Here is a 140,105-nt window from a genome sequence, read left to right as displayed (position 1 = left end):
AAAACCTAGGCCGTCTAGCCACTGACTGTACAACACAGCTTCCCTAGCTGTCACTTCTGAGCCCACTGCTCAACATCACCAGATCCACTGGTCTCACCAAGACTCCTTGGCTGCAGCTCCCACAGGCCTAGCGCTTCCTGTGTTCTCCCACCCTGGGAGTCTTCACCTGGGAAGCTCTAAAGTCTCTAATAGATCCACCAGGTGGGTTTTAGAGCCTCATCAGCTCTTAGATTGGAGTGGAGTATATGGTTCAGGGGCTCCACCTGAACCCCTATTCCCACTCCAGAGGCCCAGTATTGCCTCTCAAAGACAGACCATGCCATAATATATTTATATATATATTATATATATATGCAGTGAATGGCCTAAACGTAGTCAGAGATGAACGAACCTCTTCCGAACCCGATCGTTCGGCATTTGATTAGTTGTCCATGTTTTCCACATAGCCTTAGGGCTTTATGCAACTTCAGCAGCCACCGCTAATCAAATGCCGAATGATCGGGTTCAGATGGACTCGAGCGTGCTCCAGGTTCGCTCATCTCTAGTAGTCAGCAATTATTGGGCCGGCAGCCATAGTGAACAGTGGAACAATACAGTCATTACCAGACACCGCTGCAGATACCAGTGAAAAGGTGAATCACATTTCTACATCTCTGAGCCTTAAATGCTAATATCCATTTTTATATTTAGACTTTGTTCTAGTTCTTGGAACCCGTTCAATCACTCTGTCACCATATAATTAATGACAGAAATCTTCCCTTTCACAGGGACTTATTACGGCTCCATCTTACCTCCTGATATCCGTAGCAACTAGACCGGGCCTCAGACTCACTGAGTGATATCACTCCGTATCCAGCCATGTAGCAGTGTTAGTCTAATGCCACCCCCTTTACTATACATTATAGAAAAACTGCCAGTCACTGTGATCATATAAAAGCAATGAAGACAAAGGGTACAATATTCCTTATAATAGATGCCTCTGCAGCTGTAGAACCTCTTTTTCAAATAATAATAAAAAAAAAACACTGGAAAATAAGGCTCCTAAGGCCTGGTCACCCACATGCAGACTCCTGAAGCATTGGGCGCGAGTCTCAGTCAATCGTAATCAAACTAATATATAAGACTTTATAAGAAATGATAAATTCCTCATTAATTCTAGAACTAATGTAACTTGGCGGAGCTCTCCTAGTGATTCTATGGCGGCTCGGTTATCTATGGCTTGCTGAATCACTGTCATTTCAGAGCCGCGTCTGGCGCAGCAGGGAGTGAAGAAATCAATAAGCCAGAAGAGGCAGCGGTGTCACAAGACGCTATAAAATACAATGACAAGGCTTAAAGACCGGATAATAATTGAGCTGCTGTAAAGTTTAAAAAGTTTGATGGGCTCATAATCTCCATTGATTTGAGTGGGGGGATGAGTGAGTGTGTGTATCTGGCACTTTTTCACCTGTATTAATAGATCAGTAGGATCTAGTAGGATCTAGTAGGATCAGTAGATGCAATGACCAATATCTACTTATCTCTTGCCTCCAAACCTCCCTCTCCTTATCGAGACAACACACAATTTAAATGCTTCCCTGTTTGTAGACTTTTACCCTTCCTCTCCTTTTTTTTTAGCTGTTTAAAGGGGTACTCTAGATTTTTTTTTTTAAAACCAACAAGTTTGAAACAGTTATACAGATTTGTAAATTGCTTCTATTTAACCCCTAGGCGACCCTGGACGTACCCGTACGTCCAGGGCCGCCTCCATGTGTTCAGAGCAGGGCCGCGCTCTGAACCGCTGCGGTCCCGTGTGCCGCTCGTACCCCGGGACCACGGCTATTAGCGGGCACGGTCTGATCGCCGTGCCTGCTAACACAGTAATCGGATGCAGCTGTCAAAGTTGTACTTGATGCAGCCGTTTCCTGGTGTCTAATGGGGAGGAGCAATCCACACATCTTACCCCGTCCGGGGTCAGAGCCGTAATGGCGCTGATCCCAGCTCGGCACTCGAGCAATCGATGTGCCTATCTCATCGATCTATGCTGCATATCTATGCAGCATAGATCTGTTTGAGAGATCAGTGTACTTATACTAGAAGTCCCCCAGGGGGGCTTCTAGTAGAAGTGTAAGAGTACAAATAAAAGTGTTATTCATAAAAAGCCCCCTCCCCTAATAAAAGTTTGAATCATCCCCCTTTTCCCATGTTATAAATAAAAACAAACATGTTTGCTATCGCCGCGTGCGCAATCGCCCGAACTATTAATCACATTCCTGATCTCGCACGGTAAATGGCGTAAGCGCAAAAAAATCCCAAAGTGCAAAATTGTGCATTTTTGGTTGCATCAAATCCAGAAAAATTGTAATAAAAAGCGATGAAAAAGTCACATATGCGCAATCAAAGTACCAATAGAAAGAAAACTTCATGGCGCAAAAAATGACACCTGACATAAGCCTGGGAATGGAACGATTTTTAGGAACATATATTTGTTAACAATGGTTTGAATTTTTTACAGGCCATCAGATACAAGAAAAGTTATACATGTTATATATCGTTGTAATCGTAACGACTCAAGGAACATATATGACAAGTCAGTTTTACCCCAGGGCGAACGGCGTAAAAATAAAAAAAAAACAAATAAAATAAATGCGTTTTTTTTTTTCAATTTCACCACACTTTGAATTTTTTTCTGGTTATGCAGTGTACTTTATGAAAAAATTCAGCCTGTCATTGCAAAGTACAACTAGTGGCGCAAAAAATAAGGGCTCATGTGGGTTTCTAGGTGAAAAACTGCAAGTGCTATGGCCTTTTAAGCACAAGGAGGAAAAAACGAAACTGGCCCGGTCCTCTAAGGGTTAAAAAAAGAAAATCTCTAGTCTTCCAGTACTTATCAGCTGCTGTATGCCATGCAGGAAGTGGTGTATTCTTTCCAGTCTGACACAAAGCTCTCTGCTGCCATCTGTCCATGTCAGGAACTGTCCAAAGTAGAAGTTTTCTATGGGAATTTGCTGCTGCTTTCACAGTTCCTGACATGGACAGAGGTGGCAGCAGAGAGCAGTGTGTCAGACTGGAAAGAATTCCTGCAGGACATACAGCAGCTTATAAGTACTGAAAGATTTGAGTTTTTTTTTAAATAGACGTTATTTACAAACCTGTATAACTTTCTGACACCAGTTAATTTGAAAACTTTTTTTTTTATTTATTTTTTTATCAGGAGTACCCCTTTAAGCGCTATGATTTCAGGCAGGGTGCAACACTGGTTTGGCTACTTCTTGCGAAAAACCTAAAAGTTTCTCTGGAGTCTTCCTATGCATTCTTTTGCCTGACACCATCCTCTATGCATCCAATGCTCTAGTCTAGAATGTCAGAAAATTGGATACCAGTATTGGATCTCGTGTACCTGAAAATAGACAGGCATCTTACTGAGTGTTGATATCAGCGAGACGCGTATCTGTCCATAGAACGGGTCTTTAAAATTCTGCTACTACACTATTCACCAAATCATGCCATGGCTGTAGAGGGTGGATAGTCCATCTTTTCATCCCCCCCTTCTGCTATCCCTTTCACCTTTGTATGATGCCTACTGGGTTCTTTGCCCCTCTTGAGATCCCTATAAAATGGTGGCAGCATTGGACTTTAGCAGAGAAACGGACAAATACCATAACTGGCCCTAATTTACCTAGGAGTATGTTCACACAGCTATGGACTGTGTCAATTTCCACATAACAAACAGAAAAAAAAAAAACTTCAATAGAAGCTGTGCAAAAACGTGTGATGTCACTTTTGTGCATAATTGAAGCTCCTATTGAAATCTATGGAGGCCGTTCCCTTATCTCACTAACCATGGCTCAGAGAGCAACAAAAGGTATTTTCCACAGGCACATCTTATGTCTTTGTGAACATTATCTAGACACATGTATGAACGTTAGCCCATCACTGTTCAAATACAGCTTACCGTCCCTGCAATGTCCCTATGGAAACCCTGCACTAATTCTCCCTAGAAGAAACCACAAGAGGACTCAGTGAAACCCTGTAAACCTCTGCTAGATAGGCCCCTGGATCTGCATCAGGCTACCATTGCTAAGTATCCCAAGGTTAGTCGAGTGAATATTGTAGGCCTTAATAACCACTAGAGATGAGAAAATCTCAAGCATGGTCGGGTTTGTCCAAACCTGAACGCTCTGTATTTGATTACCAATGGCTGAACAAGTTGAACGCAGCGCTGAAGCCGCCTGGAAACAATGGATACAGCCAGTCAGTCATAGGACTGCATCTACAGGGCAACTGGTACAGCCACCGCCAATCAAATGCCGAGCGTTCAAGTTTGGACAAACCCGAGCGTGGTTGACCTTCAATCATCTCTAATAACCACCTCAATGCATGAGGTCTCCCCCTTGTCGTATCAACACATAAGCACCATTTACAATGATTAATACTTCCCAGTAATCTAACCATCAGCCCATTGAAAGTCCGTTCTCAGCCTTTATAACTCTGCTTTGCCCCCGATTCATTTAGCGTAGGTGGCAGCCATCACAATGTTCATCGCGACGCAAGGTTACATAATATTTTACCTGAATTAAACTTTGCCTACGAAGTCACCCGCTAAATCAGCGTAAATGTCAGAAAGTGAGAGAAGCGTTGGACATAAAGTTTGTGAGCGCAGCGGTTGCCGTGGTAACCTGGCCGTGCCTTACAATAAAATATACACTAAGTCCTGGCAATGAAACGGAATAAGTCATTTTCTAATCTCTTTCGCCACATTGACTAGTTCATAAAGAACCCGAAAGGTGTAATTGAACAGATCTCTGGGAAGAGACATGAACTCAGTATGCAATGTAATTGGTTATAAATCATGTCGTTCTGATGGAAGCATATTTCTTCTACATTCAGGGACAGGTTAATATATTTAGCAAAAATTTCCTCTCGGAACTTATGTAGTATTAGGAATTGATTAAAATGTAAAGAATAACTTAAAGCCTCTCTCTCCGCTATGGTAACTAAAAGCACTGACTTAAATCATACCGGCCGTCGCGGGAGTCTCCCGAAACCCTGCACATTCCAGCTGTGGTGAACCACCTCTCCGTTAAACGTTGTTCGCACAGTGGAAACTACAGCTGAGACATTGTCTAACACATCTTTAAAAGTCTACATCAAGTATAAAAATAAAAAAAAAGTAGTCTGTTATAGTTTTAGATTTCTGCCACTGATACCACAATAGAATTGTTATGCTCAAAATTTAATTATGAGAAAATGTATGCAGTGGGCTCCCCCTAGTGGCCACTGCAGGCAGCCAAAAGATTGTCATTGAACTTTCTGATGGTTATATTCAACAGAATCTATCACTATAAAAATGCAATCCAGTCTGCAGAACTCATGTTAAACAGCAGATTGTTATAGTTTTGTGGGGAAATGTGACAGATTTTTGGGTATGAATGTGCATATATAAACAGCTGTAAGTCGGAACTCCCACTTGACTCCCAAGCACATAGATTTCCATGAATTAATTACTAACTTGGAAAATTTCAAAGTGCAATGTTCCCTTTAAGTTGCTGGTACGTTTATTTTGGTGGTGCTATGATCACAGTATTGTTTATGAGGGGCAATTAGTTGGTACTGTAAATGTCTGTGTTACAGAACTGTCAGGTAAACAGGAATATGGTAGGCACTGACAGGTAGGCCCTAGGTTGGAATCCCCCCCCCCTTTCCCTGCCTACTTACTAGTAACTGCCCTAGGCGGCAGTGGGTAACTGGGCGACAGTCCCTGGCCTGTATAGATTAAACACAGAATGAAACAAGACAATACAGACATAATAAGAGAGTGTGGACAGTCCAGGTAACAGGCAGGCAGCCAAATCACATCACAAATAAAAGGCATATTTAAAAGTCAGGCAAATAGTCAGGGCAGGCGGCAAACACTGATAGTCAGATACACAGGCAGAGGGTCAAGAATAAAGTATAGCTGGGAGGAAAGGGTGTAGAAGTCAGCACTCCAGGAAGTAGAAACTTAAAATTTAACTTTTATTCGTGCATTTAAAATTCTGTGGTGGGCATAGCAGGACCTACGCGTTTCGCGCTACTGCGCTTAATCATGGTTAAGCGCAGTAGCGCGAAACGCGTAGGTCCTGCTATGCCCACCACAGACTTTTAAATGCACGAATAAAAGTTAAATTTTAAGTTTCTACGTCCTGGAGTGCCGACTTCTACACCCTTTCCTCCCAGCTATACTTTGCATGTGGCGTCTGGCCAACGCCTTGAAGATCGAGCACCCTTTCTAATCCTGCCTGCTGCCACTACATTCATCCACTGGTGAGCTGTATCTCCTTCTTTTAATTGCAGCGAATCTTAGGAAAGTCACCGGCACTACTCCGGACAAGATCTGGACCTTAGATCGTTGATCTAGGACTTGTGGCAAATCCTCGCGTCGGGGTGCATTTCAAAAATCAGATATAGCGATAGCAGGTATAATAGAAAAAAGCTGAAAGCACTCACCGCTCTGATGCAAGGTGTCTTTATTTCATAGTGGATTAAAACATGGACATTAGTCCTGCAGGACGGCAGATGCTGACTCCTACGCAAACAACTCTCTCATGACGGCCATTTCGCGCGCATGCGCGCTTCGTCAGATGAACGCCCTGCCTGCAGGTCTCGGGACAAATACCCGGGATGACGTATGCAGGTGGGCGTATCACAAAGAAGGGTAATTCAACCTTTATACATAAAAACATTTAAAATCATTGTAAGCTATATTCTATGTCTGTGACTATAGGTTGTAAAAAAATATATAAATCTATATAAACATTCCCAGCTCTATCCTCTCATTGAGACCGCTGTTCCCTTGCGCTCCTGTTGCCAAGATTAAGCGTGCTTCAATTTTTAATAATTCAGTATTACTATCTCGTCCTGCCTTATTGTGGACTCTTCTGAGCCCTATAAATTTGAGGCAGGTAGTGTCGGCATTGTGTTGTTGGTTGACGTGTTCAATAATTCTCATTGTGCTTTTTTTGTTTTTTATTGCATAGATGTGTTCGTAAAATCTGCGGTGTAATGGTCGTAGGGTCTTCCCTATATAGAAGAGCCCGCAAATACATGTAATGGCGTACACTACGCCTTTTGTTCTGCAACAAATGAACTCGTTGATGTCGCATTGTATGCCTCCTAAAGTGATTGTTTTTGCAGTAAGTGCCTGGTCGCACCACGAACAACTACCGCATCTGAACATGCCTCTGGGTGCCGTTGAATTTAGCCAGGTATGTTCTTGTGTAGTTTTATTGTTTTTAAATTTACTATTTTCTCTGAAGCTCATTCTGGAAAATAATGCCTTTATTTTTGATGACACGTGGTACCAGCAACAAAATGGTACCGCGATGGGCACACCAGTGGCATGTACCCTAGCCAATCTTTTTTTAGGGGAGTTTGAAAGGACAAAAATTTTCAGTACAGATAATCCGTTCACTCTAGCGATAAGCGCTTATTATCGTTATGTGGACGACATATTTATAATATGGAACGATACCCCCAAGGCTTTTGATGACTTTGTAAAATATATTAACCAGAATGAGTTCAGTATGACATTCACTAGTAAAATCAGTCCAACAGAAATGGAATTTTTAGACACTACTGTTAAAAGTAATTAACAACAGTCTGACAGTTAACAGCTATCGTAAACCAACAGCATGTAATTCTCTATTGCACCACACTAGTTACCATCCTCCCCACGTAAAAACAGCAGTACCCTATGGGCAATATTTACGGCTAAGACGCATAAATAGCTCAGATGCCATGTACAAAGAGAAAGCAAGAGAACTTACCTGTCGTCTGTTGCAGCGGGGCTACCCGGAAGGCGATTTGCGTGCATCAGAGGAGAGGGCTTTCGCAGTGGATAGAAAATCCCTATTATATAGAAAAAAAGAAATGAAAAGATGTGGTTTCAGCGTACAAAGATCAAACTTCACTTTCACTTTTAAATATAGCCCTATGGCAAACACTATTAAAGAAATAATTAACAAAAATTGGTATCTGATTCAAAATGATCCAATATTATCAGAACATTTTTCAGAAAAACCTGTTGTTGCATACAAAAGATGCAAAAATTTAAAAGACATTCTAGTCCATAGTAAATTTAAAAACAATAAAACTACACAAGAACATACCTGGCTAAATTCAACGGCACCCAGAGGCATGTTCAGATGCGGTAGTTGTTCGTGGTGCGACCAGGCACTTACTGCAAAAACAATCACTTTAGGAGGCATACAATGCGACATCAACGAGTTCATTTGTTGCAGAACAAAAGGCGTAGTGTACGCCATTACATGTATTTGCGGGCTCTTCTATATAGGGAAGACCCTACGACCATTACACCGCAGATTTTACGAACACATCTATGCAATAAAAAACAAAAAAAGCACAATGAGAATTATTGAACACGTCAACCAACAACACAATGCCGACACTACCTGCCTCAAATTTATAGGGCTCAGAAGAGTCCACAATAAGGCAGGACGAGATAGTAATACTGAATTATTAAAAATTGAAGCACGCTTAATCTTGGCAACAGGAGCGCAAGGGAACAGCGGTCTCAATGAGAGGATAGAGCTGGGAATGTTTATATAGATTTATATATTTTTTTACAACCTATAGTCACAGACATAGAATATAGCTTACAATGATTTTAAATGTTTTTATGTATAAAGGTTGAATTACCCTTCTTTGTGATACGCCCACCTGCATACGTCATCCCGGGTATTTGTCCCGAGACCTGCAGGCAGGGCGTTCATCTGACGAAGCGCGCATGCGCGCGAAATGGCCGTCATGAGAGAGTTGTTTGCGTAGGAGTCAGCATCTGCCGTCCTGCAGGACTAATGTCCATGTTTTAATCCACTATGAAATAAAGACACCTTGCATCAGAGCGGTGAGTGCTTTCAGCTTTTTTCTATTATACCTGCTCCTTCTTTTAATTGTTTTTTCACGTCTGCTAATTTCGGTCAAGAATAAAGGCAAAAGGAATAGAGCACAACAGGAGCAGAGCTGAATAGCCAGTATCTGAAGCTGAACAACTTATAGTGGACCAGGAGTCGAGTCCAGAAGCCTATTCGACCGGCGTCCTGATTCCCCAACAAAGCACACCTGAATATAAGGAGACTGGCTGGCAGAAGATCTGCCAGTCACAGAGCTAACCAAAACCAATCCATGTTAACCGTGAACTAACCAGAAGAAATATGCAACAACATATGGGTGTGGTGAGGAATTCATTAACTAAGACAGCAGGAGTAGGACAGTGTTCACACAACACAAAAGCAAGTGACAAAAACCTGACTACTAGCGCAGTCTCAGCTGCACACCACGAGCAGAGGGACGTGTGTGTGTGTGTGTCAGGACGACCTGTCCATGCATCCTTAATGCTGTCTGAGAGACCCTGTTTAAAGAGGGCTTTTAGTGCCGGCTCACACCACCCCAATAATCTTCTGCCACTCGCTTTCAAGGCCTATGGCTTCCAAGGCCTGAAAAAAATTATCCAGGCTTACCCATGCCTCCACTGTGGGAGGAAGTTTAAGGGCCCAAGCCTGGGGATCACCCTGCAAAAGGGACACAACAATATCCACCATCTCCTTTTGGGTAGCAAAATGGTTCACCTTGAAGTAAAGATGACAGGACTCCATGAATGTCTCAAACTTGTCCCTGTTGCCTGAGAAATTGTCTGGGAGGAGCATGGTGGGTTTAGAGGAAACAACAACTGGGGGTGCAGCCATAGCTGGTGAACGTGCCTTAGCCTGATTAGCTGTGAGGACACAACCCTGCCAAACCCTTCATTTGGGTGACCAGGTCCATGTCCATAAGTAAATTGACCTGGTCTAACACCCCCTCCACCTTGGTCGCAAGGTCCTGATTAGAATCCATGCTAGTAATGGTGAAGGGGAAAAAATATTGTCTGGGTATTCTGTTACGGAACTTTTGGGTATACAGTAATATGGCAAACACGGACAGGTGGACCCTAGGCTGGAACCCACCCCCCTGTCCTTTCCTACCTACCACTAACTGCCCTAGGTGGCAGCGGGTAACTGGGCAACAGTCCCTGGCCTGGATAGGTCAAACACAGAACAAGATAATACAAACACAATAAGGCAGAGTGGACAGTCCGAGTCACAACAGGCGGGCAGCAAAGGTACCAAATCACAAATAAGAGGCATAGTCAAAAGTCAAGCAAATAGGTCAGGTGCACAACAGTAGCAGGAACACAACAGAAGCAGAGCTCAATGGCCAGCGTTTGCCTGGAGTGAAGCTGAACAACTTATAGTGCACCAGGAGCCCATTGGACCAGCCTCCTGATTCCCCAACAGAGCACACCTGAGATTGGCTGGCAAGAGATTTGTCAAAGCTAGCTAACCACCATTCCAGGGTTAATGGCCCCGGACACTGAGGAAAAGAGGCATTACAGAGGGGAGGGGAGATTGTCATACTGGTGGTCCGCGGCATCCCCAGGGCTTCTTGCCCGGCTAGCGCTTGGGAATTACACTTGGCCACTGGTTGGGAATTCTTTCAGCAGACAGCTGAATTGGCCCGGCTATATAATAGTGTGGTGTCCTACCACAGGTGTTGCTATTGGTTAAACCCTTCGCAAAAGCCTTTTAAGTGTAAGTGGTTATGTAGCAGTACCAGAGTTTTACCACTAGATGTCATTGTTATAAGTATGTATATCCAGATATTGCATAGCTCTAGGAACTAAAGGGTTATTGTTTTGTTTATGTATCACATGGATCTGTACACCAATAAGAGTTCTTTCTTCTCCTAACCTATCATCTCTCTTTACTTCTTTTCTTACACATGCACTCCTCACCCACTCGCAGCACAGTTTACATATGCTGTAAGAAGGAAGTCACATGGGTAGAGGAAGTGTAGAAGTCTTTTGCCTTGGATTCTGTAGAGGAAGGACTCAAGCTAGGAAGCTCCCTACAGCAGTCCTGCCAGGTCCCCAGTCCAAGTTGTGGTCTAGACGTAGAGAAGAGCACATGTATCTAGACACAGTTTGTCTTCAAGCAACCTTACTACACACTATGCAGTGTTAAGACACTACTAGAGAGGACAAATCAGGGATCATCCTAACCCACGCCGTGGACAAAGAGGAACACAGTGCAGGACAGTATCCACAAGAAGTAAGGAACTGATCCGGATAGAGCAAAGTTGCTAGAAGCCCATGCACTCTCTCTTGCAGAGCGGGTGTAATCAGAGAACTCTGACCACTTTACTCATCCCAGGTAACAAGGTTTGGGGCTTGTGTCACCCTCTAGGACGGGTCACCCGACATTGGTGGGCAATAGGTGGTGCAAAGACCAAAAGAGTCAAAACACGGGCACAAGTATTCTCTCTATTTTCAAGTATTCTACCTCTGAAGTTCCGGCAGAGCACAGTACTACTTGAGTTGGGACTCTCTTGACATCCTCCTCTCTACTCTTCTGATCCTATTCTACCCCTCAGCACACAAACCAGCCAGCACGGCTGTATTACTCTTTCAACTCTCCGTACAGATTTGGTTTATCAAGTGTAAAGTAACTTATCAAGACAAAAGTATACTGTATTTTCCTGTATCAAGTATCTTCACAAGAAACAAGATTATATTTATTTTAACAGGACTTTGTGGTTCTTCACTAAGCATCAACACAGTAATCACTTCCTTGGGTTCTCCCCCCTTTCTGTGGGTGGCAGGGCCAATAGTCCGGGTGGGTCACTACTCCACTTCGGACCACCGTGATAATTGGCCAAGGGCCCCCACACAGCCCGGCAGGTTACTTTCCACAGGGAAAAAAGGTATTGCCAGCCCGCTAAAAAATAAAAGCAGGTGTGCCCACATATCTGTGTGCCCAACCGGCACTGTCGTCACGGCAAAGAACCAAAGGGAAGGGCTGTACCAACCAACAGAGTGTCCGCCACAAAAATGTCTATGGCACGGGCGGAGTTCACACGACGGAATCTCTCGGATTTCATAGTGTGAACCCACCCTTAGGCTTCAAGAATCTGTCAGATAACTCTGTGTTAACGCACCATCTGTGACCATACTCTTGCCTTTATCAGAATGTCAGTGAATGTATGCCTTTTCTTCACCATCCACCCCAGACTATCTGTATAACAGGATCCTTGCACTCCCAGCCTAGTTGTGAATCAGTGTTTGTGGTACTAAATGTTGTGAGTAAACCACTGGATACTAGGTATTTCACTGTGGTCCCAAAATGCCATTCACTTCCATAGATCACCAGGTATGTTCCATTCACTATCAATAATCACCAAAGCAGTGGACCTGCTGGGGACAAGCCACTAAACTCCATTTGCTCAGGATATTTTCCTATAATATTTCTGTCTATTGTATTTACTGGTTTGGAATGTGAATGTGACCTGTACAATTTTCCCAATGGAAGCCTTCACTATATAAACATAGGGGCAGGTTGGGAGAGCGCCATTCCACACCCCTGACTGCATGTTTATGAGGCTGCATGTAAACAGCAGATGCTTGATGGCTTGCAGGGTGTCTATGCCAGACAATCCCTTTAAAAAGGCGACACTGAATTCCAGGATACTGTACTGCTTCACATCTGTTGTGATAACATGGAGGCTGTACAGAAAAAAAAAATCATTTTATATCATCTCACTGCGAGGAGAGAACTCTGCACTCTGCATTCTCCACCTGTATTGAATGGTGGGTGCACAGCTGAATTCTAATATAGATTTTCACTTACTCAGACGCTGTGCTCTTACTCTGGTGAAATACATCACTGCATATCTCATTTACCTATTTTCCCATTTTTTTAAAAAAACTTCTTTGGCTATAGGCTACAAGAGAGACATCGTGTGGACGAAGACAGGAACAGTCGCCCTAGGGAAAAACATTGATTCTGCAAACAGGGTCGAATACTAACATATTTATATACTTGTTTACTTAGATATATAGCTCCAACATAGTCAGCACAAGATGTTCCTGCTCTCTAATTCTATTCCATCCTTAAAGGGACATTATCAGAACATTTTACTTAAATGAATACTATCCAAGATATATAATGATAAAGCGTTATCACTAGTTGTACTTCCTTACAGGATGTTTATTCCTTTCATTTTCAATGTGGATTGGTCTTCAGGATCCCCTACATATATATATATATATATATATATATATATATATATATATATATATATATATATATACTACAGCACAGTCACTGCAGAGGGTTATCTCTCACCCATCTGTAGATTAGAAGTCTCTCCTGGGAACACAGCTCCAGTATCAGCAGCAGCAGAGCAGTGTCCACACCATGACCATGATGCTTCCCAGTCCGACTCCCCATCAAACTAGCTAGGGTTTTAATCCCCCTGCACCTGTAGGGAGAGAAGAGCCTCTAGGTTAACCTCTCAGTAGCCAGGGAGGAACATACCTGCCTTGCCAGATTAACCCATTCAACCTGCTACAATATATAGGGTGGGTTCATACTGAGGAATTCTCGCGGATAATATCTGCGAAATTCCGCAGTGTGTCCGCGCACACGGCCGTGCGCCTTTCGGCGGATAGTGGAATACACTGGCCCATAAAATGGTGTCTATCTATGGAGCCGGCGGAAAGGCGTGCAGCCGTGCGCGCGGACATACTGCGGAATTCCGTGGGCATTGTCCGCGAGAATTCCGTAGTATGAACCCACCCATAGAGAAAGAGAGGAAGAGAGAGAAAGAGGATTAGGTGTGTTTTGCAGCATGCTGCCTTGTGCTGGACAATGCCACAGCTAGAGGAGCAGACTGGGAGTAAGTGCAGCAGGTGCTGCAATGTCACCAATTATGCAAAAGTCTGCAGAAAAGAGAATGGGGAACTAGCAGGAGTGCTACAGGAGTGAAGTAAGAGAAACAGATTGCTGAACTCAGGGAGACCAGCCAAACAACAACACTGCCGGCTGCTAGTGAAAGCGCTCAATGCAGTGAAGTCCTAGGTGCATTGCCCCTGGGAAACATGAATATGCAAAAGAAGAGCCTGTGGAGCCTCATCGAAGAGTCTCAAAACACAGGACTAGCCAGATATCCCTCCAGGAAGGACCCAGCCAAGGGGCAGCTCCTGTTAAAAAAACCACCATATTAAGTGGCCCTATAAGTCAATGTAATGAGAAGGGATAAACCAAGGCCAGGTTACCATCCACATACAGCTGTTTTGGGGTGTTGCCCCTCATAAGTGTGGAGCAGGATTCTGGCTAGGTGGGAGCAATGCCTAGTAGAGCCATAAGAGAAACAGATTGCTGAACTCAGGGAGACCAGCCAAATGACAACACTTCCGGCTGCTAGTGAATATGCAAAAGAAGAGCCCGTGGAGCCTCATCAAAGAGTCTCGAAACACAGGACTAGCCAGATATCCCTCTTTGGCTGGGTCCTTCCCGGAGGGATATCTGGCCAGTCCTGTGTTTCGAGACTCTTTGATGAGGCTCCACGGGCTCTTCTTTTGCATATTCATGTTTCCCAGGGGGCAATGCACCTGGGACTTCACTGCATTGAGCGCTTTCATTAGCAGCCGGCAGTGTTGTCATTTGGCTGTTCTCCCTGAGTTCAGCAATCTGTTTCTCTTATTGCTCTACTAGGCATTGCTCCCACCTAGCCAGAATCCTGCTCCACACTGATGAGGGGCAACACCCCGAAACAGCTGTATGTGGATGGTTACCTAGCCTTGGTTTATCCCTTGTCATTACATTGACTTATAGGGCCACTTAATATGGTGGTTTTGGTGGTTTCCTAACAGGAGCTGCCCCCTGGCTGGGTCCTTCCTGGAGGGATATCTGGCTAGTCCTGTGTTTTGAGACTCTTAAATGAGGCTCCACGGGCTCTTCTTTTGCATATACAGGAGTGAAGTAGGCAGGGTGGGGACTGTGATCAACAGCTGAGGGAAAGAAATGCATTTTTATGGTGCGTTCACACCTACAGGATCTGCAGCTGATTTTCTGCAGCAGATTTCATTTAAATAACTGAACACAGCATCAAATCTGCTGCAGATCCTGTAGGTGTGAACGCACCCTTAGGGTACAAACACACACACCGTATACGCAACAGATAGGCAGCAAATACGCAGCAGATTTGCAGCAGATTTGATGCTGTGTTCAGTTATTTAGATCTAATCTGCTGTGATTTGTTGTGTATTTGCTGCGTATCGCAGCAGTAAATACGCTGCGTATACGGTGTGTGTGTTTATACCCTTGGAGTTCTAGTACTGAACAAATGCTCAACCAGGAAGTATACAACTAAGTATGCATTTTCCGTGGTTCCAGCAAGGGCGTCGCTAGCACCATTAAAGGAGTTATCCAGCACTACAAAAGCATGGCCACTTTATTTCAGAGACAACACAACACTTGTCGCAGGTGCGGTTTGCAATTAAGCTCCATTCACTTCAATGGAACTGAGCAGCAAAACCCCGCCCAAGCTGGAGACAAGAGGGGTGCTGTCTCTGGAAGAAAGTGGCCAGGTTTTTGTAGCGCTGCATAATCCCTTTAAATAAATGCTTTATATGTCGCTACCTTGTGCCTATGTGCTTGACATACTATTCAGCTCTGCAGGTATCTGAGTACTGGGAGCCACAGTTAGGATCCAGCAAAGGCAACCTCTATTTGTAAAGCCCAGTTCTGCCATCTAAGACATCAATTTATGTTATAAGGGAATGTTCACACTGAGCAATAGGCGAGGAATTCCTCGCCTATTGCTCAATTTGAACATACCCTTACATTGAGCTCCAATTAGGGATGCACCGAAATATCGATACTAATATTGATACTCCAGGCAAAAAAAACAAAACGGTTTGGTACCAGGATTTCCTAGTAATGGGTTATAGTGCAGCTTAACATAAAGTATAGTGCAGAAAACACAGCGGGTGGCTAGCTGAGTGCTGGCCATGTTCTCTGTGTGCCGCCCCCAAGCGTTGCCTTCTCCTCCACCTCCAAACAGCTGGCACTTAGCAATTTGTTGTACATGCATTTAATCCCTCCCCAAGCTGGTCCATATGCAGCAGGGGTCTGCTACTATATGAAACAGAGGTCCCCACTGCTAATGGCTAAGGTCCCACGGACAGCAGTCATTCAACCACTGCAGGGAACGCCCTTTTGCCACCCCCACCCCTGGTGCAGTGGCCCCTTACACCCACCAGTCCCTAAGTGGAGCTCAATGTGCACAAGGAGGCACCATATCAGGAGTCTGGGCAGGGGCATTATGGGGAAGATTTATCAAACATGCTGCAAAGTGAAACTGGCTCAGTTGCCCCTAGCAACCAATCATAATCCACCTTTCATTTTTCAAAGAGTCTGAGGAATGAAAGGTGGAATCTGATTGGTTGCTAGGGGCAACTGAGCCAGTTTCACTTTACAGCATGTTTGATAAATCTCCCCCATTGTGTTTAGTGGCACAAACCCTCTAAGTAAACTATGCGAGAGCCAGCAGGTAACTCCCAATCCACACTGCAGATATTTGCTTATACTCCTTTGCCGCTCTTCCTAACAATAGATGTGAATCAGGCTGCATTGTGCTCATCCCAAAGCCTCGATAACATCATGTAATTATGAGGGGCCGCCGGGAGCGACTCTACCTGCTGCATGTTCCTAATTATACAGTGATTTAATAGAGCGCCGGACCGTCGATCAGACATTTATCTATAATTACGGGCGCAGAGCCATCGTAAACATGACTAATGGCTGATCACTTTCATACAGCCAAAGAATATGACTGTAGCAATTCTAATAATTATCTGAACATTTCACCTGGGGGAACGCGGCGGTAACGTATGGGACAAATTTCCGCCAGCACAGTGAATAATGAAGGAATGAAGAATTATGGAGTGGTAAGTAACTGAAGGCAAGTCAGTGGCGTATAATAATATTTCCAGAGTGATACTTTGTTACCACGTCAGATGATTAACTGCATCACCTACTTCAGAAGTGTCAGGAGCAGTTACTTTCTTTATACTCATAGCAAAGGATGACCACCGTTTCTGGTACAGGCAGAGTGTGTCACATGATACAAAGGGGAGTGGCCTGCAGTCTAAATGCAACAGAAAGGAAACTGCAAGAGAGGATATTTACATATAGCTGTGATGATATACATCAGGGATGGGAACCTTCTGCCCTCTGGTTGTTGCAAAACTACAGTTTTAGTTTTGCAACAGCTGGAGGGCCAAAGGTTCCCCATCCCAGATGTACATGGTGACACTGGGAACAATACAGCCACATCTTTACTTTGGGATCCCAATAGTTGCAATGTAGAGAAAAAGGCCTTCAATTTTTTTTTTTTTTCTTGGACACAGAAATCTAGTGATTTGGTCCCAGATCACAGTTCGAGAAGCAGGGCCGTCTTCAGCATCAGGTAAACCCAAGGTGCCAACTCAACTGGCAGGTGCCCACTTAGTTCTTTAAAGTAATACTGCCACCCTCTTTCTGTATGAGGACTTCTCTTCACAGCTGTAAAGTTTTCATACCTTACTTTATAATAGATTTTTTGGTGCTTGGTCCAGTAAAATATGCTTTTTATAGTTAATGGACTGTGCCGCCTGGGTGGGTCTTCACGGCAGCAGCACCACTTAGCTCCACCCACATCGGTCCCACCCTCAGTGACATCATCTGTGTCTAGGCACCACCTCCTCAGCGGCAATTGGAATGGGCCAGCCTAGAGGTCTAAGCCCAAACCCCTCTAGGTCAGCCCATTCCTATCGCCCCTCCAGATGGCACAGTCCACCAACTATAAAAAAAAAAAACATTTTTCACTGGACCAAGCTCCTAGAAATCTTTTATAAAGTTAAGTATGAAAACTGCAGAATTTAGGCTTTACAGCTGTGTAGAGAAGTCCTCATACAAAAAGGGGGATGACTGTATCACTTTAACTGTAAGGTCTCATTCACACGTTCAGCAATTTTTCACAAACATACATTGTGTCCGCAATCCATTTTTTTTTTTTTTTTGCAAATCTGCAACTTAAGGCAATACGTTTTTTTGTGGATGTTACGGATGCAACGTCTGTAAAAAAAAAAAAAAAAAAAATGCAGATGCCGTTGACTTCCATTGGCTAATCAATTTCAGCAGTTGAATTTTTTTTTCTACAAAAATGTGAAGCAAAATAAATAGCTGTTACTAAGCAACTATTCTAACACAGGGATGTCCTCTAGCAAAGATCTTTTCCAGGTGGATTGCACACAGACTAGCTACTACCAGGCAATATAGCATCTTGATTCCAGACAATCACAGGGTCATGGGCTCACTAAAACATTGGTTAGCAGTTACATCTCGGCAATCAGTTTGGTTGGACTTGGTCGTTTATAAAATCTTTGATATAGAATGCTTATAATGCAGGCGGCACAAGATTGATTTCCTGGCTTCTACAAGATAGCAGTCAGCTGAGTTTATTCAGCCGATGGTTTTCCATTCAAAACTCCTCTATTAGAAGCATACACCCCAGCTGTTGTGAGATTGGGCTGGGAGGAGATGGAGTGGGCTGGTTCCCCCTTCTTGACACTTGACTGAGAAATATAAAAGGGAATTTATACATATTTTTCAATCAGCACCTGCTCCACTTTTATACCCTAACAGCTATTTAAGCAAGGCAAAATCTAACCTGCTGATACCTTCCTATAGACAACAAGGTGCTGAGGATGAAGGCAAGTTTCTCACCTTCTTCCGTTGCTCAGTTGAAAGGGGTTATCCAGCAGTACAAAAACATGGCCACTTTTGCACCACTCTTGTCTCCAGATTGGTTGAGGTTTGATCCGTTCCATTGAAGTAAATGGAGCTTAATTGAAAACCACACCTGAACTGAAGAGAAGAGTGGGGCAAAAGTGGCCATGTTTTTGTAGAGCTGGAAACCCCTTTAAAAGTTAAATCGCTATGCTAATAAGGTGGTTTGGTTAATGGGGGGCAGGACTACCACCCCCAGGGCACCAATCCAGCCCGCCGCTCCACTAATATTCATCAGATGCTGGATCAGTGCACTGGGGGTGGTAAACCCACCCCTAGTGCACAGAGCTACCTTATTAGCATAGCTATTTAACTTCAAAATTTACAGACAATGCACCAAGGATGAAGGTAATACACTTAGGGTGCCTTTACACAGAGATTTATCTGACAGATTTTTGAATCTAAAGCCAGGATAGGATTTGGAGAGGAGAAATCTCAGCCTTTCCTTAATGAACCGTCCCGTTTATCGTCTGTTCCTGGCTTTGGCTTTAAAAATCTGTCAGACAAATCTCTGTGTAAAGGCACCCTTACCTTCATCCCTAGTGCCCCGTGTTTTATAGGGACATATCAGCAGGTTAGATCAGTCTAATCTGCTGACATTCATTTTAAGGGTGGGTTCACATGTACAGGATCTGCAGCAGATTTGATGGCGCAGATTTGCTTTGAATCTGCAAGTTCAAATCAGTGTCACCAAATCTGCTGCAGATCCTTTATGTGTGAATGCACCCTAAAGCTAAAACTTTTGATGCATTTTTTTTTTTTATGAAACATTGCAACAGGGACAAAAGTATAAAAGGCCATGCCTCCTCCCCACCTTGTCAAGCCCCCCCCCTTTCCAAGCTCCCCCAGTCCACTCATGGGGAAAGCCACACCTGTGGCATATCTGTTCTAGACGTCATAACATTTTACTACCTATATATTAAAATATTCCTAAACCTAAGTCGAGACTGTTGTCTGAGATAAGGATGCCGATGCTGGGAAGTGATCTGTTAATAATTGCAGCGGTAGAGAAGACAATAGCAGCTTAGACTTTCTCTTCTCGATGGAAGGTCACAGAGCACACCCAAACACCCTTCCTTGGCTGGGTCCTTCGTGGAGGAATATCTGGCTAGTCCTGTGTTTTGAGGCTCCATGGGTTCTTCTTTTGCATATTCATTTTTTCCAGGGAGCAATGCACCTAGGATTTTAATGCATTGAGCGCTTAACCAGCAGTGTTATCATTTGGCTGGTCTCCCTGAGATCAGTTAGGGCCCTTTTACACAGAAAGATTATCTGACAGATTATCTGCCAAAGATTTGAAGCCAAAACCAGGAACAGACTATAAACGGAGATCAGGTCATACAGGAAAGCCTGAAATTTCTCCTCTTTTCAAATCCAGTCCTGGCCTTGGCTTCAAATCTTTGGCAGATAATCTGTCAGATAATCTCTGTGTAAAAGGGCCCTATCCTGTTTCTCTTATGCTATTCATGTCAATGGGGCATATTGTGTTCATAGTTGCCTCCTGTGCATAGGGCAATTTAGTATCTGGTCCTAAAAAATAAAATCTAGGTGATACACTTCACTATAAAAGAATAAACCATCACCTCCTCTACACGACATACAGGGTAGGCTGTATTTTTTTTTTCCCTTATAAGGCCAGTGGATAAATTTTTTTTTTATGCATAAAAGCTCTAAACACATTAAGAAAACTATATTGTATAGTGTTATTAAAGCAGAAACAAAATGCGATTGGAGATCCCCAACATAATGAAGATCAGCAGATTAATTTATATAAAAATAGCAAAAAAAAATAAAAATAAAATAAAACACATGGAACATTTTGGGTTACTTCTAAGTGACATGATGGATGAATAATACGTCCTCCATGAGGGGCAGGATTGGTCTTACTAAAAAGTGTAAATTATCAGTTCATATTCAAAATATATAAAATATATCATGCTCCCTTCCGTAAGGGCTCTTGCAAAGAAACTTGTAATACGAAAAATAACAAGTTCCAAATTTATTAAAGTCCTCTGTAGAAAATCATGCCAAACACTGTACAGTCTGAAAATAAAAGCGCCTGGGGCTCTATGAGACGAGGAACTTGCATGGTGGTAGAAGGCCGTGTGTGCAGTCTGGATTTCCCAAGTGCCTAGTTGTCTTTATCTGACTGCAATGACGCTGTAGCCAGGGCTACGGCTGTGACTGGCTGTCCTAGACCATGTAACTGCAGCTTGGCCATCTTCTTCTGCTCACATTCAGACACCAGGCGGCTCAGCTCGGCTGCGCTGTATCCTATTAAAGTCTTCAGGTCGCAAACAAACTTGTAGACGAACCTTTTGCCTTGTACTTTACAGATCATATCCCCGTCATAGTAATATCTAGTGGTAAAAGAAAAAAAATGACAGCTTGTTAATATAAAGCAGGTTAGGTCTTACAGGGGTTGGAAATGGGGTCAAACTATCACCTATCCTGGAGGGAAACCAACCCTAATAGTCTGAATACAGCAGCGGAGCCTGTGCACTGCCACCCCAGTTAAGGGGGTTTTCTTACCTAATAAACTTTTATTATCTGTCAGATAATGCAAAACTAAACAATTTTGCAAGTGCTTTTCATTAGCAAAGTTGCTTATTTTTGCCCTATCCTCTTACCTTATAGTTGAAAGCTAGTTCCTAGGTTTTTGACCACCGCTAGGTGGTTGGAATCCTTGTGACCTGGTAAGCATACTTTTATCCCTTCTATGTCTCCCTCTTAGATCACAGGCTGCTCTAGGACTTATGGATTGTCCCTGGAGCCATGTCTGATTTTGTGACAGGAGTGGCGGTCTTTTTACAAGAAGGTAACTGTACCTATTCTAATCTTGAATAACCCTTTAAGTGTAGGTTTTTGTGTGCTAAAAACTACTTTAACCCCTTAACTATGCATGACTGATATACCCATCATGCGGCCGTTAAGGGTAAGCATAGGGCTCCCAGCGCAAGCCCTCTCTGCAGCCCACATTTTTGTTTACATCAAATCCAGAAACCTCACACAGCCCCATAGACCAAACAATAAAGGCGTTATAAGGCTGGGAATAAATCAATTTTACATTTTTTTTTTTTATTTTTTTTTAAGGTTTTAAATTTTTTAAAAGCCATCAAATAATATAAAAGTCATGCAAGTTACATATCGTTGTAATTGACTGACTTAAGGAACATGGATAACATGTCAGTTTTACCATAGGACAAACGGCGTAAATATGAAACCTCTCAATATAAAAAGGAATTGCTGTTTTTTCAAATTTCACTGCACATATTTTTTCTGCTTTGCAGCATATTTTATAGAAAAATTAAGCCTGTATTTGCAAAGTATAATTGGTGTTGCAAAAAATAATGGCTCATGCGAGTCTGTAGGGGAAAATATGCAAGTGCAGTGGCCTTTTAGACACAAGGAGGAAAAAACGAAAGCACAAAAATGAAAACTGGCTCCGTTCTTAGGCTGCATTCACACTACGTATATTTCATTCAGTATTGTGGTCCTCATATTGCAACCAAAACCAGGAGTGGATTAAAAACACAGAAAGGATCTGTTCACACAATGTTGAAACTGAGTGGATGGCCGCCATATAACAGTAAATAACGGCCATTATTTCAATATAACAGCTGTTGTTCTAAAATAACAGGAAATATTTGCCATTAAATGGCGGCCATCCACTCAGTTTCAACATTGTGTGAACAGATCCTTTGTGTTTTTAATCCACTCCTGGTTTTGGTTGCAATACTGACTGAAATATACTGACTGAAAAATACGTAGTGTGAATGCAGCCTGAAAGGGTTAATAATCATATTTTGTCTTTTTGCAGACATTTAAAAAAAAATTTTATTTTTTAATCACTAGAGCATTATTATAAATATATTTTTATATACTTAGCTAGGCTGTATTGCCAGTGTCTTGGCACACAAAGCGAATAAACCTGAAAAATCCTCCGATTTGCAGACTCTCTTCCATCCATGTAAAGATTCAGATATACAACATTTATTCTTCTATATTTAAGTTAAAAAAAAGCAACGTTTGATTCACTTACCGAAGTGCACGACTGAGTTTCTCGTAGTTCATGGTGGGTTTATTTTTACGTTGTCCCCATTTCTGAGCAACAAGTTCTGGTTGGTTTAATTTGAATTCTCCTTCATCTCCCACCCAAGAAATACAGTCTCTGGCGTCTTTATCTGTGAGCAGCTCTAAGAGGAACTGCCAGAGCTGGATCTGGCCATTGTTACCTGCAGGAAAAAGCAGTGAAAACTTCAATGAACTATATTACACAACACTGCAAGATTCAGCGCACCAAAGATGGATAGAGAATGGTCTATTATTTCTACACAAGAGTACACATGACCGTACTAACAGATCATTCCTATTCAGAACTGCATTTAAACAAAAAGATCTGTCAGCTAAATATGAGGTATAGGGCTGCAAGCATTTTCAGGTAGCTATAAGTGTTTATTTTTTTGCATCAACACCTTTTGATGTACCCAGTAGTAGGTCCAAAATTTATGAAACTATCAATTACGTCCAAGTTTAAGTGTAAAAAAAGGGGGTGCCAGGCTGCTGAGGTACATTAACTGTACCATTAGGTTTATTGCAATTGCAACATATGCGACTCTATGCCTCAGGTTCCTTTAAAAACTAGCCATACACAAGAATAGTTAACCAAACCTGCCCATTGTCTGACAACCAAATATAGGGAGCCTACTGATCTAGAACCAACACATCAGGTAATATGGTTATGAACTTGTGAGATATCAACACACCTGACCCTTTGTCAAAAAAGAAATAAACCAATGACTGAGGTGTATTTCAGCAGCCTCATCCTTAATGCTTATGGTAAAGTTGGAATCACAATTCTCTTGGGGCAGATACACCTGTGCAATACGCCCTGACTGCAGGTGTAATGATATCAAGTAGCTGCTGTTAGTTCAGGTCATCAGAAACACAGGGATGTAGTCCTGCAGGAATATCGATGCTAAATTGCAGCTATATAATGCTCATAATAAACTGGACCTGTGTGTATTGACTTTTGCAGGCTGGTACCTTGGCCTTGCCTGCTTGTTCAGTGACAGTGCCAAACCCTTTTTGCTGATCTGCACTCGAGTGTACACTATAACAAACTTAACATTCAGAAATCTAATAAAAACAAACTGCAGTTTAGTTTATGATCACCAAAGTGTCAGGGACAGAAAAGGGATGAACAATTCCTGTTTGTAGTCAGAAGAATTAGGAATGTAGTTCTGGATAGTTACCTGTCCTGTTTCCGGGAGAACTTCTGTCTTCTCCAGATATACGAGGCGCCCGCTGTACTTTTGCTACTTTGGTTTGTGTGTTTATAACTTTTATAGTTGTGGTGGGAGTTGCGTTTGCCAAAGACCCTGGAATTATCTGGACAGCTGCAAGGAAACAGGAACATTTTCTTTTGTAATGCAAACTCATACAAAACCTTGGTAAAATGTTAGCTGGATTTGTTTGCTGATTTGACTCTTAGTATTGCCAAGTCGTCAGTTACATAGGGTACATGCTGCAGATATACAAACTGCACACCTTAAAAAAAACAGATTTTTGAATCAAAATTTCTACTAAAATTAGGCCATGTGTAAAGGTGGCCTCAGACCTTGTACCTGCTATTGAGCCTCGCACTGATCATTAGAATGAGCAGGAAGAACAGGGCAGTAAAGCGTGTTACTCGTTGGCTTGCAGCAATCTCTGTCTTGTTTCTCTAGACTTATATCTGGGTCATCCAGAGATTTCTGCGGGCCAGGGAGTAAAGCCTGCTACCTCCAGCTTCTCCCTGCTCATTCTAACTTTTGATGCCACTTTAATAATTTACTATGACACACTTATATATATATATATATATACACACACACACACACAAACTTACGTTGATCAATTGTCACTGTTGCAATTTCTCCTCCGTGTTCTTGACTTGCCAGTACATCTGGAGAGAAGAATCACATGATAATAATGCATCTCTGCAGGAACAACTTTAGAAAGGATTCTAATCTGGTAAAGTTGTAAATTATTGCATATCCATTGCAAGATGAAAATGCAATTATAATTTAAAGGGACACTCATGTGAAGCATCTACGCTTGAGCATGGTTCAGGGAAATTAACGTTAAGAGGGGGGGGGGGGAGTGACAATATCACTTTAAGCATATAAAAGATTATAAAATTATAAAATCCTTTTACAACAAGCAGGAAAATATTTTTATACAATGGGGCAAATATGTGTGATCAAGACCATAGAATCATAGTAAAACCAATAAATAACATGGAGAAAGAATAATTTCTGCTGCACGTATTGGGAACCTTTTCTTACATTTCCTGAGCAGCTCTAGATGGCTCCATAATATCTCCCCTCTGGGGACTCTCTGAAAGAAATCTTCTTGACCGATCTGGCAGAGCTCTCTCCCGGGAATACTGAGCGCGTTCACATTAATATCGGTCATACCAAACTCCTTCATCACCCATAACACCCAATGAAGCACTTGATCTGTGGACCACTGGAGAGGATCTAGAAATAGACATACAATATATTAGATGAAATCTGTACAGTGTTATAAACCACAAACAATCTAGGGTACGTTCTTGACTGCACGTTATTCCAAGAGTGGAAAAATACACTAATATCTGGCAAAAATTCTTCAGCACCAAAAAACAGAATGGTATGCCAAATCTATGACATAACGTCACACAGACAGCTTCCGCCTGTCTAGTGTTATACTTACTAGATTAAGGATGCCATTTCTCAAATCTGCCCCAAGGTGTGTAGTAACCATGTGACTGTACTTACCATATGGTATGCCCAAGCGTTCCTGCTCCTTCCTGTAACCTTCTAATGCTGCAGCCCACCGGGTCACTTGTTCTGATGTTTCATCAGAGATGGTGACATGTTTTGTGTCGTCCAGGGTTATCACCTGGGCCTCTTCCACCAGCTGGGCTTCCACTGCTCCATGGTGAGCGTCTGGGTCAATCACCACTTCCACAGTCTCTACAGGTTTTACTATCTCAAGTATGTTCAGCTTTGGCTCAAGACCTATGTATACATTTAAAAAAAAAAAAAAAAAAAAAACATTGAGTTCATACTAACTTTTTTCACTAACTGAAAAATATAGAACAAACTCATTTGTTCTAATTAGACATTTTATAGAGATAAAAAGCCAAATAAAAGTAATCAGACTCTAGTTAACCAGTATCCATAAGCAAGGATAAACGATCCAACTTTATCAGTAAAACTTCTGTTTTATTAGGTTTCAGTAAAAACAGGACAATTCACACCATTGTGCAACACACTACTCAGTCTCTGATGACGCGTTTCAGACACACCCGCCCTTGCTCACATACAGATGTCTTTGAGCAAGGGCGCATGCGTCCGAAACGCATCAGAGACTGAGTAGTGTGTTGCATAATGGTGTAAATTGGCCTGTTTTTACTGAAAACTGATAAAGCAGAAGTTTTACTGATAAAGCTGGATCGTTTATCCTTTCTAATGGATGTTGGAGCACATTGCTGAAGGTGGATCCGTGCGAATCAGTGAAGCAGTGAGTGAGCTGACACTTTTGAATTTTATTATTTGTATGATGGTCAAACAGTGCATGGTACTAACCTTGCTGAGAAATAACCTGCACACTCAGTTGTACTGATCCATCAGTTTTAACTCCTTGGTCAAATAAACTTCTTTCGGGATCAAGCTGTTGGAGAAACAGATATAAACTATTTAGAATTTTTGACTATTATGAATTTTACATGTTTCATTAGTAGGAACAGCATGACAGAATAATAGAATAATAACTAACCAAATGGATATAAAAACTGGCAATTCTTGGTGCTGGCTACACCATAGAACTGTCATTCACAGAAAATGGGGACAACAACAGCAGTTCCCACCACGTCTACAGGCCCACAACCTAACAAAATTCATATATTGCTGTAGTACATGGTAGATTTTAAAGTCAGTAAATGCAAAAAGAAAAATTGAATATGAGTAAATATAATCTGAATATAAAAAATGAATATAAGCCCAAGCTCTGTATACTGTATAGTAACCATGCTGGGTTACGGCAGCTAAGGTGCCATTAAAGGGAATGGAAGATGACCTGCAGTAACAGAGCATAGGCACTAGACAATGAGCTTCCTGCGTATGTAGTGTGTACATCCTGGAGCAGTGGTTTTGCTGATCGGCAGGGGTACTGGCACTCCACCCATAAATCCAGAGGATAAGCTTTCAGCCACTAAACCCTGTAAAGTCTGTAAATCCAATGTTCAGGAACTGCAGAAAATCTACTGTAGTCAGCAATGTAAAGCTTTTACTATCTTTACTGCAAAATTACCTCCATTATGACGTCTACTTACCTGGATGTCTTGTAAACAAATTTCATGGGCATCGAGTGAGCACTGAAGTCTGGGCTCTAGTAGCTTCTTAAGATTTCCAATTGGCTCATTTATGTCAATGGACTGGCTGACAAACTCCGCTGTGGTGTAGGTCTGTTCTATGATGCTAAAATGTGAACATATGGAAGAGATGCATGAAAGACAGTCACACAGAAGAAGATGCAGATGGGGGTCAGACACAGGCACAAATAGGAAAATAAGACGCTGCATATTTCTTAGGATTTCATAAACTGAATAATAATATTATTATTATTGGATTCCAGTGGGCCACACTGCGGCAGCAGCAGCACTTCTCCTGCTAGTCCTCCATCAAATCTGAATCTTTTGCTTCATTACATGCTATAAGGGCCAGTTCACACTGAGCAAGATTGTTGCATTTCCGCCGCGCTCAGTGTGCTGCTGTAAGTGAATGGACAGGGCGCACGCTCGTCCACTCCCTCTACTCTCCTCTCAAATAACTAACATGTTAGTTCTTTGAAGGGAGAGCGGCAGCAGCAGACGAGCGTGCGCCCTGTCCATTTACTTACAGCAGCACAATGAGCACGGCGGGACTCCGCGGCGGAAATGCGACGATCTTGCTCAGTGTGAACTGGCCAAAAGAGTTGGATTTTCAGCAGTGGAGTGCGCTGCTGCATTTAGTCTTTGGCCGTATCTAGGGGATCACAGCGGGTCTCAGCAGTGCGCTGCGATCAATAACTTTTCACATCTGATGACCTGTACAGTTATTTCAAGTGCCAGTAATGCTTCAATGTTAGGAAAGTGGTGATGTGCGAGCTATTCAGATAGATCAACATGATTCCAGGATTAAATAGAGCAATGCTGGGATGGCGACACCTTACGTACCTTTCCTCTGTACATTCTGCCTTTTCTGTTCCATCAATTTCTATCTCTATTAGCTCCTCAGCCTCCCTCTTTGTCATGGCTAATTATTTTTAGTTGCAAACCTATGAGAGGTCAGAGAAAGAGAGAGATACAGATTACTCCCAATAATGTAGACGCGAGCTGCATGGCTATGCTTACACGACTCAACCGCTCATCTTCCCTAAAGTTGCGTATGTAGCTGTATTTTTGCAGAGTGGAAAGCCTCTATAAAGGGACCTGTGGACACTTTGAACAAGCACCTTTGTATAAGCAACTACCCCAAATAACACTGAAATCAAGGGGTAATATGTGAAATGTCTGGCATTCAACTGGACATTCTTAACCCCCATATCTACTTAGAGAACACCGAAAGGAAAGGAGAAAATTCTGGTTAAAGTACAATAAAATAATAAAGGGCATGGCTTAGCCTTGGTGCACGATACTAGACGAAACCAGAACAGGAAGAGGAGTAATCAGGAAACCGATAAAAACAGAGGAAAGACTGATGAGGAAACCAGGGTGGGAGCATGTGGCGGTCTGCTGACAATGACTGTGTATACACCGCACACAAAGACACTGTTGTGCAGCAAAAATCATCTGTGCCTTACAGCTCTATGGCTTCTAATTTCCTCCACTGAAGTCAGAAGATGACTAGTGATGGCTGAACTTGCCAAACATTTGGGTTTGTCACGTTCGTTCATCGCTTAAGATGATCTAACCACAGCTGAGGGTTTGCTACAGCTGTATCCACTCCAAGCGTTTGGGATATATTCAGAGACCTGGACACTATGGGGGAGACTTATCAAAGGGTGTAAAATTTAGACTGGTGCAAACTGCCCACACCATCCAATCACAGCTCAGCTTTCCTTTCAGCACTGCCTAAAGCTGAGCGGTGATTGGTTGCTGTGGGTAGTTTGCACCAGTCTAAATTTTACACCTTTTGCTAAATCTCCCCCTATATATTCATGTGTTGGAAAGTCTGTGCAGAAATTATATGTAATCCACAATATGCTCTTTATGTAGCTGATACCCTGCAGAATTACTGGAGATGTTCCCCATTCCCTTTATAAAGGTGAATGAAAATCTCAGATAAATGTGAAGATAAAGCAGCACCCACCACCTACAATAATTGCAGAATTTTATAATTTGTTTCTTTTTTTGTTTTCCTCCACTTCTCTAGTGTATACTCTTTGTCAATATTTACCATGCATAAGGGTGCACAGAAGTATCTGCCCAGGAAAAAGCTGCAGCTCTACAGGTGACACTTACTCTCTACGCTGCAAGATGATGGAAAAACAATTCTTCACCCGTGTCGTCCATTGGTTTAAACATATATGAAAACGCATTTCGGCTTTGATCTGAACAGCACCACAGACCAGATACTGCACGGGAGTAATGGTCACACAGCGACTATCGATAATCACATTTGAGCGATAATCGGCTCGTGTAAACACAGCGTACCATCAAGCGTCGAGCGATAAATCGTTCATCCTGATCTTTCAACATGTTCTAAAATTGTCGTAGGTCATTCGGGTAAAATTAGCAGATCGCTTTGTGAAAAAAGTCTTTCAATGATTCACCCTAAGGGTGGGTTCACACTATGGAATTCTAAATTCCGTCAGCTGTCCGCCCGCCTGGGCACGCGCTTTTCCGCCGGCTCCATAGACACCATTCTATGGGCCGGCATATTCCGCAATCCGCTAAAAGAGGTGACATGACACTTCTTTCAGCGTATAGCGGAATACACCGGCCCATAGAATGGTGTCTATGGGGCCGGCGAAAAGGCGTCCAGATGTGCAGGCGGACAACAGACGGAATTCCCCGGACATTGTCCGTGAAAATTCCGTAGTGTGAACCCGCCCTAAGTGTGAGATGGGCTTAAGTGATCTTAAAACAATCGTAATAACATTTTTTTTTTCAAACGATTTATCGCTCCATCTAAACACTGAAACACATAGTTACTTTGAAATCGTTAATCGTTCGATTGTGTAAAGAGACCATTAGGATGCGTTCACACCTACAGGATCCGCAGCAGATTTGATGGTGCAGATTTGATGCTGTGTTCAGTTAATAAATGAAATCTGCTGCGGATCCGCAGCAGAAAATAAGCTGCGGGTTCGGTAAGTATGAACGTACCCTTAGGGTGCAGCTTACACCTGAAAAGCTTTGTGATGAGTTTTAGCTAATAAATAACATTGGTCAACAAATTATTGTCCAGCGTCTTGGAGGGGTTACAGGCGCCCAGCGTCTTGGAGGGGTTACAGGCGCCCAGCGTCTTGGAGGGGTTACAGGCGCCCAGCGTCTTGGAGGGGTTACAGGCGCCCAGCGTCTTGGAGGGGTTACAGGCGCCCAGCGTCTTGGAGGGGTTACAGGCGCCCAGCGTCTTGGAAATCGGTTAATAAGTTCTCAAATCGTTAGTCGTTCACTAAAACTTCACAGATCGCTTCACCGATTCACCCTATGCGCGGAAGAGGCTAAAACAATTGCAACAACAATTTTTCCGTCTAAATGCTGATCAGTATAAAAAACGCATTGTTACTTCTAAATCGTTTATCGTTTGATTGGGTGAATTATCGCTCCGTGTAAACGCAGCATTAGCAAGAGCTAGTACAATTAACGACTATCGGCTAGAATGGCCGCTGATCAGCCAAGTACGGCGATAATTGTTTGGTGTAATAGTACCCTTAGACTACCACCAAGTCAATATTGTTTTTTACATAATAGGTACACTTTGGGATTCATCAGGTTTTTCACCTGTGCATATTCTGCATGCAGTGTTTTTCGTCCTGTAATCTCACTAGCTTTATGTGATGGAAGCAACCTACACCGTGTGAACACTGCCTAACTAAGCACATTTATGTCAATGAGTAACTACCTTATAGCAGTCTTGTAATTTGTCACATAAAAAAATTTTCAGGTTTAAAATTTCCAGTACTTACCAGCTGCTGTATGTCCTGCAGGAAGTGATGTATTCTTTCCAGTCTGACACAGTGCTCTGTGCTGCCACATCTGTCCATGTCAGAAACTGCTCAGAGCAGGAGAGGTTTTCTATGGGGATTTGCTGCTGCTCTGGACAGTTCCTGACATGGACAGAGGTGGCAGCAGAGAGCACTGTGTCAGACTGGAAACAACACAATAAACAGCAACTGAGGTCCTGAAAGGGGTTGTCCAGCGGAAAATCTTTTTCTTTCAAATCAACTGGTGTCAGTTATATAGATTCGTAATTTACTTCTATAAAATGAAAGAAAAAAAACTCAAGTCTTCCCATACTTATCAGCTGCTGTATGTCCTGCAGGAAATGTTTTCTTTTCAGTCTGACACAGTGCTCTCTGCTGACATCTCTGGCCCAGACTCTGTTTTCTATGAATCCCCATAGAAAACCTCTCCTGCTCTGGACAGTTCCTGTCTCGGCCAGAGATGTCAGCAGAGAGCACTGTGTCAGACTGAAAATTAAACATTTCCAGCATGACATACAGCAGCTGATAAGTATGGGAAGACTTGAGATTTTTTAATAGAAGTAAATTACAAATCTCTATAACTTTCTGATATCAGTTGACTTAAAAGAAAAAAAAAATCACTGGACAGCCCCTTTAAGGTCTTGTCATCCATCCCTGACATGTGACGCAATGTATATTAGAACTGTGGCTCTCCGCTAAGACTACGACTCCCAACATGGCTGTCAGGGCATGCTGGGAGTTGTAGTTCTGCAGCCACTATAGGGCCACAGGTTGGCCACTAAACACCTCACACAAGACCGATAAAAACTACAATTCCCATAAGCCCCCAGTGACACACAGGCCCATCTGTGCGCGTCACCAGTGTTACTCATACACAGAGGGAGCGCTGAGCCTTGTAGTCCCACACGTGACAGCAGCACACCGCACACACCGGCTAGAGGTAGGTGACGGAGCGCACAGGCAGTGACAGGGTTAATCCCAGGCCGCGCCGCGCCCCCCGCCACACACCTGCCCGGCCTCCGTACTTACCGCCTTATGCTCTCTCTTTTCTCCCGTTCGCTCTTTTTTTCCCGGCTTTCCGACCTCCAGGCACGGAAATGAACCGTGGCGTCAACACGCAGCGCGGCCAACGGAAACAAAACACAGCCCGGGCGGAAAAGGCGAGGGACTGGCTCCACAGCACCGGAAGCCGAGTGACGCACTTCCGCTCGACCTCAAAACGCAAGGAGGGACGGGCAGGAGCGGGAAAGCCACGCGGGGCGGAGACTGGGCGTGTCTATGAGTGTGTGGGCGGGCCTATGAGTGTGTGGGCGGGCCTATGAGTGTGTGGGCGGGGTAGTCAGGGAATGTTAAAAACAGTGGGCGGATCGGGGCGTGTCTGCGCGGTGTACACAGCCTGGAGCAGGTCACATGACAGTGCGGCTCACCTGTCCGGTTACCTTCCTTCTCCTGCTGCTCCGGAGTCACCAGACTGACTGACTGACCATCTCCGTGACTAATAGCTGGGTTTTCTTCTAAGTAAAAGTACATTGTTTTGAATATATTTTTCCTGCATGTCCTTCCCCTATAAAGCGACTCTGTACCCACAATCTGACCCCCCCCCCCCAAACCCCTTGTACCTTCGGATAGCGGCTTTTACTCCCAAGATCTGTCCTGGGGTCTGTTCGGCAGGTGATGCAGTTATTGTCCTAAAACAATATTTTTAAACTGGCAGCCCAGTGTCAAATGGGAGTATCTGTGCCCTAACCTTGCACCACTCCTCTGTCCCTCCTCACCATTAGGAATGCCACAGGAACATTTTCTCCATGCTGAACATTGCACAGGTGTCTTAACGATCCAGCCCATGTGCCGTGCTGACACAGTTGGGGAATAGGAGGCAATCTGCCTGGAGCATTCCTAATGATGAGGAGGGCGGGGAAGAGGGACGGAGGGGTTGTGCCAGCCCAATGCATACACAATGTAAGCCACGCCCGTTAGGCATAAGGCTGCAATTTTAAAATACCTTTTTTAGGACAATAACTGCATCACCTGTCAAACGGACCCCAGGACAGATCATGGATTAGAAACAGCTATCTGACGGTACAAGCGGTTCGGGGGGTCAGATTGTGGGTACAGAGTCGTTTTAATGCTGGCAGTCCACAGGAGTGTGCCACCCTGCTGTTATACACTTTATGGTGGTATTTGTTCCCAATGTGGAAAGATTTTATGGTGTACTGCCTAGTGACATTTGGTGCTGCAACAGGGTATTATGTGAATGCTGGTATGTGCCCCAAATGGGGGTTATATGGAGGTTGGAGCCCTGACATCATTATGGATGGGGGGGGGGGGGGCTGAGGTCCGGGCATCATTATGGATGGGCCGGTGAAGTCCGGGCATCATTATGAATGGGGCGGTGAGGTCCCGGCCTCATTATGGATGGGGTGGTGAGGGCCCGGCCTCATTATGGATGGGGCAGTGAGGTCCGGGCATCATTATCGATGGGGCAGTGAGGTCCCGGCCTCATTATAAATGGGGCAGTGTGGTCCGGGCATCATTATGGATGGGGCGGTGAGGTCCGGGCATCATTATCGATGGGTGGTGAGGTCTCCACATCATTATGGATGGGGCGGTGAGGTCCCGGCTTCATTATGGATGGGGTGGTGAGGTCCTGACATCATTATGGATGAGGCGGTGAGGTCCAGGCATCATTATGGATGGGGCATTAAGGTCCAAGCATCATTATGGATGGGGTGGTGAGGTCCTGACATCATTATGGATGGGGCGGTGAGGTCCAGGCATCATTATGGATGGGGCGGTGAGGTCTCCACATCATTATGGATGGAGCGGTGAGGTCCAGGCATCATTATGGATGGGGCATTAAGGTCCAGGCATCATTATGGATGGGACGGTGAGGTCCAGGCTTCATTATGGATGGGGCGGTGAGGTCCCGGCTTCATTATGGATGGGTTGGTGAGGTCCTAGCATTATTATAGATTGGCAGGGGAGTAGTGTTGAGTGGCTTTGCCAAACTGTGTGAGAAGTTAGATGCTGCCCTAGGACTGCCAGGAAAACAAGGTTATGGTTGTTTCTAGGACTCACTAAGGCTGCATCCAACTTCTCCAGCCACTGGGGGTCAAATGGCGAGTGTTTGCGTTCAGAGAACATGGCAGAACCTGAACAGTTCTGCAAATCTGCTCAACTCCCAGGACTGCATCCAGCTTTTCCGAAGTACATGACAGCAGATTTAAATAGCAGCAGCCCAATAAGCCGAGGTAACAAATTGCTTTATTTCTTTACAACTGTAAATTTACTCATCTCTCCTCCTGAGGCCGCAGCATCATTATCGATTGTTTTTTTTTGGGCCTCAGCTGGCCAAACAGTTTTTTGGCCACCTAAAGACCCTATTCCACAGAACGATAATCGTCCCGTGGTGTTGACAACAATGATCAGCCGACATCATTCATGTCGGCTGATTGTTGCGTCGTTTGTCTTTCAAACATGTTGAAAGACAAACAACTGATACAGCAACAATCTGCTGCCGTCGCTCCGTGGAATAGGACGCTGCTGTATCCTATGGGCTGCCCGGACGATCAACGATCCCCTGGGCAGCCCCCCAGACTCACCCACTCGCTGCTGCCGCCGCGTGGAGTAATGGGAGCATCAAGCGGGGAACAAGGAGCAAACGAGCGCTCGTTGCTCCTGTCAGTTAGCCCATGGAATAGGGCCGTAACATCCGAAAAAGTGTGGAAATCAAAAATTCTATCTTTTAAAACTATGCAGCATGTCACAAAACGAGCCTACACACAGCTCCATAGATGAGACAATGTTACAGGGATCACTGTACCCTTAATATAACATTACCTTTATTTTATGGGACAGTAGCGTTCCTCAGCTACTAAATACAATAAGTGATAAAAATAAATAAAAAAAATTAAAATGACCCAGAAAATAGTTTTATCTCACTGTAATACTTGCTGTGCAGTTATGTGTCAGGCAGCTATGTGATGATTACAGGTGAGGTGCTACCAGGACTTGCCACAAGAGGGCGTATAAGTGCTACCTGGATTCTGCACCCAACTATTTATTAGGTGGAGTTTCTGGCAGCCGGCTCTCAATGGATTGGACTACAGTAAGTGCTGATTGTTCAACCACCCGTTTAATATACGTTGTACAGTAGGTTACACAGTGATCACAGAATGACTGCTCATGACTTATGTAAAATGTACCGCAGGCCTTGTGGAAGCACAACACACAGTATAGGGGGTTATACACATGACACCTTCTATACAGATGGATAAGTTACCAGTAAGCTTCTTGGGTCCTGAAGTCTTTCTACAATAATTGATATTTATTGTCTGAACCAACTCATTGAGGAATCCCCTCTACAGTGTACCTATAATAATAATTTATATAATTCCAACAGATCCCTATCATTTTAGAAAACATCTGACGTCATAGTGATCAACTAAGACCCCCAAGCACTAGAATAGAGGGGCACTCTTCCTTTTCCATTCAGGAAGCTAAAGTGAGAGGTTTGTGCAGGGATCCATGTAATTTCCAGTAATTCCGCATACTGCTTGCTTTAACCAATAAGGTGCACAGTGCAGGCAGTCGATTACTTCTGATCCTTAATTCTGCGATTGGTGGGGGGGCTCAGGACCCAGACCCCCACAGATACTAAAAGTGAGATGTCAGCAGTTTGTCACGGCTTGTCTACAAATGAATAGAAGCTTTATACAGCGCCACTCTTTCACATGTTCGTTGTCTGGTATTGCAATAGGGATGAACTGCAATACTAGACAAGGGTGCAGCTGCTTCTGAGAAATGATAGAATTTCTTTTCTTTTTTCTAGAAATCATACAGACTGTATTCTCATGACGGAGTAGACCACCAAGTATCCACTCCAGAGTGGTACACCCCTACAGTGCTGAAAAGGTATGACATTGTAAAATGGTGTTTTTACAGAGAAATAAAAACCTTTTGTTGTTATCAAAAGTAGAGCGGTAGCATGCCAACACCCAGAACTAGAGAAAAGCGAACCTCGAGCGCGCTTGTGTTTGTCCGAATCAGAGCATGTGACATTTGATTACCAGTTTTTGGAGAAGTTGGATGCAGCCCTAGGGAGTTCTGAAAAACATGTGTACAGCCATAGGCAGTATCCATGTTTTCCAGAACTCCCTAGGGCTGCATCCAACTTCTCCAGCCACTACTAATCAAATGCTGCACACTCTGGGTTCGGAGAAACACAGGTTTGCTCTTCTCTAGATATCTATAGTTTTTGTTGTTGTTTCCTGGAAAACCTCTTCAAAAGAGATTCTCCAAAATAATATAGTTGCTTTCTTCCCAACACTGCACTTTGGAAGTCCTTTTAATTGATCTGAGCTGTAATACCAAACACAAATTGAAGACACGATTGGGGTGTTTCTAGCTATCCTAGCCCTTAAAGCAACTCTGCACCCACTATGTGACTCCCCCAAACCACTTGTACCCTCGGATAGCTGCTTTTACTCCAAGATCGGTCCTGGGGTCTGTTCAGCAGGTGATGCAGTTACTGTCCTAAAAAACAACTTTTAAACTTGCAGGTCAAATTGGCGTGGCCTAGAGTACCCATGCAACACCCCTGCGTCCCTCCTCATCATTAGGAATGCCCCTGGAACATTTTCTCCTATTCATCACCTGTGTGAACACTGCACATGAGCTGTATCGTTAAGGCACCTGCGCAGTGTTCTGACAAGTGATGAATAGGAAAAATGGTCAAGAGGGCGGGGAGGAGGGGCAGCACGATCCTAGGGCACAGACACTCTAGGCCACGCCAATTTGACACAGGGCTGCACGTTTAAAAGTTGTTTTTTAGGACAATAACTGCATCACCTGCCGAACAGATCCCAGGATAAATATGACAATCACAAAAGTCTGATGCTCACCAAGGCCATGTTGACATGACAAAGTATTCCACTTTGGAATATGAATTTAAAAAAAACCCTGTGTGATGCCCATTGCGGTCAATGGGAATGCACTTCATAGTTCACACTGGGTTTAACATACATGGACATGGATTAGTCCCTTAGTGTGGCGCCAACCTGCATCCAAAAGCAGGTCACATCTGACCTCTGTGTTCTCGCATGTGTATGATATCAAAGGATTGGTTTGCATTTCTCTTTTCAGGGTCTTTATACTGATGGGCTATCAGATCAGTAGAAATCTAACACCAGTGGGCACAAGTGCTGCAGCCTCTTCATTTCCTACCAGACACCTCCATCCAAGCACTACAGAGAGTACATAATATTGCATGAAGTGAATGAGATGAGCTGCAATACCGGGTATAGCTAGTAGGAAATAAAGAAGCTGCAGCACCCATGGCCCCCTAGCTAGCTGATCAGCGGGGCTCTCAGTAATACATTTCAGTAGGGAAGCCGGGTGACTAAGGAATCACACTACCTCTGTGTACACACACATTATGCTGGGTTTTTGCTGGATCAAAACAGATCAGTTATTTGACAAACACAAAAATGTGTTTGGTCGTGTTTTTTATGTTAAAATTACAGTGAAACAGAAGGAAAAACACAGTGTGAACCTCGCCTAATCCCATATGTACTCTGTCCAGCGTATGTCAGAAGAATGTGCGTTGTGCATTGGCCCTCTTATTTTAGCCCTTTGAGGACCAGGCCCAAAATGACCCAGTGGACCGCGCAAATTTTGATTTTTGTGTTTTCGTTTTTTCCTCCTCCCCTTCTAAGAGCTCTAGCACTTTCATTTTCCTATCTACATGGCCATGTAATGGCTTGTTTTTTACAGGAATAGTTGTACTTTGTAATGGCGTCTTTCATTCTACCATAACATGTATGATAGAACCTCCAAAATTATTATTTATGAAGATCTAAATTGGTGAAATTGTAAAATAGAATGCAATATGGTAATGCATCCAGCTGCTTCCTGGTCTGAGACAGGAATTAAAACGGGAAATCTCAGAGCCGCTCAGCCATTCAGCAGTAGAGACGAGACACCGCTACAGCTGGTGATTGGCTGAGCAGGCCTGCCAACGTCACGTCTCAAAGCAGGAAGCAGCTGGATGTGAGCCACAGCATATCCTACTGTGCAAAATAAAAAGCAGAAGACACAGTCTACTTTTTCCTACAATAAAAGTCAATGGTTGACGTACACATCTCTCGTCTATAAAATGTCTGTGAGTTATCATCTCCAATGTATGTGAAGAGTCTGAATCCTCAGCTCCCCTATCAGTGTATAAGGAGTCACCCAGCTTGCCCTATAGAGATACAACCAAGAAACCTCTGACCAGACTTGTTACCAACCTGACGGTATAGGACGACACAACATTGATGGGTGATTTAAGGGGAAACAGCCTACAGGTATTTCTATTTCTTTTCGTATTCTGTTTTTTATCTAATAAGTCCGACCATAACTTCACTTATGTCCCACAGTTTCCTGGCCACAAGATCATCTGTCGCTTTTGGTAAAAGGTCTTCCTCTTTGCAGTCCCCAAAATATTTCCCAGATACCCCTTCTACTTCAGGAGAGGAGGCCAGGAAGACGGACGTCTGAGCTCCTTCGGCAGGAGACTTGAAGAAAGCCCAGGAGACCACATTGAAGAGAGGTTTGACCAATACGGGAATATTAATATGCCTCCCTAAGTTGGTTCGGACTATTCCGGGGTGCAGACAGTTGACGGTGACCCCGGTGCCTTCTAAACGCCTTGCCAGTTCTCTGGTGAATAAGATGTTGGCCAGTTTGCTGCGACTATAGCCGGCGCTTCGGCTGTAGCTCTTCTCGCTGTTCAGGTCGTCGAAGTTGATCTCTCCGTATTTGTACAGTTTGGAGGAGACGACCACGATGCGGCTGGGGGCCGAGCTCTTCAGGAGACTGAGCAGCAGGTGGGTGAGGAGAAAGTGGCCCAGGTGGTTCACCCCAAACTGCATCTCAAAGCCGTCTTCAGTCTTGGTATAGGGGCACTGGAAGACCCCCGCGTTGTTTATAAGCACATCGAGTTTAGGTTCTTCCTGGAAAAGAAAATGGTAAGAAAAATTTTAATTCTTTAAATAGAAATTTCCTTCAAGATCAGCATTGTAGCAATACACAGTTTGGTTGCATTATTTTAATACTCTTCATGTTGCTCAAGGCTGTTCAGAAATATAGTAGTGCATGGGTCTACAACAGGTGTCAAAGTCACAACTGATTTGACTGATCAAGACCAGAGTGGGGCGTACAAGTATGCCAGTTTTATATTAGGCCCCACCCCCTTTTCCCCAGCAGGATTCACTAAGGGGCCTAAATCATGAGAAATGAAGAGCGGGAGGAGGCCACGCCTCCTCTCTGCCTTGTCATGCCCCCCCCCCCAGCCCACCCGTTGGGCAAGCGGGGCATACGGCAGAGAGAAGGGGCGAATCTGAACCCTCTCCCTGGTGCACGCCTCAGGCGGACTGTTCATAAATGTCCCCCCAAATATCTGACTGTAGAGTCTGATTTTTATTTATGTTTTTTAATAGAGGGCTCCATAGATTTCAGCTGTACACTTCTACAGACTCCATATAAAGTTTGGTGGGTGTGTAACGACCCTGACTGATCAAAACTTTTTATGTGTCATGTCAACAAAAAGTTTTTTGTTGTTTTTTTTTGCTGTTACAGATCTGGTTCTTGGGTTGTAAAACAGCTGTTTTTGACCGGCTTTATAGATGGAATAAAAACATTCAGATTACAGTGTAAGAACACAGCTTCCCTATACAGCCCCACTCACTAGTTTCCCCTTACTTTTACAGATCAGCTTGTTATTCAGAGTCAGATGGACGTGTTGCAATAGCAGAAACGCTTTAGTCAGCTCCACATCAGACAATAGTGTTACATGGAAAGTGCTATACCAGCAGGGTAGCCATCACATGACCCCAGCCGCTACCAACACTGTACAATGTAAGACATCCACAGACTGAGGGGGGGGGGGGTGCAGCATACACCCCCCATATAGCCTGCAGAGTACAGCAATACACCCCCCCCATATAGCCTGCAGAGTACAGCATACACCCCCCCCCCCATAGCCTGCAGAGTACAGCATACACTGAACCGTTGATTTTTTTTTTTTTTAATCAACTAGTGTGAGAAAAGTTACACAGATTTGTAATTAATGCCTACTTAAAACTCTCAAGTCTTCCTGTACTTATGAGCTGCTGTATGTCTTGCAGGAAGTGGTGTATTCTTTCCAGTCTGACACAGTGCTTTCTGCTGCCCCCTCTGGCCGTGTCAGGAACTGTCCAGAGCAGCAGCAAATCCCCATAGAAAGCCTCTCCTGCTCAATTCCCGACATGGACAGAGGTGGCAGCTAAGGAGACATCATTGTAGTCTTCCTACAACCACTTCCTAGTAATCCAAATACATGGAACATTGTCCTGTTGAAAGAAAGCTTTGTGCTGAAGATATGAGGGTCCCTATAGTGGACTGTGGTATAATGACTCCACGCTATCCACATGAGGACACCACCACTGGCCCCAATGGAGCTCCCGCAGGATACCTCCTCAGGCTGTCTGTCTGTATGGTTCTCTATGGTCCCAGGAATTAGGACTGGTCATACAGCCCGGGGGCCACTCTCCTCCTTGGTCCATGCGGGGTTGTTTGCAATGACGGAGGGCCATCACCAGTCTCCAGCAGACACAAGGTACACCCTATGGTTACCAGGGACACTGCTGGGTCACATGATGCCGCCCATTGGTCACCTGTCTACAACTCCAGACACTACAGTCCCCAGCAAATGTATATAGAAGAGGTCAGCTGTCCCTATCAGTGCACTATACATACACCTATATACCGTATACATCAGTGTTCTCCAGCTATTGCTAAGCTACAACTCCCATCATGCACAACGGCTGGAGAGCAACTAGTATACATAATACATTGCAGGTTACAGGGCCCTGTGCACACTGCGCGGTAACGCACCCTCACCACCTCCTGGCAGAAGCGTCTCACAGACTTCAGGGAGCTGAGGTCCAGCTGCTTCACCAGCACCTCCCCGCTGTCCCCGGTCTCCTCCCGCAGCTCCCTCGCCGCCTCCTCCGCCCGCTCCAGGTCCCGGCACGCCAGGATGACCCGGGCCTCCATTCTGAGCAGCTCCGCCGCGGTGGCCCGGCCTATGCCGCAGTTAGCTCCAGTGATGATCACCGTCTTCCCCCGCATGAGAGCGGAGGCCGCGGCCCGGACGCTGCCGGTGCTCATAAGTCGGCGAGCCACCAAGATGAGTCCGCCGCCCAGCGCTACGGCTGCCGCCACCATCAGCGCCGAGGAGCCGCCCGCCATGCTGGATGTGGGCAGGTCTCTGGCTGGAATATATGGAGACAAATGTCACCTGTATAGAGGAGAGAGGCGACGTCACCAATAACAGCCAATCAGAGCGCGGCTCTCATCACTAGCGCCGGCTACAAAAGGAATGAACGCATCTGATTGGTTGCTATGGGGTAACTGCTGCAGTTTACATAGCAAGAACGCATCTGATTGGTTTATCCTAGGTTGCTAAGGGCAGCTGCTGCAGGTTACATAAGAATGAATCTGATTGGGTGCTGCAGTTATATATAGAAAGAACACATCTGATTGGCTGCCCTGCTGCTGTTTATGTAGCAAGAATGGCTCACATGTGGACAGATGTGTAACATCCTAACAATAAACCCCTCCACAATGTCCACAATACTTACCACAAAGGAGAGATATGTACTTGTATCTCTTATAAAAAAAATAATAATAATAATAACAATGACAAAATGCTGTACTGTGCTATCCCTCTGTTATTCCTCCTGGAAATGTATTTAGTGTAGCCGCCCTTGTATGTAACAGCTATACTTGTGTCTGTACCTGTAGTGTATTACAGCAGTGCTTCCCAATCTTTTCCACCTCGGGGCACACCTTGGAAAAAAAAATTTCCTCGGGGCACCCCTACTAAATAATGTTCTACAAAATAAGAAAACCGTCATACAGTGACTCACAGGTGACGTCTTCTTTGATCTGAGGAGTCACTTTTCCTTATCCTCTCCTTCCGCCATGATGATTTCTTCCAGCTACTTTTCATCTCTTCAGAACCTGCAAGACAAACAATTTAGGCTCCGCACATTTCTAGCAACTTCCTTTCCTTTCTCCCTCCTGTAGGCTCCCATAGTAACTGCGCTGTTTGGTGTTATGTGCAGTAAAGCGAGTAGGAATGTGGGATGCCCCCTGTATGTAGGAACCCCTGCTGTGCCCCCTGTATGTAGGATGCCCTGCTGTGCCCCCTGTATGTAGGATCCCCTGCTGTGATGAACTAATAATGCCCCCAGAGGTGCCCCCATGAACTAATAATGCCCCCAGAGGTGCCCCCATGAACTAATAATGCCCCCAGAGGTGCCCCCATATACTAATAATGCCCCCAGAGGTGCCCCCATATACTAATAATGCCCCCAGAGGTGCCCCCATATACTAATAATGCCCCCAGAGGTGCCCCCATATACTAATAATGCCCCCAGAGGTGCCCCCATGAGCTAATAATGCCCCCAGAGGTGCCCCCTATGAACTAATAATGCCCCCAGAGGTGCCCCCTATGAACTAATAATGCCCCCTGAGGTGCCCCCATGAACTAATAATGCCCCCAGAGGTGCCCCCATATACTAATAATGCCCCCAGAGGTGCCCCCATATACTAATAATGCCCCCAGAGGTGCCCCCATATACTAATAATTCCCCCAGAGGTTCTCCTATGAACTAATAATGCCCCCAGACGTGCCCCCATATACTAATAATGCCCCCAGAGGTGCCCCCATATACTAATAATGCCCCCAGAGGTACCCCCATATACTAATGCCCCCAGAGGTGCCCCCATATACTAATAATTCCCCCAGAGGTGCCCCCATATCTAATAATGCCCCCAGAGGTTCCCCCATATACTAATAATGCCCCCAGAAGCTAATAATGCCCCCAGAGGTTCCCCCATATACTAATAATGCCCCCAGAAGCTAATAATGCCCCCAGAAGTGCCCCCATATACTAATAATGCCCCCAGAGGTGCCCCCCATATACTAATAATGCCCCCAGAGGTGCCCCCCATATACTAATAATGCCTCCAGAGGTGCCCCCCATGAACTAATAATGCCCCCAGAGGTGCCCCCATATACTAATAATGCCCCCAGAGGTGCCCCCATATACTAATAATGCCCCCATATACTAATAATGCCCCCAGAGGTGCCCCCATGAACTAATAATGCCCCCATATACTAATAATGCCCCCAGAGGTGCCCCCATATACTAATAATGCCCCCTGCTCTGCCCCTTAAAAAAAAAAAAAAACATCATACTCACCTAATCCGCGCTGTGGCTGCAGAAGGCAGCTCTACTCCTCCTCTTCGCGCTCCATCTTGCGAGCCGTGGGGACGGGACTTCCGGCAGGCGTGATGACGTCACATCATCACACCTGCCGGAGAGGTCACGTCCCGGCCTCCCATAGGTTGCTGGCATGAAGTGCCGGCGGCCTATGGGAGTGAATATAGGAGCAGGATGCTGACACTTCCTGCTCCTATATTTTGCTCACTTTAATGTTCCGCCCGCTCATAGTGCGGGCAGAACATGAAAGTGATCCGTGCATCCCGAGAAGCTGCGCGGCCGCAGCTTCTCGGGATGCTTAAAGAGACAGCACACATTTCCCACCGGGATCCCGCGGCACCCCTGGAGGGGTTCTCCCGACACACCAGTGTGCCGCGGCACCCCAGTTGGGAAACGCTGTATTACAGGGCAGTATTACTGTGGCAGAGCTGCATAACATCTATGAGAGTCTTCGTTGTAGCCAGTGCTGTTCCATGTCAAGGTCCGAGTGGTTAGAGGCAGGAGATCTATGGTCAGCAAGAACCAATAGTAAGACATGGAGCTGATGACACCTCCCTGATGTGGCATAGTATTCATCTGCATCTGTATTATGAAGACTCAGACATACACTGGTGCCTTGGATTACGAGTATAATTCGTTTCGGGACCGCGCTTGTAATCCAAATCCACTCTTAAACCAATGCAAATTTTCCCATAAGAAATCATAGAAATACAGACAATTGGTTCCAAACCCACCCAAAATGATTTATTATTCTGAATAACATGTAAAACAGATGAAACAAACATTCAGAAACAGCAGAATCTGTGATATTATAAGTTACTGTACAGTAATGGAGAGGATGGGAAATACAAGGGCGGACAGAGACTGCAGGAAGTATGAAGGAATGAGCAGGGCAGATGTGGGCACAGTATAGCAGCACTCTCTGTCTGGGGAGAGAGGGGTTACAGCTATGGAGAGATTACCTCCACAGTGCTGTCCCCTGATGTGAGCCCCAGCCTGAAGTGGATCTGCTATGATTTGGAAGGTGAGGGAGACTTCCTGGGTCAGAGTACAGTGCTGTAGACCACGCTATGCAGACCATGCCCCTCCTCCACTCGCGCCCCCACCCAGTACAGGGAGCTCTTACACCAAAGCAATGCTCTTAAACAAAGTCACAATTTTGAAAAACTGTGAGCTCTTAAACCAAAACACTCTTAAACCAAGGTACCACTGTATTTGTTGTGAGACACATGTAGGAAGATGTGTAGCCCCTTATATGTGATCTAATATGCTGTGCACAGGTTGCATCTATAGGATGTCTGCCCCTGGATCAACATTGTGGTAAAATGCATAAAATTATATTAGCCATTGCCTTAAGGCTATGGAATAGAATCAGATTAACATACCATAGGCTTATATCATATTGAAACAACAAGGTAATGATATGCCAGTCCCTTTGCACTGTGTGACAGACCTTGTAGAGGTACACGGCAAGGTCCTAAAGACTGTCCATTGGGTAAGAAGGCCTCCTGACTGCCCTGGCAAATGAAGTTGGAGGAGAGAAGGATCGGGCATAGTCCTTTAGTTCTCGGGGAGATTAGAGGAGTCTGGCAGCGGCTCAGCTATAACCTCTCTCCATTGAGACCACCTGAACACTTGGCCAAACTGAACACTGGTGGGTATGGAGGGCTTAGGACAGAGAGCTGTGGTTCTGCTGATGGGTATTTCACATGTATGGGTACATTATGGCTGGGTTAAAACAAGTGTTCTTTCTTTCAGCATAGGAGCGGAGCAACAGACACAGCAGCGAGCCCAAATCTCCTTCTTGGTGCCCAGGCTGCACTATTCTCTCTGGGATTTTTATTGGGGTTTGCAATGACCGCACCTTACAGAACCTGCAATGCAGATGTGCACAAGGCCTAATCTGTGCTGGAATAGTAGAACCTGTTTGTCATGTTAGGCACATTTTCGGGTTGCATCTACAGTGTATGTTTACAACCTGCATACGGATGGATGTGGGGGCCATGGACCAGTATGCCAGGGGGGGTTGGTGAGTCGCAGGGGGCAGGCGCCTTACTTTTGAGGGGGATGCCTTACTTTAGGTCAGTTGGGCTGTCTTATTTCAGGAGGATATATTATTTGTGGGGAAACACAGTATGTCTGGTTCATTTTATAAAGATATATATATATATATATATATATATATATATATATATATATATAAAAAAAAGTAGAGGGTGGTGCAGCACTCAATGATCTAAAAAATGTTCTGGTGCCTACCACTGTGCACCCTTGTGACCATAGGTGCTAAGTATATACAATATAGAAATCACTGTGGCACTCAAAAATATAGTGAAATAAAGAAGTGGTTTATTCGCCCAAAAACCGCAACGTTTCAAACTCACAATGAGTCCTTTTTCAAGCAGTGTTAAAGCACATATGGCAAAGGAAGTGTTTAAATACACAGCAAATCCTAATTAGCAACAAGTGTGTCCAATCATTAATCAATGTCACAAAAAAGTCAAAACAAACATATACACGTGTAGTAACAAATCTATACATATCGTGGCAAATATACAAGTGTTTACAAACATATCGTGATAATCACACCACGTGTACACCCATACACAGTGTTTCAAAAGTGTCATAAAGTTCATACAGTCAAAGGTAAAAAAGTTCATGTAAGAAGTTCATGCTAAATAGCACATTAAGAATCTTGGGGATCATCACTCACTCCGATCTTGATGTGGCCACGGACCCCGGGATGTTAGACAGCGGCGATGTAACAGACCTATTGCGCATGTGCAGGATGTCAGCCAATGAACGAGCTTGCAGGGCGGCAGCCCACGTCATAGTTGAACTGGCTGAATTAACCTTATAATTGCTGTTAGGCGGAAAAACACTGTACGTTACAGCATCAGAAAAACATTATCAATGGAGAACTTCTTCACGTCCGGTATATTACACCTGATAGCGGCCTTATCTGGACATTATCACCCGTACTGCCCCCATATTTGGCATAAATGAAACCGGAACGACTGATGCGGGCTGCTGTAACCCAGCAACACACGCAACCAATCGGTGTTCAAGGATCCCGGACTCACATAGATGTGTATCCTATACGGATCCTGTACGGATCCTATGCACTAAATCCAATGGCTCCAACACCCAGGGTTTCCAGGTTAGTGTCCCAGCCAGACTAATAAACGTGTGGACTCCAAAAACGTAGATCTTAGCTGTCCAGTGTAAAAACGCAAAGAAAACGCAAATGAAAAACGCAAGGTCTGAATGAGTGGTAAAGACAAAAATTGCCATCGTTGGGGGTCCGATCCAAGATCATCCTGTGGTGATGTTCCCTTCGATCCCAAAGTAATATTGCTTGAATATCTGAAAATACAGAAACCAAAATTAATAAATGCAAAAAAGTATTTATAATATATTTAAATGCCATATCTGCTTGGACCAACCAGGGGAGATCAGAAAAGCAATATTAGCCGTCATCCTTCAAGGGACTCTTATCCACAAATTCTAGGTGTGATCTTAAAGTCAACGTTCAGGCCATATGGTTTGAGGGAATTTAATTCAAATATCCAATAAAGTTCCCTCCTTTTTTGTTTGGCCAATCTATCACCCCCCCTCGTAGGAGCTAAGATGTGTTCAATAAACATGATACGAAGATCGTGTTCCGCATGGTTTTTGTCACAAAAATGTTTGGGTACAGGTAAATCAAGTTTCCTTTTCCTGATCGTGTACCTGTGTTGAATCAGTCGTGTTTTGACGTCCAGGGAGGTTTCCCCTACATATAGTAGGGGGCAAGGGCAGATGATGACATAGATCACCCAATCTGTCTCACACGTAATATGTTGTTTGATTGGGTATTCCTTTTGTGTAATTGGATGAATAAATCTGTCACCCCTAATTACATATCTGCAATTAATGCATCTCCTGCAAGCATAACTCCCTGGTTTCAGTGGTCCTGCCGCCCTGCAAGCTCGTTCATTGGCTGACATCCTGCACATGCGCAATAGGTCTGTTACATCGCCGCTGTCTAACATCCCGGGGTCCGTGGCCACATCAAGATCGGAGTGAGTGATGATCCCCAAGATTCTTAATGTGCTATTTAGCATGAACTTCTTACATGAACTTTTTTACCTTTGACTGTATGAACTTTATGACACTTTTGAAACACTGTGTATGGGTGTACACGTGGTGTGATTATCACGATATGTTTGTAAACACTTGTATATTTGCCACGATATGTATAGATTTGTTACTACACGTGTATATGTTTGTTTTGACTTTTTTGTGACATTGATTAATGATTGGACACACTTGTTGCTAATTATGATTTGCTGTGTATTTAAACACTTCCTTTGCCATATGTGCTTTCACACTGCTTGAAAAAGGACTCATTGTGAGTTTGAAACGTTGCGGTTTTTGGGCGAATAAACCACTTCTTTATTTCACTATATTTTTGAGTGCCACAGTGATTTCTATATTGTATATATATATATATATATATATATATATATATATATTGGATATTTATAGCCATATTAATCATTATAAAACATACAAACAATGGAAAATAATGGTGGATCCGGCACGTTGTCATTTAAACAGTTGCTGCACAATTTTGTCTGGTATTTTGGACTAATCCTGCAATAAAGGCCTCCAACCAATCCTCTGATGCAGACGTGATACCGCCAGGTTTACTGTTCCATCTTAAAGGGTTTTTACAGGACTAGAAAAAGCACAGCTTTTTTTTTTTTTTTTTCCAGACACAGCACCACCCGGTCCTCAGGTTGTGTGTGGTATTACAATTCAGCTCCATTCACATCAATGAAACCGAGCTGCAAAACGATCATGGAAGAAAGCGGACATGTTTGTTTTTAAGCCTGGATAAACCCTTTAAGAGCAAACGCTTTTTTTTCTTTTTTTGGTACATTTTTGAGGGAATCTCTAATGCAGGTGTCAATGTCAATGGAGTCTTGATGTCACCCAGCTTATCCAGGAACTGATAACTGACTATTCTAACAATATGAGAAGGAGAGAAGTACAATATACAGTATAAGTAAGACTTCAGCCTCTCCTTACTCCTGTGCATACCAAATGCAGTGACAGGTCTGCACAGTCTCCATCTAGGAGCGCAGAATTCTGGGATTTGTAGTTCCTATTGGAGAAGTCACGCGACCGTACTCGGCACATGCGCAGTACACTTTCACTCTTCGCTCGACCTAAAGTACGTCACATTAGGGGCGGAGCTTTGACTCAGCGTGTTCTACGTCTGACGTCATCAGCGTGCTGCTCACGGTGATAGGAAGCAAGGTGACCGCTCCGCTGTGCCCGGGAGAGGTGAGCCGGTGAGAGGACGGGGGTCCCGGCTTGTGCCCTACACCTGTCTGTTATCCCCCCGCATAGCGGCCTGTACCTCCTGCCAGCACTGACAGCCTATACCTGATACGTGCAGACATGCATGTCTGTGGAGCTTTTCTGCATTGCTGGTGCTGTCATGTGTATCAGCCATGGTGTAGGACACTGCTGGGGCTGCAGGGGGCGCTGTTCATACTATGATAGTGTTATAATAGCCAAGTGCCCCCTCACCCCACAGAGGACGGTGCTGCTGTCACATTGTCCTGTGTGGAGGGCAAAGAGGGAATCCTGCATGGCACTTTTTCCAGGAACAGCGCCACTCTATCTGCTGGCCATGTCTGGTATTGCAGTTCAGTCTTATACAAGTGTGACCCCAGACACAGGTCATGAATCAGGTATACGTAATGACTATGGGGGAGAAAGTCGCATTTTGCAAATCCTACATGTTCCCTTTAAGGCGTTTGTACATGTAAGCCTGTGATGTAGCCTGAAGTGGAGTAATCTCCCTATACGCACATATGCAGATGATGATCTCACAGCAGCCTTGGGTAGCAGAGATCGGAGCCCCCCTTCAATGTCCTGTGAGAACGGCGGCTCTGTAACAATGAGAGGGATCCAGGAAACCCAGTGACTGGATCCCTCCTTTACCATAATAATCTGGGTACGTCTGCTTCTGTTCTTCTACCTCCCCCTTATCCCATCACAGCTCATCTGGTCTTTGGCAGGATCCCATATACATTAGATATAAATCTGGTCATGTGACTCTTACTGCAGTGTATATAGCAGATCATTGTATTCACATTGCTTCATGGTGATGCGGATTGCTCTGGCGTGCATGAGAACAGATGCAGTGAATTGTTATAGTATTCATTCCCTATCTTCCTTCTAGGTAACGTGACATCATGGTTCTCCAGCAGCTTTTCCGCTTCTCCTCTATTCTCCGCTCCTCAGTCTCCGTCCACTTGAGGAGGAATATTGGACTGACAGCCATTGCCTTCAACAAGACTAAGGAGCTTGATCCCATCCAGAAGCTTTTCGTTGATAAAATCCGAGACTACAGGACAAAGAGCCAGTAAGTGACTGTAGGTCTTGGAGCACAATCCTCCATGATAGACAATGTAACATCAGGAAGAGCTTTATTAGAGAAAAAAACACTGGTCCTTACCTTAAAAAACAGCACCACCCCTGTCATCAGGTTGTGTGTCGTATTACAATTCAGCTCCATTGACTTCGAGCTTCAAACAGCTGAAAAACCCCCCACACCCAAACTGAGGACGGGAATGAAACATAGGAGACCGTCAGCAGAAAAAGCCCCCCTGGTTTGTCTAGTCTGCCCTTTTAGTATTTCCTTTTTTATTATCTTAGGATAGATATATGGTTATCCCAGGCAGGTTTACATTCTGTTACTGTAGATTTACCAACCACCTCTGCTGGAAGTTTGTTCCAAGCATATACTACTCTTTCAGTAAAATAATATTTTCTCACTTTGCTTCTGACCTTTTCCCCAACTAACCTCTCACTGTGTCCTTGAGGTTTTTTTTTTACTACAAACACTTCCCTCCTGAACCTTATTTAGTCCTTTAACATACTTAAAGTGACTGTATCACCAGGCCCAGGCTGACGCACTGGAGGCGGGCTGACCCACCCTTAGTGGGAAGAAACCCCAGCCCCTCCATGACATGACTCCATTAGAATCGATGGAACCCTATCATAGAGGAGATAGGGCTTTCTCCCACTAAGGATGGGTCTGCCCGCCTCCAGTGCTTCAGCCTGGGCCTGGTGATACAGTCACTTTAAAGGTTTCCATCATGTCCCCCCTTTCCCTTCTTTCCTCCAGACTATACGGATTCAAATCCTTAAAGGGTAACTATAATTTAAATAGCCAAAAAATGAAATTCCTCAAAAAAAAAATAAAACCCTTGTGTTTCCCTTAAAAAAAAAAAAAAAAAAAAAAAAGAGCCATAAACTGTGTTGATAATGTGTGCGCTCGCTGAGATATCCCCAGTTGTATGGCTCAGAAGAATAAATGAATTTTTCTCTTGGCTGAGAGAAAGTGGGCGTGGCCTATCCCCCATCTCCCTGGCTGCGTCCCTCCATTCACTGACCAGCACCTTAGCAGATGTATCACACATAGTGGGATTAGATACAGCCCCAGCATACAGTATCACAATGTAAGATTAGATACAGAGCCCCAGCAGATGGTATCACACACAGTGGGATCAGATACAGCCCCAGCATACAGTATCACAATGTAAGATTAGATACAAAGCACCAGCTGATGGTATCACACACAGTGGGATTAGATACAGCCCCAGCATACAGTATCACAATGTAAGATTAGATACAAAGCACCAGCTGATGGTATCACACACAGTGGGATTAGATACAGTCATCTGCTCTCATTACACTGTAGGATAATGTCAGCCATGGAGGTGGCGGCACCTGCTGCAGATATCTGATAGTGAATGTTATATGTACTATGGAAGGACTACAGCTGTGTTGTGCTGGGACTTGTATTCCTCCCCTTAGTGACTCACCCACTCTCCCTCATGTAGTACATTGGAGTCATGGTGGCATGTCCCCACTGGTTGAAGCACTGGGTACTTGTCCCTCCATCCATCTCCAAACACAACACCCTCAGCTCTGCTTAGTCACCTCTGTGAGGGGAGGGGGGAGAACGTGCTGCTAGGAGGTGAGGGAGAGGGGTTTGTTTCTGTCTGTCAGGGCTGTTATCTGATGCTCCTGTCAGAGTCTGTACACTAAGTATGAATTCCCAGGGAGGGGCGTGTCCAGCATGCAGAAATAACACAGAGGCAGACACAGTTCTGAGGGGACATTAAGCTTCATGTATTTAAAAAACTATTCATTTCAGCTTATTAATGTATAGTGCAAAAATTCTTATGACGACCTAAGCTAACTAATACTGAATAGTCAAAACATTTTATAGTTAACGCTTTAAGTCTTTCCTGATATGGTGCTGTTTCTGGAAGAAAGCGGCCATGTTTATCTAAACCTGGTTAACACCAATGAAGTGGTCCTCACAATTAGATATTTGTCATCCAATTTGATAGGTGCAGGTCCTATCTATGTGAAGATGGTTGTGGGGGTAGGAGCGCACCATATTGCTTTCAGAACCCCAGCTATCTTACACTGTTTCTTTATCATGCATAGGAGCAAAAGGGAGTTACAGAATCTCTAGCACTGTGAGCTATGATTTCTGTAATTTAGGAATTAAGGAAACCCTTTTAGTTAATGGTTCTATTTCTGTATTCCCATTCTTGTCTGTGGGAATTATAGAAACTGCATCTGCATAGAGCAGCTCGCCCGGCTGTGTTGTTTCTAGCCGCCCCTGTCCGCTGCTTCCAGAATAGACGGGGTCAGTGGGGCCTCACTGTACATTCAGGTACCTTCGCTTTAAGTATTGCTCATGTATAGAACGGCGCAGACGCAAGGAAGCCGCTTTCGCTGTCCTTTTTTTGAAGGACATGTATTCATGGGCCTTGGAGGACCGCAGTGCCATTGTATACATGGGCAATACTTAAAGCGAATGTACATGATGGTACATTAGCTCTAATATTGCATTGCCCCATAGATTCTGACATATTTTTTATTTCTTTGTGCAGCTCAGGTTCTGGTTCCAGGCAGAATGAGAAATCTGTGCCAATTTATTATAACGTCCGTTTATTAAAAAGTTTTTTGTAAGCAAGATGGCTGCAAAAAAATGTCGTTTTCTTTGAGATTAAAAAGATGGAAGGTGTGTGTACATGACCTCAGAGTGAAGAAATCCACAGGGCCTTATTCTGATCATCTGCAGATGTTTTGCTTTCACTAGTGCAATGTTTAATTTTTTTATTTCTTGCAATTTGAACATTGACAAAGTTTGTGTAATCTATAATTTATAGAAAGGCCGGAGGTGCTGTCGATGCCGGTGCTGAATACCAGAAAGAGCTAAATGATGACATCAGCAAATTGCAGAGGTTGTATGGAGGCGGCAATTTGGAAAAATTCCCAGACTTCAAATTTGAAGGTTTGTGTGTGATTAATATTGCTACGTATGAGAGAGAGATATACAGTGTCTATCAACTGTATCTCTATAACACCATCTATCTCGAACACCATACATGAGTGTATAATTCTATTCAAGACAAGCATGAGTCCAACAGCATCCAAGTAATAGAATAATCCAAGTGGTTTTATCTGCAAAGTGCTAATACAACATTTCAACCACGTTGGTCATTTTTTTCAAGTATGTCCAGCACGGTCAAAACGTTGTATTAGCGCTGGGCAAATAAAATCACTTGGATTATTCTATTACTTTGGATGCTCTTGGACTTTTGCTTGATTCTTAGAGCCACTTGGGATTGTGGCCACTGATGTGCATCCTTACCTGCTATCATAGTTATTGGATCTATTTGTGCTGCTGGACCCCATTGTTTCCTGTATAATTCTATTGTCTGCTGGGGATAGCATTTTTAGAATATGCTTTGTCTAGAATATTTTGTCTTGGACGAACAGAAGATGCGTCAGACTTATCACATTGGTGCACACAGGAACAACAATTGTGTGAAGAAGCTTTTTGTGTTCCTGGATAGGAACCTCTATTACATGTGCCTCTTGGAGCATCCAGCTGTGACTGCAGTTAACCTTAATGTGTTCTGCACGTCACATCCGAGTATATTCTTGAACAGAAAATTCTGAATTGAGTTTTTCTGCAAGCCCCACGCAGATGCTATCACCATGTGTTGTTATGACACCTCCCAACCTAAGTTTTGAAAAGACACCAAATTTTAGTGGCTGCAGCTCTTTGGGCCCCTTGTTCCACAGTACTATGAGCAACTTCTATATGCTCCTGATTCATTGGTGAGACCTTTTTAAAGGGGTTGTGCAGGGAGCAGAAAGTGGCTCAAACCTTCTCCTCCTGAGCGCTAACAACCTGTCTTTCCAACGTCTCTGAAGTATACCTCCCAAGAAAGAAAGGGGCAAATGTAAGGCATGTTTTCTCTTGAACACAGTAATCAGGACTTACACCTGCCCCCTCCTCTCTCTGAAGGTATACTCCTGAATATAGAAATATCGGAGGTTAGTGTGATTATTGGCTCTTTAATGTAATCCTTTTCTGAGTTACATGGACCTGGGTTATGTGCAGTTTCTGATATTGTGATCATTGATTTTTCTTCATATTTCAGAACCAAATCTGGAGGAGGTACAGAAGTGATCTGACACTCGGATCTGTCTCGTCTGTGTTTCTAGTAACTTAATAAACCATTTTGGTGATGACTTTCAGCGTTGTCTGTCTGCTTCTTTCGGTCACCAGCGTCACATGTTTGGATCACTAGTGTTGAGCAGACCTGCTGAACTGTTAAAGTTCGGCAACATTCTCCTAACCTCAACACTCGGCATTTGCCTCCTGGCAACTGTAGAAGTTGAATGCAGTTTTAAGGCTGCCAGGAAAACATACATACAACCTATGGCTGAATATATAGAATTGCTGTATAACAACTCCAAATTCCAAGATTTTTCCATTGAAATAGCTGTGTAAGAGCTACATAACTCTTTCCAGTTTCCAGGGTACATTAGCTCTTTGTATTACTTTTTATTCGGGAGGTGCTTCAGCAAAAAACAAAAATCCCTTTTTATGGTGTGTACCTTACAACATATGGACATGTTCACATGGCGTATAGGACCGACCGTTCCGTGACTCAACAACGGCCATACTTTTACGCTGTGTGAACATAGCCTATAGGTGTTAAAGTGTAACTGTCATTTAAAATAGTTTTGCAGAAATCAATAGTACCAGTGATTTTAAGAAACTCTGTAATAGGGTTTTATGTGGCAAAAAAAAAAAAAGTCTCTCTCTGCACTCAAAAAGCTGTTTTGTAAAGTCGTCTACATTACAGAGGAAAGTGAAGACTGGTTCTGCTGTGTGCATTATAACCTATGAAGGGGGGAGGGGAATGAGTGAGCAAGAAGAGGAGACAAGTAGCTGTGTGGTTTGAAGACTGGGCACATAAAACACTGGATTCATTGGTCAGAAAGGTCAGTGCTTATCTAGGAGTTTGGTGAGATAAGATTGCAGGATGATTTGCTGTGCAGAGCTGCCTTTTCTCCTCCCCGCTTACTCAACCCCCTCGACTCCTCCTTCCACCATAGACCAGAACAGAATTCCTGCTTCTTCTGAAGTGAGTACAGAAGGAAACTCTTTTGCTTAATAAAACTTATTACAGAGTTTCTTAAAATCGCTTGTGCTATCGTTTTGTATATTTCTTCATGAATACGATATCAATCGCACCAGCATCATAAATGTATCGGTTGGGATTAGATGGGATTAAGAAAGCACATTCTGTGAGGCCAAGAAAGAAAGAAATAACAGCACACTTAGGGGGAGATTTATCAAAGGGTGTAAAATTTAGACTGGTGCAAACTGCCCACAGCAACCAATCACAGCTCAGCTTTCCTTTCAGCACTGCCCAAAGCTGAGCTGTGATTGGTTGCTGTGGGTAGTGCTGGTCTGGCCTTGAAATGAGTTGGATGATAGTGTGTGTGTGTGTGTGTGTGTATAATATATATACACACACACACACACTCTCTCTCTTTAATAAATCTTGGTATGGTCCTTGCAGTTTGTGGATGATCTGCGCCCGAAAAACCTCTGATTGCTCTTTGTGGATTGGAGGATTTTATTGTTAACTTACTCTGGTGTGGGTTCACAGGGAGGCTGCACTTCTAGTCCTTCCATGCTGTTGGAGAGTTGTGCCTCTTGTTTGTACAACACTGCCAGGTGAGGGAGTGTGCATATACAACCACTGAGTTCTATCACAATCTGGCGAGTGCTGCAAGTCACTCTCTTCACCAGTAGGTGGCAGCAAACTGTCTACTATGCTGGGTTTGCACTATAGTTTTCTATTTAAATGAAACTTGGCTGGTATTGTCCTTTTTTACTTTTTGCTAGGAATCCGTTCTGCATTACGACCTTGTTTTCTACAGCAGCTTCTAAACTACACATCAGAAGTGCCTAAATTGGGAGATTAGATTGATCTAGACATGTCAGACCAGAGTAAGGTGAAGAACTTTACTCTTACGATAAACTTATATTTCATTGTTGATTAGAGTTTAGTGAACCTCGTCCGAACGCTCTGCATTTGGTTACTGGTGGCTGAAGCAGTTAGATGCACCCTGAGGGAGTCCTGAAAAAATCTATATGGTCATTGGGCACTCTATCGGTGACCAGGGCTTTCTTCACTAGAAACAAACCGATCTGCAGTATTAGGTGCAGCTGCATGTACCTCTGTATAGCAGAAGTCAATGAGAAGGATGTGTTGCTTGCCATAGTTCCCCTGGCCTTCATTGTAGTCACAAATGTAGAACCAAGGAAAAAGCAATTGTTTCATGAGCTCTTATTTAGTCTGGCTTCCCATTTTCTGATTTTCCTTTGCACAGTGCTCCCCAGACTTCCTGTCTGTTTAGGATAGCTAAACAGCTTAGTGACCCCAGAAGGGGATGCAGTACTGCATTCCTTTCCCCAACCTTTCAAGGTCTGTGTTTGCTGTCAGGGAATAAAAACACTTGTTTACATTGAGGCTACAAAACTTGACATACCTAAGGCCCCTATTCCACGGGTCGTTTAAAGGAGCAATATCGTTCTATTCGGCCGATATCGGCCGCTACGAACGATATTCGTCCCGTGGAATAGAGTGCAACGATCAGCCGACATCGTTCATGTCGGCTGATCGTTGCAGTCGCTTGTTTTTCAACATGTTGAAAAACAAGCGACTGATGTAGCAGCGATCTGCTGCAGTCGCTCCGTTGAATAGGAGCGTCGGCAGCAGATGCTGCTATATCCTATGGGCAGCCCGGACGATCAGCGATCCTCCGAGCAGCCCCTCCCGCACTCACCCGCTCGCTGCAGCCGCGTTGAATAGCGGCGGCAGCGAGCGGGGAACGAGGAGCAAACGAGCGCTAATAGCGCTCGTTTGCTCCTCCAAACGACTCGTGGAATAGCGGCATAAGGCCCGGTCCACATCACAGCTCCTACCTCCAAGTCAGTTTATGCCTATGTTTGGGTCAATGTATACACATTCTGAAACCCTGGAGCATGTTAGAATCCACGTTAAACTCATATGCGCTATTACAATGATTCGAATATAATCACTAGCTGTCTATGTTTGAGCTATTGAACTTAGTGGGGCTGGAGGCAATCCAAACACTGTTGAATTTGGAGCAGGATTCATAAATTGTGATAAGGTCCTGGCCTAAACCTATTCTCGGCTGAGTAGTGGATGCAACCTCTGGGATCAAAACCAGTGGTTCCCAACTAGGAGTAGGTGCCACAGGCTAGCCAGCTAGCATCCAGCAATATATAGTATGAAAGGCTACATGGCAGCTGATATATTTATAGACTGATAAAACATAATGGATGGAATGTTACTATGTCCTGTCTTGTAGAAACTCTTCTCAGAATACTGGACGACCATTATTAATGTCAGGAAATGCTGAACAAGCACAAGTGAATGTTATGATCTCCAGATGTCCATGTATCATATGGTGGGATCAATGTATAGTTATAAGAATCTCTTAATTGGAAAGGTCTTCTCGGTGCACAAGAAACTTGTGTCACCTCCAGAAATACCCGGCGGGTCCGTCAGATGGAGCCGTTCTTAGAAATAATGTCTCACTTTATGAATTCTGGGAACAACCAAATAGGATATGAATAGTGCGGTATGTGTAGCATCAGCATTGTATAGTCTGCATCATGTAGGCTCCACAAATATCTGTTCGCTCGGAGAGATTCTTCTGCCAAATTTACTTCCAAGTCCATATCCAGGGCTCGGATCTGTCAATCTAGAAATTAATTTATTAGTAATAGACTGTTATAGCTGCTTCGGGAGTGCAGCGAGACAGTAATAAAATATACCGCTACAGTCAGCTATATCGGGCAGGATTATTTTTTGCACAATCATTTATAGACAGCTATGCTCTCCTGTCATCAGTGCGGGGCTGCAGATTCATGATGAGAAGTGAGAATACCTCCGGACCCCCAGCTGTCACAGGATCAGGCCTCTTTGATTGTTCCCATGACCTAGGCAATGTAGAGGTCATCGCCTAATTCTGGTGACAATGTGAAAATCTCTAATGGCGCATAGCTTTGTCATGGGAATTGGTAAGTGTCATTGGTAACACCTTCCAGAATGTATGGACCTGGTTGCCTTAAATTTGGCTCTAGCAACTCAACTAACACCTAATTTTGCTGGGGGATACCTTCTTGGGCCAGACACATCTCAGGGTAGCATAAACAAGTGACAGAGAAGCTGACCACTTACATTGTTTTGTGGAGCTGATTCAGAGCTATCCTGCTGAATAACTAAGACTCTGAGCACTGCACACTAGTCCTCTCCATTAAGTCTGTTTGCTCAGTAGTCTTCGCTATTCATGAGCACCAGCTCCCTCTGCTCACTGGCTGCAGGTGTCTGTGTGTGCATATACACTGTGTGTAGGCAGGCAGCTGTCAATCAGCAGCCAGGGGCTAGAGAGAGTGGCGCGACACAAAGCTCATTCACCTGCATATTAGGAGAATGGTTGAACAGAATGATGAAAGTAATAGAAATGCTGAACAGAACAATGTATCACTAGTTTATGCTATCCTCATTTATGGCAGCATAACCCCAGTGACAGATTCCCTTTTATCAGACATATTGGGAGAACTGACTGATCCGAAGTATAGGAGATGGACAGAAAATAGCTTATTTGTTACAAAAGCAGTGCCACACATGTCCACAGGTTGCGACCATATTTCAGCTCTGGGAATGAGGATCATATACAGGAGGCAGCATCTTATTTTGTGCATCCACCTTAAAGGGGAACTCCGGATAAGGAAAACTTGTTTTCTATTAAAAGTTATATAGATGTTTCTATACAATGTATTACCATATCTGTGCGGTTCTGCCACACTGGTAGCTGATAGAAATCCAGGAAGTGAAAAAAAATGGCCCCTGTGCCAACCCACATTGTCTCCTGCTCCTTCTGCTATCCCTCCTTAGGAGACACATCTTCCATGCCTCTGTCTCACATTGTGTGTTTGCTGAGCACAGGCTGATGATGCAGACAGGGGGCGAGCATGATGTCCCAGGAGGCGGGGCTGGATCCCCCAATCCCCTAAGTGATTAACCATCTCTGACCTGCCAGAATAAGGTGCTGCACTGATTTCTCTGATTGTGCAGAAGTGTGCAGTGAAATTAGGGCTGTGTTCACACATGTTGGAGTGTCATTGCAGTACTGCAGCGTATTCACAAAGATGATGCAGTAACACAAGTAAATGATGCTAAATGGCAGAGAAGATCAGAGCCTTATTGTGGGGCTCAACTTCAAAGATAACAGATGCTTGATCATAATATGTGCGTGGAAATGAAAAGAAAAAAAAATCAAAAAGTTCTTTACTTTATTCTAATATCAGCGTTACAGGTAGAGAATACAGCGTGCTGTGTGGTGTTACAGATAGAGAATACAGCGTGCTGTGTGGTGTTACAGGTAGAGAATACAGAGCGCTGTGTGGTGTTACAGGTAGAGAATACAGTGTGCTGTGTGGTGTTACAGGTAGAGAATACAGCGTGCTGTGTGGTGTTACAGGTAGAGAATACAGTGTGCTGTGTGGTGTTACAGGTAGAGAATACAGCGTGCTGTGTGGTGTTACAGGTAGAGAATACAGCGTGCTGTGTGGTGTTACAGTTAGAGAATATAGCGTGCCGTGTGGTGTTACAGGTAGAGAATACAGTGTGCTGTGTGGTGTTACAGGTAGAGAATACAGCGTGCTGTGTGGTGTTACAGGTAGAAAATACAGCGTCCTGTGTGGGTGGGACAGCAATGAAATGATAATGTAATGCAAATAATTCAGTAACACAATTAAACTGCAATGTGTGAACACAGCCTAGATGTTCTGCAATAGATTTGGGCAGGGAATGTGCAGGGTCGGGACTGCGATGAACAGCTGAGGGAAAGCATTGCATTCTGGAACCTGTAGTACTGTGTACAACTGATAAACCAGGAAGTGCAGAAACACAAAACAGAACAACCCCCCCCCCCCCCCCCAAACAAATGGATTTTTGGTTTCAAAACTGGAATAGATAGGTAAGTATTGTTATATGATTCTGCAAAAGGTTCATTTTTTTACCTCTACCTGGAGTTCCCCTTTAAAATCAGTTTTTCTCTTAGATTGTATATGAGGGCAGCTGTCTGAATTATAGGCCATACCTCAACAGATGGTTTGTACCCTTGCTATTTCTGATCAGAAATCATAATATTCTGCTACAGTGATGAATGCAACTAAGCTGGGTGAAACAGATGGCACTGAAGGAATAGCGGTGAATGTACATTATGTGGGCAAAAACAAACAAACAATCTCCTTTAAAGGGTCTGCTGCCAGATACCACAGGGGTCTTGTAGAGTCCAGGCCTTGATAGGGCAGGGTTTTAACACAAAGCATGATCGGTGTATGTAATCAATAAATGACATAAGCTTTACCAAAAAGAAAAAAAAAACACTTTATTTCTGACAGTATTCTATATCATGTTATACATCTTACAATCTTCAAAAAGTGCTAAAGCTATCTATCTGTTCATCTTACAGGCATGCACAACGGAAGATGAATATGCTTTACCAGACGTCCAATGAGACGCTATAGTGCAAGTCATATCAGAAGCAAACAAACACGTAGCAAACTTTACAGGCCTGTGAGCGTCGGCAAAACGATTCATATATAGTCAGTAGAAAAAATGTATACATTCTCATATGAACTTTAAATTAAGGCACATTTATTATTCTTAAACAAAAATAAAATTTCAAAGAAAAATATTTTTTTTAGCAAGATGGAATCATTTTTATTGATACGGGGTTGTGCATGCAAATACCAGTGACAGGCACTAGAGAAAAACAAATATCAAATAACTGGGCCACTAATAAGGGCAATGTTTTTTTTTTTTAATAATCTTTTTATTCACTAGACACAAATTTGTATAATAGTACAAATTTTAATTTTTGCCTTAAAGGAGTCTTCCCATCTCAGCTTGTTTTCTCTTATCCCCGATAGTCGGACTCTCTCCTATCCTATTAATAGGGGAGATCTGAATGCCTCTTTAAAGGGGAAGTCCAAGATTAGAAAAGCATGTCCGCCTTTTAAAAAGATGCACTCACTTCAGTAGAGCAGAGCTACAACCCACAACCGGCTGTGGTGCCGTTTGTGGAAGGAAGCAGCCATGCTTTTTCCAATTCTGTACTAAACCTAGAGTAAATAGATATCAACCCTGCCATTTTGTGCACCAATATTGGTCGTCATTCCATTACATCCATTGTACATGAAGAAACAAGAATGTATGCTAATGCTAGCCACTGGCAGTAACGTGCACGAGCCCTTACACTTTAAATAAAAAAAGGATTACAGAAATTAAAGAACTGCGCCATCCGACGTCCTTATCCATTAGTCTCTTATTGGCTGACCAACATGTGTGAATTTGAGTAGAGAAGAGAATGGTTTACACTTTGTTGATTCTGGGTTAGCAATGCCAAAATTTTTTCTTACTGATCCATCTTAGCTCTAACATGATGCCACTCACCAAGTAACAGGGTGATGCCAATTGTGAAAACAGTTTGTTTTCTCTTAACAGATGAGATTCACAATGTTGTTTTTAACAAAATTCTAAAAATCTGATAACTATATATATGTGTAACATGAGCATTGTGGGTATGCTGAACTAGTATGCTGAATGTTATCCTATTAGCTAAAACATATTCTTAGATTTTTCAAATTTTTTGTGTTCCGACGATTCATGGTCATATCATGTATAACAGGGATATTAAACTGTGGCCCTCCAGTTGTTCCAAAACTACAATTCCCATCATGCCTGGATAGCCAAAGCTTTAGCTGCCCAGGCATGATTGTAATTGGAATTGTAGTTTTGCAACAGCTGGAGAGCCTAAGTTTGACTGTGATCTATTTAACATTATAAGCCTTCCTTCTTCTGAAAAAGGTGACAAAATCGGCACCCTGCAGCTGTTGTAAAACTACATTTCCCATCATGCCTTGACAGCTAAAAGTTTAGTTGTCCAGACATGATGGGAATTGTGGTTTTGCAACAACAGGAGGGTTGCAATTTTTTGCCACCTGTGCCCTAAGGGTATGGGGTTGTAATAGGGCCCCCATAGAGGTGCCTAAGACCTCTACATGTATCCAATGTTAAAGAAGGGGGCACATGGAAGTTATTTTATTGTAGGATTTTATATGTACAGAACAGAGCCCATGCATGTGGGAGTCATTCAGAACACTCACCTTAATAAGACACATGAGCATTTTACCTGAAACATGTAACAGTCCTGCTACATCCTATTGTCAGGAGGTAATACTGATAACAGTACAGGTCATTTTATCACAATAGAACAGAAAAAATACCAGTTCAGTGGTCACAGAGAGGAGACTTTGCACCAGTTACTATGGACAAGAAAACTGTTTTGATACTCGTGGCTTATATACTCATAATATATATATACACAAATCCTGGAAGCAAATCAGAACAGAAATTGAATTATTACCCAACACCTTTAACCGCTGTTACCTTTAAGGGGGTTATCTAAGCTTTACATGGGTACAACCCTTTACATGGGTTGCGCTCATCCCTAATGGCCTTTCCTTAGAATATTTCCTCAGTTTTTAATGCCTTGTCTTGAAACACTAAAAAATAAAATATGTACAGAATGCGGCCCATCCTATCAAAATATGGACAATGCCAATGGAACAGACATTTTTGCAGCATAGGATGTATACGCATTTGGAAGCATAAAGGCCTCCGAGCCCTCTATAGTACTTTATGTGCTGGCCAGGGACATAGCTATAAGGGTTAGGCAGTGGTTGACATCAGTGGTGTCAATGGGGTTTGGGGGGCTTCAATGTCCAGATTTAGTTGGGGGCCTGTAACCCATTCTGCATTCTTCCATTTATGCCCTTGGGCCCAACATATTAGTAAATTGGGTGAACAACAAATCAGTTCACTAATACCACATGTACAATTTCTACATGGATTATGTATATCATTACAATATTAATCATGGCATATATATATATATATATATATATATATATATATATATATATATATATATATATATATATATATATATTAAATATATAGGTGAGGTTAAGTTTGCCTTGCCAAAGAATGTTCATTTTTTAGGGTATTCTTGATTGACATTGTCCCTATTTTAGCAAGTTGGAATTTATGAAACAGAAAAAACAGCCTCGTTGTCCATAGCAACCAATAAGATATCTGCTTTAATTTCTCTATTTTTTTTTTAAGGCTGAATGCTCCATCATAATAGGTTGCTATGGGCAACAAGGCCCACTTTAATCAATGAGGCACTGAGAGGGAGTCACTCAACACTGAAAGATAAACCCATAGCAACCAATCAAAGCTCAGCTTTCATTTCTGATCTCTGGTTGCTATGGCAAACAAAAAGAGTTTTGCTTTTTACTTTTAGACAGAGTTTTGATTATTTGGCCTAGTCTACAGTGTAATGGTGTATTAGGCTTTATATGTACACAAAGCATTAAAAAAATGCAATTGCCCATAGCAACCAGTGTTATAATGGTGTTACAGGGGTACAGAGGTGGTAGATGCCCTAAAAAAATCACTAGTCAGGTCACCTGGGGGACATTTTAAACCAGGGATGGGAACCTTTGGTCCCTCAGCTGTTGCAAAACTACAATTCCCATCATGCCTGGACAGCTTAAGCTTTAGCTATCAATTTCCAGGTGGGAATTGTAGTTTTGCAACAGCTGGAGGGCCAAAGGTTCCCATTCCTGGTTTAAATGATTTATTTTATTTTTTTTTTGGGGGGGGGGGCTTCTATTTACGCCTCCAGTGCTGGGATCTGATAGGTTGTTATACTCACCTACATCTAAGGCCTATATATGTATGGACTATATAGAATAAATGTAATAATAATTCTTTTGTTCTAGCAAATTGCTAATTATAATTGTGTTTTTTTCTACCTGAAAGGGTTAACATTACTATTACACATCAGACAAATGGTCTGTTCTATGTTAGGCCACACAATAGGATACAGCAATAAATTGCTTTATATACACGTACGACAGTTCCTTTAACATTCATGCACTGTTTAGCTTGTGTAAAAATAGTTACTAGAACAATACAAGTTGAAAATGTCTTTCCCGGCAGATACGTTTTCAAGAGACGGCGTAATATCGCTCGCTGTCATAATGGCAGCCGCCACAGTAGGAAGAGACTCCATAGGTTACAGCTGAACTACTTCCCCGGTCCGGATTAAAGCACAAAAAATCCTGTTTTCTCCTCAGAATATGGTCAATTACATTTTATGTAAAAAGTTATACTTTTCAAGTCAATGGTATTAGCGCCATTCAAGTAACATAGTGTCTAAAAATGGCCGCCAAGATCTTCTCATATCACAAAGGACTTTGTGTGCTTGAAATCCTGTAGAAAAGAAATAAGGTTAATAAATATATAAAGTGTTTAATCAGAAAGTCACTTAACAAGAGCAGTTTTACAGCGTTACTGTCACTTTAAACAGCATCAGTGCGCTGCCCCCCAAGGGGTTGAGGGCGCCGCAAGTATGTCATCCCATTGAAGTGAATGGGAAAGTATCCAAACACTAAGGGTCCTATTAGAATTGAAGCGATGTTTTATTTTCTTAGATTAACAAACTATTACAAACGAGGGCTTTTGCAAATGATCTGAAATCTTTATCATCCCTAGTATTTAAGAATGTAATATATACCTCTTGCACACGTTCACATGTCAGGTTAACAATTCCTTTACATGACCGGAGAAGGTGTGAATATAATAGGTGTGATATAATACTTACATTTTCTGCCTGTGATGCCGAATTGTGTTCTTTCCTACAAGAAACAAAAAAAATAATTAAGAAAGGTGCAAACATATTCACAGCATATGCAGTATCTGTAAGATACATATATAGTTCTGCATGATGATGTAATCATAATGTATCTATAATGTCTCCTTCTGTTCCCAACCCATAAAAGATCCTTTTAAAAGAGACTCTGTCAGCAGGTTTATACTATATAAGAGTAGCATAAACTAGTGAACTGAACAGAATGATGTATCACTTACAGTGTTCTGTGCAGCTAATTCAGAGATATCCTCCTTAATAACATGGACAATAAGTAGTTGTCCTGGATATTCATGAGAACCAGAAAACTCCACCTACCAGCTGCTGGCTGATAGTTATCTATCCATAGTGTGTAAAGGCAGACAGCTGTCAATGAGCAGCTAGAGGGCGGGGGGAGGGGTGTGGCACAAATCCCATTCTCCTGCATATTAGGAGAAAGGTTGAAAAAAACTAAGTAAGTAATACATTGTCCTGTTCAGCATTTCTGAACCTTATCCCTACTTTAACCATCTTAAATAGGCCATCTACCACTGCAATCAATAACATAAAAAGCAATTAGGAAAAAAAAAACATTTTGTCTGTACAGCTGCTATGCAGTCTCCATGGTTACAGACTACAAATAACCCTTGTCTGTAGTCTGACCTTGCAGTTATTGGTTACTCCTTTCATTCTGTTTACCTGTTTTAAGATTAACAAAGGGTTGGATGAAAGGAAATAAGGGCCTTATTACACACGCTGATTGTTGGCCAAACAGACAGATATCACCCTGTGTAATAAAGACAGCTGACAAACATGCAAATGCTGATCGGGTTTTGACCTCCTTTAAAATCATTATCTCTCAGCTGCACATCCCCCATGTTGGATGTGATGGCTTGTTGGAGGAAAAGGCTACACAAATAAACCAGCAACTATGCAACCATCCCTACACATCACAGAGCCATATTTTGGTTTTCTAAAGGAGTGCCAGTCTATGAGATCGTAGCTTGTTTACAGCATGGCTTACCTGTCTAATAGAGCACTAACACATCAGCAGGGTCAGACTACACTAGGTTTGCTTGTAGTCTGTTACCATGGAGACATGTAGCAGATTTTTAATCTCATCTCATATTTATTGAAGTAAGAGAAGTTATGTGGGGATATCCTTTAAGAATGAGCTCTGTAAACTTACAAATTACAGATCAGACTAATGCAACACAGAGGCAACTGTGCTGTATGCAGGTTGCAGTCTATTAACCATTTATAGTATTTCCTGAAAACACGTTTCTATTGTTCTTCTCAGCTCATAACACAATGGAATGCAACATATCTATATACATCTTCCTCCCTAATATCCTTGTCTAATATGCTTCTATATTTGCATTATGATGTCCTGAGGACCATGAATATAGAGTGATCACTGTACAACTTTTTTATGATGGGGCATTGCAAGGGTGATAGAAAGAGAATACTTACTTAGATTTTCCACCTGTAAAAGAAACAAAAATAAAAAGTGTGAAATGGACACATCATGTCAAGTGACACGTCATGTGGCTTATAAGTAACTAAACAATTAGAACATTTGAGAGAAATAATAATAATAACAATATTAACAAAAATATTATTCAAAAATTTTCTGCAAAAAAAAATTCTTACAAATAAACTGGTTTCAAAAAGTTATATAGATTTGATAGTGGAATTTTGGGCACTCTATGGTACTGTTATTTGGGCACTAAATGAAATTATATTCACAATTTGGAGGGCACATTATTGTGGTTGCATTTAGACAGTATTGATCTAACTGGGCCCTGAGTGATAGCATTTTTTGGCACTGCTATGTGGAAGCTGCAAAACCTGCTTTTTATGTACTATAATAACTTTGATACTGTATGTTTTTATTTTGAACACTTTTCTTTCTCCTCATATCCTGACAATGATCTTGTTTTTCTTGGAAGCAACATAAAATACTCTCCCCCCCCCCCCCCTTTACATTTTTCAGTACATGGAAGAAGTTTGATCAGGATTTTGTCTCGCACTGTGTTGTCACCAGCAGGGGGCGCTGGTTACTAAGGTAACTGACTCCTCATAGCAGATTTCAGGCCAGAAGGACTTGCTCATTACACCTCTGAAGTACGGAAATCTTGGAGTTCCTGTGAAGTTGTTGTTCCAGTATATTTTGTGTAATAAAACAAAGCACAATGTAAATAAACACGGCGGTCAAAATCTGTTTCATCAGCTTAATGATTCGTATAAACACATCTGTGAGGAGCACATGGCATTGTGGGAAATGAGGATAACACATAATATTGTGCCAATTTTTGGTGGTAAAATATCCTCCCTTACCCCAAAAAAATGTCCACTAATTTCCTACAGCCAACCTACCATCATTCCCTAAGATATATAGCATTTATTACTGAGAGATAACTCACTAGCACTAGTTACAATTTGGCCATAATTGTCTACTCTTACTGCAAAGAACCCTTTCCTGTAGTGATGATGGAACCATCTATACAACACCCATACAGGATAGGACCTCTGGTACCAGAACTCTGCCGATCAGTCACTGATTAGCTATCCTGGACAGCTCATCACTATGTTTTGCCTTAAAAACCATTTAAAGGGTTAATCCAGGTTTAGATAAACATGGCAGCTTTCTTCCAGAACCAGCACCACTTTTGTCCTTAGTTTGGGTTTTGCAGTTTCATTAAAGTGAATGGAGCTTAATTGTAATACCACACACAACCTGAGAACAGGGGTGGTGCTGTTTTGGCAAGAAATTATTATTATCATTTTTAATTCTGGATAAACCCTATTAGTTAGTTAGTTGTCATAGGGGGATCTCAGAAGTTATGATTAGTAGATGTCTAGATACTGACATGTCTGTATGACATGTCAGAAGTTTAGTAAAACAATAGGCATCCCTTAAGACAGTGTTCCCCAACCTGTGACTCTCCATCTGTTGCAATACTACGACTCCCAGCATAAAGGCTGTCAGAGCATGCTAGGAGTCGTAGTTGTACAACAGCCAGAAAGCCATAGGTTAGGAAACACTGCTATGAGGGGTCAGTCATACTTTTAGGGTATAAACCCACACACCAGATATGCAGCGTATTTACTGCTGCGATACGCAGCAAATACGCAACAGATTAGATCTAAATAACTGAACACAGCATCAAATCTAAACCATCAAATCTGCTGCGTATTTGTTGCGTATCTGCTGCGTATACGGTGTGTGGGTTTGTACCCTAACCCTGAGGTATGGGAGTATGGCAAGTTAGTAAATCTACGTGAGATTCTTCCTCTGTAGACATTAACTAAAACCATCTTCTCCTCCTGTCATCTACAAGATCCAGTGCAGACTCCTGCTCTTGTCTGGTGTAAGTATTCCAGCTCTGAGGGCTCGCAGCACACACCGCAGCCTTACACACACACACACACACACACACACCACAGCCACACACACACCCTCCAGCCTTACACACACACCACCACAGCCTCACACCCAGCAGCCTTACACACACAAACACACGCACACACCGCAGCCACACACCCTGCAGCCTTACACACACACACACAGCAGCCTTAAACACACAAACACACGCACACACCGCAGCCACACACCCTGCAGCCTTACACATACACACACACACACAGACCGCAGCCTTACACACAAACACCGCAGCCTTACACACACACAAACACACTGCAGCCTTACACACACACACAAACACACACACACACCGCAGCCTTACACGCACACCACGCGCAGCCACACACACACAGACAGACACAGCGGCCTTACACACACACAAACACACCCAGCAGCCTTACACACACACACCCTGCAGCCTTACACACACACCGCACACAGTCTCACACACACACCGCATGCAGCCACACACACCCCGCATGCAGCCACACACACCCCGCAGCCTTACACACACACCGCGCACAGCTACACATCCACACCCCGCAGCCTTACACACACACACCGCACGCAGCCACACACACACCCCGCAGCCTTACACACACACACCGCACACACACACCCCGCAGCCTAACACACACACACACTCACGGACAGACACCGCAGCTGTGTACACACACACACACACACCACAGCCTTAAGGCCCTATTACACCAAAAGATGTCTGACAGATTATATTACAGATTTTTCCAGCCAAAGCCAGGAAAGGAGTTGAAAAAAGGAGAAATCTCAGTCTTATCTTACAACCTGTTCTCGGTCGATAGTTCGTTCCTGGCTTTGGCTTAGAAAATCTGTCAGATAATCTTTCAGACATCTTTTGGTGTAATAGGGCCCTTACACACACATGGACAGACACCGCAGCCATACACACACACACACACACACACACACACCAGCCGTACACACACACACAGCAGCCTTACACACACATGGACAGACACCACAGCCATACACACACACACACACACACACACACACCGCAGCTGTACACACACACACACACAGCAGCATTACACACACAGCAGCCTTCCATACACACGGACAGACACCGCAGTCTTACACACACACACCGCAGCCTTACACACACACACACACACACACACACACACACAGCAGCTTTACACACACAGCAGCATTACACACACAAGGACAGACACGGCAGTCTTACACACACACACACACACACCGCAGCCTCACAGGTCTTCCCTGTAATGTGAGGATGCTGCCTGCTGAGCTTACACTCAGTCACTTCCTACAGCACACACTCATTGACGGCCCAGCCGCCCGTTTCCTGCCATTGTGTATACGTCTGGCATGACGTCTGATTCTTAGGGTGTCAACATGTTTTGCTAATTTTATTTTATTTATTTATTTTTTTAAACGTAAGAACAAAAAGAACATTAAGAAGTTCCCTGTTATCCTGTCATTACATCCCTCAGTGTATTGTTCAATCTGGGTACATTAAATGTCACATACATAACGGTATTTTTCACTGAAGAGCGTTACCCCTACAGAAAAAAAAAATCTTTGTTTTTACCTAGGAAAGCTGGGGAGTAATCTTAAGTGTCCACAGCAAGCAGCTTATAAATCACAAATTACATGCAGGTGTAGAGAAGAATTTAGGGCTACTGTGGAATTATTAGGGCACAACCCCTGTGTGTGTGTCTGTGCCCGATACCTCCTTTCTCCCTTCCCCCAGAGGGAGGCATTATACACTGAACACTCACATTAATATAAAAGGTCCCCCACAGCAAGAGACACTCTTTTCACTGCTCTCCATTATGGGGTTAAGATTCCTCAACATAGAACCTTCTCTGTTAACCCAGAATCCCCTTCTTCAAAACTGGACATCCCCTTTAATAGACCTATATTAAAAGGGGCTGTCCAGCGAAAATCTTTTTCTTTTAATCAATTGATATCAGAAAGTTATATAGATTTGTAATTTACTTCTATTTCAAAATCTAAAGTCTTCCCCTACTTATCAACTGCTTTATGTCCTGCAGGAAATGTTGTTTTATGTTCAGTCTGACACAGTGCTCTCTGCTGACATCTCTGGCCGAGACAGGAACTCTGTCTTGGTTTTCTATGAATCCCCGTATAAAACCTCTTCTGCTCTGCACAGAGCAGAAGAGGTTTTATACGGGGATTCATAGAAAACCAAGACAGAGTTCCTGTCTTGGCCAGAGATGTCAGCAGAGAGCACTGTGTCAGACTGAAAATAAAACAACATTTCCTGCAGGACATTTAGTAGCTAATAAGTATGGGAAGACTTGAGATTTTTTAATTTTGATATCAGTTGATTTGAAAGAAAAATATTTCCGCTGGACAACCCCTTTAACATGACCCATGGATAATCAGCGCCGGTGCCGCGGTCCATTCTTTGAACCGCGGTCCGGTTCCAGTGTACAGCGCCATTCTATCCACGGGTACCAGGGCGGGGCTGAAGCACTGGAGGCGGGCCGGGCTGCTCCCGATGGGAGAAATCTCCTCTATGACGTGGCTCTGTTAGAATCAATGCGCTGGTGCCGATCTATCCATGGGTCATGTTAAAGCGAATGTACCTAATGGTGCATTCGCTTTAAGAATCAGTCAGATTTTTAGTAAGAGAAACCTCTGAGCAGTGTCAAAGGGAACCCCTCTGTAGAGCCCTGGAAACCAGTGGTAACATACATGTCCTGCTATGTGCATCTATAGATGATAACCCAACACATTAGTGTTAGAAAATAAAAGAGAAGATTGCGGATGTCTATATAAGTCCTGTTTGCCAGATCTCAGTTTCCGGCTTCTTGAACCTTTGCCCAAAGAGTTATGGCTTGTGTCCAATTGACCTGCCCTGGCACTTTCTATGGAGGCATGAAGAAAAGGCTTACTCAGCAGCGCAGCCATCACATCCCCATAATGAAGCTTCTCAGGGCTCTGGCCCTTTCACTAGGCATTACCAATAATACAGCTAATTTATAGAAAATAGCCGCCAATTCATTACTAGGCATCCAGTCAGCTCTTCTATCTCTGGCAATAGGCCATTCCCAAATGATGATTAATGAGGATTTTATAGAAATGAGATATGCATCCAGCAGAACTATAACACAAGAAGTCTGGGAGAGCTGGAGGGATGTCTGATACTGCTCCAAATCCGGTTTGGTAAAAGGCCAAAGTGTGCCGGAGCAAGGGGTGAGTGATAGCCTCCTGTACCCAGATGATCCCATCCCTCGCACTCATTCTTTATTGAGGAGACTTTTGGCATTGTGCAGTTATTGTTACATATGGTAGTGATTATCTTGTTGCGTTACATTTCAGGCTGCAGTCTTTAAAGGAGAAGTCCAACGAAATTTTTTATTTAAGTATTGTATAGCCCCCCTGGATAACATGGTGATGTCACTTCCTGGATAACATGGTGATGTCACTTCCTGGATAACATGGTGATGTCACTTCCTGGATAACATGGTGATGTCACGACCCGACTCCCAGAGCTGTGCGGGCTGTGACTGCTGGAGAGGATGATGGCAGGGGGATGCTCAGTGTCCCTCCAGTGCCCTGTGTCCCTCAGTGTCCCTCTGCCATCATCCTCTCCAGCAGCCACAGACCGCACAGCTCTGGGAGTCGGGTCGTGACATCACCATGTTATCCAGGAAGTGACATCACCATGTTATCTAGGAAGTGACATCACCATGTTATCCAGGAAGTGATATCACCATGTTATCCAGGAAGTGACATCACCATGTTATCCAGGAAGTAAAGCCTTGATGCAGTAGTAAGTGCAGGGAAAAAAGTATTTCCCGTAATAAGTGTATATTGGTAATTTGTATAACTTTTGGGGGGCAATGCAATACTTTAATAAAATTTTCGCTGGACTTCTCCTTTAACTCTCTGCTTTCAGTCTTCCCTAACTTGCTGTTTGCAACCTGCTCCTAGTTTTAGGCTTATCAGCCATGAATATGCTCTCCCTAGCTAATACATTATGTGGGAGTGAATACTAGAAGACACAGGGGACTGGCAACAACCTGCACACAGTATAGGCTGAAGGCAGGAGGCAGTAGATCATGCCATACCAGGGTGCTCTTCCCAACCAACGAGGGGCTGTATGCAGTATAATCCAGTAATGCAGAGAAGAAGAATGGAGGCACTCACCTTAGAAGTTTTTATTTCGTAATATAAAACCGGATCGGTTAGCAGACGGTGGAGACGCCAAATAACTTTCCTGTGTTATCTGGAGTCTCCCCCGTCTGCTAACCACTCCGGTTTTATGTTTTATATTACAAAATAAAGAAGACTTGTAACGGTGAGTGCCTCCGTTTTCCTTTTTTGTATTACTACATTATGTGTGAGGTCTGCCACGTATGAGCACAGCTTCTTTACTAAGCTGACCTATTGAGGGCTCTCCTCTTCTCTATTTTGTCAGACACTGATAATGAGGACACTGTAATTCTCCCTGCAGTCTGCAATTTGATCTCTCCTGCCTCTGTACACCATACACAGCCTGTGTGTTTCAGCCTTCCGTCTCCTGTGCTTCCATTCCTATCTACAGCTTGGGTTATTTTCTGCCCCTATCTACGGCCGGTGTGATTTGTCCTCTCTGAAAACCCAGATGTTTTCCTTCCTCCCCCTCCAATGTTCTGCCATATTTATCCTCTTCCCTCTCCCTGTGGCTATCTCTAAGGGTATGTTCACATATAGGGAATAAGCTGTGGACTTTCTGTCTGGGGTTGTGGACAGAAAATCCACGGTATAATTCCAGTGGCAGCAAGGGATATGGAATTTTAACAAATCTATTCCAAACATGGTAGAAAAAGAAAAAAAATTGCACAAAAATTGATGTTACTCTATGGAATTACTACAGTATCAAAATCTGATATGTTCATTTTAGGGAACCCGTGGCTGCCCAAGCAGGACATATGTTTTTCCCTCTGCATAGCCACCTTCTTGGAGCTTTGCAGTGATTTATGTCAAATCATGGAAAAAACAAAGCAAGGAGACCATTCTCCATAGTTACTGTAGGCTGCTGCAGCACCTTTGTTGTCATCACAGTCACATGGTTAAGGTCCTACAGTGCAGCAGAGAGGATGAGGAGAGCTGACAGGAGGCATAAGAAGTATGTATATGAGAGAGGGATAAAAGCAGACTAGTCTATGTGTCTGTGTGTGTGTAGCATAGATGGCTCTGAGGGGGAGGGGGGGCAGGGAGCAGCCTGTGAAAGAGGGGAGCCTAGGCAGCAGTGTGTGTAGAGGAGAAGGGGGTTGGTTTAAAGGGGGAGATCACCAAATAGTGCTTTCTTTTAAATCAACTGGTGCCAGAAATTTGTAATTTACTCCTATTGGAGAATCTTCAGTCTTCCAGTACTTATCAGCTGCTGTATGTCCTGCAGGAAGTGGTGTATTCTCTCCAGTCTGACACAGTGCTCTCTGCTGCCACCTCTGTCCATGTCAGAAACTGTCCAGAGCAGTAGCAAATCCTCATAAAAAGAATACCGCAGCTGATAAGACTGGAAGACTGGAGATTTTTTAACAGAAGAAAATTACAAATTTCTGGCACCAGCTGATTTGAAATTTTTTTTTCAAACCACTTGTACCTTCGGATAGGTGCTTTTAATCCAAGATCTGTCCTGGGGTCCGTTTGGCAGGTGATGCAGTTATTGTCCTAAAAAACAACTTTTAAACTTGCAGCCCCGTGCCGAACGGGAGTATCTGTGCCCTAAATTTGCACCACCTCTCTATCCCTCCTCCCCCATTTTCAGTATTCACACAACTGACGAATAGGAGACAATCTGCCTGGAGCATTCCTTATGATGAAGAGGGTGGGGAGGAGGGACGGAAGGGTGGTGCAAAGTTAGGGCACAGATACTCCCGTTTGGCACAGGGCTGCAAGTTTAAAAGTTGTTTTTTTAGGACAATAACTGCATCACCTGTGGAATGGACACCAAGACAGATAAAAGCAGCTATCCGAAGGTACAAGTGGTTTGGGGGGGGGGGGGGGGGTCAGATTGTGGGTACAGAGTCGCTTTAAGGTGTGAATTATTCAAGGTTTGGTTTGAGGTCTGGATTTATTTTAGGGGTTCCTTATTTTTCACTTCATCTGAGTTTTGGCTCATTCACTATTTTTGATGACAAGCATAGTGCACCCCGCAGCACTAAAAAACAGAACCCGCTGGAACACTAAACTCAACATTTTACAAATAGATAGATATAAATCTATCTTGCCATACACATATTTATGTGACCAAGGTTCATTACAATGCACAATGCAAGTCACAAGGAAACGTCTCAAAATACATTTTATTTTCCAATCCTATTAATACAGCTGGCCGCACCCCATTCCCTGGGTAATGCTATCTGTAACTAAGTATAACTCCGGAACACTATGTATCGCCACTCCCTCCTTGTAATAATGTCACACTTCACCTTTCACAACATAATAAACTATAAAATTATAAAAAAATATATATAAACTGAAGAACTAAAAGACCATTCTGTATTTCTATCTATAGTCATGAAACGTTGCTGACAGCACAATTCACTGATAGATAATACAGTACATGTCGCTTACCTGAGAAATAGCCCCTTCTCTGTGCGTAGCAGACCCCGCAGACACATAAGATAATAACAAGAGAGATGATTACTACCGCCGATATGATTCCAGCCAAGTTCAAGTCATCTGCAGGACAGGAAACAAATACTAAGTGTGCGTCCCCTGATATCCAAGTGCTGTGAAACTCCTTACATTCCCCCTCCAAATATCTTATAGGATGTGTACACGTATGCAACTTTTTAAAGTGTCACTGTTGTTTATTTATTTTTGTTTGCAGAGATTTTAAGAAACTTTGTTATTGGATTTATTAGCCAAAAAATGCACTTTTACCATGAAAAGCAGTTTAAAGGAGACCTGTCACCCCCCGTGCCGGAGTGACAGGCTCCCGACCCCCAGCTCCATTCATTCAATATGGACGCCCGACAGCGCGCGCCGGCTTCTGACCAGGATATCTCTGTCCGGGGACCGGCTCCGGGAGCGGGACTCAGGGGGATGAGGTCAGTATAAGGGGATCTATCTGGGGGTCGGGAGCCTGTCACCCCGGCACGGGGGTGACAGGTCCTCTTTAAAGCTCTCCCCCCTGTCTTCATGGGTTGTTTATGGAGAGGGGAGGGGTGGAGGGAGATGAGGCACCAAAACAGGACAATAAAGAGTTAATTTACAGCTACATCACCAGGCTATCTCCTCTGAAGTCAGCACTAACCTCTCTGACCTCTAAATCACACAGCTTTGGCTGTGTAATGCTTTGTTCTCTGCTAGCGACTAATCTCCCTCCTCCCCTCCCCTCCCCTCTCCAAAGATTAGACAAGGCACGTCTGATGTAAACAAGACGCAAATTTCTGATAATGAGCAGTGAATGAGGGGGGGGGGGGGGGGGGGGTTGGGGAAAGTGTCTTTGAATGCAGATAATGGCATATTTGCCTAATAAACCCAATTACAAAGTTTCTTAAAATCGCCTGGACTATTGATTTCTGCAAAAAGGAAAAAAAAAATTACAGTGACACTTTAAATATTTTTTTTCCCCTTATCATGGCCTACAGCTTCTATGCAGACCTGTGTCTCTTGGTGGTTTCAGACCTGAGGATTACGGAGTTTTACAGGCCATGCAATGCTCTATGAGAAAAAGAATATGTCAAGTGGCTCATGGACAATAATGTGCTCTACAGTGCCACCTACTGGACGTAGCTTCCCTTACAATTAATTTGATTTTCTTTTTGGAAATGAGCTACTTTGCATGGTTCTAGACTGAACCTGTCTGATCCTGCAGGCGTTAGTTGTGCCCTTCCATCTGACCCTCTTCTTACCCCCTGTAGACAGTAGGACAGGGGGCATATGAAGCAAATGACACTAGACTACAGGTTCAGGCTACACATAGGGGGAAATTTATCAAGTGCTTTGTGCCTATTTTTAGGTGAATAATTGGATTTTTCACCCATTTTTGGTCTAGGCTCTATTTATGAACTAGTATTCAACGGGCGAATATTTTTCAGATGCAATTTTTTTTTAATCTGCCTGTTTTGAGTATTCACTCCAAAGTTCTCCTGGATTGGTGCCCAATTTATCATTTGCAACTTTTTAAAAAGTCACACAAACAGGTGCAGGCTTAGGTCTGGTCTTTTTCACAAGATATAGGAACAAAATATCCACCAATTAGAATAGTTGCACACATTAGACTACTTAGTAAATGTCCCTCATAGGGTTTATTTGTCTGCACACATAGGTCTGCATAGGAGATGTATACACAAAACGGTAGATATCAGTCTTGCAAACCTTCTTTAGCTTTTACTGACCAACATGAAATTTTTTTTTTCAAAAAGATACATAACCCGTGTAATATAATGTATATTAGGCTATGATGTAATATATTAGGGTACGTAAAAATTTCTATATATATATATATATATATATATATATATATATATATATATGATAAAATAAATAAAGGCAGACTATAGAATAGATTTCTTTTTTACCCTCACATCAATGGGTGCAAGGTGCAGCAGATATTCAGGATTATCAAACAGTAACAGGAGAGTATAAAAAAACTGGTAAGGGTGGAGAAGCAAGAATAAAATAAGCTGAAATATAATGTTAGCAGAGATTGTATTATTTCCATAGAAACCATGATCTGACATTTCCCTGAATAGACACCGGCTACTTACCCACTTGCATTCTCTTCATCGGGCACCTCTGCGACTTTCCGATATTATTACTGGCCTCGCAGTAATAGTCTCCTGTATCCTCCTTAGTGACTGTGTTGAAGTGCTGGAAGAAGAGACGGATTACACAGATCAATTGTCTCCGGTGATAATTAAATGGGTGACATGTCAGTCTAGGGCTGGGGAGGGAGCCGCTTACTGATGGCTATGGGCCTGAGCCAGGGAATGGATCTATATGGATATATAATGCTCAGGTAGAAAAATAAGCCATAAATTTTCACTCCCCAGAAACAGTGCCACTATAGTCCATGGTTGTGTCTGGTATTGCAACTCAGTTCCTTTCACTTCAATGTGGATTATCAATATTAGACACAACCCATGTGTAAGAGTGGCGCTGTATCTGGAATAAAATTAAAAAAAAAACAACAACCAAAAGCTGACAGACTGATTTAGAAAGTGATGTCATTGTTCTTCTCTCTGGGGTCTCTGTAATATGCATCAAAATCACCTAAATCTTATATTAAATGTGTATTAAAAATATATATATGTATTTCCCATCAGGACCTATATACATCCACATAAAGGGGTTGTCTCTCAATGTCAAGTCCTTTAATTTATTTTAAAATCTCAAGTCTACTAGTACTTATCAGCTGCTGTATGTCCTACAGAAAGTGATGCATTCTTTCCAGTCTGACACAGTGCTCTCTGCTGCCACCTCTGTCCTTGTCAGGAACTGTCCAGAGCAGGAGAGGGTTTCTATGGGGATTTGTTGCTGCTCTGGACAGTTCCCGTTCCATTTCCTGTTTGTGTCAGAGTGCAAAGAATACACAATTTCCTGCAGGACATACAGCAGCTGATAAGTACTGGAATACTTAAGATTTTTAAATATTTACACATTCCAAATCTAGACAACTTTCTGACACCAAAGGATTTCAAAGAAGAAAAGAAAAATCGCTGGTTTTCCCCTTTAAGTTTTTGGTGGGACAACATTGCTACTACTAAGGTCATACCTTTGTCTGCCGTCCTCTTGGCTATATCCACACTGGCCATGATATATGATATATATGAGTACCGGTAACTAGGAAGGACTGACTATAACCATCAAATATATAAATCCCATAGGCTGCCATGGAGAAGACCTCGCTCAGGCATTTGGCCACACAGGATAAGAGATGGATCACACTTCCAGCACCTTCCTAGCAATGTGATAAATATATCTAGCTATGTGAGTTGCCTATGTTATGTTCTCTTTAGGTTTGGTTGTTAATTTAGTCCTTTCCAGTTGCCATGCATGTTCTATCTGAGCCAACAGGCCTGGCATAGCCTGAAGTGGAGGTCAATACAGACGTTAAGATTCTCTAATGTCTAGAGCAATGGCTCTATACTAATATGGTGGTGGACAATCCTATGTATCAAGGCAAAGTAGTGAATTCATTGAAGTAAATCGGTTCTTAGTTTTTTGTCACTTGACCCCTAGGCCTCAGGTCAGCACATATGGGGTATGTAGCTGTACCCACTAGGTCTCATTATAATACATATGAAAGGAGCCCTCCTGGTACCTCAGCAACATGGCCACCTATATTTTTTTCTGTGAGGGTGCAACAGATGAAGGGGCTAGGATCACTTACCAGAGTGCCAGTTTTTCTATCCACTTTAAATGATGAATTGGTTGCCTTGGCACTCAGTTCTATAGGGAAGCCATTCTTAAACCACTTGTACTCCGATGCTGGATTTCCTTCCTTCTCTCGACATTTGAGCTCCACCACACTGCCGCTCATGGCTGTGCTAGGAACGTCGCACACTGGAACGCTGGGAGCCACTGTATGGAAAGAAACACAGATGGAGTTACTTACAGGAATATGGTCTCCTACTCTGCTGGTGAGTACTGCACTTTTATTACTATTCTAATGGAAGAAAACTACTAAAGCAACTAAATCTATTCCTAAACCACCATAAAATCTAAATGCAGCCAAAAAACAAAAAAAAAACAAAAGCAAGCATGTTCAACCAATGCTCTTCCTCGCCACAGTCATGTAGATGGGGGGAACCCAAATCTAGCAATTTATGGGGTCCCAGTAGTCAATCACAAGCCACACTATAGGCCCTAATACACAAAGAGTTTATCGGCCGTTACAGCAGATAATCGTCTAATATAATAGAAGATAACGATGTCGGCTGATCGTTGTCTTTCAACATGAGAAACAGGAGCGGCGGCAGCAGACCGCCGCTATCTTCTATGGACAGCTTAGATGATCTAGCAATCACCCGGGCAGCCCCTCCGCAGCTCCCCGCGGCCCCCCCTCTTACCTACTGCCATCACCTGTAATAGCGCCAGCAGCGAGCGGGGAAAGAGGAGCAAGCGAGTGCTGACCTGACAGGGGCTTAATACTTATTATATATAATGATGCAGTTTTTGCTGGAATTTCCAATTAAATGCGTTTACGCAGAGAGATTTATCTGACAGTTTATTGAAGCCAAAGCCAGGAATGGATTTGAAAGGAAGCAAAATCTCAGTCTTTTCTTTATGACCTGATCTCTGTTTATAGTTTGTTCCTGGCTTTGGCTTCAAAAATCTGTCACATAGTCTGTCTGTGTAAACAAACCCTTCTCAGCTCACATACCCTCTACGCCAATGATTTTCAACCTTTATTGAGCCGCGGCACACTTTTTATACTTAAAAAATCCCGGGGCACGCCACCAACCAAAATGGCACAAAATGACACTAAAACAGTACATATTATACATATAGTTAATAATATAGATTCTAAATGTATTTATACTCCGTGTGAAACCTGGGCCTGTTTTCTTCTCCCCCCCTGTGCTTCTCTCCTGTGCTTCTCTCCACCATACTTCTCCCCCCTACTTCACTCCTGTGCTTCTCTCCACCATACTTCTCTCCCCCATGCTTCTCTCCTGTGCTTCTCTCCACCATACTTCTCCCCCCTGCTTCTCTCCTGTGCTTCTCTCCACCATACTTCTCCCCCCTGCTTCTCTCCTGTGCTTCTCTCCCCCATGCTTCTCTCCTGTGCTTCTCTCCACCATACTTCTCTCCCCCCTGCTTCTCTCCCCCCTGCTTCTCTCCCCCCTGCTTCTCTCCCCCATCCCCATGTTTCTCTCCCCCCTGCTTCTCTCCCCTGTTTCTCCCCCATCCCCAGGTTTCTCTCCCCCATTGTTTTCTCCTGTTTTACAGGGGCACCATAGTTTGGGGAACTTTCCCGCGGCACACCCGACCATGTGTCGCGGCACACTAGTGTGCCACGGCACACTGGTTGAAAATCACTGCTCTACGCAACATGTAAGAAATCCAATGCAGTTCAAGGATCATTTAATGGGCTGTAAATATCCAAAATGTATAGTAAAAATCCATAAACCTTAATAAAATCATACAGAAAAGATCAGGATGGCATTCCACATACTGGTTACACGTTTTTCAGCCCTTCTCAGCATGTGGTTTTTACTACTATCCAATATATATTTATTATAGATTTTAAAACTGCACAATGTCTGGGGTGGAAACTACAGATCCCAGAATACAAATCTCTGTGCAGACACTGATCCAGCAGGACATGCAATAAGAGGTGAGCTTACAGCTGAAAACTCAGCACAAGTCTGGAGAATAAAAGGAATATAAAATACAGGTAGTGACTCAGGATCAGTATAATGTATTATGGGGAATATATCCACAAGCTCAGATGTAAACCAAAGCCTTGAACAAAGCTAAACTATATCCCAACGTCCAGTACTAAATCCGTTTCCCGTCAGGCAATCATTTATCCCCGCTATTTTTTCTTCAGCTCACGATGCTGCTCCGAAAGAAAATATTAGTCCATCTGAAAATAACATTTATAAAAGACCTGGAAGACAAATGAACGGCTGCCCCTGAGATGTCTCCGCATGCTCCCGGTGAAACATGGCGGAGCATTCATCAGCTTGGTATGTTTAGATTTTCAATAAAATCTCCCCCTCTTGTATTTTTAGAGAATGGTTTCCTCTCCAGCTCATGAACAAGCAGCTGGCAGCATAAATATTTACTTTAGTCCTGATATAGTCAGAATCAAAGTCAAGTTGCACCGAGCTTCTGTAAACCGACTGCGGGCAAACAATAGATAAAAGTACAAATATAGCATCCTGCGTATGGTGGTAACTTCACATGGTGAAGTGGTTAGGGGCTGCATAAGGTTATGAAGTCAGGCTCCAAGATATGCATCATCCCCTCTATTTACAATGCATACTGGGCAGAGGAGAGTTCTAGGCCCTCTCATGTTCCAGGGCCAGGGTACAAATGGTTAGTGGTTCTCTTAGCAGTTCCTGGAGAACACTGATCGGTGGCAGACTGGGCAATGTGAGGAACGTCACTAGCGACTCTTACTTACTATTACGTTTTTTTGTTTTTGTTTGTTTTTTTCACCTAGCTCAAGCCCCCTTAAAGTGACACTGTCATTATAATATAACTTTCAAAATCTAAATCAACAGTAGATGTGATATAAAGCAAGTTTGCAATTTACTTTTATCATTTTTTTTAGTTATCATGGAAAACACAGCACTTCTTGCTTTCTGACTGTTTCCTGGGTTTTTTTAGAAAAAAAAAAACGTCATGAAACAGGAAGCCCTGTGTATCCCAGACCATCTGAGCGCTCACAGAGAGAAGGCAGTCATGTGATTGATGGACACATTGAGCTGGGACTCTCTGTACTCAACCAGCACAAGTCAGAAAATCTGCCTTCAGGAGACTGGACCTGGATTTCTGGTAGGTTCAGCTTTGTTTTACAGCAGGATAACAACAAAAAATAGTGAATGTATATGACAAACTTGCTTTATATCACATCTACTGTTGATTTAGATTTTAAAAGTTATAATGACAGTGACACTTTGACTATTTTTGCATTGGAAAAAGTTGGAACCCCTAAATGTCAACCATATTTATTATTGCAATGGGTTGGCCGAGTTCCTTCTGGTGTCCTACAAGCACCTAATGCAGCGGCTTGTCTTGTCTTGAGCGAACCTGCTGCTGTACACATCATGACAGGCGATGACTGCAACACATTCTGCTTACCAAGGACGTACATTCCATAGAGACAGAACATGCAGCTGCTATAGGGGGCCTTGCAATGGGAGGACCCCCATCTGGTTGGTCCCATTTCCTTGCTTTCAGGTATTTGGAACCTGAGCACCCCTTCCCAAAGAATCTGCATTGAAGATGGGGAATTGTGGTGTGGAAGAAGAAATAAACATGAGGTCTTCCTGGACTGCAAAACTTGGCACCATCATAGGGAGACCACCATATGAAGTCCCCATCTTCTATGTAAAAATGCATAATAATAATAATAATAATAATAATAATAATAATAATAACAACAACAATATATTATTATTATTATTATTATTATTATTATTATTATTATTATTACTACAACAATAGTAGTAGTAATAATAATAAATTATTATTATTACAATTATTATTATTAAAATTATTAATAACAATATAATTTTACATGATTCTTAGCTATACTAATCACATTTAACGGGATTAAAGTATGTGTTTTTTAGGGCGACCTGTAAAAAATTTCCACTGCTTTAGCTCCAAGAGAAAACTTTCAGATTAACTCAACATCCCCCATAAAAGAAGTCTTAGGTCTGTTCAGACACACGCACTGTTGTTTGTCTGCAGATCGTCATAAAAACTGCATCTGTGGATCCTCATAAATATTTCCCTATGCAGCAATATGGCCGCCTCCGGTGAGAGTGGGGGATGGGTGCACTTTAATTCTTCACCGGCTTGCATTACATTTTAGACTGTATTGTGCAATTCATCTTGGAAGGAAGGAAGATAGGTGATTTCCTTTCTGCATGAACTGCCAGCATTTCCATTATGTAATGAAGTGCTCTTCAGCGTGATGCGATTTTGGAAGGGACGGCGTACAAGAAGCAGATTGTTGGTTGACAACTGTAATTAAATTTAGCACTGTCAGGCGGTAGCTATCATGTTCACCTTTAGACAGCTTGCTGCTGTTTACGTATAGAAACAATTTACATATAAAGTAGGGTAACTTTGTAAATACATTGTATTACTTATCTTGTATTGGGCCTATGTTATACCCCAGAGCTGTATTCATAGTTCTGTTTGGATGTAAACAGTCAGCAAGCTTGTCCATAGGTGGATCTCTAACAACTTAGTTGAGCTCCTATACTCTTGGAACACATTACTGTACAGTGCCAGTATAGGGATGACAGGTAGACACTGAACCAGCAAGGAATGCTGGGATATTTTAGCCAGAACAATACAGCTGTGTACTATTTCATATGTAAGAGACCATTAGCAGGAATGATTATATTTACTTGTCCAGAATGTTAAAATGGAGATTAATCAAAAAAGTAGAATATTTTTTCCCCTGGATACGAAACAAAAGGGAATATTGCCAACCTGAGGAATAAAACCAGATTAGATTTCACATAGTTTGAAGACAAGAAAAAGCTGTAAAACCATTGGGTCATGTGGAGCAGCTCAGTCGTAGTCTGTCAGCTATAAAATAGAAGAAACACAATAGATTTTGAGGCAGAACACCATGTACTGAAAACCTCTGCTGCGTATAAAGACATAAGAGACAGATGTAGCAGAGTGGATCCTGTCATTTGTAAGTGACATGTAGACTCAAGTAAACCTTCCTATTCCTGTCTGTAAAGACCGGGCCCATCTGGAATGGCCGATGCTTATAATCTTTATTAAGCTCTAGTTTTCGTGAAATAAATAGTTGTTTCATCTCCAGTCCAAGAACCAAGCATGGGCTAACTATTCGAAGCTCCAGACACTTCAATTGCTCAATGTATATTAAACATATCTCTGAATCGCTTTCCTATTGTGATAGTGTTTAAAGCTATAGACACTTTTGACTTATTATAGTGCATTTTTTTTCTCAATTGGCCTTTATTAAACATTTTGTTTACTTTTGCTTCCTCAGCCTTTACAATGTGCTGCATTGAGCAGCCTATACAGTTCTCACCTTGTACCTGCGCTTCCCTCTTTTTCCAGTTTGTGTGAGCTGCCCTCTAGGGTTTCTTTCACCCCTGTCCACTAACTCCCTACCTGCTACTATTTATGAGAGCAAAAAGTTCACCAGGTTATCTTATCTTTCTCAAAGTAGCAGGTAAATGGCAGAATTTTTTTTTAATAAAGGCTATTTAGAAAGTTGTCAAATTTAGCCTAGCAATATTTAAATCTCGGATAGCCCTTTATCCCGGTAAGGAAAAATTAGGAAAGGATGTCATGTTACATTGCTACCTTATCTAATAGCTCCAAGCCATGGAAGCAATCATTGCAGTGATGTAACATTGTGACCATGGATAAAGTTACTTAAAGCTAATAAGTCCCTGGAGGACAAGGGCTGGTAGTAGGGTATGATCGATATATAGCATGCGGACGTTGTGTGGTGTGAGGCATACTTTTCTGGAAAGGATGAGTGGGTTGTCACCCAAGTTCCTAGAGAGTCTTGAATTTCAAATCTACCCCTTAAAGGGGTTCTCCATAAATTGAAAAAGCGATCAGCTTTTTTCCCCCCACTAAACTAAATTTCTGGTGTCATGACATGGGGGAACTTATGAAATATGGCACCCTGCCTCTCAAGGACTCTTTATTATGCTGCTGCTTGAGTATAGGTCCAAGGAACCCAATTTCCCATCTTATTTCTAAGGTTGCATTGCACAACTCCTACCCTGTACATGCAGGACGTCTCCTGTAACAACCAGTTAGTCTCAGATTGCTTAGATTGAGGTGGAATTGCCATTAAGCAGAGAGCAGAGAAAGAGTATACGTATATACGCGATATTACACACATGCATTACACTCACCTAATACAACTAAATTAATGTTGACTTCATCGAAGATCTTCGCATCTTGAGGAGCACTGACTTCACAGCGATACTTGCCAGAATCTCCTCTGCTGAGATTCATGATCCTGATACTGGAGCCCAACATCTGCGCTCGCTTCTGTAAATCCTCTGTTGGCACAAGACAAGTGCAAAGATTGTGTAAGGGCGTTTAAAGGCACAAATCAGGATTTTTTATTTATTGTTTTATTTTTATACTTTTCTTAATTCCCATAACTGAAATCCAGCGCTTAATATATGTACACCCAGAAATTCTCCCCCAAAATTCTTCCTAGCAAGTCAGGAACATCCAAACACACTGACCGCAGGATGCTGCACTTGCACGTGACCATTAAGACCAGCAATTGGCTGCAGTATCCTGCGCTTAGTGTACAGGGACATATGTAACACAACTAAGGTCATTTATCTGTGTTATGCCTCTTCTTCTATAAAAGCTCCTGTCTGCCATCACAAAAACATCACTTCTTGTCTTAAAGGCCACATGTCCCATCTCCTAACAGACCCTACTTGGCTTCCCACAGATAATAATTCACTTAGGTGCCAACGAAGAACAGGGAAAGCAGGCTTCATCCATGAGGAGATCAGGTCAAGAAAGCTCCAATGATGAGGAAATCAGGACAGGTAGCTAGCTGTCCCCATGAGGAGAAGAAGCCAAAGAAGCTCCGCCCATGAGGAGAAGAAGCCAAAGAAGCTCCGCCCATGAGGAGAAGCCAAAGAAGCCCCGCCCATGAGGAGAAGAAGGCAAATAAGCTCCGCCCACGAGGAGAAGCCAAATAAGCTCCACCCACGAGGAGAACAAGCCAAAGAAGCTCCGTCCATGAGGAGAACAAGCCAAAGAAGCTCCGCCCATGAGGAGAAAAAGACAAGGATGCTCAGCCCATGAGGAAAAGCACCCTTGAAGGATAACTCCCAGTCCTAACAGGACACACTCTTGAAATATGGGACGGAATAACAATTTGTAGAAAAATAGTGATAAGGGCCAAAGAGCTCAGGTTTCTGCTAGCTTGGTCAAGAGTTTTTCTGAGGAATTTAAAATTTAGTTATAAAGGTTTGGCACCAGTATTGAGGAAATATATCACACAATTATTAACAGGTAGTTGTATATATATTAGGAGAGCTTAGTTTTAGTAAGGGGAGGCCAGCTTTCCCCTCTGTTCCTTGCTGCCATGGTGCCCTCCCCTACCCAAGACTGGCGCTCAGCTACTACTAAACCCCAAAGAGAATGGGTACATCCAAATAATTACCGCCTAGTCGGTGGGTGAACATCCCTAAATATATATCTGCCTCTTTGCCAACTTCACATTGCCAAAGCTATAATGTTTTAGATCCATCATGTGGGGTTTTTGAAGGTGAAGATTAGTGATGAGCAAACTTGCCGAATGTTCAGGGTCATTCAAACCCGAACACTCAGCATTCAACTCCTGATAGCTGCGGAAGTTGGATGCTTCCCTAGGACTGCCTGGAAAACATGGATACAGCCTATAGCAGTTTCCAGTTTCGTCACTAGTCAAGAGGATAAATTCCTTTAAACTCTGCTTCCAGATTTATTCCTCATCCAAATCGGAGGGTTCTCTACCTGTGATTACTTTAAAAAGTGTATGCATAAGGTGACAGAACCTTACCTGACAGTGAGTTATTAAAGTAGACAAAGGAGGTTTCCCCCTTAAGATCGGTTTTCTTCCATTCTAGCCGGATGACCTGCTCCTTTTCTAGTGTATATCTGCAGGTGAGGGTCGTCTCTACGAGGAACCGAGACAAAGAACAATTAGACAACACAGAATGTCATCAGATGAGCTAAAATATTAGAAAACGCACACAGTATCTCTCCAGTATTAGCCATCTTACTACTATGCATGGACTCCTAGATATGACAACATAAAGTGCCCCTAGAGTTCCAGCTGTTGCCCTCAGTGAAGGTCACCACCACCACCCTAAAATGTGTCTTGACCTAACCCCCTCTAGGTCATAGATTGGCTTCTTCAGCTTGCTAAGGAGGAAAGTGGGCTCTGGTGCAAACTATATGAGTCCCTGCAAGTCAGTGCTCGACCCTTTTAAGATGCCTTGAAACATGAAACTATTATATTTTTATCAGAACGAGTATCTCTTCCATAGGAAAGACTTGTGATGTATCAAAGTTCTTTCTCCTTGTCAGTACAGAGCACAATACTCCAAAGGAGATTCTGGCTTCTCTGTAAGGCAGCTCTGGAAACATGACTTATGTGTCCCGACCAGCCAGAATCTCTTCCTGCGATGATAAGACTGTACTGATGAGAGGCAAACACCCCAACAATTCTTCTTTCTGGAAAAGGTCCTTGTTCGGCATGTAATGCGCAAAAAAGGAGTCCGTGGAGCATCAGTTGTGAATCTCAAAACATGGGAATAGCTAGATATCCCTTGCCTGTTGCCACCTGTTGAGCACCGCACCACCCTGATAGGTAGCCCCTTAAGTCCCACTCAGTTGTGAGTAATGGAACATAAATAGGAAAACAACAGGGTGGCCCCATTTGTGTCAGAGTCTAACTCAAGGTGCGATTATTGTGACATGACAAGGGCTTGCTCTCTGTGCCATATGCCTTTTGCTGATCTCCTGAAGAAGAAACTTATGCAGAAAAGTATAACTTTAAGGATGTATGAGTCTGTCTACTTTAGTGGTGGCTTATCCATAGGGAACAATAACTTTAAAGGGGTACTCTGGAGAAAATGTTTTATCAAATCAACTGGTGTCAGAAAATTATACATACTTATAAAATACTTAAATTAAGTACTGGAAGACCTGAGATATTTAATCAGCTGCTGTATGTACTGCAGGAAGTGGTGTGTTCTTTCTGGTTTGACACAGTGCTCTCTGCTGCCACCTATGTCCCTGACAGGAACTGTCCAGAGCAGCGGCAAATGCCCATAAAAAGCCTCTCTGGAAGTTCCTGACATGGACAGCAGGTGGCAGCAGAGAGCACTGTGTCAGACTAAAAAGAATACACCACTTCCTGCAGGACATACAGCTGCTGACTAAAGATTCTTAAATAAAAGAAATTTACAAGTCTGTATAACTTTCTGACACCAGTTGATTTTAAAAATATTTTTTTTACTCTGAAATACCCCTTTAAATTAACTCAAGTGACATTTTAACAAAGAAAATAAGGTGACATCAATAAGCTATTCCTGCAGACATATTGCAATGTATTACTATTTACAGGTGTGCCAAGGTAGCAGTTGTATCCAGGCCCTGGTGTCTGAGGGGGCCCTAAGGCTATCCGCAATATGAGAAGACATCAGTATTATAAATGGCATACGGGAAGTGAGGGGCCCTATCACACACTGTGCACCGGGGCCCCGGAGCTTCTGTTACTCCTCTGTGTTTAAGTTACAAGTAATCAAATATGAAGCTAATAAAACACAGAGACGAGGGACTCCAGGCCATGTCCTATAGCCGTGTGGCCGGGTCCCTAGAGTATAGCACTGTCTATCCCCAGCAGAAATGTACTGGGTAGAGATTCTGCGGGAGGCAGCCTGACCTTGCTGTTATACTGGATCACTGCTGACATAGGGGAATTGTTCTGCAAGGAGACAACTAAAATAGTCTGAAGGTTTCCTGAAGTTGAAATATGAATTAATAAGTCTGGAGTCCAGAACAGTGACTGAGCAGTATTGCTGTTGTTGTTGCATAGGTAAGCAGCAGCGTCTCTCCAGCATGTTAAAGGGCCAGCATGAAGTAGTGTAAGGTAAAGGCAGGACATTTTTAAAGGGCCAGCAAGTACAAATGCCCAAGAGGTATAATGTTCCAAGGCTGGTTACTAATTAAACAAAAAGTTATAGGGGGTTTTCCCTTATTGTTGGCCTATCCTCATTAGTATCACATCTACATCTACATGCTGCTGCTATTCACTGTGAAACAAAGCAGGAAGCCAACAGCTCCGTTCACTGTGTAGTGGCCAAGATCAGTTATTGCAGCTCCCATTGAAGTGAATGAGGGCACTGAAGGACAGATTATCCAACAATTTTTTTTAGGATGTTGTATTCTTACTTGTTTTATAAGAGATCAAACAGATCCATCTGTTGGTCACTGACCTTGAAGGAATTATTCAGGAGTAGAAAAACATGGCTGCTTTCACCTAGAAGCATCGCCACTTTGGTCCTGAGTTTGTATATGGTATCGCAATTGTAATACCACACATAACCTAAGGACAGGGTGGCGCTGTTCTTGAAAAAAAGCAGCTATGGTTTTCTAATGCTGGACTAGACATTTCTGGCATATCTAACAGTAGTTCTTTGGTAAACGAAAGCCGATGGTAATGGCTTTTTCATTACTCCAAAACGCTTTCATAGAATGGAAAGTTCTCCAGTAGAAATCTGCCCAATGGTAGCTGCTTTAGCTAGACAAGAATCATGTTTTTCTGTAATTCTAAGTCTCCCCACCTATATAATGATCTAGAAACTATAACTATATATTTTTATACAAGGACCTCTATAACTGTTGATTTTTAGAAGTCCTGTCCCTGTCTGCACTGTAGAATACCCAGGATGCAATTAGGAAATGAACATTGGGGTCACTCACAGAGCCACATTTTAAAGGGGTTGTCCAGGGAAAATCCTTTTCTTTCAAATCTACAGGTGTCAGAAAGTTATATAGATTTGTAAATTACTTTCATTTAAAAATCTCAAGTCTTCCAGTACTTATCAGCTGCTTTATGTCCTGCAGGAAGTGGTGTATTGTTTCCAGTCTCGCACAATGCTCTCTGCTGCCACCTCTGTCCGAGACGGTAACTGTCCAGAGCAGCAGCAAATCCCCATAGCAAACTTGTCCTGCTCTGGGCAGTTCCTGACACAAACAGAGATGTCAGCAGAGAGCACTTCCTGCAGGACAAACAGCAGCTGATAAGTATGGGAAGACTTGAGATTTTTTAAACAGAATAAAATTACAAATCTGTATAACTTTCTGACACCAGTTGATTTGAAAGAAAAAGATTTTCGCTGGACAACCCCTTTAATTCCTTTTTACATATCAATATATTCTTTTATATCAACTACTTAAAAAGGCAACAAACTTTGTAACTAATTTGCCTTTTAGGTAATGATCCTGACACACAGAATTTATTGCATTGCAGAGCTGCATGCACACTTCTGCTAGTCACTAATAGAAATGTGATGTGATAGCCACCAATGTGATTACCCTACAGCGTAGCTGAATTCCTGTAATGTAGGGGCCCATTTACTTTTGCCTGCATCGGATTACTGATGAACAAGCAGGGAATGAAACCAGCCAAATTGTGAATGCAGCTCTGGGGCATCATGCAAGGTGGGATCAGTATGGGATAACTAAAGGTCCATTTACACAGAAAGATTATCTGGCAGATTATCTGCCAAAGATTTGAAGCCAAAGCCAGGAATGGATTTGAAAAAAGGAGAAATCTCAGCCTTACTTTATGACCTGAACTCTGTTTATAGTCTGTTCCTGGCTTTGGCTTCAAATCTTTGGAAGATAATCTGTCAGATAATCTTTCTGTGTAAATGGACTCTAATGGTGCGTTTACACAGACAGACTTATCTGACAGATCTTTGAATCCAAAATCAGGAGCAGACTATAAACAGGGATCAGGTCATAGAGGAAAGACTGGTATCTATCCTCTTTTTAAATCCATTCCTGGCTTTGGCTTTCAAAATCTGTCAGATAATTCTTTCTGTGTAAACGCACCCTACTGCTAAGTTTACACAGAGTGATAATTGGCCCGATCGCATGATTAACGATTTCGAAGTAACAATTTTTTTTTTTATAACGATCAGCGTTTAGACGGTACGATATATCGTACGGAAAAATCGGTTTGCGATCGTACGCCCGCAGCCCGGCCCCCCGCTGAACCGCAGCCCCCTGCGCCGCCCTGATCGCCACCCCCGCAGCCGCTCCGATCGCCCCCACCGCCGCGGCCAAGAACATACTTTACCTGCTCCGCGCAGCAGGTCTTCGGACATCCCTGGCTCCCCTCTTCAGCGCACTGATTGGCTGAAGAGATGAGCCGGGAATTTCAAACGGCTCCTCTTCAGCCAATCAGTGCTCCTCTTCAGCACTGATTGGCTGAAGGGGAGCCGTTTGAAATTCCCGACTCCCCTCTTCAGCCAATCAATACACGGCAGCACTGATTGGCTGAAGGGGAGCCGTTTGAAACTCCTGGCTCCCCTCTTCAGCCAATCAGTGCTGCCGTGAATTGATTGGCTGAAGAGGGGAGCCGGGAATTTCAAACTGCTCCCCTTCAGCCAGTCAGTGCTGCCGTGAATTGATTGGCTGAAGAGGGGAGCCGGGAATTTCAAACGGCTCCCCTTCAGCCAATCAGTGCTGCCTTGCATTGATTGGCTGAAGAGGAGCAGTTTGAAATTCCCGGCTCATCTCTTCAGCCAATCAGTGCGCTGAAGAGGGTAGCCGGGGATGTCCGAAGACCTGCTGCGCGGAGCAGGTAACGTATGTTCTTGGCCGCGGCGGTGGGGGCAATCGTAGCAGCAGCGGGTGGGGATGGCGATCGGAGCGGCGGCGGGTGGGGGTGGCGATCAGAGCGGCGGCGGATGGGGGCGGCGATCAGAGCGACGGCGGGGGAGGCGATCGGGGCGGCGGGGGTGTCGATCAGAGCAGTGGGGGTGGCGATCGAGCCGGCGCAGGGGGCTGCGGATAAGCGGGGGGCCGGGCTGCGAGCGGGGGGCCGGGCTGCGAGCGGGGGGCCGGGGCGGCGGGCGGGGCTGCGAGCTGCCGGACTATCGCACGACGACTGTTTACACGGAGCGATCGGCGAATTTTTTGCGACCGGTGAACGACGATTTATGAACCTGTTAAAAGATCAAAATGAGCGATTTTTCGATCGTTCGCCGCGTTTACCGCTTTTTGTTAATGCCGTTCACCGTGTGGGAAAAGTATTGTTTTATTATAATAGATTGGACGATTACGCACGCCACGGTATATAATATGTAAATTGACTTTATTACTTTTTATTTGTTTAATGTATGATATGGGAAGGGGGGTGATTTACACCTTTATTGGGGGAGGGGCTTTGGGTTCATTTTGTAAAACATTTATTTATTTATTTATTTATTTATTTACACTTTTATAGTTCCCTTAGGAAACTATCACTTTCATACATTGGATCAGTCACACTGATCCCTGCGGCAGTTTGAATCAGATGGCCGATCCGGGGACTGCACGGAGGTAAGGAGAAGACCTCCGGCAGTCAGGAAATGCGATCGGGACCCGCGCAGACACGATGCGGGGGTCCCGATTGCTAAGTGACCGGAGATGCTCCTGTCACTTATACTTAAACAATGCGATCGCGGCGCCATTGAGGGGGAGGGCTTGGCTGCAGATAGCAGCTGGTCCTCACCCGCTATGGGGCGGGCTCAGCTCGTGAGCCCGCTCCATAGCCCGGGACTGCGGCAGGGCGTACATTTACGTCCTGCTGCCTTAAAGCCCAGGCAGCGGGGGGCGTAAATGTACGCCCGCGGTCCTTAAGGGGTTAAACATATAATTGAAACTACTAACCCCAACCCCCAATATACTCCCCACAGACTCTTTAAGGCAGTGATGGGGAACCTGCGGCCCTCCAGCGGTTGCAAAACCACAACTCCCATCATGCCTGAACAGCCTTCGGCTGTCTGGGCATGATGGGAGTTGTGGTTTTGCAACCGCTGGAGGGCCGCAGGTTCCCCATCACCGCTTTAAGGAAAACTGTATGACAACCAACATGGCCGCCATTAAGCTCCATTTACTTCAATGGAACTGAGTTTCAAAACCCCACCCAGACTGGAGACACCAGTAGGGGGAAAGTGGCCATGTTTTTGTAGCACTGGATAACCCCTTTAAGCATACAGGACAATGGCAGTAATGATACAAGACATAGATTTCATGGTACCTCCAAATTCAAGTTCCTGCACATTTTTGTTGTCGGTCACTGCATTGACGGCAGACACGTCCCGAACTGTAAAATATAAGACAATAACCGGTGAGTCATTTAACCCCACAATGACCATACAGTATTCCCTGCCTGGTGAGCTTGTGCCATGAGGGGGATAAGGGACACAGATAGAAGATCACATGACATAGCCGCACACTATCTGGAATATTTCCTCTATTCGTGCAAGAATGACCAAGATGTAAGTCAAGGCCGCGAGAACTCCATGCACTGGGATCCATTATAGGGGCATGTTAGGGATGTAACCTGGTAGCGCCATAGCTGCTATATCCGAATCTCCTGTCAGAACATGACTCCAGTAAAGCTGTCAGCACATGGGGCTATTTTGGTTGGTCAACACTCAAATGCACAAATAGAGGAATTCCTTTCCCCCACAATAATGAACATGTCAGCTGCCTAAACTGGCAGCAGCCCCAAAACATGTCTTTTCCTTCATGCTTGACATTGTGTAGCCGCACTTGTCCATATTACGGCCGGAATACTCGGCCAAACTGACGGGTCAGCAGTGAAATACAGCTGTATTACGGTCATCCGATTGTGGCCTTAGAATAAAAACCAACCTGAACAGTATAGGCGCATGTAGTAATTCCTCCCTGTCTCTGTCAGTAAATAGAATAAACAAATAGTACTGTCTCCTAGTCTCTTTCTGTTAGTAATGTAGCTACAAACAGTCTTCCTACTAGGGAAGGTAGATGCACACATTACAGATTTGCCAATATGGTTTCATTAAAGAATCTGAGCCCAAATATTTAGATTTCTTCTGTACTGCGGATCTGCATTAGCCCCATTGTCCTCAATTAGGTTAATCCTATATTTATTTATTTTTTACATGGAATACACTGCAAATATTTGATGTGACCTATGTTTCTGTGCATAGTACTGCCCCCCTGTCACTACCTGTAAATGACGTGGGCACAGATAGTTCTACCTCCATCTCCTCCTGTAAATTATGCAAGCACAGATATTACTGCCTCTCTTTCTACCTCTAAATGACTGTATCCCTTTCATTACCTGTAAGTGACAGGTAGTACTGTCTTCCTTTTCCTACCTGTAAATGATGTAGACACAGATAGCACTGCCTCCCTACTAATACCTGTAAAGGCAGTACTAACTTTGCTTCTACCTGTAAATGATGTAAGTACAGACAGTACTTCTATCTCCCTAGTATTATTACTACCTGTAAATGGGTTAGACATAGGTAGTTCTACCTCGGTCTCGATCAGTAAATAAGCACAGATAGTACTGCCTCCCCATTATTACCTGTAAAGGATGTAGGAAAATAAAGTACTGTCGATCAATATCAGTACATGATGTAAGCAAAGATATTACTGCCTCCCTTTCCCTACATTGAAATGATGTAAGCACAGTACTTTCTCCATCTTTTACTGTTAAAGATGTAAGCACATATGGTACTACCTCCCTGTCACTACCTTTAAACTACGTAGGCACAGAGTGCTGCCTCCCCCTCTCTACCTACAAATGATATATGTACAGATAGTGCTGCCTCCCCCTCTCTACCTACAAACAATATAAGTACAGATAGTGCTGCCTCCCTTGCTCTACCTGTAAAGTTTGTTTGCACAGATAGTACTACCTACTTGTCTCTATGTAAATTATATTAGCACAAGTCTGTCACAGACTCTCGTATTTATTCACATAACATTTAGATATAATGGAAGGAACTTCCTAATAAAGACGCTACGGAGAAAGAACATGACCGCTGAACCATGGGAACATGGGAGTGCCTCAACATTTAACTTATCTGACAGAAATATGGGGTAAACTGAGGTTTTTCTTGACTCATGTTCTCTTCCTTACTTCCCAGATTCACGTGTGAGAACATCCGTCTGCCATCCATGCTCTAATAGAGCAATTTGTGTTAGTTCAGTAGCTGGATACGTAGCCCCAGGCCACAGCAAATATCTTACTCAATGACCCTAAACTGTGAGGGGACACTGCTGGCTAACGCTCCGGCTGTTATTTCACCCCAGTCAGAGCCGGCCGTACAATCCGCCAGACTTTTAATTAGAATGTTCATGCAATTATCGGCCAGGGATTAGGCCGGAATGCAGGACGGTAAGAGGACTTTGCATTTTGGCTCTGAATGTCCGTGGTAAAATTTGCAGAGATGTAGATAATTGATTCAAGAGGGACACCAAATAAAATGTTCATGCTTCATGAGCTTCCAAGCAAGCATGTGATCAGATTAAATAGACCCGTCTTTCACAAAATCTGCCGTGAAAACTAACCACCCATTATCACTTTGGGAACTTTCTGTAGTATAGACTGTAATAGACAAACATAAAAGCCGTGTTCATACAATGGTGCAAAGACAATGGCAAAAGTTCTAGAGTACAAAGCTGGATTTCATTGGCTCCTGATAGCTGGACAATACCTGCATAGGTAAACACATTCCAACTTGCAGGCAGAGCAGCTTTTGGGGGAGCAAGCCGTTTGCCCCTTTAAGCTATCAAGTCGCTTAAACCAGATGATGTTACGGCCATATTTCTGTAGACCTACCATGGGGGGGGGGGGGATAGCCTCTGCACGTACTCCATATAACATTGTTGTGGTGGGAATAGACGGGCTCCGATACATATAGGATTTATGTAGAGGCATTGCACCCCTACAAAGATCCCGCCTGTGCACTACTAGGGGGGTTTTAAGGGGGTTATCCATTGCTACAAAAACAGGGCCACTTTTGTCTCTCTTGTCTCGAGTTCAGGTGCCGTTTGCAATCAAGCTCTATTTACTTCAATGGAGTTTGAAACCCCCCCATATCTGGAGACAAGAGAGGGGAAAAAGTGGCCATGTTTTGGTAGTGCTGGATAACCTCTTTAAGGCCGTCTTGGCACCACTAAGGTCTGTATTACACGGCCCAATATATCAGAGCAGAGCAGCTTGCTCCTCGTTTCCCGCTCCCTGTTGGTGCTATTACACACACCAACAGCAAGCAAAGAGGAGAAAGGGAGCCGAGAGGAGGGGCGGGGGGAGGGGGCAGTTTGGCGCCACCGCTCCTGTTATATGGAGTGACGGGCAGCAGACAGTCTAGATCACTATCAGGATTTTAGGTCATGCTTTAAATTGTGAATGTTGGCTGATCACTGATCTGACACATGACCTATTACATGAAACCATTATCGGTGTAATAGTACACTAAGGGACCCTCTGTGGAACCTGGGGGATAGTCCAAGCCTGGTGTCCATGACATCTGCTGTATAGATTAGCTGCCAGGTGGGCCGACCTCCACTCACAGGCAGGGAGCACTTAGTGATCACTGTGGGTATTTGACAGGTTGGGTAAATGGGGCGGCAACTTTAAATAGTTGAAGCTATTTCCCTCCATGTGATAGCCAATGGGATTCCTAACATATTTGTAGATCACTTCATTTACCAATGTGGACTCCTTAGGGTGGTGTTACACGGGACAAATTTCCGGCGATTTACGATCTTAAATAACCGATATGGCAAACAATCTTAATGATTAATTGTGTGGCCATTTAAAGGGACTCTGTCACCTCCAAAACACTTACTAAACTTAAGTTATCAGTAAATTATACATCAAAGTAAACAAAACTGATCCTATATGTGCAATTTCTATCTTCTTTCTACATTCTTGCTATAAGAAGTCTAAGTCGTCCTCTCCATTATCCTATTTACAGATGACTTTTGTTTAGGTTTTGAGAAGAATGGTTTGGAGGTGACAGAGTCCCTTTAAATATTCTTTTAATAAAAAGTACAGTGTGTAAACATAGCCTGAAGGTTTAAAAAAAAAAAAAAAAAAAAAAAAAAAAAAAAAGTTCTCAATCTATAGGTTCACTTTAATCCAAACGAGAAACCAAGAAATGGAGGACACGCAATGTTGTACAATGCACTAGGTCATGGTGGTCGGCCCCATTGATAATAAGACTATAAACGCCTAGGGTTATATGTTTCTCCATGTAAGTTTTCCCACTGAATAAAACAAACATAAAAATACACCCTTGTAACAGAGCGCTTAGGTATCAGTTTTCATCAATTTCCTCAATTCATTTCTGGAAATTATTTTTCATCTAGTTCTTAATTCCCAGGAATTTCCTTTCATCTGTTGAAGGGAAATGGAGAGAAATCCCACAACCCAGTACACAGAAGCTTTATCCACATGACGTTCTCCATGAGTTACAATGGGACCACGTTACTACATGTAAACATTAAAGACTCGGCAGCAGATGTTCCATTTGCTGGCATTGGTTCAGGACAGGCAGAATGATCTGCGGAGGATACCGCCACCGAGCGGGATGTGTTATTCCCCTGTGCTCTGTGCAGGATGTCCTCTCCCAGTATAAATCTTCTCCCCACCAGTCTAGTGGTCTTAATTTTTCAGGAGAACAGTAAATATATTAGTACAGAGCACAGGACACATAGACGGGGAGTATATCTCAGGAAGAATCCTTCCATATATAGAAGCAGAAGCAGCTTCTACAAGCCGTGCATCTTCAGCAATGCCGACCACGTCCCTTTACCTAAAGACACAAGAACCAGATACATAGGGATGTATCAGAGCTGAGAATAGGGTTTGTACAAACTCATAGAAGTACAAGGGCTACATTATCTTAATTCCCAATATAAACCAAGGAACCCTAAATATTTACATTGCATTCTGGAACCAAATACTGCATTCTGGGAACTGTTCAACCACGAAGTACCGAAACACAATACAGTACAAAACCCCCCAAAACAGATGGATTTTTGGTAGTTTTACAACTGGGATAGACAGGTAAGTAATGCGTTATGCTTCTGCAGAAGTTTCATTTTTTTAACCTCTACCTGGAGTTCTCCTTTAAAAACCTTCCAGTACTTATTAGCTGCCATATGTCCTGCAGGAAGAGATGTATTCTTTCCAGTCTGACACAGTGCTCTCTGCTGCCACCTCTGTCCATGTCAGGAACTGTCCAGTGCAGTAGCAATTCCCTCATAGAAAACCTCCCCTCCTCTGGACAGTTACAGGCACGCTTCATTTTATCTGTGGACAGTGTCACTTGGGTGGGGCTTCACGACAGTTGGCCCACATCTCCCAACTGGAGAAAGGTCCCAACTGCCATGAAGCCCCGCCCAGGTGACACTGTTTACCGATGAAGTGCAGAAGGAAGATAGAGACAAGTGTTATACAGGTATATATTGGATGTGCAGTATCGAAGCTTGTGGGTGGTGCGGAGTACAGCACATACAGTAAGGGGGTGACAATATTACTTTATCCGCAATTGCAGGCTCTTTATTCTAAAGGATGGGGCCCCCACCAATAAAGAAGAGCTATAAGAAATAAACCATCACTTTCTATAGTAGAAAATCTTTTTCAGCTGTAAACTCTGTGTCATAATCACCCACACAAATTCAGTTACTATCGCACCATGTCTGAGAACAACTCCAATACAGCCCTTACTTCCGGCCATACAGAAGCAGAAGTCATTTACAAATGTGTCTAACTTTCTGTCACCCATTGGTGCTTACCCCTTTAAGCATCAGAAGTGGTCTTATTTTTGGACTCCATGTGATCTATGTGGCATCATGGTTGTTATCATATCAGAAGATGCTCTACACTGCTAATACAGCAGCTTCCTTCCTCTCCCCTTGTCTGTAATAGAGGATGATAATATACTCCGCTGTCCGATTCCCGTCACTGCTTTTCTTGAGGAAACCAGTCGGAGGTTGATGTATAACCTAGGCAACTGCAGCCACTGGTTTCTCTCTATACGGCTGATGTATGTCAGGGGTTATACCATAATAAAGTGTTACAGAAATAGAAAGTATCAGGAAGAATATCCTCAGCTGTATAAAAGGACAGTAATCCCTTAAAGGGGCAGTGCGGCGCTAAACTTTAATTCACAAAATAACACACATTACAAAGTAATACAACTTTATAATGTATGTTATGTATGTGAATGGCCCCCTTCCCCGTGTTCCCCCCACCCACGCTAGACCCAGAAGTGTGATGCATTATACATACCGCCGTCCCTCATGCCGGCCCCACTCTGGCGCGTCATCAGCTGCTCAGCCGCGATTGGCTGAGCACAGTTATCAATCTATCTCATAATCTATCTATCTATCTAGTAAAGGATAATGAGTGGCACTACTCAAAATACGCATGGGTGCCAGTGAACGTAGTTCAGACCACTAACCTTCAGTGTAGATATGGACGATGATCCACGGCACTCCGATAGGGTGAAAAAACTTCAAATTTATTCAAAGAAGTAAACTACATAATGCAACACAGCAAGACACGACGTTTCGACGGATCACCCGCCGAAACGCTGTGTTGCATCTATCTATCTCCTATCTATCTGTATCCTATCTCTCTCTCTCTCTCAATCTCTCTCTGTATCCTATCTATCTATCTCTCTCTGTCTCATATGTATCTATCTATCTCTCTCTCTGTCTCCTATCTATCTATCTCATATCTATCTATCTATCTATCTATCTGTATCCTATCTATTGATGGTGCATTTACATGGAACGATTATCATTCGAATTTTCGGGATAATGATCACATTTGATCGATAATCGGCTCGTGTAAACACAGCAAACGATCGAGAGACGAACGACAAATCGTTCATTGTGATCTTTCAACGTGTTCCCAAATTGTCGTTGGTCGTTCACTATAAAATTCGCAGATCGCTTCGTCCAAACAGTCTTTCACCGATTCACCCTAACGTGTGAGATGGGCTTAAGCTATCTTGAAAACGAGCGCAATAACGTTTTTTTTTAACTATTTATCTCTTCGTCTAATTGCTGATCGTTATAAAAACCAAATTGTTGCTTCAAAATCTTTAAACGATCGTTTGGGCGAATTATTGCTCTGTGTAACACACCATTATCTATATCTATTAGAATTATTTATCCATCATTATCCAGAACTATATAGCAGGAGACCACAGGGGTCAGACTCATGGCCCTCCAGCTGTTGCAGAACTACAATTCCCATCATTCCTAGACGGCCAAATGCTCTCACCTTCTTCTCTTGTGCTGCACTCATGCTATGGTACTTTATGCATTCAAGAGGTGTGCAATCTACATATTCTCTTCTCTACATAAAGACCTGCAGGTGATCAGCATGAGTCTCGCTGACAGAACCCTTGACCATTACATAAATGGCACAGTGTAATACTACATTACTCCTATAGTGGCCACTGTAGGGAACAATGATGTAAGTAAATAGACCCTGATCGGTGGGATTATCTAAGATGTAAAAAATCATAGCTGCTTACTTCCAAAAAGAGCGCCACTCTTGCTTTCTGTTTGTTTGTGGTATTACAGCAAAGTGAATGGAGCTGAGTTTTAATACCGCACACAACCTGAGGACAGGAGTGGCGCTGTTTTTGGAATAAAGCAGCTATGATTTTGTGGTATTCTGGATAACCCCTCTAATGGCATTTGCTGTGATGCGATTGTGAACCACATTAACATATTCCAGACAATATACAATAGCATTAGTTACCTCCTTCCACAATGCTATAGTATAAGTGTTAAAGGCGTTATCCAGCGCTACAAAAACATGGCCACTTTTCCCCCTACCGTTGTCTCCAGTTAGGTGCAGTTTGCAATTAAGCTCCATTTACTTCAATGGAACTGAGTATGAAACCCCACCCAATCTGGAGACAACAGTAGGGGGAAAGTGGCCATGTTTTTGTAGCGCTGGATAACCCCTTTGATAAAGTTTTATCGAAATACCAGTGGACTTAAGTACCTTCTCCACTAGGCGCGTACAGGACCAATGACGTCTGTTATGCTCTAAAACTAGGGCCAGGTGGTATCTCTAACTATGTCCCTGTATCCTTGGACTTCGAGGAATGCATCAGGATGCAGCTTCCAGCTCATCACAACTATGTGGCATGTGCAGAAGGCCCGGAATGCCAGCCACAGGAGGAATCTCAGCAATCCCATCATCCCGTATATGATTTTACTAGTCTGATAGAGAATATAATCTTCCTGAAGTGCCATGGTGAGTGCTGGCACTTTGTGGTTGTCCCTGTAGGACTCATTGCTTTACACTAGAACATTCCTGCCTTTACCTCCCCTTCTGCTTCCTAGACGCAGGAATGTAACAGCTGGTCCCTCACACATCTGATCGGACACTTTTCCTTTGTTTTGTGTTTAAAATTAGGTCTTGTGTGTTATCACTTAGTGGAGAGTACACAGCAGTCAGGCCTAAATAGCCCCCCGTGGTATGAGAGCAATGCAGCCTTTCCTGGGACCTCCATATCTCTAGATGACCGACCATATCTGAACCTGACAACATCCAAAACTCCCAATGCCATCAAGCATAGATATACATGTATATGTCATAGGCAGCACAGCACCAAACCAATATTACTAACAGATCCTAGTTTTAGGTCTCTATGACAAACACCACAATTTAACCCTTTGAGGACCAGGCCCAAAATGACCCAGTGGACCACGCAAATTTTCATTTTTGCGTTTTCGGTTTTCCCTCCCCCCCTTTCTAGGAGCTCTAGCACTTTCAGTTTTCTATCTACAAGGCCATGTAAAGGGATGTTTTTTACAGGAATAGTTGTACTGTGTAATGGCGTCTTTCATTTTACCATAACATGTATGACGGAATCCCAAAATTATTATTTATGAAGATATAAATAGGGGAAATCGTAAAAAAGAATGCAATATGGTAACGTTTGGGGGGATCCTGTGTCTACGTAATGCACTATATGGTAAAAGCGACATGATACCATTATTCTATAGGTCACAACCATATGGAGGTTACACAAATTCTCTAATGTTATAGGTTTTTTTTTTATGAAATCCTTTTTTTTTTTTGCAATTAATTATTAATAAAGTGGGCCTGTTGTGACGCTTATAACGATTTTATTTTTTCACCTATGAGGCTGTATGGGGCGTCATTTTTTCTGCCATGATCTCCACTTTTTAGTAATACCATATTTGTGTTTGATCACTGTTTAATATTTTTTTTTATATATATATATATATAATGTAAGAAAAATTTGGTAATCCTGGCGCTTTTTTCCCTCTTTTCGTCTACGCTGTTTGCCCTTAGTGATGACGCCTGTTATATTTCAATAGATTGGACAATAACGCACGCTACTGTATATTATATATTTATTTATTTTTATATGTTTTATTTATATAATGGGAAAGGGGGGTGATTTTAACTTTTATTGGGGGAGGGGCTTAGGGGTATTTATAAAAACATTTTACCTGGGGCACTTTTACCTGATCATTAGATTACATACACTGATCATTGTTGTGCCATAGGCAAAGCATTATTCAGTGTAATAGGGGTTCTGCTCATTGAGCCTGCCTGTGGCAGATCACCGATCTGACCGTACAGAGGAAGGTAAGAGACCTTCAGCGGTCCGATACAGCGATTGGGACCCCCGCAGTCACACTGCGGGGGTCCCGATCGGTAAGTGACAGCGGATTGCCCCTGTCACTTACACACCGCAATTTAGGGGTTAATGACACGCTGCAGTGCAACCTCTGCAGCCTTTCATTAACGGTGAGGGCCCAGCTGCTCACTGAAGCTGGCCTCCACTGCCTATGAAGCACGCTCCGGAGCGTTCTTTATAGCACAGGAAGTATCGGTACGCCCAGGGTCATCTGGGGACAGTCACCCATGGCATACCGGTACGTCCTAGGTCGCTTAGGGGTTAAAAATGAAGTTTTTCAGCTGCTGTACGTTCTGCAGGAAGTGGTGTATTCTTTCCAGTCTGAAACAGTGCTCTCTGCTGCCACCTCTGTCCATGTTAGGAACTGTACAGAGCAGGAGCAAATCCCCATAGAAAACCTCTCCTGCTGTGGACAGTTCCTGACATGGACAGAGGTAACAGCAGGGAGCACTGTCAGATTGGAAAGAAAGAAGGGTAAGTGTGCTGGGCCCATTGATGTCACTGGTGCTTAGGCTATATTTAGTTTCGGAGTATATACACTTTTTTGACTATATTTGGGCTACTGAAACCAATGGACCCGGAATGAGTATGGTGTGGTATTTATTCTATTGGTATGCCAGCATAAACATGTGGACCAAGGGGAAATTGCCCCAAACTCACAGCATGAGAGTAAGTTTTCCTGAAAACTTTTCACAGGTCTCAAAGACATCACAGTTTTTATCCTTAGGATCTGGGTTTTCAGACAACCACCAGCAGATTTTCTCTCTCAGATGATTCCTATAGTAAGTCAATGGGACCAACCCCTTTCTCTATTAGTTGGCCATTAGTATAATAAACCACTGTATAATACACATTGATAATAAGAGGCCTCGATAGCTGTCAGGCTGCATTGTCTACTTATTTCTTACTCTAAAAATAATGATTGTGTTTTCTACAGTAAAGAATATCATAAATTGTTGTAGCCTGTGTTAAAACAAACTTTCCTGTACAAGAAGACTTATAGTTATGTAGATGAATGAATACAAAAAAACTATAAGTACTAGAATTATTATTATTATTATTTATTAATAAATAAATAAATAAATAAATACCCCAAAAATGCAGATGAGAGTTCTGCTCTGGAGGGTAATAGTAGTTCTGCCAGACCCCCTCAACTGTGAGCCCAGCACAAGGCGTAAAAATAACATTCTCTACCCCAGGCAGAAAGTTCTCGGTTTTTAGCTACACTTTGATCCTTGTAATGAAATCAGTCCACGCGCAAAAGAACATCATGCAATGATGACAGTAATGATGTTCCATATAGAAAGCTGAATTTTAGCAGAAAATAACATCTAAAATAAATGATTCATTCCACTACATGTAAACCACGAGAAACCATACGTATAATATGCATCCATATAATTGACCCCAAAATGCTGAACGAGTCCTGGCCTCTAGAGTCACAGCCCTGTTAAGCAGAAAGGATACTAATAATTTAAATGGGTAAAACAACTTCCCTAGATGTGATAGCCTGTATGATTCCTAACATATTTATATATCACTTCATATATCATTCCTTACCCTAGACACTAGGTGTCTCCTTCTTTGCTATCTGCAGTCCACTGCCTGTTGTCAGGGCAAATCTGTCTTAAGTAACAGAAACATCCAAGACAAAATGTAAGAAATGGCAGCAGGGCTTAAAGGGGAACTATGAGCAGGTTAGATGGATCTAACCTGCTGATAGCTCCCTAGTGGGCACGGGGAGCTGAGGATGAAGGTATGTCTCTTACTTTTATCCTCAACTCTATATCTGTGCTGTTAGCTCTGCCTGATAAGCAGCTAGGAGCACTGGGGGGGGGGGGGGTGGCTGCCGCCACCTCTTAGCACCTATCCAGTCCACCCCTGGGCTGGCCCCCTCCATAGAGGAAGTGGGTCGGCCAAGAGGAGGGGGCTATGGACTCCCAGGGTGGCCCACCCACTCTAATGATCATCATTGGAGGGGGCCATCCCGGGGCTGGATCGTTGCTTGGTGGGGAAGTATCCATGCCCTCAGTGCTCCTATGGCTTTCTGGACACAACTAACAGCATGGGAACAGCGCTGAGGATGAAGGTAAGAGACATACCTTCATCCTCTGCGTCCCATGCCCACTAGGGAGATAACAGCAGGTTAGATTCATCTAGATTCCCCTTTATGTGCAGGTGAGAAAATCCCTGTCCTGTTTTCTGCAAGCGGTGTACTCTGCCTGCCCAAGATGATCTACACTGTTCCAAAAACGTTAATGAAGTCTGCCTGTTTTAGGTGTCCCAATATGAGACTGACTACCATGAGGAACCTCAACCAGCCGTATACTGTTACAACATGCTCTCATTGTATTAAAGATTAGCTGTAACACTTACATAGGTTCTTGCATGAATTGTATCGGACAGGTTCATGTAGGAAACTAAACATATATCAAAAGCTATATCCCAATCTTACACAGGGGCCTTTAACCCCTTTTTAAACAGAATCAGTGATCAACTGATCGTCACAGAGTTTTTTTTCTTACCAGACCTTTCTCCTCCAGTGGCCACTACAGGGGAAAAGTGGTATTACATAGTCTAGACTTTAGTCAAGTATTTCATGGACAGGCTGGGTTTGCCAATCCCAAGTGATGACATCTATGTGTTATCAACTGTAGTAAGACAATCCCTTTAAGGAAAAAAAAACAATGAAATAGGAAACTAGGCTGCTAATTTAAAGGTACACAGTGACTGATGACTGATCTGTACCGTTCTTCCGCCTGCTTGGGCCACGCAATATTGTTTTTCTAAAAATCCTTAAATGATTTATGAAAAGAAATAAGGGGAACTGTACATCACTTTTATTTAATACAGGAGACATTGCTTCAAAGGTCGAGGAAGAAATTACTACAACGGGCACCTGACTCCTAAAATTACAGTAAATTGTGGTGGAGAATTGCGCTGTACTGTACAGACTGTCAGCTTCTAGGTCTGATGTGTAGTGCAGAGAGGGTCATTTTCTTTGCTATTTCCAATAATAACACTCTTTCATCCTTCTTTTTATTGCACAAGGCATGTCACCTTTTATTCCAAATGTGTATTCAAATAGTGTATTTTTACTGTTCAAGTTCCATACAGTTATGCATGCACGTGAACCAGTGCCACATCAAATCAACCATCAAAGGAGGTCATTCTAGGGGCATAGAGGGGGCTTTTATTAGCAATAATCTGATTCAAGGTTCTTTGTCTCGAATACAAATTCTGTAAACCTTCTGTGGCTCTTTAAGTGGCCATAACCCTTACACCAGGGATGGGGAACCTTTGGTCCTCCAGCTTTTGCAAAACTACAATTCCCATCATGCCTGTACAGCCAAAGCTCGACAGAGGTGGCAGCAGAGCGCACTGAAACTGGAAAGAATACACCACTTCCTGCAGGCCATACAGCAGCTGATAAGTACTGGAATGCTTGAGATTTTTGAATAGAAGTAAATTACAAATATGTAAGTCTGAGAGAATTTTTTTAATGGAGTACCCCTTTAAATGGGTAAACTAAAGGTATGATCCTCATAATTCCAAAAAAGATAAAGAGTCACTGTCGTATTTTTAATTTTTTTTTTTTTGCAGAAATCAATAGTCCAGGCGATTTTAAGAAACTTTGTAATTGGGTTTATTAGCCAAATATGCCATTATCTGCATTTAAAAAGCCTTTTCCCAGGTCCCCCCCTCCCTCCTCTTTTCCATCCACTGCAAAAAATCTGGAAATTGTGACTTGTTGCATCAGACGTACCCTGTCTGTTCTAGGGAGAGGGGAGGGGGAGGAGGGAGTTAGCAGACAGCAGAAAGCTGAGAACAAAGGGATTACAGGCATGGAGCTGGGTCACAGCTGTAATCAGAGCTCAGAGAGGTCAGTGCTGACTGTCAGAGGAGATAAAGGGTGAGGTATTTGTAGATTAACTCTTTGTTGTCCTGTTTTGGTCTTTTATTTAGCTCTCTCCATAGGAGAACAATGAAGACAGGGGGAGTGCTTCAAACTGCTTTTTCATGATAAAAATACATTTTTCGGATAATAAACCCAATTACAAAGTTTCTTAAAATCGCCTGGACTATTGAATTCTGCAAAAAAAAAAAAAAAAATCATGACAGTGACACTTTAAAGGAAAAAGACCATCTGGATATAACACCCATGTATAATGCCCATTTCCTAAACTATTTTCAGATTCTAACTTTTTCTTAGACATGTTTCCGACACTTGCAACCATGACTAAGGGAGCCTAAATGCATGTGAAACATGTCGGGGACTCACTAGATTTTTAAGAAGGAGATCTGTAAAGAGTTGAAGGTTTTATTTAATCTAAGAGCTGGAATCTTTTTTTCAAGGTTCTTACATCGATTTATTTACAGCTTTTAGGACGGAGGATGATCCTACTCCTTTCTGCTATACTGTATCTTAACACCAATTTCAGCCATTTTCAAGCCCCAACCCATATCCTTTGGTATAAAGGCCGCTGACATCTCCAAATTATTTTCCTTTCTTTTTTCTAGTGATCGCTAGATAAAAATCCTTCCAGACGAATTCCCCTAGAAGGTTATGAGACTGATACATAATATGGAGCATCTCCTTACAAAACATTACATCTGCACATTCACATAAGGTGACAGAACAGTGAAGGAAAACATGGATGGTCTGAAATGTGTTAAAATCTTCCTGATATCATTTCCAAGTGGATTTTACCAGCAGGACGACTATATAAACGTATGGAAAACACTAGAACATGACGTCTATGAGGGACTGCAGATGATGGAATTATTAATATAGAAAAGCAATTATGGAATTCTATGAGTGATCTCTAGCTCAACTAAAAAAAATACTTCTATGTGACTAACATTGTTTCACTGGAAAAATCAATTGATGTCAGAAAATTATAGATTTGTAAATGATTTTTATTTAAAAATCTCAAGTCTCAAATCTTCCAGTACTTATCAGCTGCTGTATGTCCTGCAGGAAGTAGTGTATTTTTTTCCAGTCTGACACAGTGCTCTCTGCTGCCACTTCTGTCCATGTCAGGAACTGTCCAGAGCAGTAGAAAACCACCATAGAAAACCTCTCCTGCTCTGTACAGTTCCTGACATGGACAGAGGTGGCAGCAGAGAGCACTGTGTCAGACTGGAAAGAATATACCACTTCCTGCAGGACATACAGCAGCTGATAAGAACTGGAAGACTGGAAGTAATTTACAAATCTATATAACTTTCTGACAAAATATTTTTATTTCCTTAGGAGTGTCACTTTAATCATTAATTTACCATGGGAGATATCCTGTCTTTTTGTGTGTTTATAATAGAGGTTAAAGGGGTAGTGTGGCGGTAAAGAATTATTCACAGAATAACAAACATTACAAAGTTATACAACTTTGTAATGTATGTTATGTCTGTGAATGGCCCCCTTCCCCGTGTCCCACCACCCCCACCCGTGAACCCGGAAGTGTGCTGCGCTATACTCACCTGTCACGTGCCGACACCCGTCTCCGATTTTCATTCAGTGACGTCTTTATCGGCCGGCCAGCGAACAGCTCTGACTGTCCCGAATGCCGGCCGCCCTCTGCAGCGTCATCAGCCACTCAGCCGCGATTGGCTGAGCATAACTGTGCTCAGCCAATCGCGGCTGAGCACAGTTGTGACGCGGCGGAGGGGGGGGCGGCGGCAGCGACTCGCTGTCCGTCCGAAGATGACGTTTGGCACAAAATGGCGGACGACCCTCGACACAGATCAGGTAATGTATAATGCACCACACTTCCGGGTACACGGGTGGGGGTGGGGGGACACGGGGAAGGGGGCTATTCACAGACATAACATACATTACAAAGTTGGATAACTTTGTAATGTGTGTTATTCTGTGAATAATTTTTTACCGCTGCACTACCCCTTTAATGGTGCGTTTACACAGGCAGATTTATCTGACAGATTTTTGAAGCCAAAGCCAGGAACAGACCATATACAGGGAACAGGTCATAAAGGAAAGACTGAGCTTTCTCCTTTCTTCAAATCCATTCCTGGCTTTGGCTTCCAAAATCTGTCAGATAAATCTGCCTGTGTAAACGCACCAATAGATATCCCAATATTAGAGGTATTCCAACTTATAATACTGCCAGTGAATTTTCTGCACTAAAGCAGAAGTCTAATGACCAAAGTTCAAAAGTGATTACTGAAAATAAATAAAATAGATAAAATTAATTATATAAATAAAATTAAATTGCTCGATGGGAGTTAATACTAAGTAAGTGGTCTCTTCAGTTGTGCTTGTAAAGATCACTCAATGTACAATGTACACTTTACAGTCTAGGATCTCATGTATAACAGCATTGTATGCAAGGTTAAAAAAAAAATAAAAATCAGGAGACAAGTAAAGCTTGGGAAGGCTCCAAGGACTGAGGCGTCTGCTCGCTCTCCCTTCAAGTAAATAATCCAGGCCCGAGGCCCACAGAGCGCGGATCAGGGCAGGGATGCACCTTGTGCTCGTTGTCAAAGAACGGCATTGTTAGTTCATGTCAGACGTTTTCTACCACCAAACAGAAAGCTTGGGTCTTCACATCTTTTCACACATAGATTATGCTATAAAATCTTATAAAAGTCAGGGCCTAAACTAGCTGTAAACAGAATAGACTGCTAAAAAAAAACTGATAAAAATAAATACCTGTGTTATGAACACACTGCCACGGCGACTTCCTACTCTGTACTCCTCAGTAGGAGGTTAGAGCTGGGAGAGGAGCAGCCGGAGCCCCTCTCCCTCTGTGGTTGGCCTTTCTACAACCTTAATTTTATATACTCTGCTTTCCCTGCATCCTGACTGTCTGCTTTGTATCTGGATTTTGCCTGTTGCATACCTCCCAACCATCCCGGATCCAGCGGGACAGTCCCATTTTTGGGGTTATGTCCCGCCGTCCCGGGACTGACCCCATGTGTCCCGTTGCATCCGGTCCCCCCTCCTCCTCTGTCCCCAGCCCCAGAGCTGCCGCTGCCGAGCACTAAGAGGGCCTATTCACTGTGAGCGCTCCTAGTAACACTGTCAGGCCCGGACTGCCCCCAACCCCAGACACTGACGGACCGCAGCTCCGGTGAAATAAATGCAGAGACTTCCAGTGCAGGCTTCCTGCATCGGAAGTTCAGTGTCCCAGCCCCGCAGCGCCCTCACTCCTCTCCTGCTTGGCCCAGATGTAATGTCATATCTGGAGCCAAGCAGAGAGTGCAAGCGCTACAGGGCTGGAACAGCGGACTTCTGTTGAAGGAAGCCTGCACTGGGAGTCTCTGTACTAGGGAATAGCAGCTCCAGGGGGGTAGACTGCAGGGGAGCAGTGTGAGAGGTGAGTATCCTTTTGTTTTTCTTATTTTTCACATTGAAGCTACTACACTGGGGACTATACAATGAGGGTAGGGGTATACTATGTATGGCTATACAGTGTGGGAGCTACAAAGGGGGGTTATACTATGTAGGGCTATACAATGTGGGGGCTACAAAGGGGGGCTACAAAGGGGGGGTTATGCTATGAGGGGGCTATACTGGGGACTATACTATATAGGGGCTACGGGGGACTTAACTGTGTGGGGCTACACAGGGGGCTATATTATGAGGGGGGCTACAAAGGGGAGGGCTATACTATATGGGGGCTACATAGGGGGGCTATACTATGCTGAGAGAGAATATTGCACTTTGTATAGTGGATGTTATGCAGCAATGGCATGGGGGTATAAGTTACTATGTGGTGAAGATGAGGTGATAATATTTGTTTCTAATATAATGGTAACAGGTGATGTAACTATGGGGGGGGGGGTAGCTATAAGGGGGCGTGGCCACAAATGTCCCTCTTTCCTTCAATCAAAAGTTGGGAGTTATGCTGTTCAACTTTACACACAAAACAGGCCAAGGTCAAACCAGTACAGCATTGTAATTGTTTTGATTCCAAGTCTCACCCCAGGCTTGTACGTTTACTATTCTCTGGTGTCTTATTGAGCCTGTCTGGTTCTGACCCAGTCTGACTTCCCTTGTATACCATAAGACCTGTGCACTTACCCAGTGTAAGGACTGTCACCATGTTAGGGGCCGCCAATTAAAGCAGATCATCCAAGTAGGGGGGGGGGGGGGCATAACGTTTGGGGAGAGGGCAGGGCTGTCAGAGGCTGTCCAGGCATGATGGTAGTTGTAGTCTCTCCAATCTGACACAGTAATCTCTGCTGCCACCTCTGTCCATGTCAGGAACTGTGCAGAGCAGGAGACGTTTTCTATGGGGATTTGCTACTGCTCTGGACAGTTCCTGACATGGACAGAGGTGGCAGCAGAGATCACTGTGTCAGACTGGAAGGAATACACCACTTCCTGCAGGACATACAGCAGCTGATAAGTACTGAAAGTCTTGATATTTGTTAAATATAACTGTCTGACATCAGAGAAAACAATGTTTTTGTTCTTCCAGAGTACCCCTTTAAAAGCAAGTTCGCTGGCGTGGATTAGCTGCACGTTCGGACTTCTCTATTGATATGAATAGGGAAGTCAAATTCTGCAGCAAATCTGCATGTCTGAATATACCCTAAAAGGGTTCTCTACTTCTTGCAGAACCTTTTCTTTAGAAGAGGCGTATTGTTTATGCTCCAGCTACAGGGACCAGCATGTTCACACCATGCCATTAATGTCAAGTTGTATTTCCAAATCTTCAAGGGATCTGGGCCCCATGGATTTCAGTGGGACATCTGCAACCATTTTTTTATGCTGTTATTTAAAGTGACTTCTGGGCGGAGCTTCCCTTAAAAACATCACCAGTTATGGACCCCACCTGAAGCAGGTTTGTGATGATTCAGAAGACACAAATGACATATACTGCACCTAAGGGGTTAACCTATAAAGAGGAATTTCCATTAACACATTCATTCATCTTGCAGAGCGATTTGCGCCACGTGTTTCGGATATACTGTGTATTACCGCTCACATGTCAAACATCTCTAAGTTTGTTATGACAAGGGAGTATAAGCGTTTACTTTGCGAGCGTCTCTATGCAGCGCCGCCATAGAATCTGCAGGGAAGAGGCAATAACAATTATGAGTGGGCAGTCTGTAAAATTTGATCGCCTCCACTTTACCAGGAGGACGGGGTTTTATTGTATTTCCTCATATTGGCTGTCACTGTATACATGAGGGGCCTAATAAAGACACAAGTAAATTTGCTACTTCCCTGGACAGTTCCTGTCTCGGACAGAGGTGGCAGCAGAGAGCATTGCGTCAGACCTAAAAGAAAACACCATTTCCTGCAGTACATACAGCAGCTGATAAGTACTGGAAGACTGGAAACTTTTAAATAGAAGTAATTTACAAATGTATATAACTTTTTGAAACCAGATGATTTGTAAGAAAAACGTTTTTTGCTGGATAACCCCTTTAAAGGGATTTATGGCCTATTCTAATGTTAGACCATTAGCATGTGATCGGTGGCTGTCCAACCCTAGAGACCCCTCCCGCCAAGCAGCATGAATCGGCATGGTGTTCACAGTTGTTATATTGTAAGCTAGGAAAAGGAAATCGACAGTGAGCACCTTGTATCCTCTACGTCACAGCAGGCAGCCATACATTGTGAAAACATCAGCAAACAGCTCCTTATATCTTAGCTTCCTGGACCCCTGCTAGTGTGACATGTGACCAGTGGAGTATTCCGATTAATTCAAAACTGCAAAAATCATGTAGTAATGTAAACGTGTTCTCCACTTTGGACAAACCCCTGTTAGAAGGGTCTTCTGACAACAGACTGATCACAAGATGCCCCCCTACAAAGCTATAAAACTATTATTTTCCTCGAAGCTCAAAGGTCATGTAGGTGGAGCTGAGCTGCAGCATGCATGCCTTCATTTGTTCAAAGTAAGCGATATGAGTTAAAAGGGGTATTCTATCCTTGGCAATGCTCAGGAAAGGGGTGGGTGAAAACAATTACATACACTCTAGTACTGCCGCCCACATTCTGCTGCTCCGGTCCCCGATGTGCGCCCACTTCCTGGACTTGAGATGTGAGGTCATAGGCCGCTGAGCCATTCAGCAGCAGAGACAGGACACCGCTACAGCCACTGCATGGCCTGTGATGTCCAGTCTCAAGGCCCAGAAGCAGACGCACAACAGAGACTGGAGAAGCAGAATATGAGTGGCAGCACTGGAGCCGGGGAGGGTAAGTGGATGTAATTGTTTTCACCCACCTCTTCCCTGAGCATTTAAACTTTAAAGTGCACGTTGTGTTGTTTAAATTTTTTATGCTGAAATCAATAGTACAGGCAATTTGTAACTTTGTAACTGGGTTTATTAGCTGAATAATACATTTTTATCATTAAAAAGCAGTTTAAAGCTCTCCCCCCTGTCTTCATGGTTCTCTTATAGAGAGGGGAGGTGTTAAGGGAGATAAGACACCAAAACAGGACAACAAAGAGTTAATTTACAGCTACATCACCGGGCTATCTCCTCTGAAGTCAGCACTGACTTCTCTGACCTTTGAATACCATCTTTCACATAGGTCCCACTGTGTAATCCTTTGTTCTCTGCTGGCGACTAATCTCCCTACTCCCTCCTCCCCCCTCCCCTCCATAGATTACACAGGGCCTGACTGATGTAAAAGAGTCGAGATTTCCTGATAAAAAGCAGTGGATGAGAGAAAGGTGGGTGGGGGGACCTGGGGAAAGTCTTTTTGAATGCAGAAAATGGCATATTTGTCTAGTAAACCCAATTATAAAGTTTCTTAAAATCGCCTGGACTATTGATTTCTGCAAAAAAAAAAAAAAAAAAAGTGACACTTTAAACTATAGCAGGTGCCGAAATGACAGGGACCCCAAAGGTTCCTCCAGGACCTTCAGGATACAAGAATACTAGTACCACAGATGTCAGGGGATAGTTGTAATGGAAGCTGGTAGTGATTTCACATTGGTTTCCATGTATATCTCAAGTCTGATTTCTTTTTGTTTTTTTGTCTAAATCTTGAACCTTTAGCTTTGTTCTCATATTTCCACCAGGCTACAGTAAAAAAAAAAAAAAAAAAAAGATAATAAAATAAAAGTGTTTGACGATGAGCCAGCACATGACTCACTTGCTTTACTGCAGCGATTCCAGGGTCTGTGTCATTCCCTGTTTGGTCAGGGAGCGGGCTTTGCTCCATACATCCTTTGAAATGCAGTGATAAAAGCCGCGCTCTCCACTTGAGGTCCAGCATTGTTCCACTGGGTTGACTGGTTTTTGTTATTTCAGTAGACAAAGACTGGTTTGTAGAATCATCAGAACAGCCACAGCTGAAGCAGCAGCCGCTGCCTCATAGGCAAAACTGTACAAGTCCAAAGCCTGATCACAGCCCCAACACATATTGCCCAGCATACTCCATCTTATGGTCTTCCACTTGCTGTCACTTAAGAACTACAATGGATCAACATTCTTCCTGGTTATGTAACAATTAGACAGAAGCACAAGGCACATACTTAAAGGGGACCCATCAGCAGCTTTTTGCTGAAAAAAGTAAAGCCAGTGTACTATACTCTATGGGGATTTATCAAACATGGTGTAAAGTGAAACTGGCTCAGTTGTCCCTAGCAACCAATCAGATTCCTCCTTTCATTTTCCAAAGAGTCTGTGAGGAATGAAAGATGGAATCTGATTGGTTGCTAGGGGCAACTGAGCCAGTTTCACTTTACACTTTGATAAATTTTCCCCTACGACTCTTATTTGAATCCCTCGCTCCAGCGCTGAGATGTTAGCTTTAGAAATTTTATGCAGATTCAGAGAAAAAGCCCTGTAGACTGTAGAAGCCCAGAAAAATTCGTCCCCTTCTCTTCTTGCTAATGTCCCTATGTCTGCGTGTAAACTTCTACTCACTAAGGGCCCTATCACACGGAGAGAGATCTGCCAAGTCAGGCCTATTCAGCAGACTATCACTCGGTGCAGAAAAGACAATGATCAGCGGATTAAAACGATCAGCTTGTTGTGTCTTTTAATACTGCCTAAAAATCATTGACCGCTGGGGCGCACATCAACGCTGATGGCTGATGACCATGAGAAAAAATAAAATAAAAGTTATAAATACCTGTCTACACTCCTTGGCCTTTTTCTAGCTTCTGTCCTCTCCCGGCAGCCGCTGCTGGAAGGTCTAAGCTGGTTTCTGAAGTGACAGGCTGCTCAGCCAATCACTGGCCTTGGAGCTGTCTTGTTTCGGCCAGTGATTGGCTGAGAGGCCGGCTCAGAAGTTCCAGCAGCGACTGGGGGCAAGGGGGGGGGGAGCAGAAAGAAGCAAGAAATCCCGGGGAGCATAGACAGGTATCTATAATGTTTATGATAATACACGTAAGGCAAGGGCTGCACTATTATTGAGCCATGTACAAGCTCTGTAAGCGAGCGGCAATATAGCAGATCCGGAATATCAGGCCGTGTAATAGGGCCCTAACTTGTCTGGCAAATTACAGCACAGCACATACTCCTCTCTGATATACCATGATATAGTGCTGGAAAAGAGAGTGCAGTGGAATGGGGGATAATTTACAGTAAGGGTACAAACACACACACACCGTATATGCAGCAGATACGCAGCAGATTTGATGGTGCAGATTTGATGCTGTGTTCAGTTATTTAGATCTAATCTGCTGCGTATCTGCTGCATATCTGCCGCGTAATTGCTGCGTATCGCAGCAGTAAATACGCTGCATATACGGTGTGTGTGTTTGTACTCTAAGCTACTAAACATGTAGTCAGAGGAGGTTACTGATGCACTGGGTTTGCAAGGTGCTGTGTGAGCAGAACTGAAGCTGAAGTGAGACACCTAGTGGCCACTTTTGGCTAATAAAGAGATTTACAAAAATGTTATGGTATGTTTACACAAAGAGATTTATCTGACTGATCTTTGAAGCCAAAGCCAGGAACAGACTATAGACAGAGAACCGGCCATTAAGGAAAGACTGAGATTTCTCCTCTTTTCAAATAAAGTCCTGGCTTTGGCTTCAAAAATCTGTCAGATAAATCTGTCTGTGTAAACGCAACATTAGTAATCACATTGGCTATTAAATCAAGAGAAGGTGTTTGAAACCACAATGGCAACTGAAGTTGTGACTGTCAGAACAGGAATTTCCAGGGTGTTGACAGAACACCAGGTGGTTGTGAGCAGCGGGGGATCCAGACAGCATTGGAATAGCAGCAGGGGGAGATCTGACAGGTGAGTATGTTATATTTTAGGGCAAACTGATAGCATTTTTAAAAACATTTTTTTTACCTTTAAAGGGAATACCCAGGCTTAGAAAAACTTGGCAATTTCGCAGCTCACTTCCTTTGAAGTAAACGCAGCTAAAATCTAAGGCCACTTGTAAAACGCTGTTTTTGCAAGAAAGTAGCTGTGTTTTTCCAAGTCCTAGATAACCCCTTTATATTATTATTTCTGTTTTTAGTTCCCACTGTGTCAGAAGTTTAGTTAAATCTGGAAGATATTGGTTACTATTTGTGTAATGACTTGTATTTACCATGAATTCTTTCCCCTCCTCTTATCCACTCGGAGGTCACAGCCTAGTTATCTAAATACATTGTCCTGGAGCCGAGCCGCTCCTTGGGCTTTCCCTGTTGTTCACTTTCTCAGGCTGAGTTCTAGCCCAAGCACTTTGTAACTAAATGTTGTCATTCTAATACTCCTCAACAGCACAAAAACCCTGGAAAATGTTTTTTTAGGAATGATCGCATGAATGACACGGCTTCAACTTGGCAGAAACGATCACCATCGCTGCTGGATTTACATGAGTCGGCACTTTTCAGCCCAAAGCACAAGCATTTGTGGACAAAGATGGGAAAAGTTTGGAGCAGGACAGGTCATTGTATGCACGGGTGCAGTTTTTGAGCAGAATTTTTCTTGGTCATGCAAGTATGATTACCCTCCCTGACCTCTGTACAGGCTCAAAACTGCTGATAGACTCACTTCAAAAAGGGAAATCATTTTATTTTTTCAAATCAACAGGTGTCAGAAAATTATATAGATTTGTAAATCACTTCTATTTACAAGTTCCAAGTCTTCCACTACTTATCAGCTGCTGTATGTCCTGCAGGAGGGGATGTATTCTTTCCAGTTTGACACAATGCTCTCTGCTGCCACCTCTGTCCATGTCAGGAACTATTCCAAGCAGAAGAGGTTTTCTAAGAGGATTTGCTATTGCTTTGGACAGTTCCTGTCTCGGACAGAGGTGGCAGCAGAGAGCACTGTGTGAGAAAAAATACATCACTTCCTGCAGGACATACAGCAGCAGATAAGTACCAGAAGACTAGAGATTTTGACTCACAGGTAAATTACAAATCTATATAACTTTCTGAAATTAGTTGATTTGAAAGAATATTTTTTTCCCCACTGGAGTACCCCTTTAAAGAGGACAATAATTAAATTTTTTTTTTCATCCAAAAATCATACACAACAATGTCACCTTTGTGGTAAATCTATCCATGTGTCTGTGAGGTTGTTCCTATCAGTACAGGTATCATGTTAGAATACATTATGGAAATCTCACAATAAACAAGCTAAAAATAAACGCCACCTCTCTCAATGTCATTGTAATCAGCATATTTAGCGTTATTACGGACAGAAAACAAGGATGAGACAGGGAATCAGCACACATGTCACAGCAGCAATCATCATCGTCCTAAAGACTAGTTTTTCACCACAAATGACTAAAATAAACTAAAATTGGATAATAAAATAAATACACCTAAATGTTTGTTTTTGGCATGTGGGAACGGGATACAGGACATGAAGACGTTAATGGAGAAATGTTTGGAAGATGATAATTGTTTGATCAGAATAGGAAATTCTATTGATCTGAAACTTGCTTAGCCCATAAATCTACTTCACATTAAACTCAAACAAATTATTTAAAACTGTTTAACTCATTTATATATTGAGAATAATAATATAAAATTTAAAAAAGTTGGGGCCTGGTTTCTACACCCCCTTTTTCTTACACCTCATTGGCACACTTGATGACTTTTGAGATGAACCATTGGTAAGATTCCAGAAGCAAGATAGGGAAGCAAATTTTGGGCTTTATGCTTCACTCATATATTTAGCGCAAACTCAACAGAACACCCCAAAATAAGTACAGATCCCAGAAAAATAAGGACACCCTGAAGACATCACCTAAAAATAAAGACCCCCTCAAAAAAAAAAAAAAAAAAAAATACACCCCCTGACTAGACCTCCTTATTTACGGACCCTTAGACCACACCCCTCCCGTTTACAGACCCTTAGACCACACCCCTCCCGTTTACAGACCCTTAGACCACACCCCTCCTGTTTAGAGACCCTTAGAAGACACCCCCACTGTTTACAGACCCTTAGACCACGCCCCTCCCAATTAGAGACCCTTAGATCACGCCCCTCCCTTTTATAGACTCTTAGACCATGCCCCTCCTGTTTAGAGACCTTTAGATCACACCCCTCCTGTTTAAAGACCCTTAGACCACACCCCAGACATCTGACCAGATGTTCATATACATATTACTCTGCCGCCAAACAAGATGCACCCTTCCCATAAAAGCAGATAACTATGTCTATTCCCATGATGTGCTGGACACCCTTTTATTATCTAGCAAAAATATATATGAAACGTTGAATTCATCTGCATTTGGTCTGATTTACAAGGGAATGATCAGCTCTACTTTGATAATGTTGTCCAGTTTGGACAACCCATGTATGTTTCTTCGTCACTTTGAATGGCACGTGTGCCTATGAAACATGCTGATGTGATGTACTAAAAGAGGAGTAATGTAGAAAAATTTTTGGATACTATTAGAGATGAGCGAACCTGGAGCATGCTCGAGTCCATCCGAACCCGAACTTTCGGCATTTGATTAGCGGTGGCTGCTGAACTTGGATAAAAATGTACAGTTTTACTCTTACAGTTCATCAAGGAAGGATCAGTCTCGTCTGACAGGGTACCAGAGGATCCTAAGTTGACCTCTTGGGCCTTTAACACAATAAGAAACTGCAGAAGACAACAGCATATCTTTAAATCGTGACCTGTTTGACCCAACAATCGTCCAAAAAAAGACATTTCCCTTCAATTCTCCAGTCATGGCCTGATGGGACTCTGACCCAACAATTGGCACCCAAGGTCCAGTAGAAGACAACACCATTCTGATATGCTTAAATTAAGACTTGATGGAACTCTGACCCTATAATGGTCCTACAAAGGACAATTCCATATGGATGATATTCAGTCACGACGTGTTGGGGATACCTGAGGAATGGAGAGGAGAACATAGGCGCCACAGTGTCTTATACCACCATATAAGCATGAGATAACTTGAGGCACTTATCACGTTCTCCGTCCTTGATCCCGCTAGACTCTCAGATGGAAACTGGGCAGGGAACACTTTAAGATCTTGATTTCCTAAGCGATTATTTCAGAATATAAATTTTCAAGTTGGCAGAAATTTCAAGACCGCCCTCAAAGTGACCCGAGCGCATTTAGCACCATGCCGTTCCTTACTGCCCCCCGTTCTCCCCCAACCCTCTTTGAAGTCCAAGAAAAGCCACCAAGACTTATTTTAATACATGATCACAACTCTTATATATGTGAGATACATTCAAGGGTCAAGAAAGGAAGAGAAGGAAGTGCAGCATGTTCAGAGTTAATCAGCTGTCGTGCCACTTTGCAAGACATACGCGTGACCTTACATGGATACATAAAGGGATCCAACCGTAGGGGCGGCAAATGGATTACAGCTGTCTTATGGGACCTCGGGATACATGGAAGGGAACACTCCACTATATTCATTAAGGAAGACAATGATCCTTCCCAATTCCATTAAGTCTAATGATCTATTGGAACAATGTGTATACACTTGGCTGGGAGAATAGGAAACCTCCACTTTATTAATTAAAACCTAGAATTCATGTTATATTCTGGATCTGCTGACTGAGGGGAAGCGCATAATAACGAATCGATGATTGAATTATTGCCACTCTCCTTAATTACTGCAGGTTTTATCTGCTCCTTGTATAATAAGTGTACTCTTATTATATCTCCAGTACAGGCCAGTGACGGAGAGGGTCGGATCAAAGTGTTAATTTGCTGACGAATATAAATGACCCTACAGATAGTGATAAAATAACACAATATCCCATTTATATAAAGCCAATAGAAACCATTAAACACCCTACAATAAAGAGTCACTATATATCACTACAGAATAATTCAAAGCAAATGTATCATTAAGGATATTAAAATAGTTTCCATCTGGTCAGCGATGGAGATCCTGGTGGCGAGATCCATTTCTCAAATCACTGCCAGGTTTCTTCCTATGAGAATTGGACCGCTCTATGCACTGGAAGCGAGCCCAGCACCCCCAGTACACCGATATCCCCTCCCCTTGGTGACACGCCTTCTTCATAATTCTGGCTGTGTCACTGATGGGAGGGGATATCGGTGTACTGGGCGTGCCGGGCTCACCTCTAGTACATAGAGCGGTCTGATTAACATAGGAGGAAACCAGAGCTGATGGCGGGAACTGGGCAGCGATTTGAAAATGGTAAGTGCCACCAGGATCTCCGTACTGGTGCAACCCAAAAAAAAGTTTAAATCCTTAGTCATGCATTCACTTTAATGTAAGTATTATACTCTGCTGGTGGGGTCACGGTGTACATACATTACATATCTTGTACTGATCCTGAGTTACATCCTGTATTATACTCCAGAGCTGCACTCACTATTCTGCTGGTGGAGCCACTCTGGGAGATTTATCAAACATGATGCAAAGTGAATCTGGCTCAGTTTCCCCTAGCAACCAATCAGATTCCACCTTTCATTTTCCAAAGAGTCTGTGAGGAATGAAAGGTGGAATCTGATTGGTTGCTAGGGGCAACTGAGCCAGCTTCACTTTACACCATGTTTGATAAATCTCCCCCTATGTTTACCTGAATACTTCCATCCCATTCCCACATAGTGCTGCTGCCCAAATAATAGTCCCACCAATAAGGGGTGAATTCCATCTTATAAAGTCCCATCACTTTATCATCTGGTTTAAAACTACAACTTCCATCATGCTGCTTATAATGCATAGGCAATAGGCAGTGCTCAGCGCCCTATACTTATTGAGATTGCCGAGCAGAGCGCACAGCAGGGATTCCACTCAGAATTTCCGCCTGTTTTTCTCAGTGTGAACGGGCCCTATCCTAGCGATAGGAAGAAATCATCAGGGGTCCTGAAGCCGAGCCTGCTTTATTTGCAGGGTGTGATCACACACAAAGACTGCAGTTTGTTGAATCAAAATCTGCAACAATCCTGCGGCATTTCAGTCCTGTGTAAACATTCCCTTAAAGGAGTTGTCAATCCCTATAACAGTGTGCAGACTGGTATATGAATGGGACAGGGAACCTTCAGTACAAGAGCAGTAGTAAAAATGTGACAGGACCATGTGACACTGCATGTAATGAATTTGGTTGCGTACCTTTGTAACTTAGTAGCGATTTGCTGTCACTGCATTGCCCTAGACTGAAACGTAGCATTACACCCCAGCATATACATATATACACACACGCACATACACACACACACGGTGCCTTGGATTACCAGCATAATTTGTTCCGGGACCGTGCTTGTAACCCAAATCCACTCTGAAACTAAAGCAAATTTTCCAATAGAAAATCATTGAAATGCAGACAATTGTTTCAACCCCTCCCCCCCCCCAAAAAAAATAAAATAAATAAAAATAATGGGAGTATAACATATAGTAAGTGCATAAACCTAAAAAAAACAGCAGCAGTAGATACAGGATGGAACTGCAGATCCCCATAATGCAGTAGTGTAGTACTACAGGCTAGAATAGAGAAGCAGGGCTGCTGTCAGAGGTCTGTGTGGTCACATGACTGCAGTGGGGAAGGGGGTGTGTGTTCAGCATGGACCAATCAGGAAGTGAGAATAACTGAGCTGTGCAGAAGGACAGTGACAGAAACTTTTCTATAAAGCAGTGTGAATGGCAGTGTGAGTGCAGGCACATTATAGCGGCAGTGTGTATAGCTGAGTGTAAGTGCAGGCACATTAACGCAAGGAGAATGGAGAGGATAGGGAACCCGGTACAGGGAGCTCTTAAACCAAATTACAATACATATATACAAAATGAAAATAGTCACTGCAGCACTCCAAGGTAACTCGTGTTCAAACGGTGAAGTTTATTTCTCCCACAAGATGCATTAGCGGGTGGGAGAAATAAACTTCACCGTTTAAACACGAGTTACCTTGGAGTGCTGCAGTGACTATTTTAGTTTTGTGGATATCCATACCCACAGTCCTCAAGGCTATACACTGCTGGCACCAACTGCGTATATATATATATATATATATTTTTACATACATTGGTACCTTGGTTTAAAAGTAACTTGGTGTAAGAGCGTTTTGGTTTAAGAGCTCACAGTTTTGCAAAATTGTGACTTGGTTTAAGTGCATTGCTTTGGTTTAAGAGCTCCCTGTACTGAGTGGGTGCGCGAGTGGTGAAGGGGCATGGTCTGCATAGCGGGGGTCACCTTCCAAATCATAGCAGATCCTCTTCAGGCTGGGGCTTACATCAGGGGACAGGACTGTGGAGGTAATCTCTTCACAACTGTAACCCTTCTCTCCCCGGACAGAAAGTGCTGCTATACTGTGCTCACCCTACACCCTGCTCATTCCTTCATGCTCCCTGCAGTCTGGCAACCCTTGTATTTCCCATCCTCTCCATTACTGTACAGTAACTTATAATATCACATATTCTGCTGTTTCTGAATGTTTGTTTCATTTGTTTTACATGTTATTCAGAATAATAAATCATTATTTTGGGGGGGTGGAACCAATTGTCTGCATTTTTATGATTTCTTATGGGAAAATTTGCTTTTGTTTAAGAGTGGATTTGGATTACAAGCACGGTCCTGGGACAAATTATGCTCGTAATCCAAGGCACCACTGTATGTGTGTATATATGTATATCACTCACCGGCCACTTTATTAGGTACACCTGTCCAACTGCACGTTACCACTTAATTTCTAATCAGCCAATCACATGGCGGCAACTCAGTGCATTTAGGCATGTAGACATGGTCAAGACAATCTCCTGCAGTTCAAACCGAGCATCAGTATGGGGAAGAAAGGTGATTTGAGGGCCTTTGAACGCGGCATGGTTGTTGGTGCCAGAAGGGCTGGTCTGAGTATTTCAGAAACTGCTGATCTACTGGGATTTTTACGCACAACCATCTCTACGGTTTACAGAGAATGGTCCGAAAAAGAAAAAACATCCAGTGAGCGGCAGTTCTGTGGGCGGAAATGCCTTGTTGATGCCAGAGGTCAGAGGAGAATGGGCAGACTGGTTCGAGCTGATAGAAAGGCAACAGTGACTCAAATAGCCAACCGTTACAACCAAGGTAGGCAGAAGAGAATCTCTGAACGCACAGTACGTCCAACTTTGAGGCAGATGGGCTACAGCAGCAGAAGACCACCCGTTACTAGCATGGTGGCCGGTGAGTGTATATATATATTATATATAAAATATACACACACACACACATACATACATACATACATAGGAAACAATCCAGTAGATCTTGTACTTTATTCATATAACTTATTCTGGTCTTAAAAGTCTAATTGGTGGTCCTAATCAGTGATTGACCCTTATCTCTTTGCTTACACAGGTAACAGTTGATAAGGAACGTCCACCGGACTCCCAACGAGCACAGATTAAACTGAATGAAATTGAAGTTCTACTGAATCTTTCCCCACTTAATATATATGGATCTTCTCGGCAGCTCTGGCTCTATAACAGGATGCCAGTAGATTAACATGATTTTTATCCTCACTTTTATGGTCCCCTTCAGCAGCAAGGCTACTAAACTCCTGCTGATTTATGAGATTGTTATCCTTCCCCTCAGAACGCTCCATCCATCACCCTATGTATGGATTTGGGCCATGCAATTCCACAGAACTGGTTTACTTATGTAAGTGACTGTCATAAAACCGCACTCCCAATTAGCTTTACATGTCCGCATCATGTTCCTAAATGACTATAGCTGACAGCTCGCCCTGATGTATGAGCAGCACCCCCTGCACCGTACATCCTGGACAACCATGTGAGCACAACACATTTTTTAAATGTTTCCCCATCCCAAGGAAGCTTTTAGGAAAATCCTAAATGGTTATATTTACACCTGGTATATATAGCCACCATGTGGGCATTGGTAGAAGTGGTACTATATATAAGTGTCAGTATATCAGCATGAGAACAGCATGGCATTTGGTCTTCTGACATGCTTGGCGAGGACGGGATGCCGCTGTACACAAGTGATATTCTATAATGATATCCAATATGTACCAGAGACGAGAAACGCATGGAAGATGGGATTCCTGGTCACTTCTGGAAAATCATAAAATATATTTATTCTAAGAACCATCCCGAACCTCAATCATATTATGTGCTGGATACTAGATTAGTACATGCACTGTTAGCTAGGGACCAGTCTGATATCATCATCATCTAAGGCTTATTCTATATCACATCCATCCATACACTATCTCAGATTTACCCAGTATGTACTAACATCTATTGATCATCTATCTATCTATCATAACATATATATATATATATTAATCCTATTATGTGTCACTAGATGAGTACATGCACTGATAATCTAGGGACCATTCTGTGTCATTTCCATCAATACCCTCCCTCTCTCTATTCATCTACCTCCTGTTTATCTAATATCCATCTACTAATATCTATTAATCATCTTGTATCTATCATCTCATAGCTACTATCTACTGTATGTTATATGTGCCTGTCCATGTATTATCTATCTTCTATCTCTCTAGCTATCCAGCCATCCACCCACCCAAATCTACTGTATGTCTCTCATCTATCTATACACTTATATTGCCGTTATTCTATTCTCTCTCTATTCTAATCTCAGCCGTATCTCCTATATCTATCTTTCTTATTACTATCTTCTGTATTTTAAACCTACCAATCATATAAAATCTATTAATTCATCTATCCATGTTATAATTAGGTTATCTATCCGCCCATCCATCGCAATCTCGTATATCTATACCATTGCCATCTCGTATATCTATCCATCCATCTTATAAAATCTAATGTTGTATCTGTTGTTCTAATATCTATATATCAATTGAATATTTATCATGTATGTACAGTATCTGTTTAGCAATAAAATAAATATCTATGTAAAATGTCTCATCTGTATGTCTGTCTATCTCTACTATCTCTCTGCCCCCCATATCTATCTATCTATCTATCTATCATTTACAAGCATACATTTCTTCCTCACTGTTACCTGCCAAAATATAAGATCAGGATTAGGTATGTGGAGCATTTATGCTGATTTACGTATCAATAAATATTTTTTTTGACAAACACAAATATTAAGGCTGCATTCACACATTCACTATTATGACTGCAATTGTCCGCAGACAGTTATATAAGTGTGAATGGTTTAAAATTATCAGTATTTTTTAAAGATTTGCGAACATTCCTTCCAAAAAAATTACAGAGGCTCCCATAGATTTCTATGAGACAATCTGTGCCACAATAACAGTCTGTACTGTACGAATCCGTAAAACTATGGACAGTGTGAACAGCCCAATTGAAATAAATGGGTGCTAAATTTTTCTGTAATCTCAGACCCCCAATTAACAGCAATTTCAGGATCAGCTCAGTAGAGTTTAAAAAAATGTAATGGATCTATAAAAATCTCTGGATTTTCTTTCTTTTTTTTTGTTATTCTTGTTTTGTTTTTGCATCTATACATTCTAACTATATATTTTTTATTTTTTCCATGGGGTCATAAAAAAAAAAAAATTACACCAGTGTTTAAAGCCTCCGTGTCACTTAAAGGGAACCGATCAGCCCAATCGGGCTGATATGGTTCACTGAACCACTGTATACAGCTTCTGCAGCAGACACGGCACTTTAATCCCCCGGGCGCGTGACAGGCAGAGGCGGGGAGGTAGTCATCTGGGCGGCTCCCCGCCCATATCTAGTCACCGCTCTCTGCCTGTCAGCGCACTCGGGAGGGAGGGAATGAATGACAGACAGAGAGGTCCCTTACTGGCCTCTCTGCCTGTCAATCATCCCTCGGAGCGCACTGGCAGGCAGAGCGTGGTGACTAGAAACGGGCGGGGAGCTGCCCAGATGACTACCTCCCCAGCTCTGCCTGTCACACGCCTGGTGGATTAAAAGGCTTTTTTTTCGGGTATACAGCTACTGCCGATACATGCAGCGGCTGCTGCAGGAGCTGTATACAGCAGTTAAGGGAACCATATCAGCCCGATTAGGCTGATTGGTTTCCTTAAAAAAAAAAAAAAAAAGGTTTTGATTGGTCAGCGTTTAGACTCAATTTGCTAGAATGAGCAGGGACAGAAGGGCACAGCTGAGCGCCTCTCTCCTGCTCCCTATTATACAGACAGTCCCTTAGACCAGTCATCTGGTTCCCCCAACAGGTCATGTTTTGAGGATTTCCTTAAGGCCCTATTCCACGGAACGACTGTCGTTTGTATTCGGCCGATATCGGCCGCTACGAACGATAATCGTCCCGTGGAATAGAGTGCAACAATCAGCCGACATCATTCATGTCGGCTGATCTTTGCAGACGCTTGTTTTTCAACATGTTGAAAAACAAGCGACTGATACAGCAACGATATGCTGCCGTCGCTCCGTTGAATAGGAGCGTCGGCAGCAGACGCTGCTGTATCCTATGGGCTGCCCGGACGATCAGCGATCCTCCGAGCAGCCCCCCCCGCAACTCCCCGCTGCCCCTCCCGCACTCACCCGCTCGCTGCAGCCGCGCTGAATAGCGGCGGCAGCGAGCGGGGAACGAGGAGCAAACGAGTGCTGAGAGCGCTCGTTTACTTCTCTTAACGACCGGTGGACATGGCACATGGCACAGGGCTGGGATAGAAGAAACCTGGGCACTTATCTCCAACTCATTCTAGTAACTCACTCCCAACTGACCAAAACCTTTGTTAAAAGATTTTAAAAGTGACTGTACCCATTTAACGTAAAGTTTTTTTGTTGTTGATTTTTTATATACTCCTCCATTATTGTAGCAACTATAAAATCATTACAAATGGTTGAGATTCAGACAGAATGACTAATAATAATAATAATAATAATAAATAATAATAATAATAATAAATAATAATAAATTGTGCTAAAACTATAAAAGCCTTTTGGAATTATTTGTGCACTTTATGGATAATACATGACTCACGCTATATAGGAACAGGATCCTAGCATGTTAGGTGTGAATAGTTAACAAATGTAACAATGTTACTATGAAGAAGGGCTTTGTTCTGCCTTGGCCTTCATAATATATATATATATATATATATATATATATATATATATATATATATATAACGTTACAATGGAGATTATAAAATGTAACCGTACTGTAACCTGCCTTTTCTGTGTTCCAGGAGGACAGGACATTCCCAGCGGGAGATCAGTGAGAACGCATTAAATTTCCCTGCTGTGTTCTATAGTGTCCAGGGAAACCCATTCCCATAGAGTGCCCTCCTTTACAGGCCTAAAGAGAGACAATACAAAGAACCAGCCCCAATCATTCATTCATCCTCTTGTTAAGAGGCACAAGCAGGGGGGGGGATTCTGGGAATTGTGAGCAAACACACTAAACATAAGCGACAAGTTGCACAATGACTTCCCTGAGACTTCCCACCCTTTCCTGGAGCAACGCAGTAAGATAAAACAGTGCAGGATTCATCCATTCTATAGGACTGACTGCTATAAATAATGGACAGACAATGTGCTGACTATTGTACGCACTTCTATATAAAAAAGTTGGGTTTTAACAAGTGCAAGAAGAAAATAAAATATGGAAAAATTTGTTACTTTTGTTCTAGAAGCAGGTTATTTATTTGTTTACTATTGTTATTCTGCACAAATAATTTATTTACTTTAGTATAATAAGTATGTACTGTATAATTATAGTGTGTATATATAACTTTTTACTTTTACTTAAGGATGATCTCACTTTTTTACTTTGTATTTACAACCTTAAAAAGAAAAACAAACAAAAGCACACAGCTTTTGCCTTTTTGGAGGTGGAAATTTTTTTAAAGTATTATATTTGTTGCAGATTGTGGAGTTCTAGATCATGCGGACGATTTTCAGATCTACCACATGCCCTATTACATATGGCTATTCTGCTGTTGCAAATCTACAACTCCCATCGTGCCCTGATGAGGAACACTGCCCTATCTGATACAGAAAGAAACACTGTTGTTTTATATGGCAGAGCTTATATCCACACAAAAGTGCATGTGAACTTTAGTATGGATTTGGTGCAGATTTTTAGGTTGGTCCCTATACACATATATATGCTTTATACACATTACAGTGAATGACGTGAGCAGCTGGTCTTCTTCAGGCCACATTTTACAACCTGCAGATATTCATTAAGCGGCAGAGGAGAAAACAGAAAAATTTCAGTTTTTTTTTTTTTTTTTTAATAGTTTTAGAAGATGCCTGGTTTATACTATTGTTTGAACATTTTGAACCCCCCATTCAAGTCAATGTGGGAAATTTGCAACAAAAATCGACCTGCTACGCATATAAAAATTTACACTTCAGAGTAGTTTGCCTGTAGAAAAAGTCTACAGTTTGGGACAAAGCATTACTGTCACTTAAAAATAAAAAAATGAGTCAAATGGTTCGATTGGTCAGGGTCTGTGTGTTCAGGGTTTGCCTGACATAGCCATGATGTTTAGAGATGGATAGATACTGGGCTAATGCAGATTGAAGCGCTTGGCTGTGTGTTTCTCCCACCTAGTGGGGATCTAAAAATCCACACCCCATTGAAAAATAACCTATAGGCTATATAGTGTAACAATAAAGGCAAATTACGGCCGTTATTAATGATCAGGATCATAGCCTCAACATGTCTGGATGACAGTGACGCGTTCAACTCTCTTCCAGCTGCTGTATAACACTATGGTTTTTCATAAGTCTGCATGGACAATCCATGCGTGCCCATCTTGGAAAAAAAAAAGCCTAAAAATGTGTCTTCTCATATTCCCCATAGGAGGTCATGTAATTCTTTCCAGTCTGACACATTGCTCGCTGCTGCCACCTCTGTCCCTGTCAGGAACTGTCCAGAGCAGCAGCAAATCCCCAAAGAAACCCTTTCCTGCTCTGGACAATTCCTGACAGGGACAGAGATGGCAGCAGAGAGCACTGTGTCAGACTGGAAAGAATACACCACTTCCTGCAGGGCATACAGCAGCTAAGAAGTACCAGAATATTTTTTTATAGAACCAAGTTACAAGTAAGGGTTTTCCATATATGTACCCCTTTAAGTAAACCCAGCAGGTTCTGGGTGTTAGCTGCAGCATATATACAGTAAATCACAAGCAGAATATGCCCAATAAAAGAAGAATCCCACCCCTATCCTAAACTAGCTATATATGGGTAATAAACCTTGTTTGGATTTTTCCCCCTTCTTTTTAAGTGTCACAATGTGATGCCAATATAACGTACATGTGATGTTTTATCCCTTTTATGTTCTCTAGTTACTTTAGATTTATAGCTATTACATGGTCCAGCTCCCTAGCTATCTGCTCACATAGATAATATGTTTCACGGTACAGCCATTCATATATCGCTCCTCTCCATGTCTGTATGGCATTTTTGTGGTCCCCAGCACCCGCTCCGGCAGCGCTCAGTCATGTAGTCATTGTCACTGGTGCCCTGGTATGTGCCGCACATTGTACATGGGAAAGCTGACGGGACTGGACCTCCACGGGCAGCCACCTGTCCTCCAGCAGTGTCAAGCTCCTTTCTTAGCCCAGTCTGACAGACATCTGTTTGCAAATAGTAGCTATAAAAACACAACCGCCCCCCTACTATCCCCAAAAATGTCTAACTAATTCAGAGGAATGTAAAGCATGTCATCCTCCTGGTATCTGAGGAGGGGACGGGAGAACGCAGAGGCTGGGGCCACCAATCATTAATACTGGATCCTAAACCCTCATGTCTGTAGTAACTTCAATATAGTCAGGAAGAGATTTTGTACATTTTATTACTATATATTTTTATAGTTTTTAGAGGTTTCATTTTGGGCCTTGTTATAGATTCTCACAGTCCCGGATCCCTTGATGAAAACCAGACTGGCCCCTTTGTTGTCAGTGGGGGCCACTGGGCACCGTGCGGTCCTGTCATCTTGTACAGTCATCGGGATCACTGTTCTACTCTTAAGATGGTGCAGAATAATGAAAATGCTTGAAACGGTTATCCAGGCTTAGAAAACATGTCCCGCTTTCTTCCAGAAAGAGCACCTTGCTTGTCCTTATCTTGGGTGTAGGTTTGCAGCTCAGTACCATTAAGGTGAATGGAGCTGAATTGTACTACCAGTCACAACCTGAGGACAGGGGTGGTACTGCTTGCTTACTGAGCCCATAATCGTGCAGCAAGGGATGTATAATATATATATAGTAAGCGATGTCTGTGCAGCCCTTGTAATAAACTATACTCACCGCTACGCGCTCCCTGATGTCCTGCTAGTTTTGGCACATTCTCTGGCTGCAGCACACTTCAGAAACTACGGGGAGCGGCTCAGCCAATCACTGGCCACGGCGCACTTCCGACACAACGGGGAGCCGCTCAGCCAATCACTGGCCATGGCGCACTTCAGACTTCAGACACAACGGGGAGCCGCTCAGCCAATCACTGGCTACAGCCCACTTCAGACACAACGGGGAGCCGCTCAGCCAATCACTGGCTCCAGCGCACTTCAGACACTGTAGGGAGCGAGCCAAAGCTAGCAGGCATCAGGGAGCGTGGAAAGGTAAGTATTGTTTATTATTTTCTTTATAGATTCGTCAGCCGTTGGCCGTGCATCGCAATTAGAAGTAGCAATGTGCAGCCGGCGGCTGATGATGATTTTAGGTCAGGACCTAAAGACTAGGGATGAGAGAACCGGCCGAGGTTCGAGTTCGTATGAGGACTGCCTGGAAAACTGGGATACAGCCATAGCCATAGGCTGTATCCCAGTTTTCTAGACGGTCCTCAGGTTGTATTCACCCTCTCCATGGAGCGGGCAGACAGCGGGAATCAGAAGCCGATAGTTCAGGTTCATACGAACCCGAACCTCAGCCGGTTCGCCCATCCCTACTAAAGACATGATCAGCTGATGATCATTGTCATCGACTGATCGTTGTTTTTATTACACTGAGCCATGATCTACCGAATCAGCCTGTTTCAGCAGATTATCGCTCTGTGTAATAGGGCCCCTTAAAGATGGCCATACATTGCATTTTTTTAAAAGGGATTTTCCCATCTCATATAGTTAGACTTGTAGGATTTGTTTACAAATACATTCATTTACCAAACTTGCCTCCTCCTACCCTTGATATGCTGCTCTTCTCCCCCATGTGCTGTCATACAGACCACCTGCACACAGTAACTGCTTGTAGTTTATAATCCGTATATACTATGGAATCCGCACAGAGAAGTTGCGGCGGATTGTGACGCTCATACCTGCTCATGGTGGCGTGCATCTCCACCCGTCCAATAGACTCAGTTCTATGGGCAGGTGAATTACGCCGTCCGCCAAAAGAATTGAAATGTAAATTCGTTTGGCAGATGGTGGAATCGGCCCGGCCATAGAATGATGTCTTTGGAGCCAGCGGAGATGTGCACATTCACTCACCATGCCCTGACTAATATGAACCAGCAGAGCTGCAGTGTAAAGCATGGTGTATAGCAGCAGCCTGATCCCAACACAGACTAGCTGTGTCCTAATGTAGAAGAGCACAAAGTGACCACAACGTCCGCACTGCAGTACAGCACTGCCTATTGCCTATGCATTATAAGCAGCATGATGAGAGTTGTAGTTTTAAACCAGATGATAAAGTGATGGGACTTTATAAGATGGAATTCACCCCTTATTGGTGGGACTATTATTTGGGCAGCAGCACTATGTGGGCATGGGATGGAAGTATTCAGGTAAACAGTGGGGGAGATTTATCAAACATGGTGTAAAGTGAAACTGGCTCAGTTGCCCCTAGCAACCAATCAGATTCCACTTTTCACTCCTCACAGACTCTTTTGAAAATGAAAGGTGGAATCTGATTGGTTGCTAGGGGCGACTGAGCCAGTTTCACTTTACACCATGTTTGATAAATCTCCCCAGTGTGTATGTATGTGAGCTGTGTATATAGCGTATATATCTGGAAGCTTCCTAGGAATGCCTTGTCACCCAGGCTGCAGCTGGTTATAAATACATGGCCGCTCTCCCCTGTCTCAGCACCGCGCTGTCACATAGTTACCTCCGCCATGGGACCACATGGGAGACGCTGGGCATTCCACATTCCTCACATGATTAAAATACACAAGGTGACAATGGGACAATTGCAGCACGGAGCAGTTGTTTCTGCCATAGCTGAATGTAAGGCTGGGACATGCGGGGCAACCTGCGGCTAATGACTGGGGACTATCTCATTCCATGGATTGGAATCCACAGACGGTGTAAAGCTGGGGAGGGGGGTCACATTACCAAACAGCATATTTAGGATCCCACATAGACAGTGAGAATACTGGATGATGAGACCACGGCCGGTATCACTACTTATACTGGACAGCACCATGGCCAAAAGACATTCTCTGACTAATGGAGCTGAAACATGGCCGCTGCGGCTTGGGGTTTCGTTGTATCCATGTTTTTCAGGCAGTCCTCGTGTCGTTTTCGTGTGAACCCAAACTTTTGGCAAGTTCGCTCATCTCTAACAATGATCTACGAAAAAGTGGTATGGATATCAGATACGGCAGTGCCTAAGTGTCCTAAGACCACAGCTACCCCCGCAGTCATCCCCTATTCTCCTGGTATTGAGAGAATAGGAACCAGCTTGCAAACTCCTAAACAACCAGAATTTTTTTTTCTTTCAAATCAACTGGTGTCAGAAAATTATACAGATTTGAAATTTACTTCTATTTAAAAAAAAAAACTCCAGTCTTCCAGGACTTATCAGCTGTGGTATGCCCTGCAGGGAGTGGTGTATTCTTTCCAGTCTGACACAATGCTCTTTGCTGTCACCTCTGTCCATGTCAGGAACTGTCCAGAGCAGCAGCAAATCAGTACTTATAGATTTTCTCTTTTGTAATATGTTCTTAAAAAAAAAACTAATAAAAACATTGAACAAGAAAACCTTCCCTGACATGGACAGAGATGGCACAGTGTCAGTCAGGAAACCATAACACCACTTCCTGCAGGACATACAGCAGCTGATAAGTACTGGAAGTCAAGATTTTTAAAAGAAAGTAAATTATAAATCTATATACTGTAACTTTTTAACACCATCCGACCAGGATCTCCCCCCCCCCCGCCTGAGTACCCCTTTAAGGATACAAAGTAAAAATGTAATGTGTTTCAGTTTATAGCACATGGACTGAAATGCGTTGAATTGTACTTTTTATCCTTATATCAAATTTTATTGGCTACTTGAAACCCACAAGCACTTATTTTTAACCTGGGATTGTTCCTTTTCCCTCCAACCTTGTCCTAGTTGTTCAAAATGCGCAGTATGGTTATGTTCACACATCGTAAATAATGCCTTTTTTTATAATAATGAACATTTTGAAGGACAGTCATAATGATCATTATCAACTGCCATAATTAAAAAAATATATATATACTTTTTTCACTTTAAAAATTGATGTGTTAACATAGCCGCCTTTAGGGTGGCTTCACACACACCGTATCGCAGTGAATTTTCTGCTGCAGCTACGCAGCAGATTTGATGTAAGTAACTGAACACAGCATCAAATCTGCACCATCAAATCTGCTGCTGATCTGCTGCACATCGGTCGTGTGTGTTAGCACCCACTGTCATCCGATCTGAGAATGAAATACGCCCATTGAAGTCTATGGTGGGGCATTAAAATGCGCCTGTATTTTATCATCCGTTCAATTCAAGTTTCAGTCTAGAAGACGCCAGTAAATATAAGCTGAAGGCATTCATCTGACATACACCAATCTGGATGACGGACGTATTTCCATGCATTCAGGTCACAAGAAGCCGCCAGTATTTTTGCTTGTAAATGTAAAACCATAGGAATAAACAATGATTGTAAAACCTCAACAATGACGTTTTTTGGCCGATCAACCGCAACACAGATGCTGCCGTATATGTGATCTCAGCCATACAGTCATGGGGGAGATTTATGAAAAAAGTTGAGCCAATGCCCACAGCAACTTCTCAGCTTCTATATAGGAGAAGCAATCTGTTCTGTAGCATTGGGTGACTGCAGCAGTTGTGATAAATCTCCCCGACTGGCTGCTGGCGTGGTTATGTGTTTGGGCAGCGTCCTCATCCTGATACATAATATATACGTATTTGTCACCCACAGCTAACGTTCTCCTCTTCCCCATCAGAGGCCGCAGTATTGTGCCAGCGTACAAGGCTGATGATTTCATTACCATGTATCAGGCCCATGTGAGCCAGCTTAAGGTTTATCGCCAATGCTGGGGGGAGGGGAGGGGGGCAGCCATGGAATAAGTGAGTTTACTGGAAGTGCACTAAATATCTCGGACTATAGAAAAAATTTAGTGTGATGTTGCAGCAGCAGCTCAGAATGGAGGCATGTGCCAAGCTAAGCTGGCGCTGACCGCTCTGGGCACCGTTCCCCAGCCAGGCGCTTCCTAGGCGGCCGAAATAACGCATTTTGCATCAAAATTCAATTCATGGATACTAAAAACCTGGTGTAGCCAACATTGTGCTTTATCGCCCCAGTGATAAATCAGGACGCCCGGCAATAAAGAACCAGGCACTTAATATAATGGACAGCTGGAGCGTTTAACCCCGAATCTGCTGGTTCAGTAGAAGTTTTCTGTAGAAGCAGTGGAGAATAAGGGCCCTATTACACGGGACGGTTATCGTGCAAAAATTGTTATACCGTTCGGATTTAAACGATAATCGTTCTGTGTAATTGCAGGCAATGATTGAAAAAGCGTTCATATATCGTTGATCGTTGATTTAGATCTGAACCTAAAATTATCGTTAATCGTTCGCTGTAATTCCACGTTTGTTCGCTGTAGTTCCGCATTTTTTCACTAATCGTTCAGTGTAATTGCACATGGTTCATTGTTTTGCTGGGATCAGAAGGAATAAACGATCATAGTAACGATCACAACAACGATCGTAAATAAGGACCTTCGTTCTGTGTAATATGGTGAACGATTTCAGATTAACGATAAACAATCTCACTTGCAATCGCTTATCGTTAGTCGTTAATCGTTAAATATTGATCTGTGTAATAGGACCCTAAGGTGGGGTGCACATATAGGGGAGTGGGTCCAAAACTCTCAAAAAGGGTCAGATCTTTCCATTATAGAGTGGGGTCCAGTCCTGGCTACAGATACTGACATGTGGACCCAGATCTTATGCACACAGCCACATTGCAGATCTGTATGAGGTGTCACGAGCCATAATACAGTATTCATAGAAGTTTACAGGACTATCCTTTAAGTCAGTACGCTCCAGTGGTCGCAAGACTACAACACCCATCATGCCCAGACAGTGGCATGATAGGCTTTTTTGTTTTGCAACACTTGGAAAAGGACAGGTTGGCTAACACTGCTTTATGGTATGTACACCTTCAGCTGTAAGGGCATGATGGAAGTTGTAGTTCTGCACAAGCTGGAGGGCCAAAGGTTCCTCATACCTGCTTCTAGTTGTGCAAATAAAGAGCCGAGGGTTAGCCAACAATGCTCTATGGCATGGGTAGGGAACACTGGCTCTCCAGCTGTTGCAAAACTACAACTCCCATCATGCCTGCACAGCTAAAGCTTTGGCTGTCCAGGCATGATGGGAGTTGTAGCTTTGCAACATGGGTGTTGTAGTTTTGCAACAGTTGGAGAGACATAGGACGGCTCATACTGCTGTATAGTATATACATTTTCAACTGTAAGAGCATGATGAGAGTTGTAGTTTTGCAACAGCTCAAGAGCCACAGGTTGGTCAACCTTACTCTGTAGTGTGTACATATTCAGCCGTATGGGCATAATGGGAGTTGTAGTTTAGTGATAGCTCCAGAGCCGCAGGTTGGATAACCCTGCTGCTCTATATATCTTAAGCTGTAGGGTCATGATGAGAGTTGTAGTTAAGAGACCCTACTCTATAGTATGTACACCTTCAGCTGTCTGGGCACGATGGGAGTTGTAGTTTTGTAACAGAGAGCCACAGGTGGGGGACACTAGCCTATAGAAAGGAGAATCTCTCTGTATGGTGGCACTATACGGCAACACAAGGAGTCATAGTGCCAGAATCCCATTTATCATCAATATAACAACACATAGGGGCTGCAATCTGATGGTATTGATCTGGAATTAAGGGTCCTTTATAAATAATAATAATTGATCGGGTTATGGAGTATGGGACAATTCTTCCCCAATGCATTGTCTATACGGCACCATGTACAATGCCAATGGGCACTAGTGAAACAATACCAGGGTGAATTCCCTATATAGGACAGTATTCCATTTACATTGACTTTATCTGCAGTACAAAAATAACATTTTGAAAACTTTCACGATTAAGCAGCCTATAAGGATTACCTCCATCATATCGCTGGGTTACGCCACCTCTTACACATGCTCTGGCTCATAGGCGGGCACACTTTTCCCAACTTCTGAGTATTACTTAGAATAAAGTTGATAGACTCTCTCTTATGATGGATACAAGTTGTCCAGGCCTAATAATAACAATCCATAGTATCAATGCTGTATTGTTAACCCCCTTTCTGCCAGTGATAACTATACAACCCCCTCTTAGCCTGGCATGGATTTATTACCATAGTGACACTGCCAAGGACACCAGTACACAAGTCAGCAGAATACAATAGGATGGAAGATGATGATGATACATTGTTTCCATACTCCAGCAGCACAAGCTGATACAATGTAACAACCTCTCCCCTGTGTATAGAGGATAGAGCACAGGATGTTGTGCTCTATGCTCCCCACCACCCACCCAGGACAATGCTGGGAGCACAAAGCAGCCACAGAAAGACCTGTTCACAACTCAGGAGGAGCAGAGAACAAAAGTGAGAGAACCCCTGCAAAACTGAGAGAGAAACCCCCCAAAACTTACAGCAAACAGCAACCAAGTGTCCCAGGAGTAAGAGCCAGGCAGGGAGCTTCATCTTGTGCTGAGGAATAAGAGAGGACAGGGGAGCAGAGAGTTCAGATCCAGGGCAGCAGCAACCACTACTGAGAGTCAATGCGACCAACACACTGCTGCTGCTTCTAACGAGGAGGTCTGAGCCGTCTGAATAGGAAGCGCGGGGAATGCGGCTCCTCAGCGCCCTCTGCTGCCGCCTCTGTGCACCTACAGCGCAGCGGATTCCACAAGTGTCAACCGGGCTGCGAGGAAGTTACAGGCGGATTGTGCCATGGTGGCTCAGGGGCATGGCAAGCCAGGGAAGGGCTTTCATAGTTGTTCTTGTTTTTTAACTAATTCATGGCCAGATTAGATCTTTTTTTTTTTTTTTTTATTGCAGAAGAAAACAGAAATTTGTGAAAATGAGTAAATGTAGGTAAATTTGGCAAAATGTAAAAATATAAGAAAAAAATATAAAAGAAAAACTAATAATAATAACAACTCATTAACTAGGACAGTGACCGCCAGTATGTGGACTTACAGCTGGAGCAAAACTACAACTCCGGGCATGCTGGGAGTTGTAGTTTTGCCCTAGCTGGAAAGCCGAAGGATGGAGATCGTTTACATGAAGGAGCGATAATTCAGCAACGATTGGATTTTTTTAACGAACAAAGTTTAGACGAAGTGAAAAATTGTTTTAAAAAAACCCAACGTTATTGCGATGGCTTTAACATCGCTTAAGCCCATCTCACACATAGGATGATTCGATGAAAGACTGTTTACACAAAGCCATCTGCAAATTTTTAGCAAACGACCAATGACGATTTGAGAACATGTTGAAAGATCACAATGAACGATTTCTCCATCGTCGCTTGATCGTTCGCTGTGTTTACACGAGCCGATTATGGCTCAAATGCGATCGTTATCGCGATAATTCGAACAATAATCGTTCTGTGTAAACGCACCATTAGGGTCCTATTATACTGATCGATATATTGCTCTGTGTAATAAAGACAAAGATCAGCCAATAACAGCGATCATCGGCCGAGCCTGTCTTTTGGTCCTGCCTAAAAATGATCGGCCGCTGACCGTGCATCGCTGGGTGTAATAGCGATGTTCAGCTGATGAATGTGTAAAGAAAATAATAAACTCCAGCAATACAACAGGAATCTGCACTAACATCACAATGTGTTGCCACCAAGTCCATTAGAAATCCATCATACACATATAGATAGTGGGGGAGATTTATCAGATTTAACCAGCTGTTAATACTACTATTTTTTGCTATATACCGTAGTGTAGTTGACTAAGATGAAAACAAATAAGTATTAATAATAATAAGTATTAAAAATAATAATAATAATAATAATAATAAATAATAAAATCCCAGTCGCATGTGACCCTCATTTAGGTTAAGGGTCACATGCAATTTGAAACCTGCAACAGAAATTTAACTAAAATTCCACCATGTCACATGTTGCAACGCAACACCATTCACTACTATGACATGCAGACTGGCGTAAGACATTGCAATCTACATCTCATGTGACCAGAGTGGCCCTAGCCTTGTGTTACACAGCTCATGCTCATAAATGTAGCATGGTAGATGGGGGGGGGGGTCGCTGTTACTGATTATACATTGGGGTCAAGGATCTTCTCAGATGTGAAAAATACAGACATTAAATACAGCCATGTGGTTTAGGGTATGATACCGGATAGTAGGCACAGAGAGGAGAACGGAGGATACTGTCAGCAATGACAGCCAGAATATATACATCCCAGTGGAGCTGAGACTACTGTATTAGACATTTATTACAGGCGGTTATAGGAAGTGACCCGGTGACCCTATGAATGACAGTCATTGATATAAAGTAAATCTCCTGGTGTAAGTAATATTTACTGGAAGCTGCAGATGGATTGGCTGTGTGCGGAGGTAACAGTAACAGTATGTACATCGATGGAGGGATGGGATGTTTTCATTAAGCATACAATGCTTAAAAAAACTATCTGCTCCTTTCCAGACTCCTCTGCATTCTGTATTTAAGATGTTTTCTCCCTTTAAAGCCCAGTATTTGTGTAGCTTTTTTAATCATTATGTAAATGCATTATATTACAATATTACTGATATTATAGCCCACTGTGTTTATAATTGGAAACAGTCAACCCCTGAGGAAGCTGCACACAGGAGAGCAAAACACGTGGGGATGATTGTAAATATTTAATTTTTTCTTACGCTATGGTCGTACTTCTTATAACCTTTTGTGATTGCCTATAGTACAATCCTTCAGTCTATATATACTTGTCCATGCTGGCAACATGCAGAGTCCAGCCACCTTGGGGCCTTGTATCATTTTTTTAAATGATCTTAAAACAAATGTACCATCAGGTACATCGCTTTAACATTTTTACATCAATAGACTTGAGCCAGAGCGAGGATGCCGCACAGTTCTTGTACACGGCGCTGGTGTATTGCTGGGCAACGACAGGCCCACCCGCCCCCAGTGTGATGTTCTGTCCTCCCCTCTCTCTCCATTAGAATCAATAGTGTCACGTAATGGAGGGGTTGGGCAGATCTCTCCTCCATTGCTTCAGGCCGGGACTTATGGTAACACAAGAAAACAATGGGGGAGATTTATCAAACATGGTGTAAAGTGAAACTGGCTCAGTTGCCCCTAGCAACCAATCAGATTCCACCTTTCATTTTCCAAAGAGTCTGTGAGGAAAGAAAGCTGGAATCTGATTGGTTGCTAGGGGCAACTGAGCCAGTTTCACTTTACACCATGTTTGATAAATCTCCCCCATGTATATATCCTCTGGATATAATCCTGTGTTGATAGCTGATAACAGAGAGCAACAGCGAGTGCAGGATATGTCTGGCAAGGTTGGCACTTTTATGAGAATCTTCCTCCTGGAAAAGCCGGATTCAATCTTGGGAAACTTCTCCCAGTTTCCCAGGACTGTGTCCAGCTTTTCCATGCACCCGGAGCAAGGTGGCACAGAGTTCTAAGGCAGCCTAGGCTGACAAGCCAACCGCTGGGCCTAGCGAAGCCCTGCATCCCACTAGTACTGTAAATTCACTCATCTCTAATATCTAGAATATGTGAAGTACAAGGACAGGATGAACTTCACATCACCCTCACGACCCTCCTGAACAGAGAGGTAAATGAGTCCAGAGAATTGAGCATATGGTAAATGTTCCCATGAAATTTCCCTCCCATCCATGACACGGTGTGCCTGGATGGGGATTACACGATCAGATGGTTTAACCAATATCACATGTTTCTGTCACACGATAATTTACATTGTTTTCTCCCTTCTATGTCACATGTAACAGATTTTTTTCTTGTTACAGAAGGGGACTGGAGAAGACTTGATTCCATTCTGTAATGTAGAATTCTATGGCAAATCGGGAATGGGTCGAATATACTGTTGTCGCAGGGATCTAAATAAGGGCCCTATTACACGGAGAGATAATGGGCTGAATAAGGCCGATTTGGCCGATTATCGCTCCGTCTAATAGAGACAACGATCAGCCGATGAAACGATCATCGGCTGATCGTTTCTTTAGGTCTAGACCTAAAATCATTAGGGTCAGGCTAGGTGTCAGGCTAGGTGTAATAGTGATGTACCGCCGACGGCTAATGATTGAATAAACTGTTCTCCACATTCCATTCTTCACCGGGAGCGTGGAGAGGTGATGTATGAACAGTTTAGGGCAAGGGCTGTACAGATATCGCTAATGATGTCCATGCAGCCTTTGCTAAATGATCAGATCAGCACTTGTTTAGATTATTGATCAGGCCCTCATCGGCCCGTGTAATAGGCTTAGTAGAAAATACCATTGTTCCCAGAGAAGAGAAGCTTGTATTCCCTTGTGGAACATGCTGGGGCTATAGGGTAACATTTGTTGGGCTCACACTGCTGAAAGAGCATAAACTGAATAAATATACGATGGGCATGATGTTAGTACAATGGGCTCTTGATATAATTTCATATAATGTGTACACAATACCATCATTCTGTGTTCAGACCAATATGTAAATAATACCTTCAGTTACCAAATAATATTACCCTATAGAGCACTCTTA

At 43.1% G+C, this 140,105-nt stretch overlaps 4 protein-coding genes and 2 long non-coding RNA genes across 9 annotated transcripts; 3 read left to right on the top strand and 3 right to left on the bottom strand.

The window, feature by feature from the left end:
* Positions 1 to 20,373: 20,373 nt before the first annotated feature.
* On the bottom strand, positions 20,374 to 32,121 carry GABPA (GA binding protein transcription factor subunit alpha). The gene is made up of 10 exons (XM_069945982.1): positions 31,938 to 32,121; positions 27,934 to 28,034; positions 27,052 to 27,196; positions 26,306 to 26,390; positions 25,493 to 25,735; positions 25,019 to 25,213; positions 24,580 to 24,636; positions 23,945 to 24,088; positions 22,732 to 22,924; positions 20,374 to 21,049 (listed from the first exon to the last, which is right to left on the bottom strand). Exons 2-10 carry the CDS (start codon positions 28,008 to 28,010, stop codon positions 20,821 to 20,823), a joined length of 1,368 nt encoding a protein of 455 aa, XP_069802083.1. The 5' UTR covers positions 28,011 to 28,034; positions 31,938 to 32,121; the 3' UTR covers positions 20,374 to 20,820.
* Positions 32,122 to 32,299: 178 nt separating this feature from the next.
* Positions 32,300 to 38,916, top strand: LOC138768007 (uncharacterized). Its single transcript, XR_011358908.1, has 3 exons — positions 32,300 to 32,432; positions 35,740 to 35,822; positions 38,327 to 38,916. It is a non-coding gene; the product is annotated as an uncharacterized lncRNA (long non-coding RNA).
* Positions 37,090 to 41,223, bottom strand: RDH14 (retinol dehydrogenase 14). Its single transcript, XM_069945983.1, has 2 exons — positions 40,824 to 41,223; positions 37,090 to 38,902 (listed from the first exon to the last, which is right to left on the bottom strand). Exons 1-2 carry the CDS (start codon positions 41,178 to 41,180, stop codon positions 38,285 to 38,287), a joined length of 975 nt encoding a protein of 324 aa, XP_069802084.1. The 5' UTR covers positions 41,181 to 41,223; the 3' UTR covers positions 37,090 to 38,284.
* Positions 41,224 to 48,457: 7,234 nt separating this feature from the next.
* ATP5PF (ATP synthase peripheral stalk subunit F6) lies at positions 48,458 to 53,851 on the top strand. Its single transcript, XM_069944962.1, has 4 exons — positions 48,458 to 48,556; positions 49,464 to 49,646; positions 52,477 to 52,601; positions 53,761 to 53,851. Exons 2-4 carry the CDS (start codon positions 49,477 to 49,479, stop codon positions 53,787 to 53,789), a joined length of 324 nt encoding a protein of 107 aa, XP_069801063.1. The 5' UTR covers positions 48,458 to 48,556; positions 49,464 to 49,476; the 3' UTR covers positions 53,790 to 53,851.
* Positions 53,852 to 60,080: 6,229 nt separating this feature from the next.
* On the bottom strand, positions 60,081 to 136,193 carry JAM2 (junctional adhesion molecule 2). Of its 2 annotated transcripts, none has more exons than XM_069945329.1 (10): positions 136,009 to 136,193; positions 92,407 to 92,472; positions 86,146 to 86,262; positions 84,485 to 84,634; positions 78,271 to 78,461; positions 76,646 to 76,748; positions 74,502 to 74,520; positions 65,951 to 65,963; positions 64,454 to 64,487; positions 60,081 to 64,062 (listed from the first exon to the last, which is right to left on the bottom strand). In XM_069945329.1, exons 1-8 carry the CDS (start codon positions 136,058 to 136,060, stop codon positions 65,951 to 65,953), a joined length of 711 nt encoding a protein of 236 aa, XP_069801430.1. In that variant the 5' UTR covers positions 136,061 to 136,193; the 3' UTR covers positions 60,081 to 64,062; positions 64,454 to 64,487. The 2 variants fall into 2 exon arrangements, with proteins under 2 accessions (XP_069801430.1, XP_069801429.1); XM_069945328.1 differs by having other exon boundaries at positions 74,502 to 74,609; positions 136,009 to 136,192.
* Positions 97,550 to 126,702, top strand: LOC138767987 (uncharacterized). 3 transcript variants are annotated; one of them, XR_011358896.1, is made up of 3 exons: positions 97,550 to 97,615; positions 122,523 to 122,825; positions 126,322 to 126,702. It is a non-coding gene; the product is annotated as an uncharacterized lncRNA (long non-coding RNA). The 3 variants fall into 3 exon arrangements; XR_011358897.1 differs by lacking the exon at positions 97,550 to 97,615 and adding an exon at positions 115,561 to 115,683; XR_011358898.1 differs by lacking the exon at positions 97,550 to 97,615 and adding an exon at positions 115,561 to 115,689.
* Positions 136,194 to 140,105: the final 3,912 nt, after the last annotated feature.

This window comes from Dendropsophus ebraccatus, chromosome 11, assembly GCF_027789765.1.
Source record: "Dendropsophus ebraccatus isolate aDenEbr1 chromosome 11, aDenEbr1.pat, whole genome shotgun sequence".
Lineage (NCBI taxonomy): Eukaryota > Metazoa > Chordata > Amphibia > Anura > Hylidae > Dendropsophus > Dendropsophus ebraccatus.
Note: the sequence above shows the minus strand (reverse complement) of the source record. Positions and strands in the feature narration are given on the sequence as shown.

Coding starts and splice junctions, on each gene's coding strand:
- GABPA (XM_069945982.1), bottom strand. CDS start 28,010: ATGACAAAGAGGGAGGCTGAGGAGCTAATAGAGATAGAAATTGATGGA. Junction 24,637..25,018: donor TCTAGAGCTGCTCAGGAAAT/GTAAGAAAAGGT, acceptor TCTTCTCTCCAG/ATGTACTGGCAAGTCAAGAA. Junction 24,089..24,579: donor AACAGTGACAATTGATCAAC/GTAAGTTTGTGT, acceptor GTTTCCTTGCAG/CTGTCCAGATAATTCCAGGG.
- RDH14 (XM_069945983.1), bottom strand. CDS start 41,180: ATGGCGGGCGGCTCCTCGGCGCTGATGGTGGCGGCAGCCGTAGCGCTG. Junction 38,903..40,823: donor TCTGCCAGGAGGTGGTGAGG/GTGCGTTACCGC, acceptor TTTCTTTTCCAG/GAAGAACCTAAACTCGATGT.
- ATP5PF (XM_069944962.1), top strand. CDS start 49,477: ATGGTTCTCCAGCAGCTTTTCCGCTTCTCCTCTATTCTCCGCTCCTCA. Junction 49,647..52,476: donor GACTACAGGACAAAGAGCCA/GTAAGTGACTGT, acceptor TATAATTTATAG/AAAGGCCGGAGGTGCTGTCG. Junction 52,602..53,760: donor CCCAGACTTCAAATTTGAAG/GTTTGTGTGTGA, acceptor TTCATATTTCAG/AACCAAATCTGGAGGAGGTA.
- JAM2 (XM_069945328.1), bottom strand. CDS start 136,060: ATGAAGCTCCCTGCCTGGCTCTTACTCCTGGGACACTTGGTTGCTGTT. Junction 92,473..136,008: donor ACACTTGGTTGCTGTTTGCT/GTAAGTTTTGGG, acceptor TATATTTTACAG/TTCGGGACGTGTCTGCCGTC. Junction 74,610..76,645: donor GATGAAGAGAATGCAAGTGG/GTAAGTAGCCGG, acceptor CCTGTCCTGCAG/ATGACTTGAACTTGGCTGGA.